General features: G+C 42.2%; 3 protein-coding genes across 5 annotated transcripts in view; 1 reads left to right on the top strand and 2 right to left on the bottom strand.

Moving 5' to 3' along the window:
* The window catches only part of zbtb16a (zinc finger and BTB domain containing 16a), a 279,344-nt gene extending 272,887 nt beyond the window's left edge, over positions 1–6,457 (top strand). For all 3 annotated transcript variants that reach the window (XM_060846844.1, XM_060846845.1, XM_060846846.1), the window contains exon 7: positions 5,957–6,457. In XM_060846844.1, the coding sequence (XP_060702827.1) occupies positions 5,957–6,186 (230 nt within the window). In that variant the 3' untranslated portion in view covers positions 6,187–6,457. The remainder of the gene's footprint in view (positions 1–5,956) is intronic.
* A 52,108-nt stretch (positions 6,458–58,565) lies between these two features.
* On the bottom strand, positions 58,566–91,214 carry htr3a (5-hydroxytryptamine (serotonin) receptor 3A). The gene is made up of 9 exons (XM_060847014.1): positions 91,199–91,214; positions 72,970–73,130; positions 71,596–71,640; positions 70,798–70,907; positions 69,053–69,222; positions 64,870–65,036; positions 63,514–63,724; positions 59,522–59,755; positions 58,566–58,849 (listed from the first exon to the last, which is right to left on the bottom strand). The coding sequence occupies exons 1-9, from the start codon at positions 91,212–91,214 to the stop codon at positions 58,566–58,568; spliced, it is 1,398 nt and encodes a 465-aa protein (XP_060702997.1).
* A 5,687-nt stretch (positions 91,215–96,901) lies between these two features.
* On the bottom strand, positions 96,902–117,358 carry htr3b (5-hydroxytryptamine (serotonin) receptor 3B). The gene is made up of 10 exons (XM_060847013.1): positions 117,347–117,358; positions 116,835–116,886; positions 115,333–115,490; positions 114,181–114,225; positions 111,482–111,591; positions 109,490–109,659; positions 105,843–106,000; positions 104,484–104,694; positions 101,938–102,147; positions 96,902–97,185 (listed from the first exon to the last, which is right to left on the bottom strand). Exons 1-10 carry the CDS (start codon positions 117,356–117,358, stop codon positions 96,902–96,904), a joined length of 1,410 nt encoding a protein of 469 aa, XP_060702996.1.
* Between the last annotated feature and the right edge of the window lie 5,712 nt (positions 117,359–123,070).

Below are 123,070 nucleotides of genomic sequence, written 5' to 3'. Positions count from 1 at the left end.
TCAAGTTTCACAACATCTTACTGATAGGAAGAAGACCAGAATTGCACGCAATATTCCAACAGTGGGCTAACCAATGTCCTGTACAGCCGCAACATAACCTCCCAACTCCTGTACTCAATACTCTGACCAATAATGGAAAGCATACAAGACGCCTTCTTCACTATCCTATCTACCTGCGACTCCACTTTCAAGGGGCTATGAACCTGCACTCCAAGGTCTCTTTGTTCAGCAACGCATCCTACGACCTTACCATTAAGTGTATAAGTCCTGCGAAGACTTGCTTTCCCAAAATGCAGCACCTCGCATTTATCTGAATTAAACTCCATCTGCCACTTCTCAGCCCATTAGCCTATCTGGTCCAGACCCTGTTATAATCTGAGGTAACCCTCTTCGCTGTCCACTACACCGTGGGCGACACGGTGGCACAGTGGTTAGCACTGCTGCCTCACAGCGCCTGAGACCCGGGTTCAATTCCCGACTTAGGCGACTGACTGTGTGAAGTTTGCACGTTCTCCCCGTGTCTGCGTGGGTTTCCTCCGGGTGCTCCGGTTTCCTCCCACATCACCAAAGGTGTGCGGGTCAGGTGAATTGGCCATGCTAAATTGCCCGTAGTGTTAGGTAAGGGGTAAATGTAGGGATATGGGTGGGTTGCGCTTCGGCGGGTTGGTGTGGACTTGTTGGGCCGAAGGGCCTGTTTCCACACTGTAAGTAATCTAATCTAATCTAATCTCCAATTTTGGTGTCATCTGAAAATTTACTAATTGTACCTCTTATACTCGCATCCAAATCATTTATGTAAATGACAAAAAGTAGAGGGCCCAGCACCGATCCTTGTGGCACTCCACTGGTCACAGGCCTCCAGTCTGAAAAATACCCCTCCACCACTACCCTCTGTCTTCTACCTTTGAGCCAGTTCTGTATCCAAATGGCTAGTTCTCCCTGTATTCCATGAGATCTAACCTTGCTAATCAATCTCTCATGAGGAACCTTGTCGAATGCCTTACTGAAGTCCATATAGATCACATCTACCATTCAGCCTTCATCGATCCTCTTTGTTACTTCTTCAAAAAACTTGATCAAGTTTGAGAGACATGATTTCCCATGTACAAAGCCATGTTGACTATCCCTAATCAGTCCTTGCCTTTCCAAATATATGTACATCCTGTCCCTCAGGATTCTCTCCAACAACTTGCCCACCACCGACATCAGGCTCACCGGTCTATAGTTCCCTGGCTTGTCCTTACCACCCTTCTTAAACAGTGACACCATTTTTGCCAACCTCCAGTCTTCCGGCACCTCATCTGTGACAATCAATGATACAAATATCTCAGCAAGAGGCCCAGCAATCACCTCTCTAGCTTCCCACAGAGTTCTCTGGTACACCTGATCAGGTCCTGGGGATTTATCCACCTTTATGCGTTTCAAGACATCCAGCACTTCCTCCTCTGTAATCTGGACATTTTGCAAGATGTCACCATCTATTTCCCTACAGTCTGTATCTTCCAAATCCTTTTTCACAGTAAATACTGATGCAAAATACTCATTTAGTATCTTCCCATTTTTTGCTGCTCCACACAAAGGCCGCCTTGCTGATCTTTGAGGGGTCCTATTCTCTCCCTAGTTACCCTTTTATCCTTAATGTATTTGTAAACCCCCTTTGGATTCTCCTTAATTCTGTTTGCCAAAGTTATCTCATGTCCCCTTTTTTCCCTCCTGATTTCCCTCTTAAGTATACTCCTACTTCCTTTATACTCTTCTAAGGATTCACTCGATCTATCCTGTCTATACCTGACATATGCTTCCTTCTTTTTCTTAACCAAACTCTCAATTTCTTTAGCCATCCATCATTCCCTGTCCCTACCAGCCTTCCCTTTCACCCTTACAGGAATATACTTTTTCTGGATTCTCGTTATCTCATTTCTGAAAGCTTCTAGCCATCCCTTTACCTGCGAACATCTGCCCCCAATCAGCTTTCAAAAGTTCTTACCTAATACCATCAAAATTAGCCTTTCTCCAATTTTGAACTTCAACTTTTAGATCTAGTCTATCCTTTTCCATCACTATTTTAAATCTAATAGAATTATGGTCGCTGGCCCCAAAGTGCTCTCCCACTGACATCTCAGTCACCTGCCCTGCCTTATTTCCCAAGAGTAGGTTAAGTTTTGCACCTTCTCTCTTAGGTACATCCACGTACTGAATCAGAAAATTGTCTTGTACACACTTAACAAATTCCCCTCCATCTAAGCCTGTGACTCTATGGCAGTCCCAGTCGATGTTTGGAAAACTAAAATCCCCTACCATTGTTCTTACAGATAGCTAAGATCTCCTTACAAGTTTGTTTCTCAATTTCCCTCTGATTATTGGCGGGTCTATAATTGACGGGTCTATGATTCCTGATGAAGGGCTTATGCCCGAAACGTCGAATTTCCTGTTCCTTGGATGCTGCTTGACCAGCTGCGTTTTCCAGCAACACATTTTCAGCTCTGATCTCCAGCATTTGCAGACCTCACTTTCTCTCCTCGGGTCTATAATACAATCCTAATAAGATGATCATCCCTTTCCTATTTCTCATTTCCACCCAATAACTTCCCTGGATGTATTTCTGGGAATATCCTCCCTCAGCACAGCTGTAATGCTATATCTTATCAAAAATGCCTCTCCCCCTCCTCTCTTGCCTCCCTTTCTATCCTTCCTGTAGCATTTGTATCCTGGAACATTAAGCTGCCAGTCCTGCCCATCCCTGAGCCATGTTTCTGTAATTTCTATGATATGCCAGTCCCATGTTCCTAACCATGCCCTGAGTTCATCTGCCTTCCCCGTTAGCCTCTTGCATCAAAATAAATGCAGTTTAATTTATTAGTCCTACCTTGTCCCTGCCTGCCCTGACTGTTTGACTCGCTTCGTTCTCAGATTGATCTCTTTCCTCACTATCTCCCTGGGTCCCAAACCACCCCCCCCCCACCCACCCACCCTACTAGTTTAAATCCTCCCAAACAGTGCTAGCAAATTTCCCTGCCAGTGTATTAGTCCCCTTCCAATTTAGGTGCAATCCATCCTTCTTGTACAGGTCACTTCTACCCCAAAAGAAATTCCAATGATCCAAAAATGTGAATCCTTCTCCCATACACCAGCTCCTCAGCCATGCATTCATCTGCTCAGCCATGCATTCATCTGCTCTATCCTCCTATTCCTGCCCTCACTAGCTCATAGCACTGGGAGTAATCCAAATATTACTAATCTCGAGGACCTCCTTTTTAAATTTCTGCCTAACGCTCTGTAATCTCCCTTCAGAATCCCAAACTATTCCCTTCTTATGTCGTTGGTTCCATTGTGGACAATGACCTCCTGCTGGCCCCTCTTCCCCCGTGAGAACATTCTGCACCCTCTCTGAGACATCCTTGATCCTGGCACCAGGGAAGCAACACACCATTCTGCTTTTTCGCTGTTGGCCACAGAAACATCTGTCTGTACCTCTGACTACAGAATCCCCTAACACAATTGATCTCTCTGAAGTCGATGTACCTCTTGTTGCGTTAGAGCCAGTGTCAATACCAGAAACCTGGCTGTTTGTGCTATGTTCCCCTGAGAATCCATCACCATCTACATTTTCCAAAACAGCATACTTGTTTGAAATGGGTAAATTCACAAAAAACTCCTGCACTAGGTGCTTACCTCTCTTACCCTTCCTGAAGTTAGCCCATCTATGTGACTGTATCTGAGGCTTTCCCCCCTTCCTTTCACTGCCATCCATCACATACTGTTGCTGTTGCAAATTCCTCATCGCTTCTATCTGTGTCTCCAACTGATCCATTCGATCTGATAAGATTTGCATCCAACAGCATTTATGGCAGATATAATCTGCAGTAACCCTTAAACTCTCTTTATCTGACAAGAAGTACATATCACTGTACTAAAGGCCCTTGAAGGAGCTTTGGTGACTTGCCACTATAGAGCGGTGATGGAGCAAGTGCATGTTGACACTAAGTTCTGAGTAAGGATGACCTGAAACATTAAAACTGATTTCTCTCCACAGATACTGCCAGAGCTGCTGAGCTTTTCCAGCAATTTCTGTTGTTGTCTATGTTGACCGTGTTTGCCAATGAAGTGGGTTTATTTGGATGGTGTTGAGCTTCTTGGCTATTTCTGGAGCTACACACAACTAGTCGTGTATTTACAATGGGAATGGCTTGTAGCTAGTTTCTTAAACAGGTGGAAAATACTTGAATTAAAAGCAGTCTTCAAATATCATTAAAGATCTGATAAACATGTATCTGTATTTTCTTCTCATTCAGGGTATGTGGAGGCATGCTATTTGTTCCCAGACCAGTATTTATTTCCCTGCCCCACTTACTCTTGAGGAAGGTTGAAGAACCACCTGCTGGATCATTGCAGTCCATTTGGCGTTTGGTACATTCCGTGCTGTTAAAAGGGCAGTGTTTGTATTTTAGTCCCGTGAATGAATAATCAATATATTTCTGAGTCAGGATGGTGAGAAACTTGAAGAGGAGCTTGTTGGTGGTGGTGTTCCCATGAACCTGTTGCCCTTTCCCTTCTAGTTTGTAAGGCCTGGAAGGTGTTAGTCGAAGAACAAGTTGCTGCAAGTGTATTTTGTGGATTAGTTCAGTAAACGCTGCTGGGCAAATGAATGTTTGAGAAGATTTTGACACTGGAAAAGTCTTTGACATTATTTGGCAATGATTTTGGCTTTGTAAAGTGAACTTAAACATACCTAGCAAAATTGCTGCTTTAATGAAATAAAGCAGCTTCAAATGAGCAATAATTGATTTGGAAGTTCATGTCTGCACTTTCCAATATATTTGTGTTGCTTTACTTGCTGTGTTGTTTACATCATAATATTGAAATCTTTTCAACATCCTCTCTTCTATCCCTATTTGGATTTTCATCTCCTCCTCGCTCTCCTGTGCACAGAGAATCCCTACAGTATGGAAACAGGCCATTTGGACCAACAAGTCCAACCCTCCAATGGATAACCCACCCAAACCCATTCCGCTACCCTATCATCCTGTATTTACCCACGACTGGTGCATCTAACCTACACATCTCCAACACTATGGGCTATTTAGCATGGCCAATTCACTTAACCTGCACATCTTTGAATTGTGGGAGGAAACCGGTGCACCCGGAAAAAAACACATGCAGACACAGGGAGAATGTGCAAACTCCACACAGTTACCCCACCCCCCCCACCCCCACCGAGGCTGGAATCGAACCCATGTGCCTGGTGTTGTGAGCCACCGTGCCACCCCTAAGTACTCCTTACTTGTGGGCTCTTTCACTGTGTTCACTGTGAGCAGGATTGGCTCTGATTGTGATGCTCCTGCAGCTGAATAGACTGTGAGATGAATGGCCATCTTTTTCCAGATAATCTTTGTTCAGGCTATAGTGGGTGGGGGGAGACAGGAGGGCTTAAAACTTAAATAAGCCGATGAGAGAAAGATAAAGTTGCTGGAGATAAGAGTGTGGAGAAAGACAACAATTGGCTTTTGTGGGGCCAAAGGAATTGAGGATGGAGGTTTGGAGGGGACGGTAAGGGGTAGCACTGCTGCCTCATAGCGCCAGGGACCCGGGTTTGATTCCAGCCTTGGGTGGCTGTCTGTGTGGAGTTTGCATATTCTCCCTGCATCTGCATGGGTTTCCTCTGAGTGTTCCGGTTTCTTCCCGCAGTCTGAAGATAAGCAGATTAGGTGGATTGGCCGTGCTAAATAACTCCCTAGTGTCAGGGATGTGTAGGCTAGGTGGGTTAACCATGGTAAATGTGGGGTGGTGGAGTGTTGGGTCTGGGTTGGATGCTCTTCAGAGGCCCAGTTCAGATTCAATGGGCTGAATTGCCTCTGTCTGCACTGTAAGGATTTATGATTCTACATTGTCTCTTGTGTTCCTCAATGGGTGCTTTGATCTTCAAAGGATTAATGTGTTTTTATTTTGCCTCTTGCAGGTGAAAAGCCTTTTGAATGTAAACTGTGCCATCAACGGTCTCGGGACTACTCTGCTATGATCAAGCACCTACGCACCCATAATGGGGCATCCCCTTACCAGTGCACAATATGCCTAGATTACTGCCCCAGCCTTTCTGCTATGCAGAAGCACATGAAAGGCCACAAGCCTGAGGATATTCCACCAGACTGGAGAATAGAGAAAACTTATCTCTATCTGTGCTACGTCTAACCGTGAAAGCAAGAGAGGGGAAAGAAAACACTGCTGTGAATGTGGGGAAGAAAGTTTGATTTTTACTTTTTTTTTGAACCATTTTCTGTGTTACGCACAGCGTGCTTGGAATTACCTCGTGTTGTATGACCTCGTTCAGCTAATGATGTGTTTTTTTTTCCCTGTTTGGATGTCCTCCTTTCGTGTACGGGCTTGGGTCATTAAATAAGTCGCAAAATGTGACGGGCAGTAGCCACAAGTTTAAGTACTTAAGAGACTGCAAAGTGCCACAGCAGAGAAAGCAGTTTTGTTTTTGAGTGTGCGCGGTCATTACCAAATTATTCTTTTCTTATTTTTTGTGCTTTTTTTTATAAAGAAGATTAATGAAAAACGTCTCTACCAGGTTAGGTAAGAGTCAAAACATATTCTGAAAGCTACCTCTTATTTTTTTAAACTTTTTTTTGGCAAGTTATTAAAGCACAGTTTGCAGTATTTTGTGTTTTACGTTGTTGCCACAACTATTCATCTCATGCTTGAACCATCTGCTGCGTTTCCTTTTGGTAAATTAACAGCACCTATATGTAAGGGTTGGGGTGGGGAGGGAGGGTACTTAGGGAATGTAGCTGTAGTTTGGGGAGAGGGTTGATGGGGCAGGGGTCTGGGAGGTGTCATTAAAAAAGAACTTGGGAAATGGGAGAGAAAAGTTGGGATTAGCTGTGCACAGCAGTTACCTCTTGGCCAGCAGCGAAAAGGGAAAGTTGGGGGTGCCTTAAAAATGGAAAGAAAGTGTGTAATCCTCTAGTTGGAACGGGAACAGTTGGTGATTTAGTTTCTAATGTGAGAGGGAAAGGACACAAGTGTTGAGCTTGAGTTAGGAGAACAGTCAATGTAGTTTTGTTTAACTATAAAGGAAAGAGGAGAATCACTGGGGGCAGATTCTGGAATCTTGGTTGCATGAGATTTTGTGTGTGTGAGAGAGAGAGAGATGGATGTGTGTGTTTAAAGAGGGATGTTGGAAATGGGGGAGGGGGGGGGTGCGGTTCAAACCTACGCCTGCAGGGTTGAGGAGCACTCTGTGAAGTTCAGACAGAATTGGTTAGATATTTACAAAATTGTGATATTTTTGTAATAATTGTCAATCCTTTTACATTTGTAGGTTTCTGATAGTCTTTCTGCCTCTGTGATGTGAAATATGATTTCTCTTTGTGAATATATGGGAATTCAAACAGTGTTGTTGTATCCCAATGTTAATTCATGCATTTAGCACTAAATCAAAAAGCAACAAAGTTACTTGGTAATATAAGCTCGAGTTATGAATAAAACCAGCAGGACATTGGATACACAAGCCAAGAGAGGGGGAAGCATCCTGTTGCCTAGCAACAAAGGACAATTTCTGCATGCACAGGGGGAGTATTTGCTTGCATCTGACAGATGGACCTTTTGGTCAGAGAGAACAGTCCCATGAACTGTCGAGTGGGCAGGGGTGACATTGTTGCCAAAGTGGTATCAGGCTGAAAACTTACAAGATGTCCAGTTTCCTCCTCTTTCCCCCATTTCCCCTTTCCATCCCTCCCTCCCCCATTTCCTATCGCCACCCTTTCCCCTTCTTCACCTCCCTCCATTCCTTATCTTCTTCCCCCCGCCCCCCACTACTCTGCCCTGCCCCCCCACCCCATGCCCTAGTTTATAAAGTGGCTTTATGAAACGCACTTCAATCCTTATTGCAGACCATTAATCCTCTTGATTTTAGAGGGAAACCTGGTCAGTAAAATGTTGGACAATAGATCAGGCTTGGTAATTTGAGAAGTTCACTGCCCAATTATAGCACTTCTGCTATTGAAGATATTTGGGAATAATGCACCGACTTGTAGATGATGGAACCCAAAGTCTTGTTTCCTGATTTGCGAAATGTTTGGTTACTACAAGTTGGAAGTTGAAAAACCCAAATGATTAATCGTGAGCATTTTTTTATCATTTTTTGTAAAAAAAAAGTTGATTAAACTGGAGCTCCCTTTGATTTAGAACACAAATGTGGTGAATAGTGCTTTTAAGGATTATTACATATTGTCCTTCGGACTGGTACTATATACAGTTCCAGTTCAACTGAGGCAGTCCATGTTGAAGGTTACTGTGAGACTAAGCTGCACATTTGATTAGCACTGCCATTCCCCTTTGAACATGACAGCAAAGATGTCCATGAACGGCTGGCATTTGCATTTTGAGAATATAATTTACTTGGAGGGCTGCTAATTGTCTCAAGTGGTGTCTCTTGTTTTTCAATGAAGGAAATTGGACATTTGAAATGAAACTCAAGGCTTGGCTGCACAGCCATTATCCTGGGGTTTAACCAAAGAAGTCGGTTGAAAAGGAACAAGTTTAATTCCACTAAGATTTAGAGATAGCAAGCTCAGAATGGTTATGCGGGGATTCACTGTAGAATATAACCCATTTCATTTCACACCGTGGTGATGGGATTTTATTTAAAAGTCCTGTAAATGGGGCAATCAAAACAAATGTTCAAAACTAAATTCATTTCTGTCTCTGGGATGATATTTGACTTCATTCAGGGGCTTTTAGTTACTTTGTAAAAACTGAACCTGTGCTGCTTTTTCTCATGATATAGGAAACCAATTGATCATCAAAACAAATATGACTGAAGAAAGCAGATTCTTATTACCAAAAAAGTGATTATAATTCTGCCTGCAGGACAGGTGGTGAAGGAAGTCAGATATTGGCATTTCATTGCTATGTCCAACCCCACAAAAACTCCTACCCAGTTGCCTATAGAGATTCTCGTTGAAACAAGTCAACCCTGTGAGCACAAACTCATAAGCCAAATGAAACAGTCCTTAATGTTTCCTGTTGGAAGATGTCTTTTGTGGGAAGTGGAAGTTGTGGTATCGGGTACGGTATTACAGATTGAACTGGTACCTTGGCAGCATCTTTGAGTTAGGTTGATGTGCAGTGGCGACCTTTAAACCAGGCAATGCCTGAATCAGCAGGAGTGTAGGAGGACTGCCTTTGACCTTGGTTAGTGTCTTCCTTTGACCTGGGGCTCCCTGATGCTGTATCTTCAATAGGGAAGAGTTCTATTTCTGCAACCCTCCACGTTTTAAGTGTTCCCAGTCCCAAGGAGAAGAAGCAAGTTTTCCTGAAAATAAAAGATGATATGAAGTAAATCTTTGATTTAAGCTGATGCAAACAAAGAGCAGTTTAGACCCTATTGATACAGTTTCAATTGGATTGAATGTTACTGTAAGCAAGACATTAAGTGAGAACGAAGGCTGTGCAGCCAAACTGAACCTGAAGCATTCACTGTTGTACTTCCTCTGTTATGTTCTCTAATGCAGCAAGGGTTTTCTGCAAATGTCTCCTTGTTTCTGTTGGAGTCACTGGGGTCAACTTTTAGACAGCGGCTGACACTGGGCCTTAACTGATCTAACTTGGCAACTCTTGACCTCACAAGCTAGAAACGGATCATATTTCAACAAGGGTAATGTTCGAACTGGTAAACAAGTTAAAGTCAACCCTGAGACTATTAATTCCGTTGACCTTTTTAACCATTTGCTGATGCCAAGAATCCATGTTCTTTTTGGCAAAGCTGTAGCCACAAGAACCACCTAAAGTTGAACTACCTTCGAGGTTAAATGGATTTTCTTAGTGTTTGCAGCAAAAAACATCAGGGTAGAGATTGATGTGTGTAGCGTCTGATTGTCATGTTAAAAAAAACCTACAAATTTAACAGATTTAATGTTACTCCACATCCACATGTGTTGGTCCCACTGTCAGATTCAGTGGATAGTTCCTTCAAAAAGTCAGGGATGCCCTGAACTTGTGTATTCAATGGGCTAACTACTGTTAAAATGATCTGAGAAATTAGTCACTATTAGAAGGCTTTGGGTCTTCTCCGCCACTCTGGTCACTCAAGCACATTAAGTATTGAGTTTTTGTTTCACTTTTTCTGTGGAGCAGTTGGAATCTTTTCTCCCCATTCACTCCCACTATTCACTTCAGTCCAAACTATTCAGGGCCTACTTGATTGTCAGTGAAACAGTTGAAAATCAAGTTCCCTGAAGGGGCAGATCATTCTGATCAGGTTTGAGGACCATCTGCGCCAAATCTGGATCCTCATCAGTTCCCAGACAAAGTTTTTGAGCTTTAATCTTCCCTAATGAACACAAATGTTTGTTGTACTGCGGATCAGTTAATCTGCTAGTAATGAATTTGTAAACTTGAGCTGTAGTTCACTTTGAGTTTAATAGTGGGTGCATTTTGCTAAGGAATTGTTAATCACTTCCCTTACTTCCTGGATGATGACGATGCCTTGCATCACTGCCACTGCCTTACGAATGGGTCCCTCAGGCCACAGGTTCCCATGGTTACTACTAAAGCTGCCACATGACAAACTTAGAAGTGAAACAGTGCTCAAAGGCAGAGCTGGTCATCCTGATGAATCACGTTTTCTCGATAGCAGGAACTCTTGTGTAATTTGACCACAATCTCTACTGGAGCATTAAGGTTGATAGAATTGATTCCACCGGACAGCAATCCAGAGTTGCACACCTTAATTGCTGGGTACAAATGCTTGGGCTGTTTTGGATCAGCAAGGGTTTCCATATTGTCTCCTGTAAGAGTGTGTGTGTGTGTGTGTGTGTGAGAGAGAGAGAAAGAGAGAACCATTCATTCAATTTCCACTTAAAATAGTGAAGCATGTCCAAAAGTACCACTGTCTATTTTCAACCTGCAATCCTGCATTATGTCTGGAGAAAGTTTTTGTGATCTGATCAAGACCAGCGTGCAGAATAATTTTATCACTGGTAATGAAAGCAAGTGGAGGTGAAGACATTTTTCCTTAAAACACCATGTAGTCTGAATTTCTTTTAAGCTGGCTGCCTTTTGCATAGCACACAGCTTTGTGACAAAATTAAGAATTTATTTACAGTGGGACTGGGGAGGGAAAAGAAAGATCACTAGATTCCCAATGAAAAGTTTACTACACACTACTCACGCACTCAATTGTTACAATGCTATTCAATATAAGAGAAATTTGTTCAGTCAGTACATAGAAAAGAAAAATAATGTTGATGCTGGAAATCTGAATGGAAAATAACATGCTGGAGATCCTCAATAGGTCTTGCAGTGTCTGTAGAGAGAGAGACAGCATTAACATTTTGAGAAAGGTCTGAGGAGAATCATATTGAAATGTTAACTCTGTTTCTGTCACCACAGATGCTGCCAGACCTCCTGAGTTTCTTCAGTATTTTTCTCTTTTTTTTGTTAGCACATAGCATTGGCTTGCAACTATTTTGATTTAGTGCAAAACATGCATAGTTACACTTGATATGTAATGTTTATGATGGTGTGCCTAAACTGTCTGCAATTTTGTTTTCACGTTCGTTATTTAAAAACAATAATCGGGCTTGAACGCCTATTGCAGTCAAGTGTAGCATCGGTTCTTGAAGAGAAGGTGTTCCACACTTTGTATGTTGTTTTTTGGGAAGTGTTTTGTTTTAAAAAAATCCTGCGTCCATTTTCCTTTTAGGGTTTGTTTCTTGTGCATTGTGCCAGTTTAAGATGGTGAAGACTTGTAATGTTGCAGAAAGAGCCATCCTGTTCATATATAAACACATAAATATATATATATATAGCACTGAGGACGGCCATTTTGGACCAAGTGTATTCATGGCAATTGGCCACTTGTTTTGTTTTGACTTGTGACAGTGCATGTGCCAGTCTAATTGCTTTGTACTACAACTTTTTTTAATATAAAAGAAGTGTTTTATTATTTTTTTTGAATTAATGTTATGGTTGAGTCTACCTCAGCACCTGTTGTTAGCCTACATTTAGAAGGTGCCATTTTCTTTAAATTTTTTTTGTTCACAAGTTTTAAAAGATTTTTTTTCCCTTGTTTGAATGAGAACTGTGTTTGGAATAGTGATTGCTGGTCCCGTCCTCATCAGTGCAAAACTCGTCAGAGTTGTGGGTGTGTGTGTGTGTGTGCGCGCGCGCGAGTCTGTGTGTGTGCGTGCGCGTGTGCGTGCGCGCACCCCATTCGCAATGTGATGTAATCATTGAGCTTTGTTCCTGCCTCTTACTGTGTGACTCTGCTTTGTCATTTTTTTTCAGTGTTCTGATGGGGGAAATTTAAAAAAAATGCTGCAGGTTATTTTTCTTCATGTGTCACTAAGTGAAGTTTGTGCCTTCAATAGCGAAAGAGAATATTTTTTACATCCTACTAACAGTAGATTTTTGTAGTGAACATTTTTTTGTATTTTATTTATAAGTCACGTAAATAAAAGAAAAGAAGAAGGAATAACAATTGTTTCAGTTGTATACCTTGACTCTGCAGTTAGAAAAAAAATAAATGATGAAGTGCATTTCAGTGGTGTCTCATTCATTCTTTGCAAAGTAGTAGTCCCACCAAGGATAAAATAACATTCACAATAGAAAACAGAAATTGCTGGAAATGCTCAGCAGGTCTGGCAGCATCTGTGAAGGGAAATCAGAGTGAACATTTCAGGTCAAGTGGACATTTTTTTAAAACAGTCCTTTTCCCAATTCAAATCCACGATCAAAACTACAGAAAAAAAAGTCTTTACAATGTAAACTAGAAACTGAAGTAGACTATTTGGCTCTTCAAGTCTGGTTTCTATCAGAACATACTTGAAAATTATAGCTCATTGCAGGTATCCTCAAAGAGATGGACGTTAAGCAGGGCACAAGGTTATATTGAGTGTTCTTTCGAGGGGATAAATGGTTGGTAATGATAGAGTTGAAAGGAGCAGTCATATGGAAGCTTTAAGATGCTGAAGTCTCCAGTCTTAAGGCACAGGTGTTGCTGCTTTTATGACTGCTGGCTGTCTTTGTAGACTGACTAGTACCTCCCTGGCTTTTGGGGCAATAGGATTTATGTAGTCACTGCCAGTGAAGTGACCATTTATCTGATCAATATTTCCTTTGTCCACCCAGAATAGTTTGAAGCTATTACAATGGTAATAAGCAGTGGCAAATCAATTAATTCCAACATGACTCTCTTACATTTTGAGCTCAGAAATAATGAGTTAGGAATCAGAGTTTGAATTTTGGCTAAATCCACAATAGAATGTGTGAATTCCATGAAGGGTTCAATCTTGGTATAGCCATTCAAAGGAGGAATGCTCTCCAAGGCTATTCAATTCCAAACTTTCCAGGGAAGCACATATATCTGTGTCCATGCTGGAAATGAAAAAGTCACCTGTCCTTTGGTGGCCATCTTAGCTTTAACTGTCCATTTCTTAAACGAAATGGCAGTCCCAGAAAACTCTCTACTTGATACACTGCATAAATGAATGAGGAGAAAGTGAGGACTGCAGATGCTGGAGATCAGAGTCGAGAGTGTGGTGCTGGAAAAGCGCAGCAGGTCAGGCAGCATCCGAGGAGCAGGAGAATCAACTTTTCAGACAGAAGCCCTTTATCAGCCCTGATAAAGGGCTTATGCCCTAAACGTCGATTCTCCTCCTCCTCGGATGCTGCCTGACCTGCTGTGCTTTTCCAGCACCACAATCTCGCCCATAAATGAGTGACTGTGATGTTTATTTACAGGGCGTAACACTGATCAGTGGAATAAAAACTGAAAGAAATGCAGATGCTGGAAATCAGAAACAAAAACAGAAATTGCTGGAAAAGCTCAGTAACTCTGGCAGCATCTGTGGAGGGAAATATAAATTAACTTTTCAGTTCTGAGTAAGGGTCACTTAACCTGAAATTGATTGGTAGAAATTGTTGCAGTTACAATAATGGTGATTTACTGAGATCAGTTTTGAGGTCTATTGGTGACAGTGAAAAAGAACCTTTATTCAGCATTAGCTTGTGGTTTGCTTTTTATTCTCGTGATATAGGTATCACTGGCCCTTTCTCAATAATCTTTGAAATCAATGCCTATGGTCTCATTTTAATGGTCAGTTAAAAGATTGATCCTTCTACAAATCAAGAAATCTGATGTGCGTGGAAAGTTCTTTATGCAAAGAGTAGTGGGTGCTTGGAATGCGTTGCCAGCAGAGGTGGTAGAGGCGGGCACAATAGCATCATTTGAGTGTCATCCCTGCATGAATGGGCAGGGAGCAGAGGGATACAGACCCTTAGAAAATAGGCGACAGGTTTAGAAAGAGGATCTCAATCAGCGCAGACTTGGAGGGCCAAAGGGCCTTTTCCTGTGCTGTAATTTTCTTTGTTCTTTGTCAATGTAATTACCATGAGTCTGGGGTCACTTGTAGGCCAGACTGCATAAGTACTGTAGATTTCCTTCCCTAAAGGACATGAGTGAAGCAGATGGTCTGATAAAGGGCTTTTGCCTGAAGCATTGGCTCTTCTGTTGCTCAGATGCTGCCTGACCTGCTGTGCTTTTCCGGCACCACACTCTCGACTCTAATCTCCAGCATCTGCAGTCCTCACTTTCGCCTCTGTATAAGCTGATACCATATGACCTGAGAATGCTTAAGGCTGAGACAAAAATGATATTTTCAAAAATTCCATTCACCAGAGTTAGCAATCCTTGCATAAAAGTCTCAACACAAATGAATCCCACCCTACTCTCTTTAATTGTTCAGTAAGTGATAACAGATTCACATCCCTGACCTTTTTACCTAAGTGAATGAAAGATAAGTGATGACTCACAATGGCAGGAGTAAGGTTGGTGTTCAATTCCTTCTGTAGACCATGTTTCTGACACATTTTTCACAACAGATTCCCTCAAGTCATCACCTGCATTTCTTCCCTGACCCATCTACCCTGTTAAAAATGCTCAAAATACGAAGCCAAAATATTCATAAAATGATTTGTACACTGACTTAGTGATTCAATTGTGACTATGTGGAATGATTGCATTATCTTCCCTTGCAATTACTTTCCCATCACTAACTCCATGCATGTAATGTTGCTAATGCCCGAATGACTCTGTATCCTGCCTACACTGTTCTGCACAACATCTAATGTCCTCATTTAAATTCACTACAACTTGTAATTGGATATTAATGAAACACCAGAACACACACACACACTCGTTTTCTTTGGTATCATGTTTTCTCTTTATTTTTCTCCTGTAGTCACAGACTTTCAGCTAATCTTATCTTCTCCAGTGTTAAAACCAGATCCACTTCTAATTTGCATAAGTAATGTGTTTTTTTTCTGGAGCTATATGGATGTAATTATGCAAATTCTAGTTGAAATAAATGCATTTTCACCTCTCCCTCTACTGTTTTCCCACACACTTTCTCAACTCAATCCTTAGAGAGTACTCAATGGTATCACAATAGGTCCATGTCAGATGCCATCGCCCTGGTCCTACACTCATCCCTGGATCATCTGCATAACAAGGACACCTACATCACACTCCTATTTAGTGACTTTAGCTCCACCTTCAACATCATAATTCCAACAAAACTCATCCCCACACTCCAAGAGCTAGGACTTTGCTCCTTCCTCTGCATCTGGACCCTTGACTTCCTAACCCGCGGACTGTAATTAGTAAGGAAAGGGAACAACACCACCTCCATGTTAATCCTTGACATCAGTGCTCCGCAAGGCTACGTATTCAGCTCCTTACTATAATTCTTATGCACTTACGTTTGTGTGGTCAAATTCAGCTTTAACTACATTTACACATTTACTGATGACCTATTCATAGTAGATTGAATCTCAAATAATGATTAGACAGAGTACAGAAAAGAGATAGACAGGGTTGTAGTGGTTCTGTTCGCCGAGCTGGAAGTTTTTGTTGCAAACGTTTCATCCCCTGGCTAGGAGACATCATCAGTGCTCTGGAGCCTCCTGCGAAGCGCTTCTTTGATGTTTCTTCCGGCATTTATAGTGGTCTGTCCTTGCCGCTTCCGGGTGTCAGTTTCAGCTGTCCGCTGTAGTGGTTGGTATATTGGGTCCAGGTCGATGTGTTTGTTGATGGAGTTTGTGGATGAATGCCATGCCTCTAGGAATTCCCTGGCTGTTCTCTGTCTGGCTTGCCCTATGATAGTAGTGTTTTCTCAGTCGAATTCATGTTGCTTGTTGTCCGAGTATGTGGCTACTAGGGATAGCTGGTCGTGTCGTTTCGTGGCTAGTTGGTGTTCATGTATGCGGATTGTTAGCTGTCTTCCTGTTTGTCCTATATAGTGTTTTGTGCATTCATCCACAAACTCCATCAACAAACACATCGACCTGGACCCAATATACCAACCACTACAGCGGACAGCTGAAACTGACACCCGGAAGCGGCAAGGAAGACCACTATAAATGCCGGAAGAAACATCAAAGAAGCGCTTCGCAGGAGGCTCCAGAGCACTGATGATGTCTCCTAGCCAGGGGACGAAACGTTTGCAACAAAAACTTCCAGCTCGGCGAACAGAACCACTATAACAAGCACCCGAGCTACAAATCTTCGCACAAACTTTGAAGGTAGACAGGGTAGTCGCATGGTATGAAGATAACAATCTCTCTGTCCATGTCAGCAAATGAAGGTACTGATCATCAAGCGGAGTGGAGGATATGTTCCTGTCTGTATCAATGGCACTAAGGTGGAGGTTGTGAATGAACATCAAGTTCCTCGGAGTAAATATCACCAACAATCTGTCCTGGTCCACCCCCATTGACACTATGCTCAAGAAAGTGCACCAATGCATTTAATTTCTTGGAAGGCTAAGGAAATTCGGCATGTCCACAATGATTCCTAAGAATTTTTATAGATGTACCATAGAAAACATCCTACTTGGGAACGTCACAGCTTGGTTTGGAAACTGGTCTTCCCAAGGCTGCAAGAAATTACAGAGTTGTGAACACAGCCCAAACCATCACACAAACCAGCCTCCCATCCACTGACTCCATCTACACTTCCTGCTGCCTCAGGAGAGCAGCTGTCATCATCAAAGACCCATCCCACCACAGTTGTAATCTTCTTCCACCTTCTTCCATCAGGCAGAAGAAACTAAAGTTTGAAAACTTTGAGCATAGCTTATTCCCCACCATTATCAGACTTATGAATGCACCTCCCGTACATTAGAAGTCATCTTTCTCTGTAACTGTAACACTATATTCTGCATTCTATTCTGATGTGACTTGTGTAAGGTATAATTTATCTAATTAGCACACAAAACAATATTTTTCACTATATCTCAGTACATGACAATAATAAATCAAATCAAGGCTAAAGGTCACTTTAATGTGGAATAGACCGATCCAGATTGGACTGTCAATTTCATAATATTAGGTCCTTGACCTATGACCCGGTATCCCTGAAATAGATCCCTCAGAAAGATGATGCATCCTGAGTGGGTTACTTTGAAATAGACAGGTGTGAAGCCATACCCTCCTGTCTGTTTAGGGGACATGCTTTTGTGCTCTGTTGATTGATCTTTAAACATCTGAGCTTTTGAATTCAGTTGTGACCCAACATGAGAATTTTGGTTCATTATTTATTAATTACATGAATATATTTCTCACCAAACTCTGCAATCCCTGCCAAAAGCAATGGACAAACTCTGCATTCAAGTAATGATTTCTGAACTCAAGCTCTCTGCACTTGACTACTGTAATGCTCTTTTCACTGGCCTCCATTTCTACCCTCACTGGGGGTCCGTTTAGCACAGACATCTGGTTTTCGATGCAAATTGATGCCAACAGTGTGGGTTCAATTCCCAAATCGGCTGAGGTTACTATGAGGGCGGCCCTCCCCTAATTTGAGATGTGATGACCCTCTGGTTAAAGCAGCATAGTGGTCAATCTCTCTCATGAGGGACAACCCTTTGGTCTGGCAAGACAATGACAACTTTACATTTTAACTCAACCTGAGCTCTTTCAAATCTCTGCTGCTAATATCTTAACTTGCAACAAACATTGTGTACCTGGCTCCCAACTCAACGGCATCTTGATTTAAAAAATTCTCTTTCTTTTTAAGAGTCTCCAATCCTTACCCCATCTCTTTCTCTCCAGCAATCTTAACAGCCCTCAGACTTCTGTTGTCTTCCATTCCTGCTCTCGTGCTCATCCCTGACTTCCATCACTCCACGATTACCAGCCTTACCTTTAGTTGGTTATACACTGAATGGAGAAAAGTGAGGTCTGCAGATGCTGGAGATCAGAGCTGAAAATGTGTTGCTGGAAAAGCGCAGCAGGTCAGGCAGCATCCAAGGAACAGGAAATTTGACGTTTCGGGCATAAGCCCTTCTTCATGCCCGAAACGTCGAATTTCCTGTTCCTTGGATGCTGCCTGACCCGCTGCGCTTTTCCAGCAACACATTTTCAGCTATACACTGAATGCCCTCCCTCAACCTTTCCACCCCTCCTTTTCTTCCTCCTCCACCTCTTCCAAGATGCTCCGTCACATCATTCTCTTGGATGAAACCGTTGGTCACCTTGCTTATTATTTGAAGTGACCCTCTTGTCAAACTTTGCTCTAATGGTCCTGTAAAGGATCTTGGGGTATTTTAAACTTTTGAAGTTAGAATGCAAATTGCAACTTTGTTAAAAAGGAAGATTTGTATGTGTTATGACTACTCCCCTGAAGACAAATAGCATCAAATTCGAAAATGTGTGAGAAAAGTGCTAGATTTTGTAACAAAACATGGAATACAGGCATTGCTGATTTTTTTTTTGCCCATCGTTAATTACCCATGAACCTGGGGGTAATTGAGAACAAACCGCATTGCAGTGGGTCTGGAGGTTGCAAGTAGGTCAGACCAGGTAAGGGCAACAGATTCTATTCCTTAAATGGCATGAGTGAACCAGGTGGGTCTTCACAACAACAGGTGCTAAATCTTTAATTACAATTACTGAGACTAGCTTCACTTCCAGGTGAGACTCCCCCTGCGTACCCAATCCATTAGTCAGATACCCTGGATTCTCAGCTGAAAATGTGTTGCTGGTTAAAGCACAGCAGGTCAGGCAGCATCCAAGGAACAGGAAATTCGACGTTTCGGGCCAGAGCCCTTCATCAGGATGAAGGGCTCTGGCCCGAAACGTCGAATTTCCTGTTCCTTGGATGCTGCCTAACCTGCTGTGCTTTAACCAGCAACACATTTTCAGCTCTGATCTCCGGCATCTGCAGTCCTCACTTTTTACCCTGGATTCTCAGTCCTCTAATATTGCCATTACACTACCATTTCCACAAAAGAGTAAAACTCTAAATTTGACAGAATCTAAAACATAAATTGTAGAGAATCACTGAGGGAACTAGTGAGAAGGTATTAAGCTTGGTGCAGATATGGAAGGTATGATCATTAAGGTGGTAGCAAAGATCCTTAAACAGATGATATATGGTTTGAAAAATTACTGGTGTAGAGAAACACATATTAAACATGTTTTAAACACTTGTCCACCAGTAGCACTGATTGATGTCCACATTGAAAAGTTCCTGAGCTTTTAAATATCAAAGCAGCAGGTCATTAATGTCCCATAAATCAACCACTTGGCAATGTCTCGAGGAGATTGAAGAATGATGAAACATTATTTATAGTTTCCACTTGGGAGGTTATCCCAATAAATCAAGGGAGACAAAATCCAGGGTGAGTTATGATGGAATTCACAGACTAGTTTGTGCCCCCTAATTTTTCAGCCATTCCAAAGTTTCCGCAGGAATTTTCTTGATGATCTGGTGCAATTCCAACAGGCGATTGATGGGAACTGTAGGGAAGTGGTAGTGGTTGTGATAAAAGGGGTATTAAACCCAGGGTTCAAAACAGTACCTGTGCTCTCATTGATATAAAGCCATTTAATAACTTAATAGTTTCACAAAGCTTGTGTAGGAAACTTGTCGATGATGGTGAACAAATATTATCTGATTCTCAATAAAGACTTTTGAGTTTTATTAGAGAATAATTAGGTGATGGAATTGAGGTCCATTATACAGGATATTAGAAAAGTGTATCAAACTAATTTGGCTGAGGGAGATGAAGAGTAACCAGAAAAGCAGTTGGTGCATTGAGACTCAAGTTTAACATGATTCTGGCTCAGGGTGGGGCAGGATTTGTTGGACGCTACGTTCAGAGTTTGGGAATTACAATATGAGAGAGTTTCTTAGCAATGAACAATTTTGCTGTTCTGCTTCGCTCAAAGATTTATAGATCTTTGCAATGTGGATGCTTAGTCATTGACTATGTTCAGGTTTGGGGTTGGTAGATTTTTAAACCTCAAGGCAACAGACCACGTGATAGTAAATGGGGTTAGAATGGGGTCTAACTTATTCAGCCAATGCCAGATATAATGGGCCCAATGGCTTCTTTCTGTTCTGTGTTTTATGAATTGATTTTGAGGAATATGAAGATAAAATGAGACATAAAGTTGATGATCGTCGCGAATGACAAAGCAGATTTACTGACTGACGCTTTTAGTTACGTTCTGATTACAAAGATGAAGGCTTATAAACACTTTGAAGTTTATTTTATCGTCTTCAGGATCAGGAAATGTTCCAGACAGCACCGTCCCTCCAGAGGTTAAAGTAATGGAGAGGGTGATAGACCTTGCAGGTAGAATGTGGTGCTAAACTATTGGGGAACTGCCCCTGTCACTCCTTACCTACACTCTCTCCCCCCCCCACCTTTAACCAGATGTTCCATGGTTTAGATCAGGCTCCGAGACATGTATTGAAGTCAGATCCTGCTTCAAAGAACTGCTGGCCAATCAGACTCTGGCAGATCTTCAGTACCATAGAACATAGAAAAATACAGTGCAGTACAGGCCCTTTGGCCCTCGATGTTGCGCTGATCCAAGCCCACCTAACCTACACTAGCCCACTTTCCTCCATATGCCTATCCAATGCCCGTTTAAATGCCCAGAAAGAGGGACAGTCCACCACTGCTACTGGCAGGGCATTCCATGAACTCACGACTTGTTGAGTAAAGAATCTACCCCTAACATCTGTCCTATACCTACCTCCCCTTAATTTAAAGCTATGCCCCTTCGTAATAGCTGACTCCATACGTGGAAAAAGGTTCTCATTGTCAACCCTATCTAAACCCCTAATCATCTTGTACACCTCTATCAAGTCACCCTTAAACCTTCTTTTCTCCAATGAAAACAGCCCCAAGTGCCTCAGCCTTTCCTCATACGATTAGATTTTTTTTTCAGATTAGATTAGATTTACAGTGTGGAAACAGGCCCTTCGGCCCAACAAGTCCACACCGACCCGCCGAAGCGCAACCCACCCATACCCCTTACCTAACACTACGGGCAATTTAGCATAGCCAATTCACCTAACCCACACATCTTTATGACGGTGGGAGGAAACCGGAGCACCCGGAGGAAACCCACGCAGACACGGGGAGAATGTGCAAACTCCACACAGTCAGTCGCCTGAGGTGGGAATTGAACCCAGGTCGCTGGCGATCTTCCTACCATACCAGGCAACATCCTGGTAAACCTCCTCTGCACCCGTTCCAGTGCCTCCACATCCTTCCTATAGTATGGCGACCAAAACTGCACACAATACTCCAGATGTGGCCACACCAGAGTCTTATACAACTGCAACATGACCTCAGGACTCCGGAACTCAATTCCTCTACCGATAAAAGCCAATACACCATATGCCTTCTTCACAGCACTATTTATCTGGGTGGCAACTTTCAGAGATCTTTGTTTATGGACACCAAGATCCCTCTGCTCATCCACACTACCAAGTATCCGACCATTAGCCCAGTACTCCATCATCTTGTTACTCTTACCAAAGTGAATCACTTCACACTTAGCTACATTGAACTCCATTTGCCACCTTTCTGCCCAGCTCTGCAGCTTATCTATATCCCGCTGTAACCTGCCACAACCTTCCTCACTGTCAATAACTCCACTGACTTTCGTATCATCCGCAAACTTGCTCACCCAACCTTCTAGCCCCTCCTCCAGGTCATTTATAAAAATGACAAACAGCATGGTTCCAAAACAGATCCTTGCAGAACACCGCTAGTAACTGCACTCCAAGATGAACCTTTACCATCAACTACTACCCTCTGTCTTCTTCCAGCCAGCCAATTCCTAATCCAAACCTCCAACTCACCCTCAATGCCATACCTCCGTATTTTTTGCAGTAGCCTGCCATGGGGTACCTTATCAAGCACCTTACTAAAATCCATATACACCACATCTACCGCTTTACCCTCGTCCACCTCCTTAGTCACCTTCTCAAAGAATTCAATAAGGTTTGTGAGGCACGACCTGCCTTCACAAAACCATGCTGACTATCCTTGATCACATTATTCCTATCCAGATGTTCATAAATCCTATCCCTTACAATTCTCTCTGAGACTTTGCCCACAATGGAAGTGAGAATCACCGGCCTATAGCTACTATCCCTACTCCCCTTCTTGAATAAGGGAACCACGTTTGCTATCCTCCAGTCTTCTGGCACTATTCCTGTAGACAACTAGGACATAAAGATCAAGGCCAATGGCTCTGCAATCTCCTCCCTTGCTTCCCAGAGAATCCTAGGATAAATGCCATCAGGCCCAGGGCATTTATTTTCACCCTTTCCAGAATTTCCAACACCTCTTCCCTACATACCTCAAAGCCATCCATTCTAATTAATTGTGACTCAATATTCACTTCGGCAACAATGCCCTGCTCCTGAGTGAATACTGACAAAAAGTGTTCATTCAGTGTCTCCCCAATCTCTTCAGCCTCTACGCACAACTTCCCACTACTATCCTTGACTGGACCTATTCCTACCCTAGTCATTCTTTTATTCCTGACATACCTATAGAAAGCCTTTGGATTTTCCCTAATCCTACCAACCAAGGACTTATCATGTCCCCTCCTTGCTGCTCTTAGCTCTCTCTTTAGATCCTTCCTGGCTACCTTATAACTCTCAATCGCCCCAATTGAACCTTCACGCCTCATCTTTACATTGGCCGCCCTCTTCCCTTTAACAAGGGATTCCAATTCCTTATTAAACCACTGCTCCCTCACACGACCCTTTCCTCCCTGCCTGACAGGTACATACTTATCAAGGACACTCAGTAGCTGCTCCTTGAACAAGCTCCACATATCGATTGTGCCCTTCCCTTGAAGCCTACTTTTCCCAGCCACGCAACCTAAGTCATGCCTCACTGCATCAAAATTCCCCTGCCCCCAGCTATAACTCTTGCCCTGCGGTGCACACTTATCCCTCTCCATCACTAGAGTAAAAGTCACTGAATTGTGGTCACTGTCCCCAAATGACCACTGGGTGTAGTGGTCATCACTGGTACTGCAAAAGACTCCAGGCTGAAAGTTATTGCTGGAGCTTTGAGTGAAGGCATAGGTGAAGTATAAAAAGAAAAGTGAAGCTGCATTCTGGCTACAGAGGGAGTACAGCAGAGATTGACCACATTGATTCCTGGAATAGTAGGACTGATGCATGAAAAGAGACTGAATTGGTTAGGACTACATTCACTGGAGTTTAGAAGAATCTGGTAAATCTCATAGAAACGTATGAAGAGTCCACAGGTCCAGACTGGGTAAGGATACAAGAAGGATATTACTGATGATTGAGGGGTCCAAGACTAGGGATGTGGAGTAGATTATTTAGGACTGAGATGTGAGACATTTCTTCATCCAGAGAGTGGTGATCCTGAGGAATCCTCTGCCACAGATAAGGGTGAGGCCAAAATCTTGAAAAGTGCTTTGACGGAGGAAGTAGATACAGTTCTAAGGATTAAAGAGTTCAAAGGAAATGGGAAGAAATGCAGGATCAAGGTACTGAATTGGATGATCAGACATGATTATATTTAAGGGGAGGCTCAGAGGGCTGAATGGTCTACTCAGGCTCTGGTTTTCTCCATTCTAGTTTAAGTGTATGATGTGAAAACCATTCATTGTTTGTTTTATTCACTCACAGGATGTAGGTGTCTCTGGCTAGGCCAGCCTTTTAGCCCATTCTAATTGCCCAGAGAGCAATTAAGTGCCAACCACATTGTTGTGGGTCTGGAGTCATATGTAGGCCAGACCAGGCAAGGAAAACTGATTTCTTCCCTCAAAAAAAATTAGTGAATCAGATGGGTTTTTCCAACAACTGACGATGTTTCCATGATCAACATTAAACTCTTAATTCTGGATTCTTTACTGAATTCAAATTTCACCATCTGCCGTGGTGGGATTTGAACCTAGGTCTTCAAAACTATTGATTGAGTTTCTGGATTAATAGTCTAGTGGTAATACCATTTGGCCATTGCCTCTCCAATGTTCTCATTTCCTGCATCTCTTTCCTATGTTAATGTAAAACTTTCTATTTTGTTTTTTCTCATTCCTTGTAGGACCTGATTCCTACTCCATTGGTCATTCTCCATCTCTCCGCTTAGAGACCATGGGGTTTGGGAAGGATGGTGGTCCTGATGAATGACTGTAAACAGACCCATGAGGGGATTACAGCTGAAGCTGATGCTTTCTTCCCTCAATGACCATTTAGAGGATCAAATGAAATCAATCTGACTTGGAAATTAGGGTAGTGTTGACCTTTCTAGAGTAAGTGAGCATTGCAATGGCTTCTATGGATGACTAAGCCAAGATAATTCAATTATATAGAGTTTGAAGAATAGCAAAAGACCAACTGGCCCAACATATCAATGTCAGTGTTAGCCTCTGACTTAACTTTATCAGCTGAATCTTTTAATCCTTTCTCCTTCATGACTAGTTTTCCTATACATGTGTCTATGCTGTTCACTTCAACTACTCCTTGTGAATTCCACATTCTAATCATTATTTGGGTGAAGGAACTTGTTTTGATTCCCTTTTGGATTTGTTAGTGTCCATCTTTTATTGATATCCCCAGCTTTGGTCTATCTCTTGCTACCTTTCACTATGAGCACAGCCTGTAGATTAATGAGTATTACAGGCCCTCATACCTACATCCACTTTCGAACAGTGCTGCAGGACTGAGGGAGCTGCTTATTTCTGCTCAATCAATATCCTGGAATTTTCCAGTTGGGAGTTAATTGGAGAGTTTGTGCCTTTGGGAACCATTACATGAGTTTATTCACTTCCTCGAACAGTTTAAACAAATTAGGGAGTGCCCATGATTGTTAAGGTTGCGTATGGTTGATCGGCCAGACAAAATGTTCAAATGAGCAAATTGCTTTTTCTCATTTCCCTATATTTAAAAAAAACTTTTGTGACATTATCAGTTCTGATGTAATGATCCAGACACCCAACTGGGCCCTTGGGAATTGCAAAGGTCTTATAATTCATTAAAGAGAGACTGATTTCACAGAAATCCCAAATGTATTTTTGCCCTAAAGACATGAAGAGTAGGAAGAGCTGATAGTAGCTACTGAGGTATTAAACTGATGAAGTATTAAACTAAATGAAGAACAATTAAGGAAGCAATATTGTTAAAGGGAAGTCACTTGCATTGTGACTATGGACTAAAGAACTGTAGTTATTAGAAAATTCTCTCTATCCAAGAGGGAGGGTAGACCGAATCTTCAAGGCAAAGTAAATTAATGAGGCCAGGTACTATTTTATACAGTCACTCGGGTGGTTATCCTTTAAACCTGCAGTGCTGTCCTTCTGTGGAAATTAGATGACAGAAACAGGCCATTCAGCCCAATGATCCATGCATGTTATGCCTTATCACAGGAGCCTTATCTTTATCATCATACCCTCTCCCAAAATCTATTAGTTCCATACTGCTTGTGAATATCTGTTCTAATTCAGATTGAACAAAAAGTATTAATTTGAGAGTGGTAATTCCTTTCCCCATTGCCCACTCTTTCCCAGGCACACACCTAAAAGGAACATAGTTTGCTTTTGTCATTGCAGTACCTTGTCTAAAGTGTTTTATGAGTGAAATGGACCAACTGGTCATGTGTTGGTGTTTGTGTTCCACACATACAACCTTCCTTCATCTCCCCTGCAATCTATATGTCCTTTGATTAGGGTTCAAAAATGACTGTTGTATATATCCTAGAGAAGTGACAGGTCAATTTCAGACAGGCTGGCAACACAATGAGCCCTGTCCAACACCTTGGGTCCTAAAGTGCCAATAGATGCTCACTGCTGTACTGTCAGAAACCTAGCGTCCACGGAGACGCTGTTGCACTTCTGCACTCACCCTCAATCACTTTCAGCATCATTTCCCCTATAGGGCATTTCCCAAAACAGCCCTATCAGCTGATTCAGGGGTAAGTACAACTAAGTTATGCAAATGAGTTCCTTATGATTAATATCCATAGGAACAAACCCTGAGGTTTTTGGTTTGTGTTTTCAATTGATCTCTGGATTTGTCTAACATAGGTATGTGTCTTTATTATCTATGGGTGTTAATGGGTACTACGTGTAAAACATGCGGGTCCCATGGCACATGGGTTAAGGAATCAATAGTGATTTTAAGAAGAGTCTCATGGCTGCTGTTTGTTTACGAGACCCTCCATAAGGGTGTGCACCCTTAAGTACTTCATGGACTGTGTGTACATAATGCTGAGACTCTGCCTGTTAGTTTGTCTGCAGTGGGTAGGGGTCAGGTGCCTGCTCAGAACTCAATTCTTTAGCTGTAAATTCTGCTTCATAACTTATAATGTGCTCTACTATTTTAAATAAGCCAAGTCTCATAATTAATTAATCTTTGATGAATGATTGATTATTCAACCATGATCATCAATACAACATGATGAATGTGTGAGCTGAACAATCAGCAAGTCAATTAATCTATAGATGAAATATACAGTCAGTGGTCTTAAATCATGCTCAAGTGCATGAGCAACCCTTTGTTCTTTTTTTCAGTGTGTTAAAATCACAACTTACTGGTGAATAAGCAAATCCCACTGAGAAGCCAGTTTAATTCACTTGAAAAATGATCAGAGTGTGTGCTGGATTAAGAGCAAGGGTAGGTCAAAGGCACATTGTCAGAATATCCACAAAATTTTCCCATGTAAAATGAGACACAGCAGACCTCCAAACTGAATTCAACATGTTTGAGCAATGTTCAGGGCTCTGTTTCTGGATTCAAGTGTGTCTGATGCAAAAAAAACAAGGCATTAGGATTTACTTAGCCATTGGGAACAAAGGTCTCTATAGACTTAACTTGTCAGCCAAAGAACTAAAAGATTTCCAAAAGTTATGGACTACATTAGAAAACCAATTCAGAGTCAGAGTGTTCATCACATGGAATTCAAGAAGGTCTGATACAAGGTAGAATGTATACTACATAGCAATTAATGTACAGCAATAGGTACAATTGAAATGAACTCGTTAGACAGAATTACAACTATCAGGAACTAGGCATGTCACATTGGTCTCCATTGGGATCTTGTGAAAAACTGTTTCTGATTGGATGAAGCTCAATGTCACTCCACAGTAATTCTTTCATTACCTTATACAATAAAAACTTGGGATTGTGAAGCTATGATACCTTTTATATGTTTCCCCTGCTCCCATTATAAGAACATAAGACCAATGAGTGACTATTAAGCCTTATTAAGCCCCCCACCAACCCACCCTCTCCTCCAAGCACCTTCCCCTGCCACCGCAAGATTTGCAAAACCCGTGCCCAGACCTCCTCCCCCACTTCCATCCTAGGCCCCAAAGAAGCCTTCTACATTCATCAGAGATTTACCTGCACTTCCACAGATACCATTTACTGTATCCGTTGCTCTCAATGTGGTATCCTCTACATTGGGGAGACAGGACACCTATTTGCAGAATGCTTCAGAGAATATCTCTGCAACACACGCATGACACAACCCCACCGCCCCATGGCTGAACATTCTAACTCCTCTTCCCACTTCACCAAGGACATTCAGGTCCTGGGCCTCCTCCATCGCCAAACCCTAACTATCCGATGCCTGGAGGAAGAACGCCTCATCTTCTGCCTTGGGACCCTCCAATCACATGGAATCAATGTGGATTTCAAAGGGTTTGTTCATTTCCCCTCCCCCCAGAATTATCCAAGATCCAACCTTCCAACTCAGCACCACCCTCTTAACGCATTCTACCTGACCATCTTCCTTCCCACCTATCCACTCCACCCTCCTCTCTGACCTATCACCATTACCCTCACGTCCATCTACTTATGGCATCTCAGCTACATTCCCTTCTGCCCCCTCCCCCTTCCATTGATCTCTCAACCACTTTGGCCCACAAGCCTCATTACTGATGAAGGGCTGATGCCCAAAACATTGACTCTCCTGCTCCTCAGATGCTGGCTGAACGGCTGTGATTTTCCAGCACCACACTCTTCGACACTGATCTCCAGCATCTGCAGTCCTCACTTTCTCCTATTTAGCCTTATTTGTCCACTTTGTCATCCAATTATATTGTCATTAATCTGACAGTCACCTTAACCCCACTTTCCTTCCTTAATTCCATCAGCCTTGATTCCCGTTTTTCCACCTATTCATCACTGAAGATGCTCAATAGTTAGGCCTCCACTGCTCACTGAGGGTGACAATTCCAAACATTCATGACCTCTCAAAGCAAACATTTCTTCTCATCTCACCCTTAATCTCAAAACTGTGTCTGGTACATCTAGATACCCCATGAAGGAGAACATTCAATCAGTGTCTACCCTGTCAAGCCCCCCCCTCAGAATCTTGTTTCAGCAAGTCCATGGAACGGCAGTGTCAGCGAATTATAATACTGAGAGGCGATGAGATAGTTAAGATCAGATTCCCCAGAGTGTGGAAACAGGCCATTTGGCCCAACATGTCCACATTGACCCTCTGAAAAGTGACCCACCCGGGACCCATTCCTGAAGAAGGGCTTATGCCCGAAACGTCAAATCTCCTGTTCCTTGGATGCTGCCTGACCTGCTGCGCTTTTCCAGCAACACATTTTCAGCCCCATTCCCCTACCCTATAATTACTCCTGACTAATGCACCAAAACACTATGGGCAATTTAGCATGGCCAATTCACCTGACCAGCACATTTTTGGACTGTGGGAGGAAACCGGAGCACTCAGAGGAAACCCACGCAGACACAGGGAGAATGTGCAAACTCCACATGGACAGTCGCCCGAGGCTGGAATCAAACCTGGATCCCTAGCGCCGTGAGGCAGCAGTGCTAACCACTGTGCCCCCGTGCTGCCCATTTTGGGCTGGTTAGATACTGTTGTGGTAGGAATTAATGGAGACACAAATTCAGGATTATTTTTCCAAAGGGTCACTGCACTTGAAACATTAACTCTTTTGTTTTGCTCACCACACATGCTGCCAGACCTGTTGAGTTTCTCCAGCACTTTCTGTTTATGGTTCAGATTTCCAACATCAACAGTCCTTTATTTTATTTGATATTCCCCCGCCCCACCCCCTTTATTCCGTGATTTGGAATTAAACCTGTTGGACTATAACCTGGTGTTGTGTGATTTTTAACTTTGCATCCCTTTATTCCGTGTAGTGTGCAGCTTGATGGATGGATGGGGTGAATGGAATCTCCCTTTGCAACATCATTAAGTAGATGGCGATCTGAGGATTCTCGCATTTTAAAAAAAACTTCACGTCTCCAACATCAAAGAAGGTCTGAGGCATTCAGGATGAATCATGTGACACAGTGGATATTGGTGAAAAGAGAGTTCCCTTTCAATAGAACTGCTGTGTAGTTCAGTCAATGCTTTCAGTGCTGCAGCCAAAGGATTCTGTCTTTACACGATCTCTGACCCAGATATGATCCTAATGGATAAGAGACTCCACAATACCAGCGTGAATTCTGACAGCCGCCCCCTCCGAATCTTATTCGCTCGACCTCACTCGGGGAGGGATTCCTCCTTCACGATGTCCAGTCTGTGACTTACAGTATGAATGAGGTGAGCAGCGTGGGATCACATTACAAACCCAGCGCCTTGGCGGGGGGCTTTATTCACCTCCTCCTCCTTATTGTACACCAACTGCTTTCTATCAAATTCCGGCTGGTTTGACGTGAGAACGGGAGCAATTAATTGAGAATTGCAGGCAACGGATTTCCCCGTTCTGCTCACATTGAAATTCAGCCCCCCTCCCCACCTCCTTTCCTCTGTTTCTTTTCCCTCCTAATCTCAGGGGACATTGTTACAACTTAGATCTAAACTCTAGAGTCTGATGGAAGTGATTTTTTTCCCCCCATGTGTGAGTCTAGGATGTGTGTGTTACCTGCAAGTTTCCCTCTGTGCAACTCCCCATCCTGACTTGAAATTAGATCACTGTTCCATCACTGTAGCTGGGTCAAAATCCTGGAATTCCCTCCCTAAGGGCACCGTGGGTCTACCTACAGCACATGGACTGCAGTGATTCAAGAAGGCAGCTCACCCCCACCTTCTCAAGGGCAACTAGGGACGTGCAATAAATGCTGGCCTTGCCAGCGATGTCCAGACCCTGTCAGAGAATTTAAAATACTTGAGCACCAGGGAAAGGGTCGGGGTGTCAGCTTTCCACATACTGAGTCTAACCCACACTCAGTGCTCATATCCCAGAGAGCAATCAGGAGAGGGAGCCCTCTGTCAGCGAGTACATCTTTATTTTCAGATGAGCACAACAAAATGATTGAGGTGTAAGTGTAATAGAGTTAAGGGGAATTCTGACTTACAGACAGTCATAATCCTACAAATGGTGGACTTCATTCCATTGGCCCCTCAGCCAAGCACAGACACTAAATGCCTGAACCTACGGTCCATCTTGTACAGGGAAGGATTACTATCACAGGAAACAGAACAGGAAAACTAACCTGTCTCATAATGGTCTAAATCTAGCTCACATTCCCTACTAGTGACTGGGGCTGGTCCAGGATCAGGATTGGGAACAGTGACTGGGACTGGATCAGGATCAGGATTAGTCACTGTGACTTGTTCAGGATCAGGAACAGACTGAGACTGGCTTGGGGTTGGAATTGGGAACAGCGGCTTGGACTGGCCCGGGTTTGTGTTTGGGAAATAATGACTGGCCTAGGATTAGGATCGCGAACAGTGATGGGGACTGGATCTGGATTGGGAACGGTGACTGAGACTGGCCTGGGTTTGGGATTGGGAACAGTAACTGGGACTAGTTCGGGTTTGGGATTGGGAATAGTGAGCGGGACAGGCACTAGATCAGGATCGGGATCAGAAACAGTCACTGTGGCTTGTCCAAGATTGGGAGTAGTCACTGAGACTGGTCTGGGTTGGGGATCGGGAACAGTGACTGGGATTGGCACTGGATTGGGATTAGGAACAGTGACTGGAACTGGCAATGGATCGGGATCGGGATCGGAAATAGTCACTGTGGCTTGTCCAGGATCAGAAACAGTAACTGGGATCAGGCACAATGACTATGACTGGCCCAGGATTGGGATTGGGAACAGTGACTGGAACTGGCTTGGGATCAGCAGGGGCCCCAGGGTTAGGATTGGGATCTGCTCTTTCTACTCACTCCAAAGATAAGCTGAACTGATAATGATTGCTGTGGGCATTGTGGGGAGGAGAGTACCAGTGGGATGGGTATATTCCTGACTAGAAGACCTGCAGCATGAACCACTGTCCTACCCTAATCTCTACTGGATTCACTTTAAATAAGCCTTTATTCTGCTTCTCTGTTTTCACTATTTTGTTGGTTGTTGTCTTCTACAGCCTGTATTTTGTTCAGTAAGGTCAGGGTTAGTCAGGGGCAGGGTTAGGGTTAGGGTTAACGTCAATGTTAGGATCACGGTCAGGGTTAGGGTCAGAGTGAGGGTCAGGGTCAGATTAGATTATCTACAGTGTGGAAACAGGCCCTTCGGCCCAACAAGTCCACACCGACTCGCCGAAGCGCAACCCACCCATACCCCTACATTTACCCCTTACCTAACACTACGGGCAATTTAGCATGGCCAATTCACCTGACCCGCACATCTTTGTGACAGTGGGAGGAAACCGGAGCACCCGGAGGAAACCCATGCAGACACGGGGAGAACGTGCAAACTCCACACAGTCAGTCACCTGAGGCGGGAATTGAACCCAGGTCTCTGGTGTTGTGAGGCAGCAGTGCTAACCACTGTGCCACCGTGCCGCCCTTTTAGGTTTAGGGTCAGGGTGAGGGTCAGGGTTAGAGTCAGAGTTAGAATTAGGGTCAGGGTTAGTGTTAGGGTCAGGGTCATGGTCGGTTTTGGGGTCAGGGTTAGGATCAAGGTTAGGGTCAGGTTCAGGGTTAGAGTTGGGTTTAGGGTTAGGATTTGTGTTGGGATTAGGGTTAGGGTTGGGGTTAGGGTTAGTTTTACGGTTAGGGTTGGGGTCAGAGTTAGGGTCAAGGTTAGGGTTAGTTTTACGGTTAGGGTTGGGGTCAGAGTTAGGGTCAAGGTTAGGGTCAGGGTTAGGGTTAGGATTGGTATTGGGATTAGGGTTAGCTTTACGATTAGGGTCAGGGTTAGCGTTAGGTAAAGGGTCAGAGTTTGTGTTAGGATTAGGGTTAGGGTTGGGATAAGCATTAGGGTTGGGTTTATTGTTAGGGTTAGGGTTGCTTTGGGGTTAAGGTTGAGATCAGGGTTAGGGTTTAGGGCTAGGGTTAGGGTTAGGTTTATGTTTGGGGTTAGGTTTAGGTTTAGGGTCAGGGTCAGGGCTAGGGTTGGGGTAGAGTTTAGGGTTAGTATGAGGTTTTGGGTTAGGGTTAGGGTCTGGGTTAGAGCTATGGTTAGTATCAGGGGCAGGGTTGCGTCAGGTTTAGGGACAGGGCCAGGGTTAGGGTGAGGGTCAGGGTTTGAGATGGACCAGGGTTAGTGTCAGGGTGAGGGTTAGTGTTGGGGTTGGGGTTAGGGTTAGGCTTGGGGTCAGGGTTAGTGTTGGCATCATGGTTAGGGTTGGAGTCAGGGTTAGGGTTGGGTTCAGGGTGAGGGTTAGTGTTGGCATCAGGGTTAGGGTAGGTTTAGGGTTAGTGTCAGCATTAGTGTCAGGGTTAGTGTTAGGATTAGTGTCAGGTTTAGGGTTAGGGTCAGGGTTAGGTTCATGGTTATGATTAGAGTGAGGGTCAGGGTTAGGACTCAGGTTTGGGTTAGGTTTAAGGTTGGGGGCTGGGTTAGGTTTAGGGTCAGAGTTAAGTTCAGCATTATGGTTAGGTTTAGGGCTCAGATTTGGGATAGGGATAGGGTTGGGTCAGGGTTAGGGCTCGTGCTGGCATCAGGGTTAGGGTAGGTTTAGAGTTAGTGTTAGGATTAATGTCAGAGTTAGGGTTAGGGTCAGGGTTAATGTTAGGATTAGTGTCAGGGTTAGGAGAAGGTGAGGACTGCAGATGCTGGGGATCAGAGCTGAAACTGTGTTGCTGGAAAAGCGCAGCAGGTCAGGCAGCATCCAAGGAACAGGAGAATCGATGTTTCGGGCATGAGCCCTTCTTCAGGAATGAGGAAAGTGTGCCAAGCAGGCTAAGATAAAAGGTAGGGAGGAGGGACTTGGGGGAGGGGCGTTGAAAATGCGATAGGTGGAAGGAGGTCAAGGTGAGGGTGATAGGCCGGAGTGGGGGTGGGGGCGGAGAGGTCAGGAAGAAGATTGCAGGTTAGGAGGGCGGTGCTGAGTTTGAGGGTTGGGACTGAGACAAGGTGGGGGGAGGGGAGATGAGGAAACTGGAGAAATCTGAGTTCATCCCTTGTAGTTGGAGGGTTCCTAGGTGGAAGATGAGGCGCTCTTCCTCCAGGCGTCGTGTTGCTATGGGCTGGCGAAGGAGGAGTCCAAGGAATTGCATGTCCTTGATGGAGTGGGAGGGGGAGTTGAAGTGTTGAGCTATGGGGTGGTTGGGTTGGTCGGTCTGGGTGTCCCAGAGGTGTTCTCTGAAACGTTCCGCAAGTAGGCGGTCTGTCCCCCCAATATAGAGAAGGACACATCGGGTGCAGCGGATGCAGTAAATGATTTGTGTGGAGGTGCAGGTGAATTTGTGGCGAATATGGAAGGATCCCTTGGGCCCTTGGAGGGAAGTAAGGGGGGGGGGTGTGCGCGCAAGTTTTGCATTTCTTGTGGTTGCAGGGGAAGGTGCTGGGAGTGGAGGTTGGGTTGGTGGGGGGTGTGGACCTGATGAGGGAGTCATGGAGGGAGTGGTCTTTTCAGAACGCTGATAGGGGAGGGGAGGGAAATATATCCCTGGTGGTGGCGTCCGTTTGGAGGTGGCGGAAATGACGATTGATGATACGATGTATATGGAGGTTGGTGGGGTGCTAGGTGAGGACCAGTGGGGTTCTGTCCTGGTGGCGATTGGAGGAGCAGGGCTCAAGGGCAGAGGAACGGGAAGTGGAGGAGATGCGGTGGAGAGCATCGTCGAACACGTCTGGGAGGAAATTGCGGTCTTTGAATAAGGAGGCCATCTGGTTTGTACAGTATTGGAACTGGTCCTCCTGGGAGCAGATGCGGTGGAGACGAAGAAATTGGGAATATGGGATGGTGTTTTTATGAGGGGCAGGGTGGGAGGAGGTGTAGTTTAGGTAGCTGTGGGAGTCGGTCGGTTTATAGTAAATGTCTGTGTTGATTTGGTCGCCTGAGATAGAAATGGAGAAGTCTAGGAAGGGGAGGGAGGAGTCTGAGATGGTCCAGGTAAATTTGAGGTCGAGGTGGAAGGTGTTAGTAAAGTGGATGAACTGTTCAACCTCCTCGTGGGAGCACGAGGCAGCGCCGATACAGTCATCGAAGTAGCGGAGGAAAAGGTGGGGGGTGGTGCCAGTGTAGCTGCGGAAGATGGACTGTTCCACATATCCAACGAAAAGGCAGGCATAGCTGGGGCCCATGTGGGTGCCCATGGCTACTCCTTTGGTTTGGAGGAAGTGGGAGGATTGGAAAGAGAAGTTGTTCAGGGTGAGGACCAGTCCAGTCAGTCGAAGGAGAGTGTCAGTGGAAGGGTACTGGTTGGTACGGTGGGAAAGGAAGAAGCGGAGGGCTTTGAGTGCTTCGTGATGGGGGATGGAGGTGTACAGGGACTGGATGTCCATGGTGAAGATAAGGCGTTGGGGACCGGGGAAGCGAAAATCATGGAGGAGGTGGAGGGGGTGGGTGGTGTCCCGAACGTAGGTGGGGTGTTCTTGGACTAAGGGGGACAGGACCGTGTCGAGGTATGCAGAGATGAGTTCGATGGGGCAGGAGCAGGCCGGGGCAGTCAGGTTTGTGGATTTTGGGCAGGAGGTAGAAATGGGCAGTGCGGAGTTGTGGGACTATGAGGTTGGAAACGGTGGATGCGAAATCCCCTGAGGTGATGAGGTTATGGATGGTCTGCGAGATGATGATTTGGTGGTGGGAGGTGGGGTCATTGTCAAGGGGGCAGTAAGAGGAGGTGTCCGCGTGCTGACGTTTAGTCTCAGTGGTGTAAAGGTCGGTGCGCCAAACTACCACCGCGTCTCCCTTGTCTGCCGGTTTGATAGTGAGATTGGGGTTGGAATGGAGGGAGTGGAGGGCTGCACGTTCCGAGGGTGAGAGGTTGGAGTGGGTGAGAGGGGTGGAGAGGTTGAGGCGGTTAATGTCGCAGTGGCAGTTGGCTATGAAGAGATCGAGGGCAGGTAAGAGGCCAGCACGGGGTGTCCAGGTGGATGGGGTGTGTTGGAGGCGGGACAAGGGGACGTCAGAGAGTGGGCGAGAATCCTGGTTGAAGAAGTAGGCGCGGAGGCAAAGGCGGCGGAAGAATTGTTTGATGTCTCGCCGTGTGTTGAACTCGTTAATCTGAGAGCGTAGGGGAATGAAGGTGAGGCTTCTGCTGAGAACTGATCTTTCATCCTCAGAGATGGATAGTTCTGGAGGGATGGTGAAAACACGGCAGGGCTGGGAGCTAGGACCTGGGACCTGGTGTGGGCTGGAGCTGGGAGTGGGGGTGGGGTTAGGCATGGAGACGGGAATTGGGGCAGGGACGGAGTTCAGGGCGGCGGTGGGACTCAGGTTTGGGTTAGCTTTAGGGTTGGGATTAGGGTTAGGGTTAAGTTTCTGGCTGTCAGCGAAATCCCTTAATTCTCTCTGCTGCAGCTCCTGTTCTTCAATGATCTTGGACACTGTGACATGAAGAAATGATCTGGGTTCTGTCTTGGACTGGTACCTCACACCGTGCAACTTTCAGACAAGTCCGTCTTTGATGGTCAGTTTGCCCTCTCGTTTACTACAGGAGCTGGGTGTGTTCTCCCTGTACTTGTCGCTGCTCTGAGCCTGTATAAGATCCTTGACTTTAATTTGACTCACAGTCACAGTAGCTAGCTGTTCTGGGATTGTGTATCCCCTCATTGGCCAATTCAACAACCTTTTGTTCCCATAGAATCATAGAATCCCTACAGTGTGGAAACCGGCCATTTAGTCCAACAAGTCCACACCAACCCACACCGAAATTTAATCAGGGATGGAGGTCTACCATCTGCTGAGACAAATCCTCTGGCTTCACATCCTGCTTTAAACCCGAGTTGGTACAAATACAAGGAAGGGTTTTGAGGGATATGGACCAAATGCTGGCAAAAGGAACGAGATTAGATTAGGATATCTGGTTGGCATGGACCAAAGGGTTTGTTTCCGTGCTGTGCTTCTCTATGGCTCTATGTTCTCTATGACAGAGTGTTACAAGGGGACATAAATTTAAGGTGAAGGGTGGAAGGTATAGGGGGAATGTCAGGGGTAGCTTCTATACCCAGAGAGTGGTGGGGGCATGGAATGCGCTGCCTGTGGGAGTGGCAGAGTCAGAATCATTGGTGACCTTTAAGCGGCAATTGGATAGGTACATGGATAGGTGCTTAAGCTAGGACAAATGTTCGGCACAACATCGTGGGCCGAAGGGCCTGTTCTGTGCTGTATTGTTCTATGTTCTATGTTCTATGTCTGTAGCATCCTGAGGCCAGTAAGCAATGAGACAGGGTGACTACACCAAGAAAGGAACTCTGGGCTCCCAGCTCCTTCTCAGAGAGTGATAACCAGCGCTGCTTTCCTCTGTAACCCAGGAACTTTGAGTCCAATGGTAATCTTTGTTCCCCAAATGGTATTTTGTTTATTAAATTTAGCCATTGCTCAGTAGACAGCACCCTCCAATTATCAGGAGTTTGGCATTTCAAGTCGCAATCCTTGAGCACAAATCCACTTTGACACTGCTGTGGGTGTGCTGGCCTGTAAACAGTGTCCATTCTCAGATCCAATATTAAACTGAGGCCTCTCTACACCTTCAGGTGTTCTAACCAGGATTTCCTGGTGCTACTTTGAACTTCTACCAGGTGTTCTGGTCAATATGTATCCCTCAGCCAACAGAATGAAAACGTACTGGTGGTATTGATCTCATTGCTGTCTGAGAGATCCTTCTGTGCGCAATTTGGCAGCTGCACTTCAATAAGCACCTTAGTGCTTTGCAACATCATTGTGAAATAATCACCGATAAAATCCAATCAGAATCTCAAGTTCTCATCTCAGAGAACGTGGAAGTCACTGAGGCACAGTGTAATTGAGGTGAACAATATAAAGTATTTAGGGTACAATTAGCTTAACATGAGAGAGGAAGGAACAGCACATTGGCTCAGTGGTTAGCACTACTGCCTCACACGGCTAGGGACCCAGGTTCGATTCCAGCCTCAGGTGACTGTCTGTGTGGAGTTTGTACATTCACCTGTGTCTGCATGGGTTTCCTCCGGGTGCTCTGGTTTCCTCCCACAGTCCAAAGATTTGCAGGTTAGGTGAATTGGTTATGCTAAATTGCCCGCAGAGTTAGAGGGAATGGGTCTGGGTGTGTTACTCTTTGGAGGGTCAGTGTGGACTAGTTGGGCCGAAGGGCCTGCTTCCACCCTGTAAGTAATCTAATCAAACAGAGACATATGCTGATCAAATGAGGTGATATAGGAATGGAAGGAAGTTCAAATGGAATATAAACACTGATATTTATTATTTGAATCAGCTCCTGAGCCATATAACCACATAAAGTCCCAATTCTACCCCAAAATGTCTTCTGCTATGATATTTGTGAAACAGTTCCATTGCAAGTCCCTCAGAGAGACCTTCTGTTTATGATTAAGGAGTTTGTTGCCATCATGTGGAAAGGCACCTCAACTACAGCTCTTAACTCCGTCGCTGGAGCTGCACTTGCTTGGTCCTGGAGAGAGAGAGAGAGAGAGAGAGAGAGACAAGGTGGCAGCAGCTGGGCAGGGTAATGGGGGAAAAAAATGCCGCCCTGAGATGTCTCCAAAACACCAGTCCCAACCCCCCACCTGCCCAGCCAGCAATGCCCACGTCCCAAGAGAGAATTAAAAAAAAATACATGGGCCAGTTCATATAAACTTTCAGATCCCAGTGCTGGTTCTAAATCCAGCCCCAACAAGCAGGTTGGCATGTACCTCAATGGGAATCTCACTGCCACCAAATGGCCTGTCATTGGAGTTGGTCTCATGGCCAATGTGACCCTTATACACACTGGATTATACAGTCAATGATGATAAATCTGGTACCATTCTGGGTCTGGGTAATTTACCTGTCAAGGTGATAACAGCAAGAGTGAAGCTGACCTATGAATAGTTGACAAGAAGGCAGGTACTTAGGATAGTGTTTTCGGGGGGGTGGGGGTGTTATGCGGAGATTAAATGTGGGACTATGTGCTGATCGTCCAAGGGCATTGTCCCTACCACAGAGGAGAAAATATTCTGCTTTCCATATATCACTTGGGGTACAAGTACAGTTCTGGTCAATTTAGATTGATAAATTCTTGATCTCGCAAGGAATTAAGGGCTACAGGGAGAGTTGCAGGTAAGTGGAGTTGAATTTCCCATCAGCCAAGATTGAATGGCGGAGTGGACTCGATGGGCTGAATGACCTCACTTCCACTCCTATGTCTTGGTCGTATGGTCTACTGAAGGATATGCAGTGTATACGTACAGCAATAATGCAACAGCTGCGCTTCTCTGCAACCCTGTGCTATAGAAAATCACGCTGTGGATGTAGGTTTGCTCGCTGAGCTGGAAGGTTCGTTTCCAGACGTTTCATCACCATACTAGGTAGCATTGGCAGTGGGCCTCCGGGCGATGCACAGTTGATGTTATCGGAGGCCAACTGAAGATGTTACCTCGTTGGGTGATGAAACGCCTAGAAACGAACCTTCCAGCTTAGCAAGCAAACCTACATCCAACACTCAACCTGAGCTACAAATCTTCTCAAAACTCACTAAAAGCACACTGTGGCAGATTGCCTAGAAAATGGTTATACCCGTTCAGTAGAAAGTTTGCGTTATCCGAACATAGTCCACAATTTGTCAATCACGTGATAGCCAATTTGTGTTGACGAAATGCGCATTATACCAGAACGACCTGTATGGGCTTACAAATGAGGAAATCAAAACCCTGGGGTTGCTTGCCATTCGATGAGATCATGGCTGGTCTGATTATGGTGCCACATCTACCTTCTTGCCAACTCCAATAACGTTTGGCTCTTTTGTTAAAAGGTTTATCTGTCACTACCTTAAAAACTTCAATGGCCCTGCCTTCACCACTCCAGGGAAGAGAGTTCCATAGATCCAAGATACTCTGGGAGAAAACTTTCTCCTCATCGTCATCGTAAATGGGAGAGCCCTTAATTTGAAACTGTGATCTCTCATTCCAGTCTCTCCTCCCAGGAATAACATCCTGTCAGCTTCCACCCAGTCAAGTCCCCTCAGGGTGTCAATGTCTTATTAAGTTTTACTAAACTCCAATCGATACAGGCCGAAACTGTCCATGCTTTGCTCATGTATGGCTGTCATTAGAAAATGAGGATATAGAGGCTCTGGAGATGGTGCAGATATGATTTACAGGAATAATGCAATGATTGAGAAATTTCAATGATAGGAACAGGTCTTTCTGTCTTGAAAAAGTAAATTGAAGTTGGTTCTCATTCATTTTCAAGGGGCTTGATGTGATAGAGGCAGAAACAATGTTTTCACTTGCAGAGGATTCAAATACTACACATCATAAGTATGAGAAAATGACTAATAAAGGGTTGGGAGAACATTCTTCATCCAAAGAATGGTTAGAAGGTAGAAATAATATATGGAGTGATTGAGGCGAGTACCCTGGATTAATTTAAAGCGAAGCTGCATATGTTCAGGATAGAGAAAGGAATATAAGGATAGAATATACTGATAAAGTAAAATGAAGTGAAATGGGAACAGACCCTTATGGAATATAGACAACAATGAGGACCTGTTTAGGTCAAATGGCCTGTTAATGACCTGTAAGTTCAATGTAAGATTAAAGGAACAAATCTTACCTGAACAAGGTAGTAATACATTCTGCACAGGATCACTGGCTTACAGTCAACAGTTAAGATCAATGTTTAGGGTTTTTTTTACGGATGCTTTATTAGGATCACATTCCTCAATTTCATTCATTTTTCCAGGCAAAATGCCTAGCACTGTTGCCTCATAGCAGCAGGGGACACAGGTTCAATTCCCACCTTAGGCAACTGTCTGTGTGGAGCTTGTACATTCTCCCCATATCTGTGTGGGTTTCCTTTGAGTGCTCCGGTTTCCTCCCACAGTCCAAAGATGTGCAGGTCAGGTGAATTGGCCATGATAAACTGCCCATAGTGTTGGGTGCATTAGTCAGAGGTAAATATAGGGTAGGGGAATGGGTCTGGTTGGGTTGCTCTTCGGAGGGTTGGTGTGGACGTTTTGGGCCGAAGGGCCTGTGTCCATACTGTAGGGAATGTAATCTAATCTGAACCTAATCAAACTGGTGACTTTGATCATTAGAAGATATGCAAAAATGAGAAAGGAAGTTTGAAAATAACTTTCAAAACTGAAGAAGAACCCAAAAAAATAAGCCTACTATCCCAAATACTCGCAGTCCTAAAATTATAAATTACTTTTCCCTTTCTAAATAGGTATGCTCTTTTTTGGATTAATCCAAAGTAAATTTCCAACTCTTGAAGAATTGATTGTGGAATCTTGACCAGGTAAAGTAATGCTTGACAAAAAATGCAATGGAATTTTCATTGAGACAAGGAGCTATTGAGCGTCAAATAGTCATTACCTCAGGCCACAGAGGCACATTGTATTATATATAATGGAGTTATAAACGGGGTCCCACTGTATCGTAGATCAGCTTACACAGCCTCTTTATTTATGCTTCCTGTTATATTCTGCAGTACATCAATTTCTGTTAACAGCAAACATGTCAGGCATTACCCTGATCAGAAACTCCCTTTTCACTCTGACTAATTAATCCTGGGTCTAAGCCGTCAGGGGAAGCTGGGTTTTTTCACCTTGTGGTTTTGAGCAGACATTCTGTAAAGCCCAGCATTGTACAAGATATTACACAAGTTGTTGTTACTGTGTGTTAAAGTCTCTGGCAATGTAATATATCAGGACAGTGTGCATTGATACTGGGATAAAAATAGGCAAGCACCAAATGACATGTCATTGCAAACCACAAAAGGTGTGGTTGATCAAAAATGTGATATGAGTATCTCACCAAATTTACCTATAAATATCAAATACACTCTCTCACAGCCGTAATTTGTTTTCCTTGTATTAAATCTGATTCAGTCACACATTTTTGATTCAACTTCAATCTATGAATCTTCTCATCCACTCTGTGTCATCCTATAACCTACAATCTTTTAGTAACTCCATCTTGGATCACCGTGTTTTCTCAGCGTTTCAAACTTGGTGATCATTGCTCCTTGATTCTGCAAATAAGTTCCTCTATAAAATGAGTAAAAGTGCACAAACAGAGCCTTTAGACTTGTGATAGGTTTACACTGTACTGAGTTGCATTCCATGGAGAAGACTGGGCTCTTCTTCCTTAACATGCACTGCTGTGTTTCCGAGGGTATTAATTGTCTATGATGATGGGTTAGCTCTGTAGTTATATTGACACTTGCCTACAATCGATGTCTTGATTTACTACCTTTATCGATTGATTAAGAACAGCTACTGTCAATATATAAACAGTAAATAATGTCACATTGTCTTTAGGAAATATCCAACGTCATATTGATTGAGTTTGACCAGCAACAGGCTCACGCGAAACAGAGTTTGCTGCTCCTGACCTTTATCCAGTGACTCCTTGGGGAACAAAAATGCATGAACCTTGGTCACGGCTTGTCTCTGAGCAATGATCATTCCTCACCTTATGGTCTTCCACCTGCATGTGGCCTGGTCACCAATACTCCTACACTGCGGCCTTAAACTTCACTGCAGGATCAGGGAGGGGTGTATGAGAAGCCTCAGTGGTTGTGGACCGGGGAAGGTCTCTGTGGCTGGATGATGAAGGTTTAATGTGACGTTAGTTCCTAACACTCTCATTGAGTTAGCACTAACGCCATGAGCTGATTGGCCCCTTCTATGCTGCAGCCATTATATTGTTTAGGCCAAGCATTCACCTCCTCTGTTGTTGCAGGTTTAAGTTTGACAAATACCCTGTGATGTGGAGTGCTGGTGTTGGACTGGGGAAGTCAGAGGTCACACAGCACCAGGTTATAGTCTGACAGGATTATTTGAAATCACAAGCTTTTGGAACATTGCTCCTTCACCAGTTGACATTCACCCAGTTTTGAGTCTCATATGACTCTTCTTTGGAATCTACATCTGTGGTTCCAAAAGGTTAACTCTGCTTATATTTCAGATTTCCAACATTTTTAAAATTATTCTCTGTTCAGTCAGCATTATTGCCTGTCCCTATTTGCCCTGGGAAGTTGGCACTAGCCTGCCTTCCTGAATCCCTGCAATCCTGTCGGTTGACCCACAATACTGTTGCAGAAGAGCTTCCAGGATTTTGACCCAGCAACAGTGAAGGAACTGTGATATGTTTCCAAGGAGAAAGTGAGGGCTGCAGATGCTGGAGGTCAGAGTGGAAAAGTGTGGCGCTGCAGAAACACAGTGGGTCAGGCAACTTCCGAGGAGCAGGAGAGTTGACGTTTCAGGCATAAGCCCTTCATCAGGAATGTGATGTTCCTGAAGAAGGGCTTATGCCTGAAACATCAATCTACCTGCTCCTCTGAACCTGCCTGACCTGCTGTGCTTTTCCACTTTGATATGTTAACAAGTCAGGACGGTGAGTGGCCTGGGGGAAAATTTGCATGGAGTAGTGTTCACGGTGCTGCCCTTGTCTGTCTAGATGGAAGTGTTGTGGCGGATGAAGTCTAAGGATCTTTGGTGAATGTCTGCAATGTATCATGTCGATGATACACACTGCTTCGACTGAGCGTCTGTGGTGGATGGAACATCTGCAGCAATTTGCTTGACTTGAGAGTTTTCAGTCTCAAAGGCAGCTTGTCAATCTAATCTATCTGGGATTATTTCAGCAGTTTGTTTTAATGCAATTATAACTTGTATCCTTTTTATATTTTTCTTTATTGATGGAGCAACACCAGTCACCTGTCTCGCATTATTCATTCATTGAGCAGAAGGTTCACGTCACTCAGACTGGGGTGGCACGGTGGCTCAGTGGTTAACACTGTTGCCTCACAACACCAGGGACCCAGGTTCGATTCCAGCCTCAAGGGACTGTCTATGTGGGGTTTGCACATTCTCCGCATGTCTGCGTAGGTTTTCTCCGGGTGCTCCGGTTTCCTCCCACAATCACAAAGATGTTAGGTGAATTGGCCATGTTAAATTGCCATGCTAAATTGCCCATAGTAAATATAGGATAAAAGGGTAGGGGAATGGGTTTGGGTGGGTTACTCTTCAGAGGGTCAGTGTGGACATGTTGGGCTGAAGGGCCTGTTTCCACACTGTAGGGATTCCATTCTAAAAGATGGATGTGACACTGTCAAATTGCAACAAGTCTTGAGTACATTGAACACATTGTATGCATCAGAGCATTGGTAAAAATGCTAACTTGGAATAAAACTTACCAGGTGCAAGAATAGCTTGTCAGAACAAATGGAGTCCTCTTCCCATCGTAAAGATAGTAAGCTAATAATAACTCATGGAAATCAAAGAATTTGTACAGTGCATATTATGTGTAATTCTGGTCTCCTTCCTGTCAGAAGGATGTTGTGAAACTTGAAAGGGTTCAGAAAAGATTTACAAGGATGTTGCCAGAGTTGGAGGATTTGAGCTACAGGGAGAGGCTGCACAGGCTGGGGCTGTTTTCCCTGGAGCATCGGAAGCTGAGGGGTGACCTTATAGAGGTCTATAAAATCATGAGAGTTTTGGATAGACAAGGTCTTTTCCCTGGGATGAGGGAGTCTAGAACAAGGGGGCATAAGTTTAGGGTGAGAAGGGAAATATTTAAAAGGGACCTAAGGGGCAACTTTTTTCACACAGAGGGTGGTGTGAATGGAATGAGCTGCCAGAGGAAGTGGTGGCGGCTGGTACAATTGCATCATTGAAAAGGCATCTCGATGGATATGTGAATAGGAAGGGTTTAGAGGGATATAGGCCAAGGGTTGGCAAATGGGACTAGATTAGGTTGGGGTATCTGGTCGGCATGGAAGAGTTGGGCCGAAGGGTCTGTTTCCCTGCTGTACATCTCTATGACTCTTATGTCTGTACTGGCTCTATGAGCATTTTGGCTTCATGCCAACCTCTTGTCTTTTCCCCTTAAACCTGCACATTGTTCCTGTTTTAAACAAAATAATCCAATAACCTTTGGAATGCTTCAATTGAGCCTGCCTTATCCACTCTTGGAAGCAATGAGATCCTGGTGTTTTCCAAACAAGGATTAATGACTTTTCTGGTCCAGGCAGAAATTTATTTTCCTCCCATATTAACCAAGCCGATCACAATAGCCATTTACCTAGAAGGGGAATCTAGTTAACTGTGCGAAGGAGAACAAACTTGAAGGATTCATTCACAGGTTAGATTAGACAGAATGGAGGATCAGAGTTTAGATCAGAGTGGTGCTGGAAAAGCACAGCAGATCAGGCAGCATCCGAAGACCAGGAAAATCGACGTTTCGGACAAAAGCCCTTCATCAGGAATAGAGGCAGGAAGCCTCCAGGGTAGAGAGATAAATTTGGGGGGGGGGGGGTGGAGTGGGGCTGGGGAGAAGGTAGCAAAGAGTACAATAGGTGAATAGGGGTGGGGATGGAGGTGATAGGTTAGAGAGGAGGGTGGGGGAATGTAGCAAAGAGTACAATAGGTGAATGGGGATGGGGTTGGAGGTGATAGGTCAGAGAGGAGGGTGGGGGAAGGTAGCAAAGAGTACAATAGATGAATGGGGATGGGAATGGAGGTGATAGGTCAGAGAGGAGGGTGGAGCAGATGAGTGGGAAGGGAGATAGGACAGGTCATGGGGACAGTGCTGAGCTGGAAGGTTGGAACTGAAGTAAGGTGGGGGAGGGGAAGTGAGGAAACTGGACTTCACTCCTCAGATGCTGCCTGACCTGCTGTGCTTTTCCAGCACCACTCTGATCTAAAAAATGGAGGATCATGTAGATCTATCATGGATCAGTTGACTGAATGGCTTGATCCTGTTTTGTATATCTAAGTTGTGATGGATAGTAGACCAGAGGCAAAGTGACAAATTAACTGCTGTAACTGCCTTTATGTTAATCTTTTGTTGAAGTAAGAAGATCAGATAAAACAGATGGTAGAATTTTCTGACAAATGTACTGTTCGAACAATAAGTGTGGGGTAATGGGTGATTGATATTGAGAGCATTTTGTTTGTGCAGCTGGTCATATTGTTTCATTATAAAATCATATAGCAACAAAATAGGCCATTCAGCCCATTGTCTCATTAAAAGATCTGTCTAATTAGTTCCCTGCTCCTTAAAGGAAACATTTTCTCATTTTATGGCATGGCATTGGCCAATCAATCAAAATAGTGAGAAGAAACAAAACTTTAGCACCTAGATACCTAGACCTATTAATTGTTGCTGTCTGGAGGGACACAGTCGAATGTAAAACAAGGTTTGCTAATCTTACATGGAGTGATTTCCATTTCACATTTTAATTAAAGGATAAATTCACATATCCCATGTCTCCCAACAGGGAGCTGCAGTTAAAAGGGGTGTTAAATACTAAAGCAATACTGTCACTCTAATGTCCCAAGCTGCATCCTCTTTGATGATGTTAAAGCAGTGAATTTACCCTTAGGTTTTCTATTTAAACAGCCAACCAAATAACGTTGAAAATATATCAAATGTATTTACTCACAAAAGCAGAGATTATTCACAGCAGATTTGTATATTGTTTCAAGATGATTAATCTCTATTTCTGTGTAGAGATACCAATTTCTGAAACTGTCATGTTCCCCAAATTTTGGCCTCCTACAGATTCCTTGTTTCAATTGTGCCATTGGGATGGTGACTTCAAATGTCTGGACAAGCTCCTGAACTCCCTCGTAAAACCTCCATTCACAACTCTCTTATCCTTTGAGTTGCTCCGTAAAGCCCACCTCTCTGATCAAACTTCCCAGCACAAACTGGCATGACTGCGGTGCAGAGGGACCCAGGTGTTCTTGTGCATGGATTGCAAAACTCACTCTGAGACACATAGCAAGAATGCTACTGGAATGCTGTCATTTGCTACCAGCAGAAGTAGATGAGGTGGGTACATTAACAACAATTAAAAGGCAATTGGACAAATACGTGGATAGGAAAGAATTGGAAAGATATGGGAGAAAGTGAGGACTGCAGATGCTGGAGATCAGAGCTGAAAATGTATTGCTGGAAAAGCGCAGCAGGTCAGGCAGCATCCAAAGAGTAGGAGAATCGATGTTTCGGGCATGAGCCCTTCTTCAGGAAGGGCTGAAGAAGGGCTCATGCCCGAAACGTCGATTCTCCTGCTCCTTGGATGCTGCCTGACCTGCTGCGCTTTTCCAGCAACACATTTTCAGCTTGGAAAGATATGGGCCAACTGCAGAGAAATGGGGTTAGCGTTGACGGACATTTTGGTCAGCATGGACCAGTTCGGGCCAAAGGACCTGTCTTTGTGCTGTAGGAATCTATGACTCCATTTATCTTATGAAGAATTGAACATAACAGTAAGGCTATTAGGTTGCAGATATAAAATATTGATGAGACGATTCCGTGAAGTTTGGTCTCCTCTTTTAAAAAGAGATATGTAAGTGGATTGGCGGTCATTCAGAGATTCACTACGTTGATACCTGGAATGAGCTGGGTTGTCTTTTGAGGAAATTTTGGACACACAGCATTTTAAAAAATTCATTCACACGATATGGGCATCGCTGGCTAGGCCAACATTTATGGCCCATCCCAAATTTCCTGGTGGAGGGGACAATTAAAAGTGGTTCTGGCGTCACATGTAGGCCAGACCAGATAAAGATGGCAGTTCCCTTCCCTAAAAGACATTGATGAACCAAATGGGCTTTCCTGACAATGGATTCATGGTCATCATTAGACTTTTCAATCCAAGACATTTATTGAACTTAAATTCCACTATCTACCATGGTGGGATTCAAACTTGGGTCCTCAGAACATTACCCGAGTCTCTGAATTAGCAGTTCAGTGACAATACAGCTTGGCATCTCCACTGGAGAAGAGTGTTTCCACTCTTTAGAATTGTGACAGATTTCAAATCTAATGTTGATCTTCCTTTTCGTGCACCCTCTCTCCACCTCTAACTTTGTATTCCTTGCTTTGTTCAATCACCCAATGAGCTTTGAATGGCGTGATCTGCCTGTATGCACACAAAGCAAAACTTTTCATTGTACTCAGGTACATGTGACAAAAATAAACTAAATCAAAAAGATTGAAGTGTGTAAGATCCTGAGTGTTCTTGACAAAGTGGATGTGAAAGGGATGTTTCCTTATTGTGGGTGAACACAGAACCTGGGGACACTGTTTTAAAATTAGGGAGGGCCCTTTTAGGACAGAGATGAGGAGAAATGTTGTGTTTCAGCAGATTGTGCGAATTTGGAAATTTCTGCCTCAGAAGGTGGTAGAGATTGGGGTCACTCAGTTGGGGATGAATAGATCCTCATCAGACAGGAGATTCGAGTAAATGGGAATGGGGAATTTGGAACATCAACAGACCAGCCATGATCTTATTGAAATGGTGGAACAGGCTTGAGGGCTGAATGCATTGTCTCTGATCTTAAATTCATATGTTCATAGGTTTTTCTGCTTTTCTGGACTAAATGTGTGGGTGAACATGTCAGACGGTGACTGACATGCCACCCAACCACTGAGAGAATTCACCCAATCGCACCAATGGCTCATTAAGAGAATGTGCTTTTCTCAGTCTGCCAGGGCTTCGAGTCTGACAGCTTCTGGGTCCTCAAGACCTTCTCTTCACAAATCCAGTGACAAGAAGAGTAGGGTTTCTTTTCTTGTGGCAGGGTGGGCATTGTGAGGAAATTAGGATTGGGCCAGGTCAGGGTCAAGGACAGAATTGTGGTTTTCAGCAGCCATTCCCTTTCCCTCCCTTCCCTGCCCCTAGACTGGGACAATTGGAGCTCCCCTCCAACCTGTCAAACCAGTTTCCCAGAAGGAAAACAAACCATCTTTCTCATCCTTTGGGGAGGCAGATCCTTAAGGAGGTGATGAATTGAGGACTACCAACTGAGGGCTACTCAAGTGACTGCTGATTAACCACATAAGAGCCTTAATCAAGATAGTCTCTGATGGGCCTCCTGTCACAGAACCTTGTTGGTGAGGTGATCAGAAGGTGCCTCTTCAGAGCAACTTGCCCATTTTCACCACCTCTCTTGCCATGCGCAGGGTGTGGACAATTCTACCCAATGCATCTCTCTATGGACAGAATGGTGTCAAATTCTGATGAATAAATATGTAGTGATGTTTTGATTTAGTACAGGCAGATAAATGCAAATTGCTAATATATTCCACACTACAATCTTGGCACCTTATGTCCTTGGTCCAACATCAAATTTCCTGATGAAGGGCTTTTGCCCGAAACGTTGATTTTCCTGCTCCTCGGATGCTGTCTGACCTGCTGTGCTTTTCCAGCACCACTCTAACGTAGACTCTGATTTCCAGTGTCTGCAGTCCTCACCTTTTGCCAACATCAAATGCTGTCAGTATTGAACATGGTGAGGTTATTTAAAAGTTAGTGTTTGGTTGTGCAGTTCTGCCAATTCATTTTCATTTTCTTCCAAACTGTAGCTCTTATTTATTGATTTTTTTTTGACTTGCCATTTTAATTTACTGACTCTGAACCAGCATAAAGAATGAGTCAGGTTCCAGTGACATGAGGCAAACAGGTTTAAGACCTTTAGACCTTCTGGACTGTGATTTGTTGGAATCTTTTTTTTCCGTATCATGCTCTGAGTTGATCCCAGGGACAGAACTAAGGAAAGGCTATAAGATATAGGAGCAGAAATTAGACCATTCAGCCCATCGTCTGCAATTCAAACATAGCTGATAAGTTTCTCAGGAGAAAGTGAGGACAGCAGATGCTGGAGATCAGAGTCGTGAGTGTGGTGCTGGAAAAGCACAGCAGGTCAGGCAGCATCCGAGGAGCAGGAGAATCGACAGTTCTGATGAAGGGCTTATGCCCAAAATGTTGATTCTCCTGCTCCTCGGATGCTGCCTAACCTGCTGTGCCTTTCCAGTCCCACACTCTCGACTCTGACAAGTTTCTCAACTCCATTCTCCCATTTTCTCCCCGTAACCCTTGGTCCCCTTGACAGTCAAGAACCTATCTATCTCAATCATAAATATACTCAATGACCTGGCCTCCACAGCCTTCTGTGGCAGTGAATTCCATAGATTCACCACTCTCTGGCTGAAGACTTTTTTGTTTTAAAAGATCTTCCCTTTACTCTAAGGCTGTGCCCTTGGATCCTAGTCTGTTTTACCAATGAAGCATCTTCCCAACATCCACTCTGTAAGTCCTGAGCCCCCGAACTCAGATATTTCTCTCCTGTATTTCTAGATGAAGATGTCCATGAAGCTCTTGCAGAGATTAATGCTGTGCATTTGTACGTGCACAGGCTTACATCCAGGAGCTAAGAAGAAACTTTTCAACTTTATGTATGATTTGGAGGTGCTGGTGTTGGACTGGGGTGGACAAAGTTAAAAAGCATATGGCTCCAGGTTATAGTTGTCACAAAGCTAGTCCCTTTTTTTCTTGAAGCTGTTTCTTGGCTCAATGAGACTCTGCCCTTGATTTTTTTCAGAGGGGCAATAAACTGGGCCGGGCTCTGATCAGTCTGGTTTGGTACAGAGATGAAAAGGATTTTGAGAGGCCTTTTGTTTACATGTAAACAGATGAGACTTCAGGCCAAAGTGGTCATGCTTTAGAAGTGACCTGTACAATGAAAGGGGAATGGTCTGCTCTCTAGCTAATTGAGCTGAGCTGAGATGCTTTTAGTTCAGCCCTGAACTGGGAAGTTCAACAGGGGAGCTGTGTGGAAACTCTCATTCTCACTTTTCTGTCCTTCAACTTCAACCTGTGAGCGTGTGTTCCATTTATACTGTTTGCTTATTGGAACTGTTGTGATTAGTTGGAACAGCATAATTAAGTCTAACTGGATAGGTTGAGTTCTGTAGAGGTGCTTTATTCTGTTCTTTGTGTTTCATAGTGCAATTTTGTGAATAAATGTTTTGTCTGTTTTAAAATCTAGGAGGAGAAAGTGAGAACTGCAGATGCTAGAGATCAGAGCTGAAAATGTGTTGCTGTGCTTTTCCAGCCACACATTTTCAGCTTTAAAATCTAGTAGTCAACCTAGCTATTTTACTCTGAGTAATTTTCACTGTACACTTACCAAAACAAATTGGAAAGTTATGGTCTGGGGCTGCCTGCTAAAGAATGTTTTGAGTGGTCTGGCCTAGTCCATAACAGACTGGGGGCACTTTGCGGGATTTGAAACAGCGAGTGGTAGGTGCTAGTGTCTTTATTTCGGGTGCTGGTTTGGGTGGGTAGACAAAGCTTGGTATAATAATGGCTCTTTCAGTCGCCAAAAGGTTTCTGAATGTGGATGCGGTGACTTTGGACATTTTACACAAAATGAATAAGACTCAGCTGCAGGAATTAGCAGAGAAGCTGGAATTGGAACTGCCTGCTTCTGGGAGGAAAGGAGAGATAATTACAGCAGCAGCTCAGCATTTAAACTTGCTGGAGAAATCATCAGAATCTATAGCAACGGCAAGGATTCAATCGCAAATGAAGCAGCTTGAGTTAGAGGCGAGCGATAAGGAAAGTGCAGCAGAAATGAAACAATTTGAGTTAAGACTAAAAGCAGGAGAGAGGGAAAAAGAGAGAGCAGGGAAAGAAAAAGAGAGCTTTTGAACTTCAGAAACTGACACTTAAAAAGGAAAGTCAGCTTAAAAGGCTGGAGATAAAGGCTGAGGGTCAGCTTAGTGAGGAAGAGAGGGAGGATGAACAAGCCCTTGGCAGTCAGAAGCCGAGTGAGAAACTGTTCAAGTATGTTCAAGCATTGCATACATTTGATGAGAAGGATGTGGAAAACTTTTTCATCTCATTTAAAAAGGTGGCTAAACAAACGCAGTGGCCAGTGGCAATGTGGGTTTTGATTAGAGTGGTGCTGGAAAAGCACAGCAGGTCAGGCAGCATCCGAGGAGCAGGAAAATTGACGTTTTGGGCAAAGGCCCTTCATCAGGAATGAGGCTGGGAGCCTCGGGGGTGGAGAGAGAAATGGGAGGGGTTTGGGGCTGGGGAGAAAGTAGCTGAGAGTGCAATAGGTGGATGGAGGTGGGAGTGAAGGTGATAGGTCGGAGAGGAGGGTGGAGCAGATAGGTGGGAAGGAAGATTGACAGGTGGGATAGGTCAACAGCTGAAGTGACTGATGATAACGAGCTGGTCCATAAAACATGGTTTGGTTTCCGGAATGAATTTCAGTCCAAGAGGGACACAAACTGGGGCAAAGAGAAATCCTCATGTGGAAAGGGAAAGGTCGATCTCAGTGAAGATCATAAGGATAACTTACCACAGGGTAAAAAAGAAACCCTTGAGGGGGACAAAGAAGTCAAAAAGCTCCAGTGTTTTCATTGTAGTAAAGTGGGCCACACAAAATCACAGTGTGGGTGGGCTAGGAGAGGCCAGATGTAGGAAAACCAGACCAGCCTGGGAGTTTTGTTGGACTAGTAACAAAAAGCACAAGGGAAGTTAGACAACTGCCTCAGAGTGTACAAGATGATCAGATGATCGGGCGGCACGGTGGCACAGTGGTTAGCACTGCTGCCTCACAGCACCAGCGACCCGGGTTCATTTCCCGCCTCAGGCGACTGACTGTGTGGAGTTTGCACGTTCTCCCCGTGTCTGCGTGGGTTTCCTCCGGGTGCTCCGGTTTCCTCCCACAGTCCAAAGATGTGCAGGTCAGGTGAATTGGCCATGCTAAATTGTCCGTAGTGTTAGGTAAGGGGCAAATGCAAGGGTAGGGGTATGGGTGGGTTTCGCTTCGGCGGGTCGGTGTGGACTTGTTGGGCCGAAGGGCCTGTTTCCACACTGTAAGTAATCTAATCTAATAAAGGTTGATTAAGGAGGAAGTGTCAGATTTCATTAAAAAATATACGTGTAAGTGTAAAGTTTATTCACATAGGCCAGGCGCAGTAGATAAGGAGGGACACAGGATCCTGTCAGTCTGTAATGCTGAAGGATGAGGAAATATGCATTCGTGAGGAACTATTGCTAGAGAATGTCACAGGAATTCATAGTGAAACAAAAAGTGTTCAGTGAGGCTAGAGAGTCCAGAGAAGAGTAGAGAGTTTGTGATAGGAATACTGGACAAACTGTGAGCTCCAGGAATACAATTTGTCCTTGGAAATGATTTCGCTGATTCACCGGTAGACGTGCTGCCTACTTTAGTTGAAAAACCAGTGGAGACGCAGGCAACTGAAAATCTGGAGAATGTTATCCAGAAATGTTCCCACATTGTGTGATCACAAGATCACAGAGGCACAGGTTGAAGCAGGAGAGATCAAAAGGCACAGATAAGAAAGCTGATGTAGTGTTACCTGAAAATTACTTTGATCAGATACATGGAACAGCGAAGGAGCAAATAGGTAAACATGCAAGAATTTTTAGCTCTACTAAGCTGATTGAATTACAGCAGAAAGATGAGGAGTTAAAACAGTTTATCAAAAGGCATTTACAGGAAAGAAAGTGAATGCATTCCTGTGTGTTATTACTTAACAAATGATGACTTAATGAGGAAATGGCGACCATCACACATTCAAGCAGATGAAAAATGGGCAGAGACTCATCAAATTGTTTTGCCAGTAAGGTATAGAAAGGAGGTACTGCGGATGGCACACGAATTACCACTTCAAGGTCATTTAGGGGTGAGGCAAACACAGACTAAAATACAAAGACATGTTTACTGGCCTGGACTAAACAAAGATGTGGATGAATTTTGACAGATGTGTCATACATGTCAGCGAATTGGAAAACCACGGGCATAAAACCTGCACCTTTAATACCTCTTTCAACATCTGAGGAACCTTTCACAAGAGTCTTGATTGATTGCATGGGTCCCTTACCTCAAACAAAAAGTGGGAATAAGAATTTATTAACAATAATGGGTGTGTTGACTAGATTTCCAGAGGTATTTCCATTACACAACATCACAGCTAAAAAGGTTATAGAAGAATTACTTAAATTCCTTACTACATACGGATGCCCATTGAGAGCCAGTCAGATCAAGGATCAAACTTCACATCCAAATTATTCAAGGAGGTGATGGATGACTTGGGAATAAAGCAATTCAAATCTACTGCATACCACTTGGAATTGCAGGGAGCGCTAGAGAGGTGGCATCAAACACTAAAGACCATATTGAGGGCTTATGGTCAGGATTATCCAGATGATTGGGATGAGGGAGTTCCATTTGTACTTTTTGCGATCAGAGATGCATTGAATGAATCAACCAAATTCAGTCCGTTTGGATTAATTTTTGGGCATGAAGTAAGAGGGCTGTTAAAATTGATGAAGGAGAAATCAATAAGTCAGAATTCAGAGACTACCCATTTGGACTGTGTGTCAAATTTTAGAGAACAAATCAATAGAGCTGGATAGTTGGCAAGACAGCATTTAAAAGTATCACAACATACAATAAAATCAGAAGTGGATAAGAAATCGCAAATTCACAATTTTGCAATTGGGAATTAGGTATTGGTGTTATCTCTAGTAACAGGTGAGCCTTTAAAAGCAAGGTTTAGTGGACCTTATCAAATCAAGAAGAAATTGAGTGAGGGGAACTACTTGATAAGGATTCCAGACGGGAAGAAATCTCACAGAGAGTGACATGTGAATATGCTGAAAATGTATTTTGATCGGGAAGGAAAACAAGAGAAGAAGGTGTTAATGATGACAGCACAGAGGACGAACCAAGATCAGAGAAGACTGTTGTGATTATTCGGAACAGCATAATTAAGTCTAGCTGAATAGGTTGAGTTCTGTGGGGGTTCTTTATTCTGTTCTTTGTGTTTCATTGTGTAATTTTGTGATTAAATGTTTTGTCTGTTTTAAAATCTAGTAGTCAACCTAGCTATCTTACTCTGGGTAATTTTCACTGTACACTTACTGAAACAAATTGCAAAGTTATGGTCTGGGGCTGCCTGCTAAAGAATATTTTGAGTGGTCTGGCTAGCACTTCTAAATAAACTTGGACTATAACCTGCTGTGGTGTGATTTTTAATTTTGTCTAACCCTATGGAGATATCAACATGCGATGAGTGAAGTACTAGGCTGTACTGTTAAATGATCTCAAATTAATCAATCATGCAGACATCCATTTAGCTGATTTTGTAATTGAATATTCTCACAGAGCTGAGTAGGAAAATGAGTTCATAAACCCTCCATTAAAGCAAATTATTAAAATCCTGATTTTGTGAAATCCTGACCTTGAGACCACTCTCCCAAGCAAAGTGTGTGAACTTTGGAAGCAGCAGAAACACAATTAGAATATTTTCCAAGTTAAGTCTATTCATGATTGTTAGCTCGTCATATAAATCATGTGAGCATTGATATTGCTTATAAACACACAGAGGCTACTTTCATTCAGTCGTGTGTTTTATTTCAATATATTTGTACATTTACAGCAGGGTACCTGCATCAAGCTGATTAAAGGTTGCAATACATTTGATCAGAACATTGTTACAAGAGGTTGATTCGAGAACCAATTCATTCAGAATAGTCAATCCAATACACTCGAAGACGAATCTTGGACTGCAAAGTTCTTTGGGAAAGTAATCTAAATGATATGTCTTTAATGCCAGGAAACTTCATTCTTTTTAAAGTCAAACATGAAGGGGCGTAGTCCAAGAGGCAGGCACCAAGGAGGTGAGCGAACCCGGGACAAATCAATAATGTGCTGTTCAGTTACGTCAAACTTGGGTCTTTTAAAATCCCAACTCTTACAACCATGAAATCAAGACATTGCATAAAGATGACCTTTTACATAATAGACACAGCATATAAAAATGGCTGCCATATGTTATATGACAATTCCCATTTACACGCCTTCAGCCAAAAGCAGACAGACCAAGAAAGGCAGAAAAAGGAGTCATCTGGGATTTAATTGACTGGTAGATAACAAAAGGAGCCCTTTTCACAGATCAGAGAATTCAATAACTCCTGAGATAAACAGGAGACTGGAAGAAGATATGGAATTCCAATTTTTAATGTGATGAGGGGGTTATTGCCCATCACAAATTGCCCAGAGGGTAGTGAAGAGTCAAACACTTTACTGTGGATCTGGAGTCACATGGAGGCCAGACCAGATAAGGATGGCGGTTTTCTTCCCTGAAGGACATTAGTGAACCAGATGGGTTTTTCTGACAATCAATAATTGATTCATGGTCATCATTAGACTCTTCATTCCAGATTTTTATTGAATGCAAGTTCCACCATCTGCTGTGGCAGGATTTGAACCTAGGACCTCAATACGTTATTTGGGTCTCTGGATTAACAGGCCTTGATCCATATACCTCCACAAGTAATGGAGGTAGATGGATCAAGGTCAAGCTGAAGAGATTAGTTTAATTTGGAGTCACGTTTGACATAACACTCTGGGCTGAAGAGCCCATTCCTGTGCTGTACAGTTCTATGTTCTATGTACAGAAGCCATTACGGATACTTACTTACTTCAAATTTTCAACCCCTCCACCTTGGAAAGAGAAATCTTCAAGCCTGTAGTGTGCAACCTTAATGGTCAAAGTTGACTTTATAAATATCTTTTATCTGTATTTACTTATTTAGATAAAATTAAAAAAATGTTACCATATTTTGTTAACTTAATAATTTTCAGCAATAGTTGTGGATTAAGTTCTCTGCGGATTTTGTGTCAAGTTAATACTTTTCTGTTGTTTTTGAAGGTGAAGCACCAAATGCAATGTATGAGTTCACTGTGACCACGCTGTGGATACATTTGGTAGTCATGATGCTGCTGATTGTTGGAGGGAGGTGAGAAAGATCCACAGAGTTAAAGCAAGTGATACAGAAATGACTCTGAGTTTCAGCACAGTTAGGGTGTATTCAAGGAAGTCAGTTAGATTTTTTAATAGACCTTTCATGGTGTGGACATTACTAGCAAGGCCTGCATTTGCTGCTCAACTGTAATCATGCCTGAACTGAGTGGCTTGCTCGGCTATTGCAGATAAAGTTAAGAATCAACAGCATTGCTGTGAGTCTGGAGTCGCATATAGGCCAGAGATTGTAAAGAAAATCTAGCAAGCCAGATTTCAGACTGGGGGCTATAGTGATCTAGTCCAGTGACATTATTCCAATATCATCCCCTATATTATAGTACCAGGGTCATGGAAAGAAAACTCAGATGAGAATGATCATGATTAAGAGCTAATGATGATGTGGAGGTGGCAGTGTTGGACTGGGGTGGACAAAGTCAGAAATCACCCGACACCAGGTTAGTGGCCAACAGGTGACGAAGGGGCTGTGATTTCAAATAAACCTCATGAAACGATGGGAAGTATACTTTGTGCTGCCTGTAATATGGAAGAGATCTGAATGGGTAGAGGTTGTGTTTCCAATATCACCAACGTTTATGATAATTGTTTTAACTGATCCTGTCGATCAAATCATGATAAAATTGTGTGGAACAACAGTCTTTTAAACTGCCTAATATTGCTTTGAGGCTTCAATAAGATATCAGTTCAGGAGAGGCAGTGCACTCAATCATCTCAGATTAGCTTTGGGCAAATCACCACTGAGACAAAAAGGAAGGTCTCACCCTTTTGTAGAATGAATAATGGAGATATGTTCCATCTCCTGGATTATTGAATATTAAAGACGTAGTCTGAATGGAAAATTGACACAATTGGATTCACCTATTATTCAGTTCATTAGTGAACTCCATAGAATTGCTGGATGATCTGACTGTACCAGTTTCTGATGGGTGTAGTGGGTCAAAAATTGGAATGTGCAATTTGTCTGTTTGATGCTACCATATATACATGCACCAGCAAAGGGGGTCTGCTTGGAAAATGTAGTAAGGATGCATATTCGAAAGCTCTTGCGGTTCTCACTCTAGGCATCTCTGGCTGAATAGATAACTTCATGTGTCAAGAACTTCATTGGAGTAGTGTAGACATACCACACTTCGGATTGGGAACATTAAGGTTAAAAGATAGCCTGAGTGTGTTTGTGCTAAGACTGCTTGAGGAAACAGTCAAGGTCACATCTCAAGGCTGTAGTTAGAATGAGCATTGGCAGAAGCAATCGGTGCAATACTGCAACATTGCTGCTAGCTACAGTGCTCAGTAAGTAGAACATGATCTGAGAACATGGCTGTGGGTGGTATGTGCCCAACCAGAATAGGTTTAGATGTAAGAAGTGTCCAGGCAAAATGGGCAGAGTAACTGTATAAATGTTATGCAGGAATGATCATGATTAAAAGCTGATGAAACTAAGGGAAGTACATTTTATGCTGCTTAGAATATGAAAGACACCTGACTGGGAAGAGGCAAGACCTGAAAATGTGTTGCTGGAAAAGCGCAGCAGGTCAGGCAGCATCCAAGGAACAGGAAATTCGACGTTTTGGGCATAAGCCCTTCTTCAGGAATGGCATTCCTGAAGAAGGGCTTATGCCCGAAACGTCGAATTTCCTGTTCCTTGGATGCTGCCTGACCTGCTGCGCTTTTCCGGCAACACATTTTCAGCTCTGATCTCCAGCATCTGCAGACCTCACTTTCCCCTCCAAGAGGCAAGACCTTCCTACAGAGTTTATAATATCATCAACATTTATGAAATACATGTGAAATAAAAATTATTACACAGGGAGAACAAGGACAGAGAGCTCAGAGGGGCTGACTAGAATCTTCTGTGGGGACCTAAAGCGAACCTGTATTTAATAGACGGTGTTGAGATTATACTTTAATTCCACTATAGCCATAATGGGGGAGGGGTGGGGGGAACGGAGTTGGGGCGTGTGGTTGGGAGTGGGGGGCCGGAGTTGCATAAGTAGAAATTTTTCCTGTTAATGCAGAAGAGGCATATGAATCCATGTGTTAGAGATTGCAGAAAACATTTAGAATTTTTAAAAATCAAATCATAGGAGTACGTAAGGGGAAGTGTGTTATAGGGAGAGGAATAGAAGGTGTCACTCACAGGGCTGGATGAAGAGGGTGCAAGTTATTGGAGCTAGCAATGAGCCTGTTGAGCTCCAATGGCATATTTCGGCTGTGTAAACTCAGCATTACATCAGGAATAAAGCAAGTTATGCATTTATACTGCATCAGGTGGAGCAGGTGTACAGCCTGTTGTGTTGTTGACTTAAGAGTACTGCCAAATGGACCACAGAGTACCCAGGCTGACCCCATAGGCCAGGACAGCCACTAGGTATACACGGAAAAGGAGTACGTCCAAAACATACCCAATCTGCAGCCATTCCTTGGCGATATCTCTGCACTCATCCCTCTTCTCTAGGAATTGGCGAATTGCTGAGATCTCGTGCAGGATGTTGTCCACAGTGAGGAGTGAGTCTGCCTGAGGTAAGCTGGAGCTAATTGGTTTCTCGCAGTCTGTCCCATTCTCACAGGCAAAGTGATTCAGCTGCACTGTCGAGATACAGACAAAGAAAGAAATCACAGTTGCTCTGTTTAAAATCCATCTATGGCCACAACTCCTCCTTAACTTTGTAATCTAATCTGACCCTACAACCCTCTGAGATATCAGCATTCTTCCAATGCTTGCCTCTGGAGCATTCCCAGTTTTTATCATCCTTCCATGGGGTGGCCATGCCTTCAGCCACCTAAGTCCTGAAGGTGGAATTTTCTCCCTAAATCTCCAAACCCTTCTCTCCTTCTTTAAGCCACTCTTTGAAGTCTACCTCTTTGGCCAAGTTTTGGATTACCAATTCCTGATGGGGGCCCAGAGTCAAATTTTCTCCTCGATAACCTGCCTGAGAAGCAGATGTTACAGGTGCTGTGCAAATGCAAACTGCTGCTGGGGGACTCTTTAAGTGTCCCAAAATCCGTGTAGCTCAGGTGTTAAAACATAATGTGAGACCCTGACCTGCAAAAGTTAAAAAAAGGCCTTTCCATTTATATCACACCATCCATAACTCAGGACATCCCCATGGTGCACTAGCTGTCAGGATGCATGAGTCAGTCTTGATGTATCAATAAGAATTCACTGGCCATCAGTTTCATATTTCACAAGCCCAGGTGCCCCTCTGTGACATTTCTGCTCAATTTTACCCCAGCTTGCCCTGGCATTCGTTCACCTACCCGTGCTGCCCTTTCTGTCCCTGGCATTATCTGGTGTTCCACTGTGGCGATGCATGGAGTGGAACTGAGTCTTGTTCCGGAGACAGAGCAAGACCGTGGCTTTGTCCAGAATCAAACTCCTCACCCACTCTGGCACGTGTGGCTGGAGGTCCTGCTTGTGGACCAGTCGCACAATGAGAATGGTCTCAGTCAGGCTGATCACCAGCAAAGCCATGCAAACCACAAAGTATACACCTGGAATGGGAAGGGGGCAAGGGGAGAGAAGAATAGAATTTGGTTACTGAAATAATCAACCATTGAGCATGAAAGTGAACCTTTGAGCAGTGACGGGAGAAAGTGAGGACTGCAGTTGCTGGAGATCAGAGTCAAAACGTGTGGTGCTGGAAAAGCACAGCCAGTCAGGCAGCATCCGAGGAGCAGGAGAGTCAATGTTACGAGCATAAGCTCGCATTCCTAATGAAGAGTTTATGCTAGAAACGTTGACACTCCTGCTCCTCGGATGCTGCCTGACTGACTGTGCTTTTCCAACACCACACTTTTTGACTCTGAGCAGTGTCAATGAGTTGGAGGCAGAAAGTGGCAACCGGTAAAACTCAAAACAGTGTTGGAGCAACTTACTGCAGATGCTGAAATCTATACTAAAAACAACAAATGCTGGAGATTGCATCGGGTCAGGCAGCATCATGGTGGCCGAGTGGTTAGCACTGCTACCTCACAGCACTAGGGACCTGGGTTCGATTCCAGCCTTGAGCGACTGGCTATGTGGAGTTTGCATATCTGTGTGGGTTTCATTTGGGTGCTCCTGTTTCCTCCCACAATCCAAAGATGTGTAGGTCAGGTGAATTGGCCATGCTAAATTGCCCATAGTGTTCATGGATGTTTAGGTTAGGTGTATAGTCAGGGTAAATGTAGAGTAATAGGGTAGGGGAATGGGTCTGGTGGGTTACTCTTCAGAGGGTCGGTGTGGACTTGTGAGGCCAAATGGCCTATTTCCACACTGTCGGGATTCTCTGATCCATGGTGAGAGAGCAAGCTAACATTTCAAGTCTTGGTGACACTTCATCAACTCTGATGAGGTGTCTTTGAGCCTCGAAACATTAGCTTGCTGTGTCTCCATGAATGTTACCTGACCTGCTGTGACCTCCAGCATTTGTTATTTTCAGATCAAAAACAGCAAAAGGATTATAGTTAAACAGCATTATGCAGTATATAGGCTGCATAGTCCACATTAAAACGTGAACTGCAGCAAACCAAACTCAAGACTGAAACTTCAACAATGTCTCCCTTGAAAGCAGAGTGATAATTTCATTAGCAATGTGTGAAGGATGCACAAATGAGGTAAGTAAAGGCAGTCATTGACTGTAATGGAGCCCCCATTGTGAGAAAATAGGGGATACTTAAATATTATATTTCTGACTAGTATTAATGATAAACGATGGAGCCAATTTTAAAATGGTAGTGTGAGAGTCTTCTGATTTGTTTCATATGCTTTAAATTTATCTTGTATTCCTTCGTGGTTTGACTAGAGAGCAAGAGGAAACAAAGATGTGCCTGTGTCAGCACAGGGCTAATTCTTTCAGTCCTTAAGGGCCGTAGAATCATTGTGGCACTGGAGGAAGACTTTTGGTCCATCAAGCCAATGCTGGCTGTCTGGAGAGCAGATTGTTGAGTTCTATTCCCCTGCTCTCTCCCTATAGTCCTGATGATTTTATTTCCCTCAATTCATACATCATCTCCACCTTCCCATTCTCACAGGCAGAGAGGCCCAGTTTGTTACCACTCATTGCTTAAAAAAATCCTTCTTCACATCCTCCCCATGCATGCCTTTTGCAGAATCCTAAATCTGAGAACCCTTGATCTTGTTCCATCAATTAATGGGAATTTTTTTCTTTGTCTTTTATCTAAATCTGCCATAATCTTATATATCTCTATCAAATATCCCCTCAGTCTCCTTTGTTCTAAGCAGAACAAGTCCATCTTCTCCCACTGAACATTCAAGGTAAATGTCCACGTCAGTGGAGCCACTCTGAATCAGAAGGCTCTCAAAGTACCATTTTAAAATTGGCTGAGGCTAGACAGGGACATGGTTCCTAAAGAATTCCATGGCACTCAAAATTAAGCAGATGGGTGACAAAATATCGATTTGTAATCCAAACATAGAACATAGAACATAGAAAAGTACAGCACAGAACAGGCCCTTTGGCCCACGATATTATGCCGAGGATTATTCCTAATCTAAAATAAAATAACCTAACCTACGCACCCCTCAATTCATTGCTATCCATGTGCTTGTCCACCAGGTGCTTAAATGTCCCTAATGGCTCTGCTTCCACCACTACAGCTGGCAACGCATTCCATGCATTCACAACTCTCTGCGTAAAGAACCTAACTCTGACTTCTCCTCTATACCTTCCTGCTATATCTTAAAACTATCGTGCCAGTCAATCCTGCCCTGGGTGAAAGTCTCTGGATATTGACTCTATCCATGTCTCTCATTACCTTGTACACCTCAATCAGGTCACCTCTCTTTCTCCTTCTCTCCAGAGAGAAAAGTCCAAGCTTAATCAACCTCTCTTTGTAAGATGAGCTCTCGAGTCCAGGCAACATCCTGGTAAAACTTCTATGCCTCTCCAAAGCCTCCGTATCTTTCCTATAAAAGGGCAACCAGAATTGGACACAATATTCCAAGTGTCGCCTCACCAGGGTTTTGTAGAGCTACAGCAAAACTTCGCAGCTCTAAAATTCGATCTCCCGATAATGAAAGCCAAAACATCGTACGCTTTCTTAACAACCCTATCCACTTGGATTCCTGATTCCTGAAGAAGGGCTCATGCCCGAAACGCGATTCTCCTGCTCCTTGGATGCTGCCTGACCTGCTGCGCTTTTCCAGCAACACATTTTCAGCTCTGATCTCCAGCATCTGCAGTCCTCACTTTCTCCTATCCACTTGGGTGGCAACTTTGAGGGACCTATGCACTTAACACCAAGATCCCTCTGTTCCTCCACACTGCCAAGAATCCTGTCTTTAATCCTATATTCAGCATTCAACTTCGACCTTCCTAAATGCATCACTTTGCATTTATCCAGGTTGAACTCCATCTGCCATTTCTCAGCCCAGCTCTGCATCCTGTCTATGTTGCACTGCAGCCTGCAATAGCCCTCAGTACTATCAACGGCACCTCCAACCTTTGTGACATTGGCAGATTTACTAACCCACCCCTCAACCTCCTCATCCAAATCATTTATAAAAACTACGAAGAGCAGAGGCCCAAGAACAGAGCCCTGAGGAACACCACTCACCACTGACCTCCAGGCAGAATACTTTCCATCTACAACCTCTCCCTGCCTTCTGTCAGCCAACCAATTCTGAATCCAGACAGCCAAATCTTCCTGTATCTCATATCTCCTGACTTTATGAATGAGCCTACCATGGGGAAGCTTATAAAATGCCTTGTTGAAGTCCATATACACCACATCCTCAGCTTGACCTTCATTGACCTGTCTCGTCACCTCTTCAAAGAAACCTATGGGGTTTGTATGTAGGACCCTGAGGGATGCTGGAAATCTGAAATAAAGGTAGACATTGCTGGAGAAACTCACGAGAGCTGGCAACGAGAGAGAGAGAGAGTAACCATGGCAAAATTTCGAGTCTAATATTACTCTTCTTCAGGACTCCTCTTTGCTGTTTTTATGAAGGCTGTACTTGTACCAATGATTAGACAACGTAGTTAAGTAGCTATGACCTTCCCTGTTTGTGTTAACTATTAATTAACTCTTGGGATTGCTTAGCTATGAGATTTGTTATGAAATGGTCTTGACTGGCCATATAGCTTCCTTCTGATCTATAACAACTCTATGATCAGTAGGTCTCTGTTTCCAGGATACAATTTCTAATGCCGGTTTTCTCTTGAAAAGGTTTCATGTCCAACATTCTGTATTTAACCAAACACAGAATACAGTCAAAGGCACAAGTGGAAGGAGTTCCTACTTACCTATCAGTGGAGTGCCGATAGCTGTGGCCGGAAGAGTGTCAGACACGATGATAAGGAAAACAGAATATCCCAGAAGAAGAGTAATTTTAAATGACACTCTCTCCCCACTGTCTGGAGGCAAATAAAACCCAATGATGTCCATGACCATAAGGAAGATACTGGGTAACAGCAAACTAACCGCATAGAACAAAGGACGTCTTCGAATGACGAGCTAAGGTAGAGCAAGAGAGAAAGATTGTCATGAAGATATCATAGCTAAAGTTATGTGAAACTGCACAAAACTCTAGTTAAACCTGCCAAACTCTGGTCAGATCTCAGTGCCAATCATTAGGAAATATATGAAACAAACAAAAACAGAAATTGCTGGAAAAAGTCAGCGGGTCTGGCAGCATCTGTGGAGAGAAAGCAGAGTTAACATTTCAAATTCAGTGACCCTTCTTCCGAACAGGAATTTGGAATTAGGAAAGACACTGACTTTACCTGAATGATTACTGGACTTCAAGGGTTAGGTTATGAGGAAAGACTACAGTAACTAGGATAGTATTGGTGGAATTGGGAAGGTAAAGATTGATTTAACTGAGGTTTTCAGATATTAGTGGGAACTGAGGGATAGACATACTTAAAAATTACAGCTGGATCTTACTGGAACACTTACATATGATGTAAATTTGATATCTGCAATGGAAATAGATGTTAAACCAATAGTTAATTTTTAAATCTGAAATCAACAGGTTTTCTTTTGTTAATCAAATGGATTAGGGCAGGAATGTGGAATTAGATCATAGGTGAATGATGATCTAATTAAATGATGGGACTGGCTGCAGGGACTAAGTGATCACCTCATGTTCCAATGTTCCTGACTTCAAAGAAATCTCAACCTCTTTTCCCCATGAAACATAAAGACATAGAAAATAGGAGCCAGAGAAGGCCATTTGGTCCTTTGAGCCTGCTCCACTCATGGGTGATATACCAACATCACTCCCCTGTTCTCTTTTTCTCCTCATTAGTCCCCTCTTTGGTGCCTTTACCACTCAGAACTGCATCAAACTCTTTCTTGTGTGATGACACTATGACTTTAAGAGTTTTTTTTCCTGTTTCTTTTATGAAGAGAGGTTGAGACGGAGATGCTGACCGGATGTTTACACCAATCAATAGTGATTGCACCGTTATCTTTAGGCTAGCTTTTCATTCAAGATTTTTTAAAAATTGAATTCACCGTCTAATATGGTGGGACGTGAACTTATCTCCCCAGAACTTTAATCTGAGGTTATTGGCTATAGTGACATTACCACTATCCCCTGCCTCCCTTATACAGAGCAAAAGCTAATCATAAAGTATTAAGCAAGAAGAACTTACAAAAAAGCGCATTTCTGCATAGCCCACAGACAATCCTCGTTCAAGGTTAAACTCATTGAACTGGGTGTCGACATAAAGAAGTTCCCATTCACCTTGATTCATGAAAACACTTCTGTCGTATTTCACAAGTTCAGCAGATCGCCACAGGGAGATATTAATATCTTGGACTGGAAATATTAAAGCAAAACAGTTGGGCAACTTGTATTCTCATTTTAGAAAATGACACTACAATCATTTAAATCAATTAATAAAAGGTGCTTAGACATTTCACAGAAGTGTTATCAAACAAACGAAGCCACAAAATAAGATGTAAGGGCAGTTGGCCAAAAGCACAGTCAAAGAGGTAGCTTTTAAGAAGCATCATTAAGAAGAAGAGAAAGGTGAAGAGGAGGAAAGGTCTACGGTGGGATTCCTGAGCATTAGGGCCAAGACTGCTGAAAGAATGGGCAGCTCAGAGTCAGGGAGGTTTAACTGAAGGAATATAGTGATCTTAGACTGATGCAGGGCTGGAAAAAAATCACAAATAAAGGAAAGGATGAGAACTGGAGAAGTTTAATGAAAGGATGAGAATTGACCTGGAGTCAATTAGGTCAAGGAACAGTTAGTAACTGGTGAACAGTGTTGTGGTACACCTTGAAGTGGGTGCGGTTATGCATCATAAGATTGAGACTTTCTGATGTGAGGAACCAAACAGATATGTGTACACGTTCTCCCATTTTGTAACACTGCCAACCTATTTGTTGGATGATGTATGAGCCAACCTATTTGTTAACCAATCCCACAAGTGCAACTGGGACCTTGCTATTTATTTATTAGTATGTATAAGGAGACGAAGAACACGTGAATAGGAGTGTGTATGATCTTTAGACTTGAGTATGATTAATCCTATTTACAAACTGACTGCTGTGTTTCCTAAATTATGACAGCCACCTTTGCTTCAGAAGTCCTTCAATTACTTTAAAGGTTTTGGAAGGCGCTATGCCAATGCAGGTTCTCTAATTCTCTTCTGGCTTATTGAATTTTTCATTCTGACAGAAAATTCTCCAAACCTGTGTTTCTGTTGAGTGACTCTGTGAGTCAGAAACACAGAAAATGGAACTGACTGTTGCCAACAAAATCACGTCAGGGGTTAAAATGAGCTAATCTAGTAAAGTTAATTAAATTTACAGTACATAATTAATTTATATAATGTACTAGAATGACTATAACATAATTAATAAATTATAACACAATTAACAGAATATTAAAAAATCCTATGCATGACAAGCAAATCCCATCAGCATCGTCATGGATTACTTCATAACTTTTCTAGAAAAATAAATTAATGTCAAACTTTTCACAACTATTGCGTTGGTGCAAAAATGTTGGCCATTTATGTAACATTTTAATAGAATTAAAATTATCAAATAATAAAATTTCTTCCCTTGCACACATTCAACTGCAAATATTTAATTTGTGGCATTGGATTAAATCTAAATCTGAAGGATAGGTTCAAGAATTCTGTACTTTGCAACATAAACAGATACATACTGAATAACCTAATTATCTGAGTTTTAAGTGCCTTCAATGAAGAGCAAAGTTTCCCTTCTTAATGACATATATTTACTTATCCCTCCTGCACAGCTTTGAACTATCTGAATTATGTCATCCGATGATTTTTTTCTTCCAATGTTGCTAACTACGTGTTTGCCTGAAGTTCAACTTTGAGTTAAAAAGAGAGGGGGAGCTGAATAGGCTGGAATGTTTTTTCACTAGAGCACAAGGTGTTAAGAGGTGACCTTATAGAGGTTTATAAAATAATGATGGATATAGATGAATGACAGGTGTCTTTTCCTGAGCGTGGAGATTTCAAGACTAGGTGGCTTATTTTTAAGGTGATAGGAGAAAGATTTAAAAAAGATGTGAGTGGCAGATATTTTACTAACTGAGTAATGTGCAATAAACTTCCAGAGGAAGTGGTGGATGTGGGTACAGTTACAATGTTTAAAGGAAGTTTAGACAAGTACATGAATAAGAAATGTTGGAGGGATATGGGTTAAGTGCAGGCAGATGGGTGTAGTTTAGTTTGGAATTATGATCGGCATGGTATGTTGGACCGAAGGGTCTGTTCCCGTATTGTATGACTATGTGACTCTATAATTTAATAACATCACCAGCAGCATGTGTAGTAAATATAAGTGTTCTTCCACAATGGTCACACAAGAAAGCTTTGTCATTATGTCTTATTTATAACACACACTCGTCACACCTATGGGTGTAATGTTTTCTCTGTTCTTTTTTAATAGTAGACACATTTGAACTCCTTATTCATCCTTATGATGAGGTGCAGTGGCAAAGTCCCTGCCTATGAGCTAGAAGTTTGAAGTTAAACTCCCACTCCAGGACTTGGTGGCTATTCACTCTGAAATCAAACAAGCTGAACATCACCTACAAAACGTTCCAACATGTGCCAATAGCAGCCGGCAAGTGCAAGAAGTATTCCTGATTAGTCATGTGTTAGAGAGACTTTCTACCACTATCTACAGTTTCAGATTGGAAGTAAGTTCCAGATGTAAGTGTTTATTTACACTTACATGTCAGATGTGAATGTTGCTACAGTAACTCAGACTTCCTTGTGGGCTTGTTGGCTGATGGGGGTTGAAATTGGTGGCAATGATGGAGTGTTCTGTTCCTGTTCTAGCTGGGGAGATTCCGAACCTGCCCCAATGCAAGTCACAGAGCTCCGGGTCAGGCCTGCCTTCAGGCAGGGAATTCGTGAAGAAGGTCAGTTGTCCTCGCCCATTCACTGAATGGGTCGCAAAAGTGGTTGAAAATTTTGCTTAGCCAGAAGTAAAGTGATCTATTATGAACGATGAAAGGTGATTAAGCATTATAGTCTAGAAAAGTAGTTAAAAGAGGAACTAGATCAAGCTCTATATAATGTTAACATAGTGGAGATAAGGTCACAGAATCACAGAAGTGTTTTGGCACAGAAAAGTGGCCATTTGGCCCATTGTGCCTGCACTAGCTTGTGAAGTGAGCATCATTATTAACTAGTGGAATCTTTTGCTTTTTCCCCAGAATCTTACTAAAAGTAAGACAAGCTCGTAAGACTTGAGGAAATTAAACAAATGAAAGTAAGTTTAAAATTTATAATAGAAACATGATGCCTTATCTGTAAGGTGATAAATAGATAGCTTAAAGTCAACTGTATGACTAGAATATAATAAATGTTTGTCATAACGTAGCAGAGAAAATGCATGGTAGGATTGGTGATCAACAGCATGAGGAATACATTTCAAAGTGCTGAATTTCCTGCTTCTTGATGTTGCTCATGTTTCTATTGTCAGCCTATTTTCCACTGTATTTCCAGCTATAGGTTCATTAACATACCAAACTGCTCTGTGGTCTTGGGAATTTTATCTGAAATAGTTTTCCGTCTGTTTTAGATGGTGTGAGATGTCATGATTGTTAAGAATCTTCCACCATCAAGAGGTGATAATTAGGTTAACTCCCGTAACATACAAATGAGGTGTGGGTCACATAGCCCTGAGGAACTATTTTGAACTTTTATTATAGCACCTGCTATCTACGTAGAAGCACAGGGACTTGTGTGTCTGGACTCAAGCCTGGCAACTCATACAATCTGCAGCATGCTTTCCTTAGCTTGCCATACTGCGAAAGGACAGAGCTCAGGAAGATGGTGACTGAAACCTTTATATCACGTGCCATGACCTGGTGATGCCATCATGAACATGACCCTTTAAGGTACATAATGTACCTGCTGTGAGAAACAACGCAACGCTAGACAGGAATGATCCATTTACATGAGGGTTTTGACCCAGTGCAAAAGATTTCCTTGGCTCGTCTCTTCATATTTCACTTCAGTTCGAGTCAAAAGTGTTTCTCTTGTCCCGTTCTCCAAATTCTCACAGATCACAGCAATTAAAGACTATTGTAAGCACCAGCCGGTTTCATAACAGTTTCTACCCTACTGTTGTTAGAATACTGAATGGACTCACAAACTCTTAACATTTGCCTGTACCTGTGTTTCTGTTTTTGCTGCTGTTTACCTAATATTTACTTATCAATGCTACTTAACTCTGCGATCTGCCTGTATTGCTCACAAGACAAAGCTTTTGACAGTGCTTTGGTACACGTGGCAATAAATTCAATTTAATTTTTAACATCATCTGTTACTTACTGTTGTGTAGCCAACTTGTAAACGTGAATGTGCAGTTTTGGACATCAAACGGGAAGTTATAGATGTCCAGGCTGCAAGCGGTAACTACTTGGATGGGTTTGTAGTTTTTCACTCGCCCTTCATGGTCAACGTAGACGTACGGGATATCTGGTGATTTACCTACATCAACACTACATGAAAATACATGTTTCAATATATGGCCACAAGGACTAGTTGAGGTGCATTGCTGCATTTAAGGAAAGATGAGGTAAACACAATGATAGAAGGATTGGGTGATAGATTGAAATGAAATAGGCAAAACGAGGCATATGTGAGGTTGGATTGTGCACTCTTGATGCATTGCTATCAGCTCAATTCAACTTTGTAGATGGCCGCTAGAGGCTTATGGGAAAATCCTGAATAGAAATGCCAACCAGTTTTACTCCATTCTTCAGTTCCATGCATCTATGCGTAGCAGCTGCAGGTGAGAATTCTTTACCACTCAGAGCATTTCTATAATGCAGCAAAATGCCCAAACGTGCTTCCTAGGACAGGGTAGGACAGGTTGGGCTGAGTCAAAAAGATGCTCCAGGAAACACCTTAAAGGAGGAGGAAGAATGTAAGTGTTGGAGGAGGGGCTGAGTGAAGAGCTCAAGTGAGGGAATTTCAGAGCTAGAAAGGCTTTGTCACTATTTGTAAAACAATGAAAGTAGGAGGGCTCTTGTAGTGCAGGGTAGTGTCCATACCACTGAGCCTGAAGGCCTGTGTACCATAACATCTTTGAACACATTGATTAAATAAAATTCAATTGTGAAAACAGGAAATTGTAAAAGAATCCAGAGTGGGAGTTCATGAATGAGCTGGAGAAGGTGTCAGAGATGTTCCTGAGTCCCAGTGCTTATATTGAGCAGCCTGCCTGCTAAGCATCCTATCCGGAAGCACCATGACTTGGTACGGCAACTGTTGTGCAACTGTGAGAAACTACAGAGAGTTGTGAATACAATCCAGACTATCACATAAACCAAGCTTCCATCCAATGACCCCCATCTACACTTCTCACTGCCTTGGGAATGCAGTCAACTTACTCAAAGATCCCTCCCATCCTGGTTGTAATCTCTTCCAACATCTTCCATTAGGCAAGAGATACAAAAACTTAAGCACACGTACCAATACATTCAAGTACAGCTTCCTCCCTGCTGTTATCAGACTTCTGAATGGACCTCTCACATTTTAAATTTAATGTTGATCTTGTTCTTTGTGCACCTGCTCTGCGGTTATAACATTGTATTCCTTGCTCTGTTCTATTACCCTAATGCACTTTATATGATATGATCTGCCAGTACTGCACGCAAAACAAAACTTTTCCCTGTACCTAGGTAAATGTGACAATAATTAATTAAGTCAAATCAAATCAAAATGCTGAAGATAATTGAGATATTCTAAGAACTACCTTGCTCCTCAATATCGGTAAAGTTGTCTCCAAATCTTATGGGAAGAAAGGAATGTGAAATCATAGTGCACGTTCTGAGATCTTAATGTCAAAAAATCTTTAATCAATAACAAATATTCTCTGAGCATAAGATGAAAAAGAATTGAAATTGAACGAATAAAAGCGATCAAACTTTCTTTAGTAAAATAGAGCTTAGAAACCTTGAGAGACAGGATTCAAAAATACCCAGCTGAATCAAAAGTATCTTTGATACCCACACTAGATACAAGTTTTCTCTTACCCCCACTCTGTTTTTATTAAAGGTAAGATTACTTACAATTCATTTATTAAAATGTCTGGCATCCATACGTTTGCGGTGGGAATTGATATCTGCTTGATGTCATCAAAGTCCTTGGGATTCCACATCAAGAATTCATCTGTCCAAATCTAAAAGATGTTGCAGAATCTGTTAGACTGAGGCTGTGCACTGTTCCACGCAAATATTCTACCTACTATTTAGGCAAGGGGCTGGATTAACAAGGTATAGAACTCAATATTCAGATAATTCGAGTATGTATCCCGACTATGTGGGAATTCAACTTTGTTGGGGTACATTTGAGTAAATTAACTGATGCTTGGTAAACCTCATATCTGGTGAAAGGTATTAATTTTTAAATTCATTTCATGGGGTGTGGGTGTCACTGGCTAGACCAGCCTTTATTGCCCATCCCTAGTTGACTGAAGAGCAGTTAGGAGTCAGTGGCATTATTATGGATCTGGAGTCACATGTAGACCAGACCCAGTAAGAATGGCAGAGTTCCTTCTCTAAAGGAATGAAACAGATGGGTTTTTACAACTTCAACAATGGATTCATCATTAAGTCAATATAAACGTTGAACCAGGTGTGGTGGATGTTGATCTTTTTTGCAATGGAAAAGGAGTTGAACTAGTTCCCGAATGTGACAAATTGTATCAGATTGATGTGAAATGTGCAAGCAAAGGAACAGCATAATATTGAGGAACGGGCAGAATGAAACATGGAACTCCTGACTTAAAGTAAATTTCTATCTACCTTATCTCTACATATTAAACTGAACAAAAATGGCCCAATCACAAGTTAGTTGCACATTCTTACCTGTCGGTACCAGATATAAGTAGTTAGAACTTGATTTTTCTCATCCTGAAATTAAACAAATGACATAATTAACCAAAGTTATGAGTGAGGAAGGAGTGATCTTTAGGGTGGAATCTTCGCACCTACCTGGAACATTTAGAAGAGTTGGGGGGGTGGGGGTGGGGGGTGCAACTGAATTGGGCAGGTGGCAAAAGTGTAGTTTCCCGAGAGCTAGTTAAGTGTAGTTTCCCCAGAGCTAGTTAAGTGTAATTTCCTGAGAGTTAGTTAAGTGTAGCTTCCCGAGAGCTAGTTAAGGTTTGGTTTTAAGTTCCCGGAACCTTTTAGGGTGGGTTGGCTCGTGATTGGGAACCTCTGAGTAACCGGGAACAGAGCAGGAAACGTCATTGTGACTGCGTTTTCATTCTTAGAAGTATGTAGATATTACAAGCACAACCTGCCAGCTTTTACCCAACCCTGGTTAGAACTAAACAGTTTGCTAGATCATTTCACAAGGGCAGTTGTTGGTTTGGGTTTGGAGTCACATGTAGGCCAGACTGTGTAAGCATGCAAAGCTTCCATGCCTAAAGTACATCCAAGATCCAGGTGGGTGCATGCAAGCTTATGGTTAGTGTTTCTTTTCTAAAAAAAAAGACTGTTTTGTCTTTTTAATTCTGGATTTTTAAAACTGAATTCCAATTCATATGGTGGAAATTGGAATTTGCACTCTCCAGGTTTCTAGTTCAATAACTGAATCACTTCAATACTATAGCCTTTCATGTCAGCCAGGAAAAGCCTTGAAGCAGAAATAGTTAATCATGAGAGACCACTTTGGAGATTCATCAAAAGCCAATTGAAAAATTGCAGTCATTTAGGCAGCACCATTTTGTTTTATAGAATCCCTACAGTGTGGAAACAGGCCACACCAACCTTCTGAAGAATACCCAGACCCATTCCCCTCCCCTATTATTTTACAATTACCCCTGACTAATGCAAGTAACCTACATATCCCTAAACTCTATGGCAATTTAGAATGGCCAATTTACCTGACCTGCACATCTTTGGACTCTGGGAGGAAGCCAAAGCACCGGAGGAAACCCATGCAGACACAAGGAGAACATGCAAACTTTACACAGACAGTCACCCGAGGCCAGAATTGAACCTGGATCCCTAGTGCTCTGAAGCAGCAGTGCTAACCACTGAGCCATTGTGCTTTGAGGGGCTGAGTGGCCTCTTACTGTGCTGTACTGTTATGTTATTCTGTGATTTATACAATAACATCCCTGACCTCAGGATGCCTTGAAATATTTTACAGCCTTAGAAACACATGTTGATGTAGTTGCTATTAAATACAGAGGAATTCATGGTGCAGAGTTCAGAGAGGTTGGGAGTACATACCACATTCAGGATCGCATAAACCATGACGTCAATGGCCACTGTTGTTGTTTTCCTCCAATCTCGTACAGGGCGGACTCCCTTGGAATAGTTGGTCATGAGATAGTTTGAAAGCTGGAGTAAACTTGGTCTTGGACCTGCTGTTCGGTTTCCACTTCTCCGTCCTGACAAAGCAAAACTCGGAATTGTAGGTGTATCATTAAGAAAAAGAGAGAACTTACAGAGGGGACGAGAAAAATACACAGTTTTGGGGGAAGAGCTGGAGTGTGAAATGAACTGCACTGCAGTTCAAAAGATCCAGCACAGACCTTAAAGGGCTGAATGGCTTCTTTCCATGCTGTACTGTTGTGTTATTCTGTGATTTATTCAATAACATTCCTGACTTCAGGGTGTCTTGAAATGCTTTACAGCTTTTTAAATACTATTTGAAGCAGTTACTATTAAATACAGAGGAAACACGGTAAATCTTCCACAGCAGCAATGAGATAATGACGAAGTAATCTGTTTGGCTCATGGATAACTAATGAAATGAATTTAGATTTATAACTCTAATCATGCTCAAAAATGGAGTACTCTGTGGAATGGTAAAACACACATACAGGGATCTTCACATTTTCTGACTCTGTTGAATAATATTATTGTATGATTATTAGCCACAATATCTGTCACAATCTATGGGTGGCACGGTGGTTAGCACTGCTGCCTCAGATACGTGGGTTCAATTCCTGCCTCAGGCGACTGACTATGTGGAGTTTACACATTCTCCCCGTGTCTATGTGGGTTTGCTCTGGGTGCTCTGGTTTCCTCCCACAATCCAAAAATGTGCAGGTTAGGTGAATTGGCCATGCTAAATTGCCTATAGTGTTAGGTGTAGGGGAATGGGTCTGGGTGTGTTGCTGTTCGGAGGGTCGGAGTGGACTTGTTGGTCCGAAGGGCCTGTTTCCACACTGTAAGTAATGTAATCTAAAAACCTTCATTTCTGCTATTTTGTAGTCTCACTGCAAACGGTCTCTGGGAAAATCACGCTGGATCAGTCATATGTGCTGTTTTAATGATGTTTGTTTGGATAATATTTTTGGGAGTGTTTAACGTAATTAATATTGAGTGTCTGAGGTTGAGTTAGTGGAAAAAGTAACAATACTTTGAAATTTGCCAGTTCACCAGTCGCCAACGATTAAAACCAAGAGTGCCAGAGATAAACCTGGTGAAGTTAGATAATTGTCCATCATAAATCATTGGTGTGTCTATTTATATTTTATTGTTTAAAAACAGTCAGCAAAAATGCAATGGAGCTCTGCAGGTCTATCAAACTCCACACATTATTTTTTGCCTCGCGATAACTTAAATCACAGGAAATAAAAGGATCACATTGGTGCTAGATCCTATAATATTGGAACAAGTGCCTACAGTACTAGCAGAAATTGCATTCCAAAGGGAGTTGTAAATATGCAGTAGAAACCAGGTACTTCATAAAACATTATAAGTTAATAAAGTCTTCCACTCAATCAGCCAGCAAAGAAAAGTCTTTCGAAAGCATGGACTGAGAAACTATCAAAAGGGAATTTTCATTAATAGGTGGTACAGTGATTATGTTTCCGGACCAGTAGTCCAGAGGACTTGACCAGTTCTCCCCAAGGAATCTGGGGAATTTAAATACTGTTCATTAAATGATTCTGGAAAGAAGCTAGATATTAGAGTTCTTGTGGTGCAGTGGTAATGTCCCTTATTTGAGCCAGGAGAGGCCCAGGTTCAAATCCAACCTGCTCCAGAGGTGTGTAATACCATCCCTGAACAGGTTAATTAGAAAATATAAAAAGTGGGTACCAGTGATGTGCATGGATTGCCATTAAAACATCCACCAGGTTCACTAAGTCTTGTGTGGAACATAATTTGCCATCTTTACCCAGTCAGGCCTCTTTAATATGTAGCAAATTCCACATTTCATTTCACACTGTCAAAATTACACTGGTGAGGATACTCGTCAAGAAATGGATGATAGAGAATTGGCAGCTCACTTTACACCGCATCCATCAATCCAGCCCTGTAATTTTCTTTCTCTTTGAAGTCAATTAGATAGATAGTTACTCAGGTTTTTAATATACCCAGAATATATTACACACAACTGAATATTTTTGTTTCTCCATCACCAAATGACCTATGGTCTTTTTTCATCTACTAACTACACCAATAAAAAGTGACAGTTAACTGCATCTTCTGCAGCATGAGTACTTCAATCAACTTGCTCAGACGTATTACGACAAGCCTTCTAGAACATAAAACGTTACAGCCCATTACAGGCCCTTTGGTCCTCAATGTTCCACCAACCTGTGGAACCAATCTGAAGTATATCTGTCCTACACTATTCCATTTTCATCCATTTGTTTACCTAATGTTTATCCAATGCCTACTGGACAGGTGGAACTTGAACCTGCATCTTTTGGTCGTGAGGTAGGGACACTACTACTTTGCTCAGGTTTGAAGGTGGACTGTTAGTTCACCATCATTGATGACCAATGTCACCCATTCTTTAGCCTCCACCTACCCACCAATGTGGGTTTTTCTCAGTCTGTCAGAGAGCTATGTGCATAAGGTAATGAAGCTGAAGATTAGCTCCCAAGGAACCATGGAACCCATTCTGTCTAATCTGGATTGTGTGTCCAGCTCCATCAATACTGTAGTCATACAGCATAGTAGAGGCCCTTTGGCCCATCAAGTCTGTGCAAACATATCCAGCAGTAGACCCATATCCTTGAATGTTGTGATATGCTCATCCAAGTACTCTTTCAAGATTGTAAGATTTCCTGCCTCCCAGGCAATGCATTCCCACCACCCACTAAGTGAAAAATGTTTCCTCAAATCTCTGCTAAGTTCTGCACTGTTCCAACATAACCTCCCTGCTCTTATAATCTATGCCATGACTGATAAAGACAAGTGGCCTGTATGCCTTCTTAACTACAGCCACCTTCAGGGATCTGTGGACAAGACCCCAAGGTTCTTCTGCTCCTTGGAGCTTCTAGTTTTTTTGCCATTATTCGAGTACTCCTTTGGTTTGTTACACCTTCCAAAATGTATTACCTCACACTTTTCAGGGTTAAATGCTATCTACCCATCTACCTGTCTGTATCTTTCTGTAAGTTAAGAACTTCTTCCTCACTATTAGCCACTTGATCATTTTCTGTATCATCTGAAAACGTATTTATCCCCTTATTCTCTGCAATGTCTTTTATATTTATCATGAACAATAAGGGACCCTGTGGTATGTAACGGGACACTGGCCTCCAGTCACATAAACAGCCTTCTCCTGTCAACCCTGTGCAGTTTTGGGATCAACGTGTAACAGTGGCAAGTGTGAGAATTGGTCAATTTTTCTCTATCTAGCCCAGGTACAGTCAGCCTCAGCTGATAACAGCTAATCCAGCGTGGAAAATGAATGAATCTTAATCTTCCATCGCACACTGATCAATATGGAGCCTTTGGTAGTTGGATTAATTGGATTACCTTTCTTGTTACATATTTATTGTTACTGAAGTGATTTTGCAGTGATGTTCATGTACCAAATCCACCAACAGTGTTTGGAAGAGAGAAACTGCCAATAAATTGATAGCTGCTGGAACCATTCCTGGCATATTAAACTCCAGAGGGAAAATAAATGCAATTGGAGTTCAATTTAGACTGCTACCTTGTATCAATATATAATATTGCAGTAAATTGCCAAACATACATCACAGATGAAATGCATCTTGTGATGCACTGGTAGTGTCCCTCCCTCAGGGACAGAAGTTCCAGGTTCACGTCCCAGCTGCTCAGGAGGCTTATTTCAGCAGGTTGATTGAAATATCTGTATGGCAGGGTTGACTGCCACTTTTCTCAAAGATATATCTCAAGAGGGAAGTGAGCAGAAAAACCATGTTATAATCAAGGTGAATGTTGCGGACCAGCTCAAATTAAAATGACTGCTATTTTACCAATCACCATTAGTTGGTGACTTTAACCTCTGCAAATGGTCATATCTAATTTTATCATGGATTGTTGAGCCGCATGTATTTGTTACCATCTTCGGTAACAATCTCTGCTGAACAAACTCTAAAACTAAAATTTCACATAAAGCTCAAGTAGTTTAATTACACCGAGGATTCCAATACTTCTCGCCAATCTTTTATTTATCTGTTGCCTAGAAATCGATCGTTATTCTGCATACAGAGTGTGATTGAGGTGTATCACGGAACCATACAGTTGTGACTGTGCAGAAGAAGCCATTATGAGTTTGGACCAGCTTCTTGAATCAGTGTGTTGCTTTAAAGCCATCTCCTGCCTTTTCCCCATAAACCTGAATATTGATTCTATTTAAATAAGCTTCTAACAGTCTCCTGAAGGCATCAAATGAATCTGCCTCCCACACATTTCCAGACAATGCGTTCCAGATCCTGATTACTCAGTATGTAAAGGCTTTTCTCTCACACTACATTTCTTTGTTTTGCAAATGATCTTATATCTCTGCCTTCTTATTTAAAAATGGGAACAGTTTCTCCCAATTTATTCAGTCTGAACCCTTTGTGACTTTGAAAACTTCTTTCAAATTTACTCTTTGGCTTGTCCTCTCCACAGAGAATAGTCTCAACTTCTTTAAACTTTCTTCACAACTGAAGTTCCTCATTCCAGGAAGTATTAAACATTTTAGATGAATGTCAGCAAAGACTTTGTTGGTAACGCTGCTGTCTCGGTCAGGAGGTTGTGGCCTCAAGTCTCATCTCAGTAACTTCAGCACAGGGCTGATACCCCTCCACTGTGTTTTTGAGGGGAGTGGGGTCTCTGTCTAAGATGTCAAACAGTCTAGTCAAGTGGATGTAAAAGATCCCTTAGCACTATTCCCTAGCATAGTGATGCTCTTTCCAGTGCCCTGGCAACATTTACCACTCTACATAAAACAGATAATCCCCCGTTCATGATTGCACTGTTGTTTGTGGGAACTTGCTCTGTGCAAATTGGCTCTCGTTGTTTTTAGAATCATACCAGATCCACAATGCATATGTTTGCAATTATTATTTTATTAAACCGGGAAATGAATAATTATCCCATAGCAATGAAATTTACACAGCTTTGCTAGTTCTGATGTGTACTTGTTATTCAAGTTTACTGACTCGGCAAATTATCAATGAATGTGCTTGGTCTCTCGGTGGATAGGTCAATTGCTACGAGATTGTCGATATTGTTGCTCTGGAGTTACCAGGAGGGTGATGCTCCTACCTTGGGAAAATACACAAAGATTGAGAATCCATGTGTAAGGAACAATGGGCTGAAATCATCTGTTGTGTCAATCTATAACTTGCTTCACTGACATAATATCCTCTATATTATGCGCCATGATGTGGAGGTGCTGGTGTCGGACTGGGGTGGACAAGGTTAAAAATCACACAACACCAGGTTATAGTACAACAGCTTTATTTAGAAACACAAGCTTTCTGAGCACGGCTCCTTCATCCGCTACCTAAAAGCTAGTGCTTCCAAATAAACCTGTTGGACTATAACCTGGTATTGTGTGATTTTTAACTCTGGAGAAAGTGAGAACTGCAGATGCTGGAGATCAGAGCTGAAAAATGTGTTGCTGGAAAAGCGCATGGCTGAAGAAGGGCTTATGCCCGAAACGTCAATTCTCCTTCTCCTTGGATGCTGCCTGACCTGCTGCGCTTTTCCAGCAACACATTTTTCAGCTCTGATTTTTAACTGTGAGAAGAGAGTGGAGAACTGACCTCCCAATAAATCCATTTGTCAGTCTTGTTCCACGTATATTTGTCCACAATGATTTCATTTTTATTCTGTTCTATTCTGGCACTAATGGTAAAGAATAAAGAACAAAGAACAATTTAGCACAGGAGCAGGTCCTTACCTACTAAAGTCTACACCGACACATAATGTCTTTCTAAACTGAAAATCTTTGCCTCTATGCCGTCTGCATCCTTCTATTCTCTGCCTATCATGTATCTGCCAAAATGCCTATCATGTATCTTAAATGTTGTTATTGTACCTGTCTCCACCACCTCCTCTGGCAGCACATTCCAGGTATTTACCACCCTCTGTGTAAAAAAAACCTGCCTACCCCCTTTTACTTTACACTTATGTCCCCTAGTAATTGACAGCTCTATACTGGGAAAATGACTCTGACCATCCATTCTATCTATGCCTCTCAGAATTCTGTAAACCTCTATCAGGTCAGCTCTCATCCTTTGACGTGAAAAGTGTAAACCAACAGAGTTTATCTTATTTCTCAAAGCTCATACATCGCAAACCAGGCGACATCCTGGTAAACCATTTCTACCCTCTCCAAGGCCTCCCAACCTTCTGGTAGCATGGTGACCAGAACTGTACACAATATTCCAAATGTGGCCTAACTAAAGTTCTATACAGCTGCAGCATGACTTGTGAATTTTTATACTCTATGCCTGACTGATGAAAGCAAACATACTGAATGTCTTTTTGACAACCTTATCCACTTCTTTTGCCACCTGCAGTGAACTGTGGACCTGTATATTTAGATTTCCCTATTTGTTATTACTACTAAGGGTTCTACCATTTAGTGTATATTTCCCTCTTGCAATAGATCTTCCAAAAATGCATCCCTACCCATTTATCCAGATTAAACTCCATTTGCCATTTCTCTGCCCATGTCTCCAGCCTTTAAGAGCAGTCTGGAAAATGCAATGGAATAATTCATTCATTTTGCATTGTTGATTATCAGCTTCACTATTGCTAGTGAAAACTATCAAATATAAACAAGTGATTCATTATTTTGGAAGTACGTGCAAACACCTGCGCTGCAAGTTTAAAGATCTTCTAGTTGAAGACTCAGAATGGGCCACTTGCCAAGACTACTGGACAGCTTATTTATCCAAAAGCTGTGATTTTCTTAATGGATTAAGAGGACCACAGTGGACCATGTGTAATCTCATATTGGCATGACTTCTTTCAGCTAAATCTGCTAATGACCAATCATGGCAGCAAAGTCCATTTAAGTTTTAGATCACAAAGTGGCATTTGAACGCATTACATGGCAGTTAAAATTGATTTATACTATCCAATTTAAGGACGAGCATTACAAATATTCAGATCTAAACAGGGCACGCCCTATGGAAGAAATTTGTCAGGACACTTAACAAACTGTATATCCAGCTGGATAAGGATGGGATATAAAGGGGCAATTGTACACATTTAATTTCAAAGGAATAGTAAAGATGGACCTACCTTCAGAAAGCAACAATGCTGTGAAAATCAAGGGAACAGATGCCCAGGAGGAGTAGAAGTTCATCTTTGTCTTCTGAACTCCAGAAGGCAATGCTAACCAGTGACTTTCTCAGATGCCTCTGTGCAGCAGTGATGGCAGGTGGACCTAAAACTCTCTGGGATTTGTGGTCTTCTCTTTCCATTAAAACGAAGCTCAGCTCATATCCTCAAATCCGTGGGCAATTTTTCTTTTGCCTGCCCTCCTCTTGTGTTTTGCAGCTTCGGATGATTAATTGTCGGCGTAATCAGATATGAAAGACAGATCTGCATTGGGTTTCAGTCCATACTGCTGGCTGATGTCATTCCTGTGCTCTGAATCTTCTGTACTGCCTTAGAGCCCCACTGACTCCTGCAGCAATGACTAGCTCACAGAGCAACAACCAAGATAGAAATCACATTCAAACAAATGGGAGCAGACAGACATAAAAACAACTGGGCTGAAGATAGAGCAATGACATTTAATGGACTATGATTGGATCAATATTATAATTTGTGTGGATAATAGTTCCTTATGACCTGACAGTAGAGGGTTTAAAATATCGAAAATTTCATTAATTTGTAGAATCTTTTTATTGAACAATTGATTAGGTCATAAACAAAGGAACCAAAGATTCACAATAATGACATGCTTTCTAGTTTTATAGATGCTGTCACTGAGGGGAGAAGTAGGATCTAATACATGGGGTTAAACATATCACTGTTAATTAGTGACCATGAGTCTCTCCCCTTTGCCTGTGTTGTAATCTTCCACAGACAACACTAAACCAAATTCATCTTCTCTGTCAATGTTTTACAATAAATTTTCCAACAAGGAAATAATTCATACTACATCTCAGTTCTTCAGAAGCCATCTGGAAGGAGGTACAGGGAAATAGTTTGTTACTGAGACAGGGAGAAGGCAAGAAACAAGAGACAGACTTAATCCAATTGTCTAACAGTTTACTAATGGTGCTAATGGGTCGTCCTGCCTATCTTCATAGTTGTCTTCTTTCAATAATGTAATAAAACAGAGCCACTTAGCATCACATTTCATACCGAGAGGGAAAATGTAATGATGTGTGTTTGTCTGTCTGTGCTCTGCACTTGATATTTTCCCAAAGGAATCTCTTCCTTCAAGCCTGGAAACAATCGAGCCTACTCATAATCAGGTCAAATGACTTACAGCAAATTTACTAAGTAGATCAGCTGTAACCAAATCGTATTAAAGTGACCAGAAGTATGATCAGTTTCTTCATGAATTACTGTCAATGCTGGAATTCATACACTTAGAAAAGAGCACTTTCTTAAAAACAAAATAACAATATTAATTAAATTTGACCCAAAATTATTCTGTGAGATTTTTCATTATCAATAACAAACAGGAGAATGTGATACTATTAGCAGAGATTTAATATCATTTAAGTGAGTTATTAAAACATTTTCTTTCAATCTCTGCTGTCAAATCTTAACTCCTCTGCCTCCTGAACTGAAACAGGACTATTGTCAGCAGTAAGCTTTTCCATTTCCATTTTTCTGAAAATCTGATAAAATGTCCTCTTTTGCTTTCCATAGCTAAACCATGAGGAATTATCTGGAGGGAAGATGGAGGGGCAAATTTTCACCTGACACTTACACAATTGATGCCTGAAGATCCACCAAAACGTGAAGCTTTGTGGAATGCTCATTTTGGCCACTCTCTTATTGCCACAGATCCTGCCTCATATGACACAGTGAATAGACAGATTCTGGGATATTTATAGAACTCTTTCTGTAATTCTCAGGTCCCAATGGTAGAGTCAGATACTGGTGCCACCAGCCCTTTTGCCATCATAAATCAGAAGAAATTCTTGATTGAGCACAAGAATAAATTATAGTCAGATGGAGCACACTCGCCCATTTGTACACATACCAATGGTGGCACAGTGGTTAGCACTGCTGCCTCACAGTGCCTGAGACCTGGGTTCAATTCCTGACTCAGGCGACTGACTGTGTGGAGTTTGCACGTTCTCCCCGTGTCTGCGTGGGTTTCCTCCGGGTGCTCTGGTTTCCTCCCACAATCCAAAGATGTGCGGGTCAGGTGAATTGGCCATGCTAAATTGCCCATAGTGTTAGGTAAGGGGTAAATGTAGGGGTATGGGTGGGTTGCTCTTCGGCGGGTCGGTGTGGACTTGTTGGGCTGAAGGGCCTGTTTCCACACTGTAAGTAATCTAATCTAATCGAATTTCATTTTTACGTGTCACTTTTGTTTCAATGCCTCAAGTGAAGAAGGTGCTCAGCTATGAAACTGAATTGGAGAAAACTGGGGCTGTTCTCCTTCGAGATGGTTGAAAGGAGGTTCAGTAGAGATGTTCAAAATCATGAGCAAATGGAGCAGTGCAGATAGGGACAGTTTATTCCCTTCGGTGGAAAGACACTGATCTCAGGTGAGCGAGGAGCAGTGTTCTATCTGAATAAGGAAGACACAATATTTGACATATGTACCTTTGTCATAAGGCTCTCCTGAAAGTGATGATCATTACAACAATGAACTTTCATGTGAAAACACTCCAGTAAATAAGATGGCAGTGCTCTATGTGGAGTGCACATTTTCTCATCCAGGAATTATAGTGGAAGAGTACATGGAAAGTTTCCTTCGTTTTAGTTTTATTTTACATGCATTGAAGTGCTTTTTCATTTTTTGACATTTTCTCCCAAGTTTTCTTCTTCCGGAAAATCGCAGACAATGAGATGGTGCAGTAAAGATTTCCAAGCATGATGCTAGAACCTGGGATGATATTATGGTTTTAAGATCTGTATTTGTCCTGATTTGTTTTATGAAAAGAGGTTGAGAACAGAGGTCCAAGCGGACTGCTTCAAGTCAATAAAGTAAACAGTTTGTAAGGTCTTGCATTTTCTTTTAAAGTTGGAACAATAGAAGAACGGGTGGAGTCAAGCTCCCGCAAAACCAGGCTTTCAGTTTGACTTTCAGTAGCTGTTGAGTTTGGAAGCTGCAATAAATCTCTCCCTGCTGCAACAAAATGCTTGTGTGCTCTCTCTTCCTTTCTCTCAGGGTTTCTTTCTTGATAGTCTTTCCTCCTGGACTTCAGGTGCATGGTAGACAATCTATTTTGCTGAATTTGCCTTTGTCAAGGGTATGTTTTTGGGATATTACAATTATTGTTTAGTAGTTAAATAATCTATTCTTCTGTTAAGTTTTCCAATAGGGTAAGATTATTCCAGTCCTTCTTTCTTTGTATTTTAAACATAGTGTATGAATAAAGTTTGTTTGAATACCTTTATCACAGTTTGTCTTGATCTTCTGAGTGCCACTGGACTAAAGCTTACTTGCCAATAACTAAAAACACCCATCTGAAACATTAAGTCAATAAACCTACTTTTAGCCTCATTGTGACCTTGACATGCTTCCTAAGGTGGAGGTGCTCAAAATTGGATCTTATATTCTAACTAAAGTTGAAACAATTATCTTAACAGAATGTTTAAAAAAAACAAAGAGTAGACCAGTCAACATTTCAGTCTTGGGGTGTAGGTTTGCTCGCTGAGCTGTAGGTTTGATATCCAGACGTTTCATTACCTGGCTAGGTAACATCATCAGTGGCAACCTCCAAGTGAAGCGAAGCTGTTGTCTCCTGCTTTCTATTTATAGCTTTCTCCTGGATGGGGTTCCTGGGGTTTGTGGTGATGTCATTTCCTGTTTGTTTTCTGAGGGGTTGATAGATGGCATCTAGATCTATGTGCTTGTTTGTGGCGTTGTGGTTGGAGTGCCAGGCCTCTAGGAATTCTCTGACATGTCTTTGCTTAGCCTGTTCCAGGATAGATGTGTTGTCCCAGTCAAAATGGTGGGTTTTTTCATCTGTGTGTAGGACTATGAGGGAGAGGGGGGTCGTGTCTTTTTGTAGCTAGCTGGTGTTCGTGTATCCTGGTGGCTAACTTTCTTCCTGTTTGTCCTACGTAGTGTTTGTGGCAGTCCTTGCATGGAATTTTATAGATGACGTTAGTTTTGTCCATGGGTTGTACTGGGTCTTTTAAGTTTGTTAGTTTTTGTTCAAAAACTTCTAAAAACAGAGGAGAACCACCTATACGACGTATTCAAGAAGGATGGATACTCAAAACATACAGAGCGCAGATTCCTCAAGAACAAATCACGACAAGCAGACAAAACACAGCCAGAAACCCTAACCACCTTAACATACATCAAAGAAGTTTCAGAAATGACAGCCAGACTACTGAGACCCCTCGGAATCCTAGTAGCACACAAACCCACCAACACTCTCAAACAAAAACTAACAAACTTAAAAGACCCAGTACAACCCATGGACAAAACCAACGTCATCTATAAAATTCCATGCAAAGACTTCCACAAACACTACGTAGGACAAACAGGAAGAAAGTTAGCCACCAGGATACATGAACATCAGCTAGCTACAAAAAGACTCTCCCTCATAGCCCTACATATGGATGAAAAAACCCACCATTTCAACACACCTATCCTGGGACAGGCTAAGCAAAGACATGCCAGAGAATTCCTAGAGGCCTGGCACTCCAACCACAATGCCACAAACAAGCACATAGATCTAGATGCCATCTATCAACCCCTCAGAAAACGAACAGGAAATTACATCACCACAAACCCCAGGAACCCCATCCAGGAGAAAGATATAAATAGAAAGCAGGACACAACAGCTTCGCTTCACTTGGAGGTCACCACTGATGATGTTACCTAGCCAGGTAATGAAACGTCTGGATATCAAACCTACAGCTCAGCGAGCAAACCTACACCCTAAACCTCAACCTCAGCTACAAACCTTCACAAACCTTGCGATTTCAGTCTCGCCTTACCCTCATAATGATCACAGCTGAATGTCTGCCTCAGCTCCACTGGCATATTATTCAATTCTATTAGATCTCAAATCCATCCATCTTGGCAGATGTTTGGATACTGAAGTCTCAGAGAGTATTGGGAATAAAATCTCTGTTGTCTGTAAAAGCCCTATGTGTAATTAATTTTGGCAGTCTCAATCCAGCTTTCACCAAGCAATTGTGTGAAGTGTCAAACTATCCCTCATAAGATCTATTAGTAGTAACATTCAGACAGTCTGACACTGGTTTGGTGCTCTTCCTAGGATTGGAAAGAAGCCAATGGTTGTTGGTGGTGCAGATATTACTTGCCCAGTCCATACCTGACCTGTAATTGTTTGCTGTGACACTTGATTTGGAACTGAAAGTGTTCCGTTCCTCATTTGTGCTCACTTTCACTTCAATGAGCAGAACCAACTCCACTAAACTGCTCCCCTTTCCCTTGCTAAATTTTCTCACCTGATGTTGACATGATATTCCATAGCTGAAAAATGTGTTGCTGGAAAAGCGCAGCAGGTCAGGCAGCATCCAAGGAGCAGGAGAATCGACGTTTCGGGCATAAGCCCTTCTTCGATTCTCCTGCTCCTTGGATGCTGCCTGACCTGCTGCGCTTTTCCAGCAACACATTTTTCAGCTCTGATCTCCAGCATCTGCAGTCCTCACTTTCTCCTAGATGCTGTCCACCATCCCCCTCGCCTGCAATCAGCATTCTATTTCACCGTTTAGAATAACAATCTCAGTCAGGGAGGACTCAGTCTGACAGCTACGGGAAATGACAAGGGAAAGAAAAGTCAAAGGAAAAGAGATGTTGTCCTTCCTAACTCAACCCCTGATGGAGCACACTTCATAAACATAATTAGCTTCTGCCAGAAGATTCCTTTGACCTTCAAAGCTTTGGCTCCTGTTACCTCTTATGTTCAATGTTATTTGACCTGTTGCCTTTCAAATTACCTGAAGCCTGTTGGTAATCATCTCTTAAATTTGCCATGCAGCCAATTCAATTGGAAAATGATATCCAAATTGCTCCAATTTAGTTGTTCATTGGTTTTAATATGTTTAGCCCTGATTAGATCAGTTCCCGTCTCCCTTGCTCAGTTTCAGATCACTTGTCTATCCTGTAAGGGGATGGAGACTTAATACCTGCTAGGACTGGTCAGAATGATATTGCATACTTTAAAAAATTACAAATGTTAAAAGCCTTACTTAAATGTTAAGTCAGTCCTCCAACTCACATCTCCCCACAAAATGGTTGGGATCCAGTTAGAATGAGTTCATTTTATCCAGGACCCTTCCTGTGTCAGAAAGAGTCACAGAGGTATCATGGTGCAGACGGAGATCATTCAGCCCATCGTGTCTGCTCTACTATGCTACCAGTGTGTGAACAGCAACCTGCATTGATGTATTGTCTTCAACTTAGTTAACCAATCCGAAACAATCACAGAAAGGATATAGGTTAGCAAGCACAGGGAGAGGGGGCAAACAGGTTAATGTGAGTGAGGACATGGTTAGGATATAAGTAAAAGCCATCATGATCCCAAAGGCTGCTCTCTCATTAGAGAGAGAGAGAGAGAGAGAGAGAGAAGGAACAGTTGATAAATACATCCTGTGGGTCACCGCACCTTAAGGAAGGAGGAATGTTGAGAAGGTAGGGTCTTTATAGTGACCTCAGCTACTATGAAAGTTGAACCTGCCCTATTGGCATCAGTCTGCATTGAAAACCAGCTGTCCGCTTAACTGAGCTAACTAATCCTCAAAGTGTGATTTGCAGGGTTCTGGATGAGCTGGAGTTTTTGGACACGTAGTTTATTAACTTATTGAGGCAACCACATTAAGTTCGAAACTTGGTCAATTCATTAACATTTACTCTTAGTTAAAGCAAACACAAAAAAAGATAACCATTAATGGGCTATTGATAAACTGTACGGCCCCACATTGATCTCAGGTATGTTGATGTTGGTGACTCTTTCTGAAACTAGCCTCAATCCACATCCTGTTTTTACACCTGTCTTCCGCTGTAAATATACCAATCATTAACAGTCACAAAATGGAACCAATTCCTTTCTGAGCAAGGTCTTAATTTATCTGCTGTTGGAAAAGACGCTACCTCAGGGTGCTCTAAGAAAAGTTGCATAAATCACTTGAAAGATATTGACAAAGATGATCCAATTTAAATGTTCATCACATGGAAGGGTCCAACTGCTGGAATCAAAGTCAAATGAAGAAATAGTGGAAGATGTGTTGCTCAGTGCTCGGCATTTACAGCATAAAAAGTTGAGGAATGAGTTATAAGGTGAACTGTATCGGCACTTCCACATCTTGTCTAATCTGGTTATGTGCCAATTTGGCCATTTCTATGTTTAAAATCCATTGTTGACTCTCTCTCTCTCTCTAACTACCCAAGTTACCTTTCTAGTGGCTGTGGTGTCCCACGTTTTGCTTGTCTTATGAATTACTATGTAATTTGTCAATTTCACTTTTGCCCAGTGATAGGAAAAGATTGGCATTGTCTGGTAATTTTGATGAGCAAATCCATGCCTGGCATAGCCTATAGGAGCAAATTACTGCAGACGCTGGAAGCTGGACTGAAAACACAAATGCTGGAGATCACAGTGGGACGGGCAGCAACCATGGAGAGAGAAAAAGCTACTGTTTCGACTCTTCATCAGAGCCTTGCATAGCCCGCCCCCGTTGAGATTGGCACTGTAATATGTAAGTACATTCAGATACATTTCTGGAGGAAGAAGTGATTCAAGGTTTTACAAGCAGTTAAGTATTTTCTGAAATACAGTTTCTCTTGTAACGTAATAAACGCAGCATTTAATTTACACACAGTAATCGTAACAATGTGGCAAATACCAGATAATCTCGTTTAATGATGTTGCTTGAGTGGTTAAATATTAACAAGGATATCAAAGTCAACCTCGATGCTCTTACCTAAAATAACGCCAATGGATCTTTTATGTCTCCACCTGAGAGAGACAAGGCTTTCATCTAACAATGCTCCAAGAGATCATTCCCAGAACATCCAACAGGAAAAATGGGGGACATCATGGCTAACAACAGAAATGGGGGACATCATGGCTAACAACAGAAATGGGGGACATCATGACTAACAACAGAAGTTGAGAATAGTAATAGATCAGAGGGGGAGTCTTATAAAGTTTAGATTAGATTCGATTTGATACCCTACAGTGTGGAAACAGGCCCTTCGGCCCAACAAGTCCACACCGACCCTCTGAAGGGTAACCGACGCAGACACATTTCCCTCTGACTAATGCACCTAACAACTATGGACAATTTAGCATGGCCAATTCACCTGACCTGCACATCTTTGGACTGTGGGAGGAAACCAGAGCACCTAGAGCAAACCCACGCAGACAGGGGGAGAATGTGCAAACTCCACACAGACAGTCACCCAAGGCTGGAATCAAACCTGTGACCCTGGTGCTGTGAGGCAGCAGTGCTAATCACTGAGCCACCATGCTGCCCCACAAAACGGTTTTAAGTCTGAGGATTGGGAGAATTTTAGAGTTTAACAAAGAAGGTCCAAGAAATTAATAGACAATAAAATATGAATGTAAGCTAGCAAGAAATATAAAAACAGGTTGTTAAAGCATCCATAGGTATTCAAGGTTTATGCGTAGATATGTAAAAAAAAGTAAAGATTACAAAAAAACAAATAAAGCTAATTAAATGCAGAGATGGGAAAATTTGTAATTGGAAATAGAGAAATGGTAGAGAAGCTAAGCAAATGATTTGTGTCTGCCTTTATTGAGCAAGCCACAAAAGGTTTTCCTGATATTAATAAGATCCACAGTTAATGCAAGAACGTGAAACTGGAAGAAGTATTAGTTATAACAAGTAGCATTGGAGAAATTAATTGGGCAGAAGGTTGTCAAATACCTAGGTCCCAATGTCCTTCAAGATTTGGAGTTGAAAGAGATAGTTGTAGAGATAATACATACATTGGTGATCATCTTTCATAACTCTATTAATTTTGCTATAGTGTCTGTAGATGAAAAAGTTGCAAGTGTAACCCTATTGTTTAAGAAAGGAAGGAAAGAGCACACAAATAATGGTTCATCTAAGATCAAGAATAATGGAAATATTAAAATATATTATAAAGGAGATGATTCCTGTAAACTTAGAAATTAATTATTGTTTGGCCAGAGTCAACATTGATTTTTAACAGGGAAACTATGTGCGATAAACCTGGTAGAGTTTTCTGAGAGTGTTACTTGCTGACATGATAAGGATCAGCCAGTGGGTACAGTGTATTTGGATTTTCAGAAATTTTTGATAAAGTCCCAAACAGGCAGTTAGTAACCAAAATTAAAGCACATGGAATTGAAGGTAATGGTAGAAAGATTGATTAACAGGCAAAAATCAGAGATCAAGAATAAATGGTTCATTCCCAAAGTCTGCGACCAATAGGGTCAATTCTTCGGCCCCAATTGTTCACTACCTATATCAATAATTTGGATTTGGTGCCCCCAGTTGTACTATTTCCAAATTTGCAGATAATACAAAACTTGCAGAGAATGTGAGTTGTGGGGTAGATATAATAAGGCTTCAAGAGGATTTATACAGGCTGAGTAAATGGGCAAGAGAGTGTAGTGGTGGTAAGTAGAAGGAACAGAAGTCCATTGCCTTTCTTAAATAGTGAATGAACAATTGGAAAGGAATGCAAGAGTCCTTGTTCATCAGTGATTGAAAACTAACATACAGGTACTGGAAGCGATTTGAAAAGCAAACAGTATGTTTGGATTTATCACATAAAGATTTGAATATGGAACATAGAAATCTTGCTTCTGTTATATAGAAGACTGGTGAGATTGCACCTGGAGTCTTTTGAGAAGTTCTGGTCTCTTTGATTAGACTTACAGTGTGGAAACAGGCCCTTCGGCCCAACAAGTCCACACCGACCCGCCGAAGCGCAACCCACCCATACCCCTACATTTACCCCTTACCTAACACTACGGGCAATTTAGCTTGGCCAATTCACCTGACCCGCACATCTTTGTGACTGTGGGAGGAAACCGGAGCATCCGGAGAAAACCCACGCAGACACAGGGAGAACGTGCAAACTCCACACAGTCAGTCGCCTGAGTCGGGAATTGAACCCGGGTCTACAGGCGCTGTGAGGCAGCAGTGCTAACCACTGTGCCACCATGCCGCCAAAGGAAGCCTAAGGAAGGATTTAGTTGCCATAGAGGGAGGTTCACCATATTGATTCCTAGGCGTGGTAGGATTGTCCTATGATGAAAGATTGAAGAGAATGAACCCATTATCTCTGAAGTTTAGGAGAATGAGAGGTGATCTCATAGAAACTTAGAAAATTCTTAAATGTTAGACAGAATAGATACAGAAAGGATGCTTTTCCTGGCTGTGAGGTCTAGAATTAAGGGACATAGTCTCAGAATTAAAGGCAAGGCTTTTAGGATTAAATTGAGGAAGAACTTCTTCGCTCAGAGAATGGCAAATCCTTTGAATTCTCAATCCCTGTGGAAGCTCAGTCATGGAGCAAATTCAAGCTGGAGATCGGTAGATTCTTAAATAAAAATCACAAGTGCTGGAGAAACTGATCTGGTAGGATTTATGTAGAGAGAAACTGAATCTAGTATAACTCTTCTTTGGAAGTTCAGAACAATTCCAAAGAAGAATCATACTAGACTTAAAATATTAATTCTATATATAGAGTTGTAAAGTCATACAGCTGTACAGCACGGAAACAGTCCCTTCGGTCCAACTTGTTCATGCTGACTAGATATCCTAAATTAATCTCGTCTCATTTGTCAGCATTTGGCCCATATCCCTCTAATCTCTTCCTGTTCATGTGCCCACTCAGATACCTATCAAATGTTGTAATTTTACCCACCTCCTCTGGCAGCTCATTCCATACATGCACCAGCCTCTGCATGAAAAAGTTGCCCCTTTAAAATATTTCCCTCTCACTTTAAATCTATGCCCTCTAGTTTTGGAGTTCCTCCACAGTTTTGGTTGCCAGACCTGCTGAGTTTCTCCAACACTTCCAGTTTTCATTTCAGATTTCCTGCATCTACAGTAATTTGCTTTTGTTTGGCATGTTTCTCATAACAATTGACATCAATAGATATGAGGATACCATGGGAATACGGCATCGTGGTAAATGATGAGCCATGATCTGGAATGGTGGAGCACGTTCAAGGGGCTGAATGGCCTACTCCTCTTGTTCCAAAGGTGAAATGCTCCCTTATTAATGCTTTGGTGCGTCAATCTAATTTTTAGATTAGATTAGATTACTTACAGTGTGAAAACAGGCCCTTCGGCCCAACAAGTCCACACTGACACGCAACCCACCCATTCCCCTACATTTACCCCTTTACCGAATACTACGGGCAATTTAGCATGGCCAATTTACTTGACGTTAAACCAGAGCACCCGGAGGAAACCCACACAGATACGGGGAAGAACATGCAAACTCCACACAGTCAGTCCCTGAGTCGGGAATTGAACTCAGGTCTCTGGCGCTGTGAGGCAGCAGTGCTAACCACCGTGCCACCATGCCGCCCGTGCAGCTCAACTGCCTGAAATGGGATTTGAACCCACACTGTTTGTGCTCACAAGATGACAGTGCAACACATTTAAGCCACTAAAGTGAATGAAGTGAGCCACAACCCTTCATGGCTTCATTACTTTTGGACATTGACGCTTGCCTGACAGAGGCATAGCCTTTTTCCAAAAATTAATTTGGCTTTTCCTGTTTCTAAGCAGCTTTACATTTCAAAGTCTGGTCAATAATAAAGGTACGTCCGTTCAAGTTCATTCACATCTTCTGTGAATATAGCCATGGAACTGAGTCAAAGGGAAAGGTGAGAGCTAAGCACAATCAGCAAGGAATGACAGAAGAAAAATAACATTTACTTCAAACTGTCTCTAATTCAAATTGACACTTCTGAAAAGGTCAAAAAATTATCATAATTTTCTTTCCTGACCTTTTTTAAGTGGAACAATTTAAGTAAACTGTGTGTTTATCCAATGTCATGATGATCTTTTTGAAGTTTAATGATGGCCATGAACTGCATTTGAAATTGCATGTGGAGTAGTTGATTGTTCATTCATCCTTTTCCCTCTGTGTCATTCAGGTTCAGAAAAAAGTGGATTTGAATGGATCCAAGATGCAGTTAACCTTCATTTATAGATTACAGACCTACGCTATTTAACTAATTGTGCACAGACGCTCTCATGTCAATGCAAACATTTTTTTTCAATCACAAGGCAGGATGCAGCAAGATAGACACATTTCCCCATCTATCATTACATTATCTCTGCTGCCAGTCCGAATGGCTTTAGTTATTCAAAGAAAGTTAGCCATTTTGGCTCCCAAGTTTTCTTTTTAATTTCCAATGCAGCTTTATTTTAAGAACTCTTGAGAATTTGTGTCACTATCTCTGTGCAACCTTACACTTAACAGCTGAGGAAGCAGGAGGTGTGTGTTTAAGAGGAACATATGACATTGTTCTGTTGTTCTCTCCCTCTAGTTGCTGGCTACAGAGAAATGCCACCTTACTGAGCATTGATAATGAATGGAGGTGATGTCATTTAACCCTGTATTTTGGCGCATCATTGAATTTAACACTCATCCAACTTACTCTGCGGTTAAATTTAGGAATAGTTCTAAGCTGTCATAAAGCCACCCTGGCCTTTATTTGAAAATACAGATAACCCTTTTTATGTTAGCTTAATCATACAACATCAGTTTTTTATATGTTTATTGCATTGGTATTAAAGTGCATTCGGACATCATCAGGTCAAGAAAGGTGCTAGAGAAATGCAAGTTCTTTCTTTCATATCCTTACTATTCTGAAACAAAAGCCAAGTTAGTTGCACCACCTTGTAATTCAAATTATTCAGCCCAGAAGGGGGCCATTTAGCCCATCATGTTTGCACTTGCTTTCTGAAAGCATAATTCCATATTTTCTTCTGGAGTAAAACACTGCAACAAAATCAACTTATATTATTGTTCATCCCATATCAGGAATACTAGCCCACAATTTCTCCTGCTTTCCAGACCAAGGCACATGACTAAACCTGGTGTTTCTCAGAGACATCTCCGTCACCACTACCCTCCAATTTTACCCTGTTTTGTCTCCTTCAGTTTTGTGACTCTTGTTCTCTTCATTGCAGCCATCACCAAAACCGCTCTCTTTGTTAAACATAACTCAGTTCCTTGGCTTTGATTCAGCAAAGCTGTGTCATCAAGTCCGACTGTAGAGATGTGAGTATCCTGGCTGATACTCGCATGCACTACTGAACAGGTGTTATGCAGTCGGAGGTGCTGTCTTTCATTTGAGACATTAACACATCTGTCTTCTTGGTTAGATGTTCAAAAAAAATCCAATGTCACTGTTTTAAAGAACTAATATATTCTCTCCTAATGTCGTGGTCAATGGTAGCACCCCTCCAAAACATCAGAGTGTGTATTCATCTATCATTGCTGAGTATCAGAGCTTGGTGGGCGGCACGGTGGCACAGTGGTTAGCACTGCTGCCTCACAGTGCCAGAGACCTGGGTTCAATTCCCGACTCAGGCGACTGACTGTGTGGAGTTTGCACGTTCTCCCCGTGTCTGCGTGGGTTTCCTCCGGGTGCTCCGGTTTCCTCCCACAGTCCAAAGATGTGCGGGTCAGGTGAATTTTAAATTGCCCGTAGTGTTAGGTAAGGGGTAAATGTAGAAGTATGGGTGGGTTGCACTTCGACGGGTCGGTGTGGACTTGTTGGGCCGAAGGGCCTGTTTCCACACTGTAAGTAATCTAATCTAATCTTGGTAAGTGCATATTGGCTGCAGGATTTCATGAAATATTAAAAACACTTCAAAAGCATTAGTACTAAAGTGCATGGGATGTCCTCAGGTCAAGAAAGAAAGAAATGCAAGTTCTTTCTTTCATATCCTTAATAACAAAGGCTAATTTAGTTGCACCACTTTGTAATTGAAATTGATCATCCCAGAAAGAGGCCGTTCAGCCCATTGTGTTTGCACCAGCTCTCATGTGTGTTCCCTTCACGTCATTCTCTTGCCTTTTCCCCTTTAACCTTGCACATTCTACCTTTTTAGATAATAATTTAATTTCATTTCGAAAGCCTCATTTGATACTAACTCCATGATATACTCAGACAGCCTGTTCTAGGCCCAAACTATTTGCTGCATGAAAATGTTTTCTCTCATGTTGCTTTTGAATGTTTTTTCCACTTACTTTAAATCTGTATCCTCTCATCATCCATTCTTCAGGAATGAGGATTTTTTTTCCTGTCTATTCTGTCCTGCTCCCTCATGATACTATGTGTCTCCATTCCATTGACTGAAGTGACCCTGTCCTGAAACATTCTTGTAACTTTCTTCTGCACTCTCCCCAATCGCCTGCACATCCTTCCTGAAGTGTGACCCCCGAGAAATGAACACAGCTAAGGTTGAGTGAGTATCTTATACAAGTTCAAACAAAATGTTTTTTGTTTACAAGATCTCAGACGTGCAGAATTGTTTATCTTCCTCAATCTTCCTCCAGGAAACCTCAATCTTTTAAAACTCAAACTTCACCTTCCCCAATCCCTAGCTCCTGATTTATTTTGTGTCTTCTCTGATACCTTTCACCCTCAGAGTTGGACTGCAGTAGTCCAAGAGAGCACCTCACTACTACTTTTTTCAGGGCATATAGGGATGGACAATAAATGCTGGCCTACCCAGTGATGCCTGTATCCCATGAACTAATGAAAACTGTTGTCATAGAATAGGATGTCAGCCCAATACTGATGTTTGTCAATGGACAAGTCAAATAAAAGATTGTATTTAATTTAGAACAAGTTTATTTTTTTCCCATATATTTAGTTAACGCATGCGAGTTCCTTTACAAAGGTAGAAGTGTACATGCAAGCAGGGGTATTCATTTAATACAGGAACATGAGAACATGCTGGATGTGGAAACAACATTGAGGTCAATCTGGTCAGATGCAGTGAGCACAGAGGACTAATCCAGAGTCACTCTTCCTCCCACATCAACACTGAAGCTCTCTCCAATTATCATATGGGATCTTCCTACAATTTGATTTGATTTGATACATTGTCACATGTACTCAAGTACAAAAGTACAGGAGTTATTTGCTCAAAGGGATATGAACATTTGATACACACGTTTTTCTTAGCATGAATTGACTCGAAGTGAAATGATTACTTCCCAAACCTCGGCATATGATTCAGTTTCGATTTGGTTTCCACCTCACAGTAAAAAATGATGACTAGATATTTAAGGTATTTCATATTTGTTTTACCACATTCCTCACATAAATACCCAGACTATTCTCTGACTGGGGAAATTCCAATTCATCATTTCAGATTTCCAGATCTGAAAACTGAAACACCAAAATCTCAATAGGAATTTGGAGAAAAAATATTTTGTGACTGGATTTCCCTTGAGGCTGAATGTCAAAAATGGGAAATTCCACAAATTAAGTATTTAAATACAATGTTGCAAAAGGTTTCTTTATAGAATTGATTGGGAGCAAACCTTAGAATGTAATCTCCTGACTCGAGAAACACCCTCAGCACCATAACTCTTCCAAGCTCATATAGCAATCTTTTTCTTTTAAGATGTCATGTAAAACTTATTTCTTTGACCGAAAGGTTTTGTAACTTGCCCTAATATTTCATAACATGCATAATGATAACACTCCCTTGTGAAACACCTTAAGATATTTTTACTGTATCAAAGCTGCCAGCTGTTGTTGCATACTAATGGTGTATGCTGTTAACTGAATATCTATTATACTTAATTATATGCAGGTGGAAGCATTAATTGGGGTTTCACATGGGCATGTATAAAGTGACACTCATTGAAATGTCATGTAAGGAGATATATGCTAGAATGTTTCACTTTGTGGATAAGTACAAGACTGAATAAAAGTTGGCTTGTGTTGTATTGTTTAATTGGCTGGGTTTCCAGATTATAACGTGAGTAGGTAGCCACAGGCACATCTGTGTTTTACCTGCTGCAGGCACAATGCACCAGAGCAACAATGTGTTTCACCCTAGCACTTCCCCTTACACTGAGATGTGCTGCAGCTACATGATTGGTTTGTGATGTTATTGGTTACATTATCTTTAACCACTCACATGGATACAGGTGACAGCTAGAATTTGAGACTGCTCACTGTGTCTCACACCTGCACACACCATGGGTGCTGGGGAAAAAAATAAGCACTACCACAGTTAGGCAGTAGTGCAGGGGTTAATTAAAAAAAAGAAAAGAAAAAAGAGAGAAAAATATAAAAAATAGAATCTGAGACTGAAAAGAAAATCAAAGCAAAGCAAATTGGTTTCAAGATAAATGTAAGGACTTTTAGCTGAATTGACTTTAAATTTTGGAATTACCTCCATGATTTTCCTCATATGCCTTATGTCCATTAAAATGCTTGTTAAAAGTAGTGCCTCTGACCAGGATTTTAGTCACTTGTCTTTCAGTGAAATGCTTTGGGATGTTTCACGATATTAAAAGTGCTGGAGAAATTGACTTATTTGGTGCCATTGTTATACTGGCTGATCTCCAATGAGATGAAAAGAGAAACGTGCAAATGCCTAACCAACTTCTCAAATCATCTTGGGGTCTAATCACAAATGGACTATTTGGACTGAACATATTCTTCACTCAGCAGCAGACCCTTCCTCTTTCAAGTTAGCTTCCTCCCAAAATCCCAGGTCGTCCAAATTTTAGCAAACAGAACAAGAAACATTGGAAAGGGGCAAAGAAAGACTGTTTTGGTGGTTCAGCCTGCAGTCACTGAGCTTTAATACTTCAGGTCTAAGGGTTACTCCATATCAGCCAGAGGGTACTCATTGTAACGGTGTAAACTCCAAGTATCACCAAATACACACGGAAAAGAAATGTATCAAATCTGTAACAAAATGCCAGCCAATCATTCTTAGGATTGATTGGATCTTCTAGCTGATACAAGTAGAATTTGATTGAAGAAATCTCCTTTAGTATCTCTTTCACAGGGAGCTCTTTGATCTGCAAAGCTTGGGCCTCTTGGTTGAGAATTTTAGCTTGATGTTGTCCAGGAGTTTCGGTATCACTGTCAGAAGCTTGGTTAAAGAGGAAAGACAAGAACAGTTGAGCACATTTTAGATTCTGTAGAAACAGAAGGGCACAACTCGCCCCCTTGAATATCATGCATGTGGAGGTGTTAGTGTTGGACTGGGGTGGACAAATTCCAAAGTTACATTACACCAGGTTATAGACCAACAGGTTTATTTGAAATCACAAGCTTTCAGAGCACTGCCCCTTTGTCAAGTGAAGTGAAAGGAAGCACCTGTGTGCTGTGACTTCAAATGAATCTTTAGGACTATAACCCAGTGCCATGTGACTTCTGACTTTGAATAGCTTCTGCTTGACATTGAGGTCATGTCTGTTGTGCCTATCTCCATCACTTTACCTGCATTGATTTCATAGCCTTCCATCCATTTTCTAAACACAAATGACATCCAGAGAAATCAGAGTTAACATTTGGGATGAGTGACCCTTCTTCAGAGTTCTAAGAAAGGGTCACTCGACCTAAAATGTTATCTCTTATTTCTCTCCACATATGCTCCAAGACCTGCTGAGCTTTTCCAGCAATTTCTGCTTTTGTTTCTGGTTTTCAACATCTGCAGTTCTTTCAATTTTTACAAATGTTATCAATCTTCATTTTGAAGTTTTCAATTAATCTCTGGCCATAACAGCTTCCTGGAGGAGAGATTTTCACCTCCTCTTTATCTGAAGAAGGGCTTCCTGACCTTACCACTTTGCTTTAATTTTAATCTTTTGCCTCTTTGTTTGGGACCCCCAATCCATCACAAGAAATCTTTTCTCTTAGTTTATTCTAATAAATCTTTTCACCATTTAACTATCGGCATGTGCCTATTTGAAGGCATTGCTTTTATGATTAGATTAGATTACTTACAGTGTGGAAACAGGCCCTTCAGCCCAACAAGTCCACACCGACCCGCCGAAGCGCAACCCACCCATACCCCTACATTTACCCCTTACCTAACACTACGGGCAATTTAGCTTGGCCAATTCACCTGACCCACACATCTTTGGACTGTGGGAGGAAACCGGAGCACACGAAGGAAACCCACGCAGACACGGGGAGAACGTGCAAACTCCACACAGTCAGTCGCCTGAGTCGGGAATTGAACCCGGGTCTCAGGCGCTGTGAGGCAGCAGTGCTAACCACTGTGCCACCGTGCCGCCCAATGCCACCATGCCGCACATCTGAAATCTCATGAGCTAGTGAAGTAGACAAGTGAGAGATAGGCTTCAGGCTGTTGGGCCAATGCTTCCTCAGCAATATAAATTCCATTTACCAGTGCTTCAACCAGATCAGTACCAGTGCTGAATGTCAAGTATGGTTCTCTTGGTAGCATTTCTTCTGTGAGCTAGAAGGTTATGAGTTCAAGTTCCATTTCCACTACAGAGAGCCTGATTTAAAGAATGCCTGTTCTAATGAACATGCTGTCACACAGATTTTAAAGACTCAACATGTAAGCATTTCCTGTACTTACAAATAGCTACTTTACATCATTCTGCATTCTCCAAGAGCACACAAATCGACCTGTGATTGGACTTTGGAATGGAACCCATTTCCAGTCTGCAGACTGCCTGTACTTAGCACAAAATCTTGGTTACACTGTTTTGCAGTTTAGAGGGCTTGCTGCACACTGTCGGAGGTGCTAGCCTTTAGTCTAAACATTAAGTGGATGTCCTGACTGCCCTTCCAGGTAGACATTTCAAAGAGGTTTTCCCATGTACTTTGATGAGGTACAGGAAAACTTCCCCAGAGTCCTGGTCACCATCTATCCTTCAGTTAACATTTGATAAAATAGCTCAGCAGATCATTTGTCACAATTTGTTTGTGGGAGGTTGACATGTGCAGGGTCACAGTTGCATTTCCCTACATTACTTCAAAATTACTTTGTTGTCCTAAAGGCCTCTAGGAAATTATGAGGATGTGGAAGTGGCTATATAAATGCAAATGCTTTTTGAAAATGTCTGCTTTTTTGACACTCAAACTAGGTGGAAGTAAAGTTCCAAACATTTATTCAACCAGTGATTACTAATCTTGCAGGATTGTGCAGAGATTGTTTTCCAGGGCCCTGCTACAAGCAAGCCCCAGGATAATCGAATGACAGGGAGACTAAATCTCCTAAAGAAATCTCCTTGAGCAATTATTTATTCAGTAATGATTAGGCTCTGAATTCTGGGTTGCCATTGTAGTCTTCTCATTTTGGAGGAGAGCTCATCCTTTAACTATAAAGCTGTGCCTGTCCAACCTTTCTGCTGGTAGGTATGAAGATGAGAATGGAAAGAGAGAACATTTCATAGCCTCTCAGTCCATTCATCCGCTTGTGAATCCTTTCATTGCAACTCTAAGAGGGAAAGTGCGAAGATAAAGAAACGAGATGTCCTTTGACTTGGCAAGATAGTCCCAAGAACCCAGCTCCACCCGGCTTTAGGAATGATTCAATCTCTTGCACAGCTTCCCCAAATACAATTCCCTGGAATGTCCTGGCTTTGGATGTAAACAGCCACTGGGACTACCTTTTGGGAGTACACATGTCATGACAAATCTGATACCTGTTTTCATTCTCACACCCTCTGGGAGGTAATGTTTTCAGAGATTTTCCAGAGCTGCTTCAAGTTCTTGAAGAACATTGGTCTCTGGAAATTTAGCTCTCAAAATGAGCAATAGTGGAAGTCTGACAAGTGGTCCAAGCCCCTCCCCCACCCGAACCAACTCCCCCACTCCCATTTTCCTTCTCAGCTCTGCCACCATTATCCTACTGGGTTAAAGAGAGTTAAATATTAGGCAAGATTCCTGCTCCTAATTCCAATCCAAACAGCCCTGATAGTAAGTATCCATGAAAAGCAGGACAAATCCAATCCTGCCAATTATTGCTCCGTCTATTTACTCTCGATTATCAGGCAAGTGATGGAAATTGTTGCCAATAGCGCTATCAAGCAGCACATGTTCAGTAACAACCTGCCCACTGATGGCCAGTATGCGTTCTGCTAGGACCACTAAGCTCCTGACCTCATTACAGCCTTGGCTCAAAAATTGAATAAAAGAGCTGACTTCAAGAGGGAGGTGAGAGTGACAGTCCCATGACATCAAGGCCACATTTAACTGAGTGTGTGATCAAGGAGCCCTAGCAAAATCAGAATCAATGGCTATCATGGACAAACTTTCTGGTGGTTAGAGTCATATTTGGCACATAGGAGGAGGATTGTGGTTGTTGGAGGTCAGTCATCTCGGGTCCAGGACATCACTGCAGGAGTACTTCTGGGAAATGACCTAAATGATCTTCCTTTGGACTAGTCGGACCGAAGGGTCTGTGTCGGTGCTGTACATCTGTATGATAATGACCATGACTATGACTCTATGAAGTCGGAATTGGGGATTTTCACTGATGACTGCACAACGTTCAGTGCCATTTCCAATTCCTCAGCTACTGAAGCTGTTCATGGCCAAATGCAACAAGACGTGGACAATATCCAGGTTAGTAAGTAAAATATGAGGTCTGCAGATGCTGGAGATCACAGCTGCAAATGTGTTGCTGGTTAAAGCACAGCAGGCCAGGCAGCATCTCAGGAATAGAGAATTCGACGTTTCGAGCATAAGCCCTTCATCAGGAATGACAATATCCAGGTTAGGGCTGACAAGTGGCAAGTAACATTCGTGCCGTACAAATGCTGGGTAATGATCATCTCCAATAAGAAAATCGAACCATCATCCCTTGATATTCAATGGCATTGCCATGGCTGAGTGCTATACTATCAACATTGTGGGGTTTACCATTGGCCAGAAACTGAATTTAACAAGCCATATAAACACAGTGGCTCCAAGAGCAGGCCAGAGCTAGGAATTCTGCGGCAAGTAACTCACCTCCTGAAGCCCCAAACCTGTCTACCATCTACAAGGCACAGATCTGGAGTGTGTTGGAAGACTTGACAGCACTCAAGAAAGACAAAGCTTCTCACTTGATTGATATGACATCCATAAACATTCAGTTCCACTGATAATACTCAATGGCAGCAGTGTGTACTATCTATAAGATGCATTGCAGAAGTTCACCAAGGTTCCTAGCCAGCGCCTTCCAAATCAATGACCATTATAATCTAGAAAGATGGGAACAGATAGATGGCAGTAGATAGATGGGAACACCACCAGCCGCAAGTTCCTATCCAAGTCATGCACCATCCTGACCTTTGAAATATATTGTCGTTCCTTCAGTGTCATTGGGTCAAAACCCTAAAAGTATTGGTGGCCTACCTATAGCATATAGACTCATTACATTCTCAAGGGCAACTAGGATGGGCATAGCTAGTGATGCTCATGTCCCTAGTTAGATCTGAACTTGGATTGAATTTGTGATGACTACAACAAAACAATAGCCAGTTGACCCACCCAAGGGTCCAGAGAGGATGGTAGGCATATGGAATGAGCTGCCAGTGAAAGTGGTTGAGATGGGTACATTAACAACATTTGGAAGGTATTTGGATAAATATGTGGATGGGAAAAGGTTTAGAAGGATATGGGTCAAGTGCAGGGAAATGGGGTTGGAGTGGATGAATATTGTAGTCAGCATGGACCAGTTTGGGCCAAAGGGCTTGTCTCTGTGCTGTATGACTCAATGAGTGATAGTAGTTACTTGTGGGCAGTAGTAAAGAATAGGTGTGCCACATAGCTCAGGAAGAAGACAAGAATAGGGACAAAAGTGGATAAGTTGGGAACTTGTGTGGAAACTAGGAGCAAAGTAAAAGACAAATAGTTGAAACAGTATAAGAGTTCTCACCACTGTCATCACAGATGCCCTCTTGGGTCTTAAGTGAAGTGCAGAAACTGTCTGTGGTGCTCCGATTTGAAGAAATCAGCTTCGAGACACAACACTTGGAGACAGCAGTCATGGGTTCAGCTTCCTCATTCATGCTCAGGAGCTTGGTAATTAGAATCGATTCAATCAAGCTGATCACAAGAAGGGCCATACAGACAGCAAAGAACACACCTGAGAATGGGAGATCAAAGGCAGATGTTTGGGTTTAATCAAGTATAGGAATAAACATGCTCATAATTTGGCATTTTTATTCCCTGTTACCTCATAGATATGCAAATGTAGGTTTTAACTTTAAATTCGTTTCAGTGACTCTCCTTCCTGACAGTCAGAAGGAGTTCGGGAGAGACTGCTGTCTGGCGAAGATGAGTCTCGGGAACCTAGGGAGAGATTATAAAGGGAGCAAGGTGGTGCTCAGGTAAGTATGTGTGGTTACAGCAGAGGAAGATACCACTGTGTCTCCAGGTATGCTTGGACCACAAGGAGAAAGTGAGGACTGCAGACGCTGGAGATCAGAGGTGCTGGAAAAGCTAAGCCAGTCAAGTAGCATCTGAGGATCAAGAGAGTCGATGTTTTAAGCATAAGCCCTTCAACATTCCTGATGAAGAGGTTATGCTGGAAATGTTGACTCTCCTACTTCTCGAGTGCTGCCTGACTGACTTGTGCTTTTTGACTCTGCTTGGGCCACAAGCAATGCTGTAAAGACATTCATATGAAGGATCGACAAAGTTTCTTCCACCTGTTTTTCCTGAGGCCTACGAGCCTGGGCTATCATCAGCTACAAATAAAAATAATCAAAAATGGAGTTACACAACCTCCCTTCACTGACTGACCAACACCCGAGCAGTCCTCAGATTGTGAACGAGTTCTGTCCTGGAGTCTGCTCGCAATTTGATTTGTACGCAAGACAGAATATTATGCAGAACAATGTAAAGCAGCTGTTTATAAGTACAGGAGATGTTTGTATGTCGGGTCTTCAATATTACTCCCCTGTATGGGATCATATTTGGAAGTACGAGTCCTTACTTATTCACTCATGGGATGTGAGCATTATTGGCTGGGTTAGCATTTATTGCTCGTCCCTAGTTGTCCTTGAGAATGTGGTGGTGAGCTGCAGTCCAAGTACTATTAACTGATTGATCCACAATGCCCTGATGGAGGAGATTCCAAGGTTTGACCCAGTGACAGAGAAGGAACGGTGATATATTTCTGAGTCAGAATGCTGAGTGGCAGGAGGGGATACCTGCAGGTGGTGGTGTTCCCATGTCTCTGCTGCCTTTGTCCTGCATCCTGGAAGTGGTCATGCGTTTGGAAGGACCTGTGCAAGGATTCTTGGTGAGTGAATCGTGTAGGGTGTATACACTACTGCTACTGAGCGTCAGTGGTGGAAGGAGTGGATGCTTGTGAATGTATTACCAATAAAGTGAGCTGCTTTGTTCTAGATGGTGACAAGTTTCTTGAATGTTGTTGGAGCTGCCTCTATCCAGACAAGTGGGGAGTATTTCATCTCTCCCTCTCCTGACTTGTGCTTATAGGTGCTGGACAGGCTTTGGGGAGTCAGGAGGTGAGTTACTCACCACAGTATTCCCAGTCTCTGATCTGCTCTTGTGTTTACATGGTGACTCCAGGATGAGCTTCTGGGCAATGGTGACCCTCAGGATGTTGATAAATCGAGGATTCAGCAATGTAACACCATTGAATATCAAGGGGCAGTGGTTAGATTGTCTTTTTTTGGAGATGGCCAATTTCTTGCGTGTGTGTGACATAAATGTTACTTGCCACTTTCAGCCCAAGCCTGAATATTATCCAGATCTTGTTGCATTTGAACTTGGGCTGCTTTGGTATCTGAGGAGGGTAGCTATGGGCAGGAAATAATAGATTCTGGATCAGTGGTGCTGGAAGAGCACAGCAGTTCAGGCAGCATCCAACGAGCAGCGAAATCGACGTTTCGGGTTTTGCCCGAAACGTCGATTTTGCTGCTCGTAGGATGTTGCCTGAACTGCTGTGCTCTTCCAGCACCACTGATCCAGAATCTGGTTTCCAGCATCTGCAGTCATTGTTTTTACCGTGGGAAATAATAGATGGCTAGCCAGCGATACTCACATCCCACAAATGAATTAAAGAAACGGATATTGGGGAACCCCTGTACTATGGTGGCCTGTCTGCCAACTAGGGTTTTCCATTCTCATTTCATCTGAATATTTGGGTTGAATTTGAGGAGGAATCTGAGAGGTGAAATGCTAAGAGGTGACTTGCTTCCATGTCCTAAAGTCTGCTAACTTAATGTATCTGAATGTGGATGTAGATTGCTCCTTTCTATCTGCCTGTTCATTTTAAAGAATGGCGTGGACAAAGTTAAAAATCACACAACACCAGGTTTATTTGGAGGCACTAGCTTTCGGAGCGCTGTTTCTTCATCAGGTAGTTGTGTGATTTTTAATTTTGTCCGCCCCAGTCCAACACCGGCTCCTCCAAATCATTAATGTGTGGAAAAGACAAGAGCATATTACCAATGAGGGGCGTGGTCATTGCAGTAGCAGGAAGGTCATCACTCAGGTTCATCCGGAACACCGTGTATCCAAGCAGGATGCTGGATTTGAATGTTATTCGCCCACTGCTGTTCGGAGGCAGGAAGTAGCTGGTCACGTCTACCAACATCAGAAATATGCTGGGCAGCAGCAGGCTGACCACGTAAAGCAATGGCCTTCGTCTTATAATGACCTGCAATGCAAAGGGTGCTGAGTAGTTGTTATTTTTGCCACCCTCTTTAAGAAAGGGAGGAGGAATGATTTGCAGAGGTAGTCCCAGAGCCCTGTGGAAATGACCTCCTGATCCCAACCTTTCATTGCAATATGGATGAGGGCCCATGCAGTAGATCAAAGAATCAAAGTTTCTTCAAAAATACACAGCTATTTGTTTTTTATTCTGTCACAGAATGCTGGTAAGGCCAGCATTTTATAGCCAATCCCTAATTGCCTTGAACTCAGCGGTTTGCTCAGCCATTTGAAGGGCAGCTAAGAGCCAATCACATTATTGCAGCTGCAGAGTCACAGGTAGGCCAGGCCAGGCAAGGAAGGCAAATTTCCCTTCCCTAAAAGGGGCATGAGTGAATCAGATAGGTGTGTACAACAATTATTTAATAGTCATCATTACTGAGACTAGTCAATTCCTGATTTAATTAGTTGAATTTAAGGTTAATGTGCTACCGGGCTGAGATGAGAACCCATGACCCAGGTTTGCTAGATTACTAGTCCAGTGGCAACACCATTAAGCCATCATCAACTCCACACTTATCCTCACCTGGGTTAATTATTTAACTGGTAAAATATTTGGAGACCTTTAGACGTTCTGAAAGAAGACTCAAGCCAGGACTCCATGGAGGCTTCAAGGGGAGAAAGGAAAGGGTTCCCTGGGGAAGGTTTGGGAGCGCATCTTCTCCATGCTAAAGCAGTCCCTAAGTAGGTAGGTGTGTGAGCATGTGTGTGAGCATATCTGTGTGTGTGTATGTACACGTGTGTGCATGTCCCTGTGTGTGAGAGTACATATGCATGTGTGTGCGTCTGTGCATATGGGTTGACTATTGTCCATGTCTCTCCCTCAGCCATCCACTGTCAGCTCAAAGATGAAAATGAAGTAAAATCCTGTTGGAATGGTATAAATTCTTGTTGTAGTGGCTCACTTACACCATCTCATGGCCAAGGACTTCTATAGCTTCCCCACTCTCCACCCCCCAACTCCCCAGCAATCCCGGTATTAATGGGAGATTTTGAAATTGTTCAAGGTGAATGCATTAAGTACAGAATAATAACTAAGTAGTATCCCCAGTTTTTCTGCACGCAGCATGACCATGAACTCTCACATTCACTTACATTAAACTGAATTTGAGCATATTCCCTTCCTTCATTATACAACATCTCATACTTGGATGGAACAGACAGGAGTTCCCATTCACCGTCATCTACAAACGCACTGGTGTTATTCTCAATCTCTTCATGGCTTCTCCAAAGCTTGAGATTGATGTCATTTACTGCAAAACAAAAGGAGAGAGAGGTGGCAGCTGAGTGAATATCCTATGAGGAAATATTGTCAGGGCTACAGGAAAAAAACAGGGAAGTGGCACCAGACGGATTACTCTTTTAGAGAGCCATTACAGGCACAATGGGCCGAATGACCTCCTTCGTACTGTAAACGTTCCGTGAATCTATAACTGAACTGAGTTTGCACAGTGACGAGAATGACTGTTGCATAATCTAAGTGTTTTCTTGAGGGAGCAAAATAACTAGAGTTAAGACTTCCAATGAAAAGAAACCCCTGTGAAGACATTCCTGGACACTAAACCTTTAAACAAATGGTTTAATGTCTCTTTCTGAGTCAGCAGAGTACCCTATGATCACCGCTTCTGGTTGCTGAAAGGAGCAGAAATAAATCCGATATCATTCTTAAACAATAGGAAGCAGCTATCTGTCGAAAGATGGTGCTGCAGGATGCAAAACAAAATACTCTATGCAACAAAATTTTTAAAAAAATGGTTACTTCATGTGAAGTTGGTCTCTTCCTTATAGCATCCCTCTCTCTCTCTTTCTCACTTTCCAATCAGCCTCCCAATCTTTCTCTAATCTTCCCATCACTCCCAGGAAAAAAGGGATGCTGGTTCCCAGTGAATACCAGCACCCATTCCCGGTACATGGGTGGTCCTTCCTTCTGGTCCAGTTTTTGTCTTACTCCTGCTGGGACCCCAGCCCCTGCCTGAACTTCCTCATTGGCGGTGTATTTGCTGCTGATAACTCTCGGCATTTACCGCAAAAGTAAAATAACAGGGCACTGTTGCTGCAACTGTGCAAAGTATTAGTGACACTGCATCTGGAATATTGCAGGCAGTTCTGATTCCCTTATTTGAAGAGGGATGTAGTTGCTTTGGAAGCAAGTCAGAGCAGGTCCACTAGATTGGTTCCAGAGATGGGAGATTTGTCTTATGAAGAGAGATGGAGCAGTTTAGCCCGACATTCTCTGGGGTTTGCAAGAATGACAGGAGATCTAATTGAGATACATAAGATGCTGAAGGGAATTAGCAATGTAGATGTAGAGAGGATGTTTTACCAAATGTGGCAAGCGAGAATGAGAAGTCATAGTTTTTTTATTTATTGATTCATTCATGGGATGTGGGTGTTGCTGGCATTTGAAGATCTAAGACCCCTCAAGAGGGGCCTCTTGGTTTGAGATTGGTCAAAAGAATCAACAAATGCGGTCTATTCAAGTTAGCAAGGGTCATTAGTTTATTGAATTAAGGTACCTTGACCCAATCTATCCAGCAACACAGAGATTGAAGCTTCTGTGTTCCTTGGTGAAGTTGTGCAATTACATTTGAAAATTACACATTGTTTATATGTTTCTTTAGGAATAGTACAACCTTAATCACAAGAAAGACCAATCACATACAATAAGGTTACATGATTTACAGCAAGTTAATCCAATGATGTTTCCTGGGAAAGGGTTCTTAATTACAAAAAAGTCCAATCAACTGTAATAAGGTGATATGACTGAAGACAGGCTAATCCAATGGTATTTTATTTAAGAAGGATATCTGATTTACGTAAATTGTCATGCCATGTATTAGTTCAAAGTTAGTTCAAATGGTCAATTAATGTGTCAGTATTCATCTTATGAAAACTCTATTGTCCTCTTAGTAGCATTTATTACAAACCCCTAACTATCAAGTTAAGTATCAACCACAAGGCTGTGAGTCTGGAGTCACATGTAGGCCAGACCAGGTAAAGATGGCAGTTTCCTTCCCTAAAGGACATTAGTGAACCAGATAATTGTTTTCGTGGTCATGTTAGACTCTTCATGCCAGATTGTTTCTATTGAATTCAAATTCCACCATCTGTCATGGCAGGATTTGAACCTGGGTCCACAGATCATTACCGGGGATCTTTGGATTAACAGTCCAGTGCTCATACAACTAAACCATTGCCTCTCCACAGGCAACTTAAAATAGAGATGAGAGCGAGTTACTTCTCTCAAAGGGTCGTGAATCGGTGGAACTCACTATCGCAGAGTATGATGGATAGTGACACACTGAGTAAATTTGAAGGAGGAGAGAGACATATTTTCAACTACTGAGTTGAATAGTTATAGAGAACAGGCCAGAGAGTGGAGGTGAGGTGATCGTATTGAATGGCAGAGCAGACTGGAAGGGCTGAGTGGCCTGCTTCTGTTCCCTGTGCACAGAATGCTGTGATGTCACAGCCCCATGTGCAGATCCTCACTGAGGCCTGTCCTGTACTGGTCAGCTGACCTCTTGGGGCCCTACCTGCCACTTTAGACATTATGAATAATCACTCCGTTCTATATACAGTAGCAATGTTCTCTCGTTAAAATCTAGATGGGCTTTTCATCATTCATTTGCCACAGAAAAGTTGTCCTTTCTCTCAAACATAAAGGTCTGACAGGAATAAGCTGTGGCATTTTTTTAAAAAAGTCTGTATTCCCCATAAGTGCTGAGAGAAGTATATGAAATTATGAGAGGAATGGATAGGGTGGATAGTCAGAGTTTCTTTCCCAGGTTGGAATTGTCAGTTATTAGGGGGCATAGGTTTAAGGTGAGAGGGAGAAATGTTAATGGAGATGTGCGAGGCAGTTTTTTTAAAATGCGGAGGGTGATAGGTGCCTGGAACGTGTTGCCCGAGGAGGTGGTAGAAGCATATAAATGTCTACATGTTTGAGGCATATTTTGACAGAAACATGAATAGGCAGAGAATAGAGGGAGATGGACCATGCACAGGTAAATGGGATTAGGTCAGAACAGCATCATGGTCAGCACAGGAATGGTGGGCCAAATGGCCTGCTCCTGTGCTGTACTATGTTCTATGTATTTTAAATCTGGTTATTGATCCACCTGCTAGTGAAAGCAGTTTCTCCCTGTCAACTCAACCTAAACCCCACATTACTTTCTAAAAAGATGTAGCAATTCCAAACTCAATTTAAGGTCCTGATTGGACTTCGATAGTAATTATTACAACAATGTGACATTGCTGAGCCAACTATAGGCCGGTTTGAGGATCTACTATTTGCCTCTGCCCAATGACAATTGATTAAGGGCTTCAAACAACTCTGCATTATCAACTTCCAATTTCACACAGTCTTAATTTCTTATTTACTTTTGACCAAAAGGTACACGCTGTTGTTGCTCGGTAAAATAACAAGTCCTTCAGAAATGGAAGGTTGGGAAAGGTACTGATTAACAACATGTATTTCCTTGAGAGTGTGAGGGAACGAGGCTTGAAGCACAGCTGTGAGAGATTATATGAAAAAAGAATGCTGAGACTCTGGAATTCCCTTCCAAAACCTCTCCATCTCAGTCCCCACTTTTAAGTTGCTCCTTAAAAATTATCTTTGATTGAGTTTCTGGTCAGCTCAGCATTAAATCTTGTCTGATAATGCTCCTGTCATGGTTAGCTATGTTCAAGACACAATATAAATGCAAGTTGCTGTTGATTATTTTTTCCTCTCGGCTCACCTGTATGCAGCCAGCTACAGAATGTGAAGGTGCAGTTCTGTTTGTCAAATGGGAAGGCATAAATCTCCAGTCTGCAGGCGGAGACAACTTGTATTGGTTTGTAGTTCTTAATATGCCCTGAGGAATTCACATACACATAGGGCATGTAAGGTGATCTTCCTACATCAATACTGTGTGAGGAAAAGAAAAGGATTGGGTCAATGCATATCCGGCTTACTAACGAATGCCTACAGAAAATCAGGGTATGAGAAACAGTTACAAATAGAGAAAGAACGCATGAAGGTGAAGCAAATCAAGAGGCCATAAGAACAACTGTTGAGAATGAATTTTTTTAAAAAATCATTGCGGGGATGTGGTTGACACTGGCCAGGCCACCTCATTGCTATGGCCTGGAGTTATGTGTAGACCAGACTGGATGAGGATGATGGTTACTTTCCATAAACGATGTTAGTGAACCAAATGGGTTTTATGGTCAGCCTTAGATTCTTCATTGCAGATCTTAATTGAATTTGAATTTCACCATTTGCCACGGCAAGATTCTGCAACATTATCTGGGTCTCTGGATTAATAATCTAGCAATAACATTACAAGGTCATCCCCTTGAATTGTGATGGATCAAACTTTGCCCTAATGAAGTTTATAATCTGTCACTCAAAATGTAAGTGGCAGGCAAAATAAACGTAGAGACAGTAATCAAGGATCCTAGTGTATTGATGATTGACAATTAGGGAAACTATATTTTTGGCTCAGTGGTTGGAGGTCTTAATGATGAGTCAGAGGTTGAGAGTTCAAGTCCCCTTCCCAGAACCTGAGTAAAATATTGAAGTTGATTTCAATGTTTTACTGAGGGAATGGTGCTCCCTTAAGTAGAGGGGAAAGATCCAATAGTGCTTCTTGAAATAGTCACATGCGTTCTCCCTGGTGTCCTGGTCAATAGTTACCATGCAACCGGCATCAGAAGGATAGTTTGTCTGGTCATTATCACGGTACAATATATGGGAACTTGCTACTTGTCATTCAGATGCTGAGGGAAGTCTTGTGGCACCATGGTAGTTCTCTGCCTCGTAGACAGATACACTGTGGGTTCCAACCCCACTCCAGGATGTGATCGCTGTGGAAGGTGTTTCATAACATGGCAAAACAGGTTGACCATGAGCTTGGATCACTGGTGCTGGAAGAGCACAGCAGTTCAGGCAGCATCCAACGAGCAGCGAAATCGACGTTTCTGGCAAAAGCCCTTCATCAGCTTTATTCCTAATGAAGGGCTTTTGCCCGAAACGTCGATTTTGCTGCTCGTTGGATGCTGCCTGAACTGCTGTGCTCTTCCAGCACCACTGATCCAGCATCTGCAGTCATTGTTTTTACCTGACCATGAGCTTGTAAACCCTTCCGTTTCCTGGCAACTCAGAATTGTACAGGTGCAGCAGCCTCCCTGTGGTAAAAACATTCATGGAGTCCTGAAAGTCTACAGCACCAAAATTAAAAGCCCTTTAAGCACATTGAATTTGTGCTGGTCAATAACAGTCCCTAACTAATTCTAATCCCATTTTTCATGACTTGACCCACAACCTTATAGGCCTTGGTACTTTAACAGTACGTCTAAATACATGTTAAATGTGGGGAGGGTTTCTGCCTCCACCACCCTTACAGCCAGTGAGTTCCAGATTCCCACTATGCTCTGGTTGAAAAACCTTTTCCTCCCATCTCCTCTAAACCCTCATGCATGCTCCTGCCACAGGCCGTACTTTGTGGAAAGAGTCCGCCTCTCTTCATGGAGCTGCTGATGTCATATCCTGCCTGAGGTTCCTACTTTACAACACTGACCGTGCATTAAAGCTGACCACCAAGTGCGTTGGGATGTCGTGAAAGGTGCTATGTAATTACACATCTTCCTTTTTGATTAACTTGTTTGAAAGAAACAAAAGCGCTATTCAATAATAAATAATTAGGAATGAACTTCTTATCTGTTATGCATTATAAACTGTTACTCACAATTCCTGGATTAATACATCAGGGATCCAAATAGATTCAATGGGCAGCGAGATTTCATTGATGCCATCAAACCTTATAGGATTCCATTTGAGGAACTCATCCATCCATATCTGTTGCAAAAATAAAGGAATCCATGAGGGGAAGCTATGAAATCCTTCTTTCCAATAAACTAATGAAGAGCAGAAACTGCAGGGCATTGTGATGGAGATATCAATGGCACAATATGTTAGTCTAGATTTCAAAGGTTTCCAATGCAATTCCTGGCTCATGTTCTCTATTATTTCATCTTTCAGGGCATAGGGTGACAATTGACCTTGAGTTCATGATCTTGATCTGAAAATGTGTTGCTGGAAAAGCGCAGCAGGTCAGGCAGCATCCAAGGAACAGAAAATTCGACGTTTCGGGCATAAGCCCTTCTCCTTTGGAATTCTTCCTGAAGCAGTGCTTATGCCCGAAACGTCGAATTTTCTGTTCCTTGGATGCTGCCTGACCTGCTGCGCTTTTCCAGCAACACATTTTCAGCTCTGATCTCCAGCATCTGCAGACCTCACTTTCTCCTCCTTCATGATCTTGATCACCATACACTGAAAATTCTGTATGCACCGTGGCTCAGAGACCTCAGCACATGTAGATTGTCACTAAGGTTCAGTACTGATGGAACACTGCACCATTCATAGATTCAGGCAGTACAGAAAAGGCCCTTCGGCCCATTGAGTCTGCATTGACGTCTACCACAAGAAGTGTGTTAATCCCAATTTCCTGTACTTGTCCCATATTCTTGAATGCTATGATATCTGAAGTGCTCATCCAAATTTTTTTTTTAAAGTTTGTAAGGTTTTCGACCACCATTACCTTCCCAGGCAATGCATTCCAGATGCCCACCTGAAAGGCTTTTTCTCAAATCTCCCAAGTCCCTTATCTTAAACTATGCTCTCTTGTGATTGACCCCTCCACCAAAGGGAGCAGCTACTCACTTCTCATCCTGACCATACCCCTCATAATATTATACACCTCAATCATGCCCCCCCCTTCAGTCCTCTTTGCTCTAAGGAAAACAATACAAACCTATCTAGTCTCGCCTTCTTGCTCAATTTCTCCAATTCAGGCAATATTCTGGTGAACCTCCTCTCTACCCCTTCTGATGCTTTCACATCCTTGCTGTCATGAGGTGACCAGAACTGCAGCTGTGGCCAAACCAATGCTCTGTACAACTCCAAAGTTACTTCTTTGCTCTTATATTCTATGCCACAACCGTTAAAAGTATGTGTCCCATATGCTTTCTTAACTATTCTATTCATGTGCTCTGCCAACTTCAGGAATCTTTGAATAATTACCTCAAGACTCCTCTGTTCCTCTGAGTTACCCAGTGTCCTGCCATTTGTTAAATACTCCCTTATCATGTTTCTTCTTCCACAGTGCATCACTTCACACTTAACAGGTTTAAATATCATCTGCTACTAACCTACAGCCATCTTCTTCACTATTAACCATTCTACCAATCTTGGTGTCATCTGCAAATCTGCTTAACATCCACCCCACATTTTTATTGATATCATATTTGTAAAAAAAATCAATAAGAGTCCCAGGGCTTATCCTTGTGGTACACTACTGAACATTAGCTTCCAATCACTCAAACAGCCTTCTACCACTCACCTTTTGTCCTATTATTAAGCCAGTTTCTGATCAATCTCGCCAAGTTTCCCTCAATTCCATGTGCTTTAACTTTCACGTTGGAGACATTGTCTTATGGATGGGATGTTAACTTGAGGTCTTGTCTGCCCTCTCAGATCCAGCACATTTTTTCAAAGAAGTTGAGCTGTTTCCTTTCCCCTGACTAATGTTTATCATTCTACCAATGTCACAAAAACCGATTATCTGGTCATTATCACATTCTTATTTGTCAGAGCTATCTCTATGCAAATCAGCATCCATATTTCCTACTTAATATTAATAACTGCACTTCAATTTGGACCGTAAGATATTTTGAGACATCCCGAGACTCTGAAAGACTTTGTACAACTCAAATCTATCCCACTATCATGTGGTAATGTTAAATTTGACAGAGAGGAGGAGAAGTGGTTAGGAAAAAGAGATATAAATGAGAAATAATGAAGATGTCGAGTGTCCACAATACTATGGTTTTGAGGGCCCAATATTATTGACCAGACTGTAGATTTGAGGCTTATTTGTGTGCAATGCACACATTTTGTTCCTGATATTGACGATCCAATTTATGACTGTTTATTAAAGATGTAACCTAAATGAAAATGAGGCAGAAACACATAATTGCAACATAGGATAGCTGAACAGTGCTACTAACACCCACTGTTCATTAGCAATGGATTCCAGTGCACAAGGAGAGAGGAGTGGGTACTCAGTTTTATAATTAGCATCTGTCCGCTGAGAAGCCTTCTCCTTTGAACAGTCATCCCTATGAATTTGCTTGTCAGCTCACATCCATTTCTTTACAGGGCCTTTTGTTTCTTAAAGATGAAATCGGAAATATCGGGAGCTTTACTGAGAGAAAGTAATCCTATCATTAATGCTGGCATCTGTCATTCTCAGCCCTCTGCTACTCCAGGAATATGAAGCTTCAAGCATGAGGAGCACTGCAAAAACATTTAGCTTATTACATTATGTATTTTATGGGTCTGATAGAGGTCTATAGAATCATATTGAATGCCTGATGCTGTACATACCTGCTGGTACCAGATATTTGTCCTCAGCTTTTGGTTCTGGCCATCCTATTTGAAATAGCAAATAAACAGGTTTTTATTAAGAGCAGAGAAATTTATTCAGATCAATATTTCTGCATATGTTTAATGAGATTCTGTGAGAAAATCAATCAATTTGTTTTTAACCTTACCAGTCAAAATCCAATAACAGTCCAAAAAAAATGTGCAGGTTAGGTAATTGGCCATGCTAAATTGCCCGTAGTGTTAGGTGTAGGGGAATGGGTCTGGGTGGGTTGCTCTTTGGAGGGTCGGTGTGGACTTGTTGGGCTGAAGGGCCTGTTTCCACACTGTAAGTAATGTAATCTAATCTAACCTGTCATTGATTGGATTATAGTAGTGTCTTCATCATGGACTCTTTAATGCCAGAGCTGACAATGTGTTGCTGGAAAAGCGCAGCAGGTCAGACAGCATCCAAAGAACAGGAGAATCGACGTTTTGGGCATAAGCCCTTCTTATGTCAATTCTCCTGTTCCTTGGATGCTGCCTGATCTGCTGCGCTTTTCCAGCAACACATTTTCAGCTCTGATCTCCAGCATCTGCAGTCCTCACTTTCTCCTCCTTAATGCCAGCCAAGGTTCAATGGGCCTTGCCTTTGTGCCATAAGATTCTGGATTCAAGCCTATTTCCAGAGACGTGTGCACACAGCCATTAACCTGAGAGCCCTATCTGCCCCTTCAAAATATTCCCATGAGACTATTTCAAAGAAGGTGTTCTTCCTGGTGTCCAGGCCAGGACAGACACCTCGGTCAACATTACAAAAACAAATCATCTGGTAATTGTCACTTGGCTGCTCGTGAAGATCAAATTAGCTGCCTTGTGTCCTTTGTTACACCCATTAAATACACTCCTACACTATTTTATTGGCTGTAAAACATTTTGGGACATCTCAAGGCTTTGATGTGAGGACTTCAAGAAAATGGAGATGTTCTTTGTCAGCAAAATAACTACACCTTACCTCACATATAGTTTATATAAGAATGCATCTCACCTGAAGATGTTACCAAGTATGGTGACGAAACATCTGGAAATGAACCTTCCAGCTCACCTCAACCTGAGCTACAAATCTTAACAAAACTCACATCTTGAGTATAGTTATTTTTAAAGGTGAACACTTACCACTTCCAGCACAGCATGAAGGATGAAGTCAATGTATATGGTTGTAGGTTGTGTCCAGTTTTTGACTGGTCGGACTCCCTTGTTATAGTTTGTCAGCAGTTTCTCCATCAGCTGTAGTAGTGTTGAGTTTTGAAGGGATGCAGTGTAAGCAAACCCTCCTGAAAATATGCAACATGATAAAGTGATTGGCAAAAGAATGACAGGACAAATGAGGAAAATATATTTTATGCAGAGAGTTATTAGGATCCTGAATACACAAAGTGAAAAGTGTAGAGGCAGCTGGTTCAATACTAAGGTTCAAAGGAGAATAAGTTAACATTTGAAAAGCTAAAAATATTTTTGCCTTTTGGGAAGAAAGGAGGTAGGGGGACTAATTATTTAACTCTTTCAAAGAGATGACAGCAGCATGATATGCTGAATTTATACACTATTTATTTCACAATTTGTGATGACCCTGATTTCGAAGCAGTACAATAAGGAACATTTGTAGCTGTTCTGAAGTGCCTGCCTTTTAAGACAACGTATCAATTGTCCACTGATCAATTGTGATTTTCTTGGATATTAAGAAATATTGTGCCATGTGATTTGGTGATCATTGGCCTGGAAGCAATGCCGATATAAAAGGAGGCAATGTTGAGCAGGGACAAAGGAGTGCAGCAGACAAACTTTTCAGAGACAGCAGGAGGAGAGTTGAAGGGTGGAGCTACAGCTATTAACACGATGAGAAAGCAGACAGAGACAGAAGGTGCAACACAGAGAGTCTTTGTGTGGATCAGACACAAATCACTCCCAGAAAGCATGTGGCTTTACTTGGAGGCTATGGACCAGCTAGTTAAAATAGTCTTAAACCTGGAAAACTGTGTGATTAGGTCAGAGGTAAAGAGTTGTCTGTTTTCCTAGAAATGGCTAAACCATGAACCAGAGTGTTATTGGTTCATGACTTGAAAAGGAATGTTGGAAAGCTATACCATCATGACAATTGTGACCTGAAGGATAGACTGTGCCCTTCTGATGATATCCAGACCTGTGAAACATGAAGCTTAAAGCTATTGAGTATTGCTGAAAAAAAAGACCCATTTTATCGAAGGTTTTTGTCTTACACTTATTCGAGTATTTGCAAGGATACAGATGTAAACAGCAAGAGCAATTTTTTTTCCTTTTCTTTTTTTCTTACCTCCACACTACCGCCTAATTGTGGTAGTGCTTTTTCTTCCCCCAGCACCCATGTGTGTGTGCAGGTGTGAGACACAGTGAAAGACACAAGGTGCACGAATCTTTATTCAAATTTCCACCACCAGGAAGAAAGGAAACACCCGAGTGGGCAAGAGCATTTTATACTGTGTGGAAGAGAATGCTGAGTGGGTGGCAAGTGGACCATGACTGACAGAGTCATTGTCATGGTGAATTGACCAGTTAGGTAATGAATGGCAATTAGCTGCCAATTTTGTTTAAATTTAAACCATGCAGGTTGACTCTAATCAAGGCATTGCCCTGTGAAATACCCAAGTTCTGCAGGAATAAACGGTTACAGTTGGACAGGATTCCCGACCTACCCTGTAAGAACGAAAAACATCACATTATAGAATGTGATGCCATGCATGAAGGGGAGTGCTTGCAATTGTAAAAGTTCTCTCTTTGTTGGACCAACTACTTAAAATGAAATCTACTTTTGAATCATTTTTCTGTTAATCATCATCATATATAACCATGAATTCAAATTCATACTAAACTAAAAGTTAAGTGAAATCTTGTTGATAACATCTTCACTGTGACTAAGCTGGTAAAATTGGCTATTTAGGTTTAGAGTCTCCCTGTAATGATTGTAACAGATCTATGATCTCAAATGACATGAGAAAACATTGAATTATGGCACAAATAATTTGTGGAATTTGATTAACTTTTACAATTAGGATATGGACTCAGAATTTCTTCTGCAGCATTACCAACAGCTTAATGTGAATAGAGCTGACTACTGACAAAATGTGGTACCACACCTTCCTTATATATAGTTTACCTCAGAATGCATCTTGAGTGCAGTTACCTTTAAAGGTGAACATTTTACTAAACACCTACACAGTAATGCCCCTCCTGCATGATCTGATATACCTTTAAAATACCTTCTGTTTCAGTCACAAATACTGCCCCAACAGAGTGACATAAGCACTACATACATAAGCACTACATAAGTTGCTCCTGTCCCAATAACCAACAAATAATGATCAATAGAGTACTCCCTTTCCTAACCATTAATTGATACTTATGAATGGAGCAATAGTCATAGGGATGGAAAGGAATTTCTTTCTGTTCCAAATACCAATAAATCTTTATGATCCAATTAAAGACCATTGGAATAAAAGCTGTGACCAGAAACTATACTGGATTAATATAATCTTACAAGTGAAGGTCAGAGGCTAGGAGTTGTGCAATGCATCTCCTGACTCCCCAGAGCCTGTCCACCATCTACAAGTAACAAGTCAAAAGTGTGATGGAATACCACACACACACACATGCACACACCTTGCCTGGATCTGTGAAACTCCAATTACACTTAAGAAGCTTGATACCATCCAAGGAGCCAACTCGATTGCATACCAAAGCATGGTGGCTCAGTGGTTAGCACTGCTGCCTCACAGCGTCAGGGATCCTGGTTTGATTCCACCCTTGGGCAACTGTCTGTGTGGGTTTGCACATTCTCCCTGTGCCTGTGTGAGTTTCCCCTGGGCGCTCAGATTTCCTCCCACGGTCCAAAGATGTGCAGATCAGGTGGATTAGTCATGCTAAATTGCCCCATTATGTCAAGGGATATGCTGGTTAGATACATTAACCATGGGAAATACAAGGGAATGGAACATGGGCCTACAAGGGATGCTCTTTGGAGGGTCAGTTTGGACTTGATGGGCTGAAAGGCCTGATTCAACACTGTAGGGATTCTATGATTCTAAACATCCATTCGTTCCACTACCATTGCTCAGAATCAGCAGTGTGTACAAACTACAAGATACACTGCAGAAATTCACCAAGGCTCCTTCAACAGCATCTTCTAAACCCCAACGTTTCAATTTCAAAGGACAAGGGTGGCAAGTGGTAGGAAAACAATCACTTGTTCCCTTCCAAGCCACTCATTAGCCTGACTTGGAAATATATCACCATTTCTTCATTGTTGCTGGTTCAAAATCCTGGAATTCTGTCTTTAATGGCATTGTGGGTCTACTTATGGCACATGGACTGCATAAACTCAAGAAGGCACCTTCTCAAGAGCATCTAGGCATGGATCAGCAACTAATGGTGGCCAAGCCAGCATTGCCATGTCCCATGAATTAATAAAATAACTGGGGGATGGACAAGAGGCAGAAAATCATTGAGGAATGAGTGTTTTTTCAGATTGGAGGAGGGTATTCAATGGTTTTCCTCAGGACTGGTTCTAGGTATACTGTTTGTTACATATTTATCAGTTTGCCTTGGCTATAAAGTGCATAATTGTGAAGTTTTCAGGTGACACAAACCTTAGATATATAAGGGGGAGGACTGTTGTAACCTTAAGGTGGAGATAATCAAACTGAAGAAATGAACAGACACATGACAGGCAGAACTTAATACAGGGAAGTATGGTCATGCAATTTCCAAAGGAAAAGTAAGGAGAGACAATACAAACTAAACAGTTGGTCTTAAAGAGAGTGAAGGAACAAAGTGAACTATGAAGTTGTCAGGGAAAATAGATAAGGCTGTTAAAAAAAATGATCTTTAGTTTTATCAGCAAATATGGTGGGATTTAAATGCTTTTAAAGCCCATCAGTATTAGTTACCATGGAACTAATAGCTGAAGGAAATTTTTTTGTCCTTTGAAATTGAAATGGTTGGGGTTTGGAAGGCAACCTGAGTGAAACAAATAGGATTCTGAGGGAAATTGACAGGGTAGATACAGAAAAGTTATTTGCATACGGGACATTCTAGGACCAGAGGGCATAACCTCAGAGTAATGGGTCGCACATTTACAACAAAGGTGCAGAAGAACGACTTCGCTGAGAGGGCAGTGAATCTGTAGAATTCTTTACCACAGAGGACAGTCGAGGTTGGGTTGTGAAGTACATTCAAGAGGCGGACAGAGGGGAATCAAGGGTTATGGGGAACAGGCAGGAAAGTGGAGTTGAGGATTATCAGATCAGCCATGATCTTATTAAATGGCAGAGTAGATTTGATGGGCTGAATGGTCTGCTCATGCTCATTCACGTCATGACCTTATGGAGAGTTTTTTTTAACCAATTAAAAAACCCCATGTTGCTATGATCTGGGATGCACCGCCTGAAAACGAGAATGAAGCAGATGTCAGAATACACTGCTTCCCAAACATTTTCACACCGTCAACTTACTTTGAGGCTTGAAAATGATTGTGAGCCTCAAGCTAGAGCAGGGGCCTTGCTAGTGCAGGAGTTAAAACTCTTTCAAACTTCCCTGACACCCATTGCTGCTTCAAAGCTCACAACTCCAGAGTTTTAGTTTGCAAGCTCATTCTCCAGCACCTTTCAAAAACACAATGGAATATACAAACAAATTTTGCAGTGAAGAGTAGAGGGGAGTTACTTTAATAGCTGTTTCAGACAAAATTCTCTTTGTTCAAATCATGAACTGGTACCTGTGCTGGTTTATAGCTTTTCCTATCTCAAACTGTAATAAATTAACCAAGAGAGCCTTTCTTACACCCGCCCACCGATGGAAGATGGTGGGGAGCGGTGAGACTGATCTTTTTTTAATTGCTAGACTGATTTTTGCTTTCAAGTCTTCAGGTGATCGTGCTGGCCTCATTTACGATGATATTAATGATATCAGTTGATGGTTATGACATTATCCTTGTTTTAGATTCTCATTTAAGGCCTATCTCTTTCAAAAATCAATTCTCAGCCCTTATTCCCGTACCACAATGGCTTCTTAATGGCTGTGTATTAAGGGCCTGATTTCCAAAGTAATTATGTCTCTGAAGGGCTGTTTGTTAAAAAGGCCACTTACTGTGTAAATGATCACTGTAGAGATTTTCTACTTGGTAATTAATGCTTCGATCATGAGGTTGCAGGACTGTATAACATTTTCCAATGGAGAAAGAATATTAAGGCCAAGATCTTCTTAAATGCAAGTGTCGCCCTGCCTTGTACTGTTAACCTTTGAATTTCTTTTTATTAAACTGGGGAAGGATGGTCTGTGTGATGTTCTGTCTGTTTTAAATTTTCTATAGCGTCTATCAGGCAAGAAAGAATTTATGACCTTAAATTCTCTTTGGGCATAAACAAAATGAAAAACATGAAAAACCCCAGACTGAAGCTCTGTGCTAACAAAATCCATTTTGGAAAAACTCAGTAGGTCTGGCAGCTTCTGTGAAGAGACAAACAGAAGTAACATTACAAGTCCAATTAGAAGATTTGTAGACCTGCTGAGTTCCTTCAACACTCTTTGTTTTTATTATAATTAAGCTCGATTATATTTAAATCCAACAGCATTGCAAATATGTGGAGATTACAAGTTAACCAAACAATATCAACACATTCGGGCAGCACGGTGGCACAGTGGTTAGCACTGCTGCCTCACAGCGCCAGGGACCTGGGTTCAATTCCCGCCTCAGGCGACTGACTGTGTGGAGTTTGCACGTTCTCCCCGTGTCTGCGTGGGTTTCCTCCGGGTGCTCCGGTTTCCTCCCACAGTCCAAAGATGTGCGGGTCAGGTGAATTGGCCATGCTAAATTGCCCGTAGTGTTAGGTAAGGGGTAAATGTAGGGGTATGGGTGGGTTGCGCTTCGGCGGGTCGGTGTGGACTTGTTGGCCCGAAGGGCCTGTTTCCACACTGTAAGTAATCTAATTATTAAAACAGTTCATCATTCTTGTTTCTGAGAAACTTGGGGAAGGGCCAAGTCTCAAAAGAATATGAAAGATGATAAAAGAATTCAAAAATTGGTGAAGTGGCCAAGTGTGGGTTTCACATGCCTCGAGATTGTAGAAGGAAGTGATGACTGAAAATATAATGATCATACAAACAACATTTTGAACAATTTGAAATGAAGATTTCAGCTCATTGAACAGAATGACAGAAGTACCTTCATGTTTTCAAATACCTGTAATATTTGCAGGTATTGAACCAATTTAGATTGTAACATAAAAGTTGCCTTTAAAATGTGGTTGTTGTCTGAATTTTGCATAGTCTCAAGAACACAAAGAAGACCTGAAAGTCTAAAGACTTTGCCATCATCTGTTTTAATTCAAATTTCTCTAATGTAGAATTGGAAATAATATCACAGACAGAAAGTTTTACCAAAGTCTTCAATGCAAATATTGCAATCATCTATTAATTTCAAAGCATTAATAATCAGGAGGTTTATGTAAGAATTTTGGGCTAATAGGGTCAAATATATTTGGGCCAAAATCTTTTCATTTGTACATTTTTCTCAAAATAATACCAATAACCTTATAGATTAAAAACAACACTTAATTATTATAACAGAAGTATTTTGTATTCTTCAGTGGTGTGACTGTTCAACTAAAGGAAGTAAATTGGTTGCAGATTTTTATAAAAAATATTTTTAAATGCATCTATTTCATGTACACAACTTAATGCATAAGCTTCAGAGATAGACAAAAAGTAATTTTGATCAGAACTTACCTGAAAGCAGATAGAGGAGGAAAAGATGCGAGACCATTTCCACACTGTCAGAGTTCGGTCCAAATCGGTATTGCTTTATCTAGACTGAAACCAGATGAAAATTACTTAGCAATCCTGGCAGACTAACTTTCATGAGGTTTAAATAGCAGCCTGGTTAATTAATCCCAAGTTTTAATGTTAATATTATATGTCTCTTACTTTCTGTGATAATATGATTTGTGACAGTACCTTGATGCAAGAAGCCAAAGCTAGGAGAGATTTCTTGAAAATATTGTAACTTGGATCCCAGTTTTCTGACTACAGATTGCAATTTCATTTTATTGTGACTGAGAGATGTTAGCAAGATAATGGTTTAATGGGAATGAATCTCCTGGGGTTTATAATACCTACAGCACGCAAATGTAAACACATTTAATGCATTCTTACAACTGGCTGTATCTGACATTATTTGCTCCTCACATGACTCATGCTCTTGCACTTTTTATCTGCCACTACTCTGGATTTGGAGCAGAGAATTCAGTTTTCTGGTGAACTGTGTCATTATAACAAATGGTCAAGGGTAGATGGTTGATGTTAATTGATTAAATGACTCCGCATACGTGAACAGGAATAATTGTCCCCTCTTTCCCTATCTCTTCCTCACCTTTGATGGTCTGCATTGTCCCTGGCAGCCTTTGTGAGTAAATTAATCAATTGGAAAACTTTGCCGGTGGTGGTTAATGGATGGAAAAAATACCATGGGTGGTTCGGTGATGGGTTGCAGTTGTTTGTAAGGCCACTTCTGAATAGAAAAATAAATAGAGATTACAGCGGCTCTTGTGATGCTGTGGTGGTGTTGCTCTCTCAGAGGCAGGAGGCATATATTCAATTCCCATCTGCTTTGGATGTGTGTAACAACATTTCTGAACAGACTGATTTGGGAAAACAAAGGGGAAACAGATCCTTGATGGGGTTTCAGGGGCAGTAGGTACCACAGGGTGAATTATTCCCCCACCCCACTTACTCTATTTTTATTTAGCCTCCTCTCTTGTTTTCCCCATTATGTGATTTGTTATTTGTTTAATTAGTTAATTGGATGATCTGGTAAAAAAACATAAAT

This window comes from Hemiscyllium ocellatum, chromosome 29 (assembly GCF_020745735.1).
Source record: "Hemiscyllium ocellatum isolate sHemOce1 chromosome 29, sHemOce1.pat.X.cur, whole genome shotgun sequence".
NCBI classification, from domain to species: domain Eukaryota; kingdom Metazoa; phylum Chordata; class Chondrichthyes; order Orectolobiformes; family Hemiscylliidae; genus Hemiscyllium; species Hemiscyllium ocellatum.
Note: the sequence above shows the minus strand (reverse complement) of the source record. Positions and strands in the feature narration are given on the sequence as shown.

Bases quoted from the DNA above. Each gene is read 5' to 3' on its own strand.
- htr3a (XM_060847014.1), bottom strand. The intron at 71,641-72,969 runs GTATGTACTCCC...GTTTAATTTCAG, and splicing joins TTTATGCGATCCTGAATGTG to GATGAGAAAAATCAAGTTCT. The intron at 63,725-64,869 runs GTAAGTTCTTCT...GCTCTACCTTAG, and splicing joins ATGCAGAAATGCGCTTTTTT to CTCGTCATTCGAAGACGTCC.
- htr3b (XM_060847013.1), bottom strand. The intron at 114,226-115,332 runs GTAAGTGTTCAC...TATTTCAAATAG, and splicing joins TTCATGCTGTGCTGGAAGTG to GATGGCCAGAACCAAAAGCT. The intron at 97,186-101,937 runs GTGAGAACTCTT...TCTTTAACCAAG, and splicing joins GGGCATCTGTGATGACAGTG to CTTCTGACAGTGATACCGAA.